General features: G+C 41.8%; 2 protein-coding genes across 2 annotated transcripts in view; one reads left to right on the plus strand and one right to left on the minus strand.

Moving 5' to 3' along the window:
• Positions 1–9,340: 9,340 nt before the first annotated feature.
• Positions 9,341–114,682, minus strand: NFX1 (nuclear transcription factor, X-box binding 1). Its single transcript, XM_083188419.1, has 24 exons — positions 114,434–114,682; positions 110,589–111,656; positions 94,049–94,210; positions 71,631–71,708; positions 71,420–71,525; positions 70,810–70,881; positions 66,164–66,303; positions 58,048–58,147; positions 51,480–51,697; positions 51,220–51,317; positions 48,091–48,121; positions 45,853–45,935; positions 43,801–43,909; positions 41,438–41,557; positions 40,594–40,673; positions 38,367–38,597; positions 36,723–36,796; positions 32,705–32,806; positions 22,227–22,268; positions 18,827–18,922; positions 17,625–17,691; positions 16,926–17,071; positions 16,226–16,330; positions 9,341–14,605 (listed from the first exon to the last, which is right to left on the minus strand). Exons 1-24 carry the CDS (start codon positions 114,453–114,455, stop codon positions 14,530–14,532), a joined length of 3,426 nt encoding a protein of 1,141 aa, XP_083044545.1. The 5' UTR covers positions 114,456–114,682; the 3' UTR covers positions 9,341–14,529.
• Positions 114,683–131,595: 16,913 nt separating this feature from the next.
• Positions 131,596–144,179, plus strand: part of LOC146080772 (dynein axonemal heavy chain 5-like) — a 357,582-nt gene continuing 344,998 nt past the window's right edge. Inside the window, exons 1-2 of the mRNA XM_083188420.1 lie at positions 131,596–131,753; positions 138,378–138,556. Of these exons, the coding sequence (XP_083044546.1) occupies positions 138,409–138,556 (148 nt within the window). The 5' untranslated portion in view covers positions 131,596–131,753; positions 138,378–138,408. The remainder of the gene's footprint in view (positions 131,754–138,377; positions 138,557–144,179) is intronic.

Here is a 144,179-nt window from a genome sequence, read left to right on the forward strand (position 1 = left end):
GAACATAACCCATACGGAAGGTATGGATGCAGTCAGAAGATGTTTGGAGGCCAGTCCACACTATAAGGGTCCGCCGATAGAGTTTTTGTTACAGTTAATTGGATTTGTGTTACACAAAAATTATTTTTTGTTTGACAATTCTTTTTATTTGCAGTTACAAGGGACTGCGATCAGTGTTCCCTCTAAGCTGTGCGCACGTGCGCGCGCACACACCTTGACAAGCATGCGCACAGACATTACAACTGAGCGCACAAAGCAGCAGTGGTCCCTTTTTGCAATTGTGGACTCAATTAATGTGTGTTTCACCCATTAACTACATTGTGTACTGTATTTTGAATGTTTAAATGTTTAATATCATTTTGAAGTAAAGTTAACACAAATGCTGAACGTAATTTTCCAGTTATATATGTGACGCATCAAAATGTAAATTTCATTCCAAAGTTGCACAGCCAAAATATTTAGCTGCACACAGCCTTTGTAAAATTAGAGGGAACATTGACTGCGATGGGGTCCAATATGGCCCCATCGTATGCCAACCTATTTATGTTTGATTATGAACGGACACACATCATGTCAGATCCAATGTTTTCTAAATACATAGCTCTTTATTTACGTTTTATTGATGACCTGTTTATAGTGTGGACTGGCACCCAATCGCTGCTGGATCAGTTTGTAGAGAAGCCTAATCGGATTGCTGGGTCCATCAGATTTACTTGTGCTAGCAGCACAGCTAGTATCAATTTTTTGGACGTGGAAGTAACAAGGGCAGGAGGAGCCTTTGCAACAAAGGTGTACAAAAAGTCTACTGACAAAAATAATTTACTCATGGCATCGAGCTTTCACCCACAGCCCCTTAAGCGGGGACTCCCGTTCTCGCAGTTGGTTAGAGCGGTGAGAATAACATCAGATGCAAATGTCCTGAGAGAGACCCTTGATGAGATGGGACAGAATTTCATATCCCGTGGGTATGACAAATGAGGTTGAGGGGGCAAAGGAGAAATGCCTCACTCTAAAGAGGGAAGAGCTCTTGACCCAGAAGGATAGAACGACAGCAGAGCAACGTATGTTGTTTCCGAACACATACTCCATTAATTCTGGTGCATTAAGAGGGGCCATTCTCAAACATTGGCACATCCTGAGGACTGACCCTATATTGGGTCCACATTGCGTACACAACCCCATGTTTTGCTACAAAAGGAGTTCCAATATTGGACAGCAGGTGGTACTCACAGATGTGGGACCTAAGGCCGTGGGTAACAGCACATGGCTGAAACTGGGAACCGGAGCAAACAAATGCAGTGGTTGTGTGAATTGTAAGTTCATACTTGCAGGCAGTGACTGGCAGCACCCAATTACGGGTCAGAAATACCATCTAAAATATCGTATGGACTGTACAACTAAGTTCACTGTATATATTATACAATGCCCATGTAACAAGATATACGTGGGCAAAACGATACGCATGCTGAAGGAGAGGATCAATATGCATAGATCCTCTATTAATAAAGCTCTGCTAAAAGTAGACAAGTCGACACCACCGGTTGCGAGACACTTCGCTCAAGCCGGACACCGAATGAGTGACTTTAAGTTTCTACCATTTGATTATATTATGCCATTGAGGAGAGGTGGAGACCGCCATATGTTACTTCTACAACGTGAATGTTACTGGACATACACGCTACAAGCGATGGCACCGTTGGGCCTTAATGAGGAACTGAACATGTCAGTTTTCTTATAATGAGTAGTAGGAGTCTGGGACCCAGCATAGGCCATTTTTGATTCAGCTCTCCCACATAGAATTTTTTGTTAATTAATTTTTTGTTGATTTTTGATAAGTCTGTGTAAGTAGTGTATTCCATGTTTTCTACTTGCTATCACATACTAATCTTCCTTCTTGTTTAGTGTTTTTCTGATAGTAATTTGTGGTGTTTATGTGACAGTTGGACAGGACGGTTTCAGAGTGATTTATGACATGATTGAGACTATTTAGCGCTTTTACAGTATATTGTGGTTTTGTTGAACCTTATTTTTATGTGAGGGTTGCTATATGTAATTGACCCCACGAGTTCGCCCACTATTAATATGGCTTATCAGTTATGTCTCTACAATGGTCCTTTCACTCTGATCATGTTCTGTACATCCAGCTGTTTGTTATCTGGTATCATGCACTCACCCACTATTATGTATTTTGAGCAGCTGCATGTAACTAGTGAAGGGTGCTTAGATCAGGTGTGGACCAGGCGATTGTTGTGAACACGCTGGTGGTTAAGTGAGAACCAGGAAGTCGGATTTGTGTATGTCCGTTGCCTGGTAACAAGTAGCGGCTCCCCCTGTGACTGTGTTGTGCACGCGAGTGATTGTGGTGCGCACACAGACAGGGGGCAGCGGCGGGTTAACATAGAAACATAGAATTTGACGGCAGATAAGAACCACTTGGCCCATCTAGTCTGCCCCTTTTTTTAAACATGTTACCTCAAACCATATTTGATCCTTATTTTTTTGTAAGGATATCAATATGCTTATCCCAAGCATGTTTAAATTGTACTACTGTATTTGCGTCTACCACCTCTGTTGGGAGGCTATTCCACTTATCTACTACTCTTTCTGTGAAAAAATTCTTCCTCGCATTTCCCCTGAATCTTCCTCCCTCTAGTTTCAGTGCATGTCCTCGTGTTCTGTTGCTCCTCTTCCTGTGAAGAATATCTCCCACCTGTACCTTGTTAAAGCCCTTGATATATTTGAAAGTTTCTATCATGTCCCCCCTTTCCCTTCTCTGCTCTAAAGTATACATATTAAGATCTTTTAGTCTTTCCTGGTGCGTTTTGTGATGTAGGCCATGCACCATTTTAGTTGCTCTTCTTTGTACAGTCTCTAATGTATTTATATCCTTCTGGAGATATGGCCTCCAGAACTGAACACAATACTCTAGGTGAGGTCGTACCAATGACCTATACAGTGGCATTATTACTTCTTTCTTTCTACTGCTGATACCTCTCCCTATGCAACCAAGCATCTGACTTGCCTTCTTCATTGCTTTGTTACATTGCCTACCTGCTTTTAAGTCCCCTGAAATAGTGACACCTAGATCCCTCTCTTCCTCAGTAGTTTCCATTATAGTGCCATTTATACTATATTGAGTCTTTGGATTTCTGAGACCCAAGTGCATGATTTTGCATTTTTTGGCATTAAACTGTAGTTGCCATTCTCTTGACCATTTCTCTAATCTGCCTAGATCCTCAATCATTTGTTTTACCCCTCCTGGTGTGTCTACCCTGTTGCATACCTTTGTGTCATCTGCAAAAAGGCACATTTTACCCTCAATTCCATTTGCAATATCACCAATAAAGATATTAAAAAGCACCGGTCCAAGTACAGATCCCTGGGGTACTCCACTTGTAACCTTTCCCTCCTCTGACTGTACTCCGTTTACTACAACTCTCTGTTTTCTGTCCTGCAACCACGCTCTTATCCATTCAACTATCTTAGAATGCAATCCCAAGCTTTCAAGTTTATTTAACAGTCTGCGATGTGGGACAGTGTCAAAAGCTTTACTAAAGTCTAGATAAGCTACATTTACAGCCCCACCTTGATCTATTACTTTAGTCACCCAGTCAAAAAAGTCAATAAGATTTGTTTGACATGATCTTCCCCCAGTAAACCCATGCTGTTTTGGATCCTGTAAATTGCTGGTTTTGAGATATTCTACAACTCTTTGCTTTAAGAGTGTTCCGGCATACATCACTTCCGGTTACTGGGAACCTTTCTTTCTTCCCCCGGATTGTGCACACATGAACAGTTGTTCCGCCTGCTGTGTGCGATTCCGTTTTCATGTTGCAGCGTCCATGAGGCTCTGTTAATGAAGTGTGGATTGCATGAACCAGGTAATTGATATTTATTTGTCACAGGTGGATTTTATACCTTATATAGAGGCTCAGTGTCAGTGTAAGCTTGATGCCCTTTGAGAAAGGTACTTACCGAAACGGCCCGTCAGGGCACTTGTGCATGATTGTATGCTGCTGTCTTCAGTCCTTGGCCAGTCACTGCTAAGTATGATGAATTTTTATCTCTTTGATGATGATTGACACGATGCTTCAATAAATACACTTTTTGTATCTAATATAAGGGTGTGCTGGTCCTGTCGTTCCAGGAGACTGAGGGTCTCTCTGGTTGGCTTACTATATCGATTTGTTCAGACCTTGAACCCCTGCCTGAATTACATTGGAAAGTGTGCGTTTCCCACAGAATATTGTATATATATATATATATATATATATATATATATATATATATATATATACCCATTATGATCGACAATTGACCTCCATTGAGGGTGGCACTCCCGGTATGTAGGAATGGACTTTGCCAGAATGAAGTATGGCATAGAAAGGTATGAGGAGTTGCCTCCACATAGAACACCACTTTTTGTGATCAGAAATCATTCCAAAATCCATGAAAAAGAGGAGAAATGAATTGCCCTTCACCAAAATGGCGGACTTGGACCTGTGAGATTCCGAATATGATCCAAATAAAATAAAGCAATTCGGTGATATTAGAATTCCTAAGGATTGAAGTATTTTGCACAAATGAGCCACGGAACCTGTTTAGAAAAAGTTATGTACTTACAGTGCCGCAGGCTTCTATATATCTAGAAGCGGGAGCGCTATCTGGTGGAACGCAAACCGGAAGTGCCGGGTGGAACGCACGGCACTTCCGGCGCGCGAATACAGCAAATGCTGTGATTGGTCCCATACCCGGTAAATGGGTACATAAGGAGATCAAGGGATTATTGCAATTTACACCCAGCTTGAGGAAGGAGACAGGGAGGTCTCCAAAACGCGTTGCTGCTTCATCCATGCCGTTTGCAATTTGAAAAAAAAACAGTACTTTGGCACGGGATCACTTTGACTGGACACACTTAATCTTTGGATGCACCTGCACTTTATTGACTGGGGGATTCACCCATTCAAGCCTACTGCGGTGGTGCCGCAGTCTTGACCCTAAGCATAGCCCACCGCAGTATCCACATATGGTGAGATACCACTTGATATTGTACCCAGAAATACAGAGTGCATTTCCATAAGTATTGTATCAGTTCATTTTCTTTATTATATATTTGTCTTTAGTGGAATATTTTGATTTTTGCTTCATGTAAATAAAACTTGTTTATCATTCAATCAAGTGTCTATAACATTGTTTAAAAGGGTTGCGCCACACCAGACCATTTTTTGTTACACCGTCCCCAGAAGGCAATAGGTACATCTCCCTTTTTATGGTGTAGGGGACTGCACCCTTTTAATTTATTGCGCTCAGAAATTCACAATATCGTGTTTCCAAAAATATGCGTGGAGTTCTACAAAATTGTTTCTAATTCCACAGATGAAACTCATGTTACATATTCTCAATCTCGTAAAACCATTGTATAGTATATGTTTACCATCACTCTCACTGAACTGATTTAGGACGAAGAAATGTTTTCTTTTGATTCATACTGGTTAAGTACAATTGTGACAGCAATTATTAGCGATGTGCAGGCCTACCCACTTCAGTGGCAAATGCAGGATTTTTAGAGGGAGGTTTCCAAATGTAATCCAAAATCTCCCACGCTGCAGGGGATTGGAGTAGAAACATAGAATTTGACGGCAGATAAGAACCACTTGGCCCATCTAGTCTGCCCCTTTTTTAAACATGTTACCTCAAACCATATTTGATCCTTATTTTTTGTAAGGATATCAATATGCTTATCCCAAGCATGTTTAAATTGTACTACTGTATTTGCGTCTACCACCTCTGATGGTAGGCTATTCCACTTATCTACTACTCTTTCTGTGAAGTAATTCTTCCTCACATTTCCCCTGAATCTTCCTCCCTCTAGTTTCAGTGCATGTCCTCGTGTTCTGTTGCTCCTCTTCCTGTGAAGAATGTCTCCCTCCTGTACCTTGTTAAAATCCTTGATATATTTGAAAGTTTCTATCATGTCCCCCCTTTCCCTTCTCTGCTCTAAAGTATACATATTAAGATCTTTTAGTCTTTCCTGGTACGTTTTGTGATGTAGGCCATGCACCATTTTAGTTGCCCTTCTTTGTACAGTCTCTAATGTATTTATATCCTTCTGGAGATATGGCCTCCAGAACTGAACACAATACTCTAGGTGAGAGTAAGTAGGCAAGTCTGGGGGAGCAGTAACAGCCCCGAAAATTGGTCTTTTTAGACACTGGATCCTGTATCCAGTATTGATATTTAACAGTACAGATGGTCTGTAGTATAACTATAGGCTCTTTCAAACATTTTAATAATAAGTAAGTGGTCAGGAAAAGGTTAATCATATAAAGCATGGGTCTTCAAACTGTGGCCCTCCAGATGTTGTGAAACTACAAATCCCAGCATGCTTTGCCACAGTTTTAACACTTCCTTATAGCAAAACTGTGGCAAGGCATGCTGGGATTTGTAGTTTCACAACATCTGGAGGGCCACAATTTGAAGACCCATGATAGAAAGACACAAACATAATAGAAACCGTACTGCACTTTCTAAACTTACAATCTCCCACTTCATGGTAAGGCTCCTGTCTCTTCCTCCTGGCAGCTACTCTCTGGTCCATTGCGATGTTTGAGGGCTCAGATCCACACATACAGTAAATGTAGTAGAAGTCCCTTAAAAGTGCATGATGCGGTGGCAGCTCTATTGGTTATTTTGTATACCAGCTATAGTTGTCACAATTTAAGGCACTTGCCAAGAGGAGGGGGGTTTCCGGGGACCAGAAACCCCCCTTTGATGCACTTATAGCTGGGCACTGACTGCTGGCTTTAAAGCTTAGTGGTCATCCAGCAGCATCACACACTTACCCCGGGTGGGGTATTCCGACAGATTAATCTGATGCCGGGACTCAGACAGCGGGACGAGCGATAAGAAGCCCCTTGCGGGCTCGCTGCACTCACCACCTATTCTTCCTCTATGGTGGTCCAGGACCCCACAAGGGATAATAGCCCGTCAGTCGCATGTGTCACTACATGTGTCACTGTTACAGAGTAGCTATGGGGATTAAGAGCTCAGCAGCTGAAGCAGAATATCCAAGGACTAAAGCCACATGACTATGTGATCAACTGCCACAGAGACCTGAGCAGCATCACCAAAGGCACGTTAACGTTCTGCTCCCTTGATTGTACATGCAGAGATGATTGGGCAGAAGCACACATCGTCTGTCATTGGAAGCCTACATGTTGGGTTATATAATGAATGATATTGTTTAGAAGGGCCAATATGAGCAATATTGCTCATTATATCACACGCACTTATCACTTTTTATGCTCAGTTGAGAACTTGTTATACGACATAGTTCTCATTTGGAATTGGTAATTGCACTATACCTTTTATTGGATCATAGGGGTTTGTTTCCCTGTATTTGTGTCTTTTAAATGTGATATTAAAAACTGTGTTACGCTATGTATTCGAACATGTTTTTTTTACATGACTGTCTGTATACCTTTGAGAATAAGGATTGACCATATCATCGTGGAGTGGAATCAAGATATTCATTTGACCATTTAGTGTTTTTACATGTGTAAAGGTTTTGGCGCAGAAGTGTTGAGGGTTATAACCTCTCTCTTTCACCCTTGTGTATATTGCGGAGGTATTGTGGAATAACCTTTATTTCTTTTCCTTAAACACACTTGCTGACTCCACCTACGAGCGCACTCTGTGAATCTGATTTACTGTTTTCTATTGCTCATTATATCGCCTAGCGTATAAAGGGCTTAAAGTAGGTGAAGCAAGTTTGTGTTCTGTAGCAGCACTGAAGAATGGGAGCAGAGCGCATGGTGAGATATATGGGGCCAAGTTTAGGGAGGAAATGGAGAAACATTGGGAGAGGGCAGGGTTGAGGATGTTTGAAAGACCCAGCGGAGTTGTTGAGGCGACTGGAGTGACACGGTGGGATGAGACAGCTGGAGATTTTCAAAGAACTTTTTAGAAAAGCAGAAAATGGTTTGGGCACAATAGTCTTCATTAAGACACCAGTTCTGTAAAAACTCATATTACCTATGTTTTATGGGCTATATTCCTATGCAGATATCTTCCGGAACACCGACATAAATAGTGAATACTAACTGAAGCTTGTCTGCCCATAAAAGGAGGTCCCTGTTGCATAACAAACACCATATAAAAAAATAAGCCATTAACCGACCAGCGTGTGTGTGCAAAGGGGGGGGGGGGGGGGGGTTTGGGGGGGAGACAGCGAAATTGGTAAGTGAGTAGGTTGTGTGTGTGTACGATGGTTGTGGGGACAATGAGTGAGCTGTAAGGGTGTCAGTCTCACAGAGGAAACTGGTAATGAGAGCACTTTGGAGGGGCAAATCATGAGATATGCAGGTAAAGTTGGCAGAAAAGCCATGACCACTTGATTAGATGTGCCCGCCAGGCCAACAGTTACCAGCCAGCCCCTGATCCCCACACACATACATGTAAGGGGAGCTTGCAGATCCTTATCTGCTCTCTGGAGGTTTTGCAGTTGGAGGAAAGAGTTGAGCAATAGAAACCACATCTCCAAAATGAAGATATAAAAAGATGTCAAGTATGATTAATAAATATCCCTGCACACACATAGCAGATCATATAAATGATCACATTTTACTAGTGCCAGAGTTAAGTCTTCAGGTACTTAACTGGATCTATAATGCCCAAGCTTTTACCTGCCGAAGTAAACATTAGCAGGTTTAGAGGTATTGATCTTTTAGTTAAGGAGTCTGGTTTTACGACCTTGGGGCACTTGGCATAGTCAAAATGGTAGACTTGATTTACAAACATTCATGGCTTCCCTAAAAACATACCACCACATTTCCGTTCACGGAGTACCTTGCAATAGACATGTAAAAAAAAAAAAAGTGTGTAATTGGTTGTTATGGACTTTAAATGTACATCTTTCAACAATATTATTAACCTTTTGCAGTCCAAATTGTTTTTGCAATTCAAACAGCCTAGTTTAAATGTTTAAATCAATTGTAATTTTGTTTTATTATCATTCAAAAATGGTTGAATGTTGAACGAGGTTAATGTTCTTATTTTAAAGTGGCTCACCGCTGGATCTGCTACTAGCACTAGGGCTGTCTAGTTCTACATTATCATTCATTTTTTCACAAAGATAGGTTGGATACTATGTCCATAAAGGCACCAGTATGGCTGTACTGCTAAGGGAAACAATCCCATGATCACCATTATCACTGAAATAGTATCATTAGTAGCCCCTTTATAATGAGTCACTTGTTCCTGTGCTCCAAGGGCCTGGAGGAACATCTGTAAGCACGAGCCTGTACATACCTGTAGTAAAAAGAAACACTCTTGCACCAGGTCACTGATAACACTAGTCTTTATTACAGAGCGGAAGCCATGTGGCACCATAAGTTGAAAAATATTTGTAAAATATTTAGAAAGCTTTTATCTGTTTCTAAGAGGGATAAAGTAAACCCTTCAGTCACATAACACAGTAAAAATTAATAAAAACCACCATAAGCAGCAGATTTCACAGTTGCATGGATATGATTTGGATAACATTCATATTGCCCAGCCTATACATAAAGCACTGTATGTTTGCAGCACAGACTGAGACAGGAATTTTCACTCTTCACTTTTAACAGGCAAAAGCTATATTTTTTTGCACAATTCTTCTAAAACAGTCGTTTTTAAGTGCACAAAATGACTAATGCCCCGATCACTGTGCTTTTCCCAGTTCCTATACAGGAGCTGAACTGCAAACGTTGGTGTCATCAGGAATTGGTGCACCTGCTCACATATAGAGAGATCATGAAAGCCTGTGGTAAACAAGTCTTTGGAAACCCTGCTCTAGATGATCAGTGTGTGGACAAGACTGGACTTTAATTCCTCCTGTGGTATTATAGGTGGCAGAAGGCATCTGTGATCATTACAAGAGAGTATATGGTCAAAGGCCTGTGACTGTTATTTTCTATTGACAAAGAGCAACATATGGTAGCTAGCTTAATAAGAATAGCGGTATGAAGAGAGGGGGATGATATTATTAGTGCTGGTCCTACATAGATCTCAAGCATATACAGTATTACACTCATGTTACATTATAGCATCAGGAAACCAGTACTACACCAGTCAGCTTTGAAGCAAGGGGCTTAATTACTTGAATTTGCTTCCTACAAGTATTGAGGGGAAAATCCTCCTTGGATAGGGGAAAGAGTCAAACTTCAAAATATATTAATTCATTTCTCATTACCATAAATCCTTCACCAATAAAACAAGAGCTAAGGTTTATATAGGACACTAATGCATTTAAGTAGAATGTGATAATTCCTTCTTCCAACAACTGATTTTCTATCCCGAAATTAAATTGTTCTTGCTGCAAGTGTAAGAGCATTAGGAAGGGTAGAAAGTATGCAGTACTGTGGGCTAGTGGTAATCCAACTCAAGGTGCCCATACACGTGCCGTGCGATTTTGGCACTTGAAGGGGGATGCGATGCTAGCCTTTTTTTGAGCTTATAGTTCTACAAAAGTGATGTGATGCAATGTAGCAAAAAAAGTACTGCCTGCAGATACTTTTTGTGCTATACAATATTGTACCCGTGGGGACACGCATTGCATCCCCGCAGGTACACGGTGCGATTCTATCAAATGCGATGTATTTTGAACTTTAAAAGTTCAAAACGCATGCGATAATCGCAGCGTGTATGGACAGCTTCAGTCCTCAGAACCCCACACAGTTCACGGTTTCCAAGTCACCCGGCAGGTACACAGGTGCATTTATTACTCGCTGACACATTTTAAATATATCCACAGGTGGAACTAATTATTTTGATTTGAGACCTGGAAAACATGCACTGTGTGGTCCTGGGGACAGACTTTTAGCAGTAGGCAATCTAGGTATCGGTGCATCTGCTCGTGCATACATGGCAACCCGTTATGCAGCCGCATTAACCACCGACAATGACATCACAAAAGTGCAAGCAAATTAAAATGCCCACCCAGTTGTTTGAGCAGCCGATTGGTCAATGTGTTTATAATATTGGTCACTCTGGTGTGAACCCAGCCTTACAGCCGTAAGTTAAATAGAATTATACTGCACTGATTACAGGCTGAAAAAAATATTGTGTTTGCTTTTAGAAATCTATAAATGGATTTTCACCAAATAAACAATACTGTAACATAATCACTGCAGGTTAATACATACATACAATAATTTTGTATGTTATGTAAAGTCACTATTTGCTGAATTTAATAGAGAGAAAAAGAAAAAAAAAATGTATGTGGTGTACAAATGTTTCAACACTCATTCAGCATGAAGTGTTTCTAGCAGTGCCACGATTTCTGCCAGAGAATAAGCTGCTTACCAGGTGACTGACAGGTTGCCCAAACCTTTGCACACTTCACATACACTTTACAATTCAGCACATTAAATTCAGCAAATATCCATTTGAAAGCAAAATTAGTAGTTATGTTAGTTTTTTTTTTTCCTATTTACAAATTAATTGAAACATGCAATGTGTAAACATGATCTTTTTTTTATGACTTTGCCTCACTGTTCATATATATTAGTAATACTTCACCCATGTAAATTATTACAGGGGTATAATGCAAACATCTGAACAGATCATTGATGTTCTATAGCCTGTCACTTAGAGAAACAACCCCTCCCCCCTTTAAAAAAAAAAAAAAGGAAGTATTACGGCATATAAATTTATAAGAGCACTTATACACATAACAAAGCTGACAAAGAAGCAATTCTAATGATTCTGTGTGGCTGTCTGCAGGCACAATGAAAAACTAAATATATTTGTGCTTCATCATTTCGCACTGAAGTCATCTGTTACCGGGGACAACAAGTACATCCTGGCCACCACTGGCTGTTGTCCTAACAACCAAACAGAGAGTCAGCCTATAAGCAGCCTGGAATTTTAACCTTTTTTTCCCCACTGATGCTCGGTGCTGATGTAAAATGTAAATGAATATGCTGAGCTGCTATTATTTCCATGTAATACATAAAACAATATCTAGTAAGGAGTGCTATACCCTGCAATATATTTTCAATATAGAAAGGTCAGATCTAGCGATCTAAGTGATTATTTGTTGCACTGATGTATATGTGCGTGGTATATTCCACACTCTGCTGTCCGTTTTTCCCAATTAGTTTTTCCCATTGGGATATTTTATTAGATCACCCAACAAAAAGCACATTCTCCCCTAAAAATACAGCACCGTTTTTGCCAGAGCTAGATGGAACAAAATCCTCATGTTACTGGAGTCAATTGGATAGCCCCCAGCGAGCAATTTCCCTGTCTTCAGTGAGTAATTGGATACTGGAATTAGTCTTGCTGACTTGGGGAAACCTAGACTATTACACAAGTCTCCTTTAAAATGATGACCCCCTACCACATGAAATAAAAAGGGATATGGCCCTAGAGACCTGAGGGGAATGCAGGTACAGAAATTAAACTAGTTCACAAGAAATAAAGGATGTTTTTTTTGGGTGGCAAATAAAATCCTGTTCAGCAGCTTCATATACATGTTGTATGTAGTGGTGGTGAATAGGAAAAAGGCAATTTTTATGTTGTCCTCACGTCTGTAGACACAAGTGCAACTGTGCGTTACTCTGTGTTTCATGGTTTATACCAATTGGTCAGGAATGAACCAGTTCCCGAGCGGTTCGCTTCATACTAGAATGAAAGTGCAATGTACTTTATGGGATTTCTTGCATTATCGTATTATTCGGATGTGCACCCTACCAAGTTGTATACAGAGAATGATTTATATACAAAATTTAAAAAGAAGACATCAAATGCAGGATAAATAGATTTACTTGTTTAGTTCATGCTTGTATGAATGCAATGTTTTGGGACTTTCTGGACCTTTTCCTGCTATAAACACATGGAACAGGTCACTACAACGTGCTAAGGCAGATATATCATCAGCTCAAAAGATCTTGTGAGATGGATCTATACCTGCTTTAGCACTTTGTGGTAACCTGTTGCACTTATTGAGCAGCTTAAAAAAATGCTCTGCCTTCTTTAGTAATCATTTTTATGCAGGGGCATTTGCGCAATGCCGTCTAACTGTTGTGCACCCAGTTTTTGTATTTGCTGACATGTGGGTACATGACTAAACAAATATATCTATGAGGGTATAAGGAAAGCACTCGCCAGGCTTGTCACTGGATGTGCAGAAGATATTGATTAGTTTATAGCAGCAAATCAGAGATACATGTTGACGTTTCAGTCCTCTGGGGGACTGTTGTGAAGACCTGTGTAGTACCTGTTCATAGATGCAAAACAGGCACCACTCACGTCTTGGCAAAGATCCCCCAGAAGACCAAAACATCAACATGTATCCGACTTGCTGCTATAAACAAATACATATATTTTGAAATTCAACAAGTCTGGTGAGTGCTCTCCTAACACCCATATATATATGAACCCTTCATATATAGTATATACGGTACATGTGTGGATGGGCAACTATGAAAAGGGTTAGAGAACCAGTTTACACTTGGTTCTGATCATTAATACTTCACATGGAAAATATAGACAATATGAGCAAGCTTTGTCTAAATAAACTACTCGCACCAAATGATGGTGTACAAAATAAATCTGCGCACTCATAAACACAAGTGGGAGCACATAAATCTAATATCTCTAAAGGCCACCAATGACATAGCTAATATCACAATGTCACCAATGCTTATCCAATACAGAAGGCTAAGCACTAAAATGACCTCCACATGGGTAATTTTGTAGCAGTAAGTGTGAGCTTGTTATATTCAACAGTAAGGATTACAGACAATGCACATCACTTCTAAATATTTCATGGAACCCAAGCTGGAAGTGTTCACGTCATTGTTTTAATGAAGTGTACCTGTGGGCCTTTTTAAAATATCTATTAAAAAAAAAAAGACTGGAAGCAGCGTAACAACTTACACATTGCAAGCATAGCCAACGCAATCCCCCTGCTGCCCTTTACATTCTTACCATAATAAAAATAGAAACATTTGAGGCCTCTGTGCTTAAGTCATTTGCAAATCCCTATGAAAACCATTAAAGTCACTAATTTGTGGTTCTACACAAAGGTTTATGTATAAGGTACAGTTTTTAGTGTGAGGTAAAGAGGTAAATTCTGCAGCAATTTAAAGTGTGTCTTGTAGCTGGTGTGTCCTGGCCAGCTTTAGTTGGACCTAGAAACAAAATTAAACTGTAATCTATTCTCAACAAGTCTACAATAAGAATCTCCTTATCTAAATCAGCTGTTAAATATATATATTTCATTTAACCAGGCACCATTATGCAACATATTTTATCATTGGAACATCTAGTGCAGCTATTTCATTAAAAGGATGGTATGCATTTATTATTGTGAAACTTTATTTTGGATCAAAAGCCAAGATGTTGTGAGCAGAGAACCACGTTTTAGGATTCTGTGACATGACCGTGGCTATCTAAGCTTGATGTGAAGATTTCATAGCTTTGGAGCCACTGAAGCAGGTTTACAAACTCCTCTTATTGTTTTGATGTAACGCAGAGATCGTACTAGTCTTGCACATCAAAGTAGTCTATTACAGGTTCATCCCACAGTGCTTTCTGTGCGCCACTGCTTCCTCCATTTCTGAAATAACAATATTCAAGACAAACATGAATTCACAGATTTATGCTGTGTGTTTAGTACAAATACTATAAAAAAATCAAATCCTATTTTTCACAGCTGTTTATACTCGAAGAATAGCCTTATTTTCTTTAACATGTGTTAATACGTAATTCCTGATGTATTAGGAACTAAAGTTAATTATTTAGCCAATTTATATGAGAAGCATTAGTATTCCCTGACATATGGCAATGTGCACCTGAAGTTGCACATCAACTAGAGAACATAAAGCCTAGGGGGTATTCCATAATGTCTGGATTTTCAGCTAGCCTTTTCAATGCGGTCGCTTTCAACTATTCTCCACAAAAAAAGCTCCCAGCAAGGATCAGAGCCACCCGTTCGTCCAACTGTTCACAGCATCTAACCGAAGCAGCAGAGACCAGTGCAATTGACATAAGCCGCCGACGGATCACAGGATTGCCTCAATACCGCCAGTACGGAGCCTGGCAGCATGGCCAAGTGCAATCCTCTCCCTCTCCCTGAGAGGAAATAGGTAATGCGATACCAACTTTAATATTGTTAATGGAACACACTCTATAATTACCCTAACATGCTGCATTTATGAGATGGTATACAACATAATGTCTGGATAAAAAAAAACTTTATTAGTGAAAGGGCCACTTTTTCCACATTAGAGACGGTACAAGCACATAATTGAATGTCTTCAAGGACACCAATGATATTGCTATGTTAATCCACCTCCTCCTTATAGAAATACAAGGAGCGAGAAAGATATATATTTAGTATATCTTTGATTTCTTAAAAAAAATATATATATATATATATATATATTATTTACTATATTATAAATAACCGGTTGTAAGAACTCTCTTTTACATACATATGTGAACTATAATAAAACGTATAAAAATGTTGCTATTAATGAATCAGTGGCATTTTGTTCATTTGTACCAGCCTTCCTTTATTTAAAGAGTACAGTGTCATTTGATGAATTCGTACCTTCACCCGTGAATATCATTGGTATATGTATGCATCCACAAGCATGCTACACATTGCTTCTTAAAACCAACTACTAGTATATAGTAATACTTATCAAACTAGGGATTTCAATAGCACCTGAATTATTTTAGTCTTTTTTAATATTTTTATTTATGCAAGATAAACAACATTCTCTACTCCTAATATTTTTCTATTTATAATGTTGCGATAATTATTAATGGCTAGATTTTTCAGAGTTCAAAATGAATGCATGTTTATATACAGATATCATCAAATCTGACAGTTGACCTCTGCTGAGTACTTGGGCTAAGAGGTCAGGTCAGCCTGTGTATAGAAAGTTTCAATCTTTTGTTGTTGTTTTTTTTTTCTACTATTACTTCTGTGGGTATCATTGGAATACTATAAATCGGATTGTGGGGCAGATGTATTAAGCTTTAACAAGAGATAAATCCAAGGGTGATAAGGAGAGATAAACGTCCAGCCAATCACCTGCTTATTGCCATGTCACAGTATGTGTTTGAAAAAAGTCAGTAAGGAGCTGATTGGCTGGACGTTTATCTCTCCTTATCACCCTTGGATTTATCTCTTGTTAAAGCTTAATACATCTGCCCCATTTTGTCTTACCTCTCAGTGTGATGTCTATAGTGGGCGATTGGTGGAGGTGGCCGTGTCTGCATCTCCCTTTCCATTACAGTCACGAGTGAAATATTTGGGCATGTCGACTTGCCTCTAAAAAAAGATTGTTGAACAGATTGATTTAATCAACTTCTCAATGAAATATGCTAATACAAACACCATGTATTCCCAATTTCCTAGTAATGTGTCATTACGTCCTGTGATAAAGTAACAATATACCATATATACTCGAGTATAAGCCTACTTTTTCAGAACATTTTTTATGCTGAAAAAGCCCCCCCCCCCCCCCCCCGCTTATACTCGAGTGAGGGTCCCACTTGAGTCAATATGTTTTCCCAGTTTTTTTGTTGTAAAATTAGGTGCCTTGGCTTATATTCGGGTCGACTTATACTCGAGTATATACGGTACAATATTAAACTGGTTGACCACACTAATGGAGCCATTTGAAGCATCCTGATCTCTGCTTGTTAATGCAGACAGACAAATAAAAAAAACTTTGATCTCCTTATTTGGCATTTAAGTCAAATAAAATCTTGCATTACTCTCAAGAAAAAAAACATTTAGTTTTTTTGCATTTACACAGCACATTGCCAAATACGTTCAAATGAGTATGTCAAACCAAAAACAAAAATAGTTCTAATTTCCTTAGCACAACCAACCAAGTCTAGCAATCAATGTAACAACGTACTTTACAGCAGTGATTACGACATTGCGCTTGGGCTCACTGTCATAGCTCACACTCTCAACGGCGTACACCTCCGCCAGATCATGGATCAACTTCCGATGGTCTCTATTCATTGGTGGAAAACAGTGGCTTTTTTTGGTTTGCTTTCCCTGAAAAATATTTACCATTATGAAGTATTGTTAGTTCTATAATCAAGTATGGCTTGAAAATACAACAACATGCTTCTCTTACATCTGACATATTACATTTATTTGCCAAGCGTTGGTGCACATGCAAGGGATGGGGAAACTTTGAAAATTGTACAAAAAATAAGTGTTAAAAAAAAAAAAATGATAACCATGAAGGCTTTACTTTTTAATCCAGCCTCGTAGCATAATCTGGGTCAGTTTTAGTATTCCACAAAGAGTACACCCTGTTACTAATGGGCGTACAGGTGGGTCTGTAATGTGCAGTCAAATAAAATTACTGAAAATAAATGTGTCCTTTTGATACATACATAAAAATGCTCTTCTACACATGAGAGAACTGCTTGACTAATGCAGTTATGCAATTCACCTCATTGCGAACTGCATAGTGTTACTATAGAGTGAGCAAGTACTTCTGCAGGGATCCAGCACAGCTCTGCTGAAGGGCGGTGCCACATCATTCTGTTTGGAAAAGGTTACGCCACATGTCTAACATAAGGGAGATCCATCAACCAACCTTGTTAACAGCATCTACAAGTGCTTTTATTTCTCTCTCAATTTCAGAGACAAACTTCATATCTCTCCTGCAGAAAGAAAGAAAATTATCATCAACTAGGCACTATACCAGTGGTTCCCAAACTGTGCGCCTAGGCTCCCTGGGGTGCCTCAGGACACTTGCAGGGGTGCTACGGGTTGGTCGTCCAGGACCAATTAAAATTATTTATGATCAATTATTTCTGGACAAAACCAGTGCTGGTGGCTGCCAATCATAAAATGTGTACAACCAGAACCAAATCCTGCCCTTTACCACATAACTGAACCTAAGAAGCACATATAAACACAATCTACTTAATTTGATATATATTTTTTGGGGCCTAGGGGTGCCTTGGAAAAATTCTGATACTCTAGGGTGCCGTGATTAGAAAAAGATTGGGAACCCCTGCACTATACTATTAATATATTACAATATCCATTACAGTATTAAATTATGTTTGTTACTAGCTCCAGTACAACTCACACAAGAGTAAAGGCCCTCATACACTACTGCTATTTGGTCCGATTTGACCAGATTCTGAAGGATCGGACCAAATTGCATGCGTTTGACATCCCATCCGATGCAGTCCCATGTGCATTGGGTTGGACTCTACAGATTGAACCTCCTGCACATAAAATCTAACGGATCGGACCCATCAGCGGCACATCACGGGTGTTTCTTTGGGTCCGATTCCATAGGTGTGTGCCAGCAGTGAAGCAGGTACGGGAGGTGGGGTGGGCAGTAGCTTGTAAGGTCTGGGAAGCAGGCCGATTGCCAGTTGCTGAGGTCCGGGCGGAAGACAGAGCGTTGGGTTGGGCAGTAGAATTTATACAAAACAAACTGTCAAAAGACTCTCTCAGCCAATCAGCGGCTGGACAGAATTTTGACAGGGTTTTTTTTTGTTAATTCTCCTGCCCCCACCACTGCTTCAACTCCCCGGGAATCTTTACATGCAAGAAACCGCATTTGATTTCTCGCATGTAAAAATGACACATCAATATGAAATCAAAAGTTAGCCGTCCCGGGGAGCTCAAGGAAATTTGGGTACCTATGTATGGGGGCTTAACAGTACAAAAAAAAAAAAAAGCTTATATATGGCGTGATTCAGGGTACATAGAAATACAGTCTAATACCACATGCTCATGGAAATGCCAATGCATGCATTTTGAACACAAAGAACAAACCTGGCATCATCTTTAAGGCTATCGTTGTACTTGGATCCTGAACGAACATTAAAGGGATCAGAATTTTCAGAAATGTTTAAAGCCTCTGCTAGACACCTGTAAGAAAGTGTACAACAATACTAGCAAAGTACAGGACTGAGATCAGCAAAGCAGCAGGAATGTTTATACATTGTAACAGAATATAAACTACATTCAGCAGGTGCAACAAAATATTGGTATTGGTAGTTCACAAGTACAAATCTGGTGTGCAGAACACCAGCAACTGCACAGTCTAGGTATATGGTATGGATGTGCAATGATCCACATGAGTCTACATTCTCATTATGTAAACATGCTTAGCATGTTGTAATTCATATTGGCACTGATGAAATTTCAACATTTTATCCCTGGTGACCCATTGGGTTACTTACTTGCTCCCAAAGTGGCATCTTCTAGGTCCTGGCAGTTATGTGATGTTTCAGTTCCAGAAAATCACCTGAAAGAGCAGCATTCTGGGAAATACACTGGCCCCATCTTCATCCCTAACCTGCCACCCCATGCAGGCCTAACCCTAAGTGCCATTTCACACAAACTTTGCCCAGCTTCTTGCCTGAAAGTTGTGCCTTTCACATGCACTGGCTCCGTGAGCCGATGCAGTATTAATTTGGGGGTGGGGATTACCTATGTTACGTTGATGGCGGGGGAGAGCTGAAACCCACCAAAAATCCGGTGTGTGTGAAAGGCACCCATCTCTCTCTGCACACACTGTCATGTAAGGGCGGTTCAAAAACGGCACAGCAGCCGGGAAAGTCAGTTGGCTGTAACCAGGGGGCCATGCCGTGTCCGTGCAGTGTGAAAGGACTCTCTAGCTTCAGTATGTAACTACATTTTACACCCAGCAAAAAAAGTAAGATTTTTTGCCAACCGGTCAAAACCGGAGTGTGTGTGTGTGTGTGTGTGTGTGTGTGAAATCGCCCTAATTTTTCTATCCCACAGCACAATCGTGAAGTCAACATTCTGAGACTGTCAGGATTTCAATTGTTTAATAATGTTGACATTGTAACTGTCAACCTAATTACTGCATTCCAATTGGTGCTTGCTGTTTTTTTTTTTAAAACAGGTGGTCTAATGTAGAAAGCACAACAAACTAAATGGCTACAGAAACCAAAATGTATTCTAATACAAGTTGTAGGGGCATATACAAGTATATAAATGAATCTTAATACTAAATTCTGTTGAGTATATGGACAGGACAGCACATACTGTACTTATCTTATGGATAATGGTAGTGTGTAAGTTAAATACCAGTATCAGATTACTGCATATAGAATATGACAAAACGCCTGCTTGTAAATGTGGATATTTGACCCTTTAACTTTATAATGTTGGTAAAATGAAGAATACACCCATTCCACTATTACATAAATGATGACCATTATATTAAATGGTTACTCTACCAATGCAAATTTTACTTCACAACAACAACAATAACAACAACAACAAAAAGACAATAAAACAGTTCAAAAACTTACTGGGACACAAAATATCCATCTTTGGATAGTTATTTCAACTTGGAATACAGACACACATACACATTTGGTTCTGGAACACGTACATATATTTGATAAACTTATACTGTGTGGGGCTACAAGTTCAGTACCCAGTACCATCAGCAAAGTACTGGAGGTGGTTATTTGGTGTCAAATGGGCAATTTTTGAAACCTTTAAAACAGGATTAGAAATAATAGCACTCAATTTTATTTCGCCATTGACGATGTTCTATATTTATTTACGCGTGTATATACAAATTTTCAATAAAAGTCTGAAAGAAAAAACAAACCATAAAGAAAAAAATTACCATTTACAATTTCCAAACTCAAGTTCAGAAACCACTTCAATCCTGGGATTCAAATCAAAAAGTGTCCTAAATCCTGGGATCTCACTGATCGAGATCCTGGGAATTGGTATCCCAAATTGCTGTCCATCAGCAGTTTGTTAAAGATCACCTGGACAAGCCAGAAGGTTATTGGAGCAATGTATTATGGACAGATGACACCAAAATAGAGCTTTTTGGTTTAAATGAAAAGTGTTTGGAAAAAGGAATACACTGCTTTTCAGCATAAAAACTTAATACCATCTGTGAAACACAGTGGTATCATGGTTCGGGCCTGTTTTACTACATCTGACCCAGGACGACTTGCCATCATTGATAGGATAATGAATTCGGAATAATACCAGAATATTCTAAAGAAAAAAATGTTGGGACAAAAGAATAGTTAAAGAAATTTAACGTTTTTGAACGGCCAAGTCAAAGTCCTGACATTCCAATCCAATTGAAATGTTGTGAAAGGACCTGAAGCAAGGAGTTCATGGAAGAAAACCCACAAATATAAAAGAGTCGAAGATTTTTTGTATGGAGTAAAGGGATAAAACTTAAAGCTAATGTTCAGGACTAAACAACCATTACCAGAAATGTTTAGATGCAGTTATTGCTTCATGACACCAGATGCCGAAAGCAAAGGTTAACATACTTTTCTACTCACACATACAGTACAGTATGTGATATTGGACCATTCCCCAAAAATGAGCACATCTAATTTTTTAACTCTTGTTTGATTTGGTTCCTTTTTATCTAATTTTAGGACTTGCGTGAAAAAAATGACTCTCCTGCTCAAACAAGATATCTTGAAATGATAATTGCTGATTCACTCACAGGCACCTCATTTTTTTTAAATTAGCATTTGTCAGATAGTTTGTTCTAGAAAGTTTTAACAAGTTTCCACTGAATCCAGTGTGTAGCTTAATGATAACTCTATAATGAGCAATTTAACGGACTAATTCAGACTATTTCAATGCTTTTTGGTAGTAAAGCAAGCATGTGCAAGAGAAACACTAAAGCGGTGTATATATTGCTCAGCAATATATTGCTTAGTGTCTCCTTTTCATCAGCGACCAGAGATGGTCGCTGATGAAAGGGAACCTCTGCTGCGGGAGCCACAGACGGAATCAGCTGGTCCTGCGACCAGCGATCATAAGGGGGCTAAAAACGGGAGCGCGCACCCGGAGATTTATCGCCGATGCACACTCCAATTGCATGGAATATGGTCGCTCAGTGACCATATTGCCAGCGATAAATGCCTGTGTGTACGCACCTTTATGGTAATCTGTTCAAATTATAATTTAAACGTAGTTTCCCGACCATTCTATATTCTCCAGTCATTTTAACTAAAGTTGGACACTCCACTTTGTCATTTTTTTTTTATTTGCCACTGCCACTAATTAGGAAAATTACTATGTTCCAGAAATATGTATTGTTCACCACTGCCTGCCGATTAACTGCGTCAGAGGATAAATACATCTTTCCTCACAACCTCATGCAATACTCTAATCACACAATATAAATAAAAATGTGCCTGCTTACCTGTTTCTTTCCAAAGCAAAACATTCTTCATCACACTGCAACCTATAATCAAAGCCAACATAAAACAAGTCAGTGGGAAGCTAGTCGCAGAAAGGCGATCATTTACATGGCCAGATCTCCAACATCCCCCCAAATGCTCCTAGTACTTAATTCGCCTACTTGTTCTAACCTTTCACAATTATCCTGAAAGTGCTCTGCTGCTGGATAATTTCTTGCGGATTTGCTGTGACAATCACAATAAAATTGTTGCATTCAACTTTGAAAAAAAAAAAAAAGGACACCCACTCACATTGTCTTTTTGCAGAGAATGCAGGGAATATGGCATGTGAACATAACTTTGATATCTAGTCTGTGTACTAAGAATATCTGTAGCACTTTAAAGATAATAAACATTGTATTAACCCTTTATTATTTATTTATTATCAGTTTCTTATATAGCGCATACATATTCCGCAGTGCTTTACAGATAATATTTGAACATTCACATCAGTCCCTGCCCCAGTGGAGCTTACACGCACGGACATTCTAGGGTTAAATTATTGGGAGCCAATTAGCCTGCCAGTATATTTTTGGATTGTAGGAGGAAACCGGAGCACCCGGAGTAAACCCACGCAAGTACAGGTTGAATAAACAAACTCCACACAGTTAGGGCCGTGGTGGGAATCGATCCCATGACCTCAGTGCTGTGAAGCAGTAATGCTAACCATTACACCATCCGTACCCTTTGATTGCCAACATCTCAGTGAGAGATGTTCTAAATATAGGCTAAAAATGCCAGCGTGGCTTACATTTGTTATATAAATTCAAATAAAAAAAAGTGGTGTAAAAAAAATAAAAAGATTAAAAAGTATTTTCTAGTCGTTTGCTTGGCAATTTGCATTTCTAGTTTGAAAAATTCACTTGGCACTCAAAGGGTTAAACGACATGAATAACCGTTAAATTAGGAAATAAAACCCTTAAAGTCCATTGCTCCAGGTATTTCATAATCAAAGTTATATAGATATTATGCTACTTGTGTACTTTCACGGCGGCAGTTAAGTAGTCAGCGTAGCGTCCCTGTCAGAATCAGCGTAGTGTTCCAGTGGCCAGCGTAGTCAGCGTCCCTGGCAGAATCAGCGTAGTGTTCCCACGGCCACTTAAGTAGTTAGCACAGCGGCAGGTTTATAGTCAGTGGTGGGGCTGTAGCTGTAGCTTATCTAGACTTTAGTAACGCTTTTGACACTGTCCCACATCGCAGACTGTTAAATAAACTTGAAAGCTTGGGATTGGATTCTAAGATAGTTGAATGGATAAGAGCATGGTTTCAGGACAGAAAACAGAGTTGTAGTAAACCGAGTACAGTCAAAGGAGGGAAAGGTTACAAGTGGAGTACCCCAGGGATCTGTACTTGGACCAGTGCTTTTTAATATCTTTATTGGTGATATTGCAAATGGAATTGAGGGTAAAATGTGCCTTTTTGCAGATGACACAAAGGTATGCAACAGGGTAGACACACCAGGAGGGGTAAAACAAATGATTGATGATCTAGGTAGATTAGAGGAATGGTCAAGAGCATGGCAACTAAAGTTTAATGCCAAAAAATGCAAAATCATGCACTTGGGTTGCAAAAATCCAAAGACTAAATATAGTATAAATGGCACTATAATGGAAACTACTGAGGAAGAGAGGGATCTAGGTGTCACTATTTCAGGGGACTTAAAGGCAGGTAGGCAATGTAACAAATCAATGAAGAAGGCAAGTCAGATGCTTGGTTGCATTGGGAGAGGTATCAGCAGTAGAAAGAAAGAAGTAATAATGCCACTGTAAAGGTCATTGGTACGACCTCATTTAGAGTATTGTGTTCAGTTCTGGAGGCCATATCTCCAGAAGGATATAAATACATTAGAGACCGTTCAAAGAAGGGCAACCAAAATGGTGCATGGCCAACATCACAAAACATACCAGGAAAGACTAAAAGATCTTAATATGTATACTTTAGAGCAGAGAAGGGAAAGGGGGGACATGATAGAAACTTTCAAATATATTAAGGGTTTTAACAAGGTACAGGTGGGAGACATTCTTTACAGGAAGAGGAGCAGCAGAACACGAGGACATGCACTGAAATTAGAGGAAGATTCAGGGGAAATTTGAGGAAGAATTACTTCACAGAAAGAGTAGTAGATAAGTGGAATAGCCTCCCATCAGAGGTGGTAGAGGCAAATACAGTTGTACAATTGAAACATGCTTGGGATAGGCATATTGATATCCTTACAAAAAAATAAGGATCAAACATGGTTTGAGGTAACATGTTTAAAAAAACGGGCAGACTAGATGGGCCAAGTGGGTCTGATCTGCCGTCAAATTCTATGTTTCTATGTGTCCCCACGGCCAGCGTAGTTAGCGTGCCTGTCAGAATCTGCTTATTGTTCCCGCTGCCGCTTAAGTAGTTTGCTTCCCTGTCAGAATCAGCATACTGCTGCGCGGCTACCTGCAGCTAGCCGGAGTTTACGTAGTTAGCGTAGTCAAGTCAGCGTTACACAGTTAGCGAAGTCAGTCAGCATTCTGTCACCATAAAATGTCATTGTGTCAGTTATGGCTTCCGCAGAATTAACCATCTTTACCTGCTGCAGACGGAGGTGTCCGTGCAGTTCTTACAACGCCACCACTTGCTGCCAGAGACAGGGCATCCTATGAAGCTTAATATAAAGGAGCGGATGTGGCGCTGCCACATTAGAAGCTGTGGCAAGAAGGTTAGTCTCCGGGCCGCTCAATGGTTTCAAGGATGTCCCCTTGAAATTTGTTTCAAGGATGTCACCTGACATTTATGACCGTTCTACGGTTCATATTTTCTTGAGAGGAAGAGCTAACAAGCATTACATTTTGTGAGTGCCACCTCATGATTTCCCCCCCAAAAAACACCATTAATTTACAACAACCTTATGCGGGAGTCATGTACCCTGGATTTGATGTCACAGCCCCAATGTACAGCAGAAAAATCAGCAGCAATTACCGGCAGTGACACGGAGAAGGCCGCCCGGCAAGATCACACCAGCGGAAGAAAGGGGCAACACGGGCACACCGGAGAGGGAGTAGGTGAGTAAGTACTCTGTCAGCAGGAGAAGCGCAGCGGCAGGCGGCTAATCAGTGCCAACCGCTTCCCGGCTCCCTGCCAGAAGAACCACGCTGTACCAAACAGGAGTGACGGACAGCGCAGCAGCCCGGACGGCGAACGGTGCTGACCTGTCACCCTGAAGAGGTACAGCACAAGGTTCCTCCAGAACAACCGCCGCCAACCCCCCAGTGCACCGGCATCTCCCGCAGACGTGATGCCTGGAAGCCGATCGACCCAAGCAGCCCAGGGAACACCAACACCCCCTGAGCCCAGAACCAACGGAGCGAGCAACAACATCCCAGCCAGGCAACCGGCCCCCAGTCCAAGACGCCCCCCCATCCATCTCCCTGCCCACCCCCTGTGCACCCCTACACCACAGCATTATAGATCAGTACATTGGCAATTGTATGTGTTAATCTGTATGCTTTATCATTAATCCCCACTTCACTGTTTTGATTTGATCTGTAGCAATATACGTGAATACAGACATTGTATCAACCTATCTGTGAAAACATTTGGAATGTATACACTGTGTACTTTTGTTCATAAGTAAAGTTACAAATTATTCAAATCCAACCACAGTTTCCAGCTAACATCATTATTTCCTATACACCACACCAGCAAAAGAACTATAGGGGCAGAGCGCGGTACCAATACCCTTTTCTCTACGTAGCAGAAAAATCATGTTGGACGCATCCTGCCTCAACAGTGGCATATCCCGTGAGACAGGTGAATGTTTCTTAACACCAGTGGCCAGCCTTGATTCCAGCACCCTGATGTCCGCCCTCCAGACAAACATTGAACCGGGTACCACTATATACTCTGAATGTTGGCGCGCATACAACACTCAACAATGCAGGTGGTTTACCTTTCATGCGTGCGTCAAACACCGCTACAATTTCGTGGACCAGACACTGGGGTTCATATTCAAAACATTGAAAGGCTCTGGGGGTCATGCAAGTGGAGGAACAAGAGACACAGAGGCAGTGCATCAATGCCTTGACTCCTACCTGCAGGAGTTTGGCGCAAAACACTTGGAGCAGAGAACGCTTTACTGCGCATTTTACATGCACTAACTCTGATCGCAACAGCCAACAAATCATCCGACACAGCTGCGTCAACATCAGCTGCATTTGAAAGCAATGCAGAAAGTGAAGAATGACTGTTTTTATAGATTCTTTGACTTATTATTTGATACTATTGTATATTGTTCACTGCTTTTTTTCTTCTTTATTGTTCACTAAAATCCAGTTACCAGTTTACACATGTCATCATTACTGTTTCAGATGTACTGTATGATATAATTACAAGGGGAAAGGGGAATTTTGTCTTTGCACTAGTGTCACTGTTGATTACACAGAAAGAATGTGTGTTTAAATGTGTCGTTCCACTATAAGATGATATATCATAAGATACTAACGTATCTGTCAATTATGTAGGTGGAGGTGCTCCCTAGAGAGTGATATGATGCAAACAAGAGAGAAAGAACAGAACTCTCTCTTTTTTAGGGGCACAACTTGATTTGTTAAGTGTTATTGTATATTTAAAACTTCGCTTTTATTAGGTTAATAATTTAAAATATTGGGAGCCAACCATAAGGACAAGAACAATTTTACATACATACATAGAACATATATCACCTGTCAAAGAGAAACTGTGTCTCCTGGACAGGAAAAAGAGGGAATTTTTAATTTTCTATTTGATAGTCACAGATTTGATAGTCACAGTTAAGGCCCATACACACTTGAAGATTTTCATTTCGAAAGACTTTGCCAAAATCTTTGATAGATATATCTTTCCCCAAAGTAGTTCGTACACACTGAACTATTTTCCCCAAAGAGCAAGAGATTTTCAGGAAGCGAAAGACTTTGCTGAAAATCTTTCATATAAAAGGCTATTTACATAATGGGCGGGGTTTAGATTCCAAGCATGGGAGCAGGGGACATTTTATTTAGTTAATTAATGCTGTCCATATTTAATGGTTATAACCTTATAACTATACATGCAATATGCTGGGGCAGGCTAGCAAAGTATACATTACCGCCACCACTGCCCACCAATGTTTATATATTTATATACCCACTGCCACCAATGTGGGCAATGGGCCAATAAACATTGGTGGGCAGTGTTGGCGGTAACATATATGTTGCTGGCGCATGCTAGCAATGTATACATTACCGCCACCACTGCCCACCAATGTTTATATATTTATATACCCACTGCCAGCAATGTATATTTATTTAAATACTCACTGACCACCAATGTATTTATTTAAATGTATATTATATATCTATAGTATATTGCTGGCGCAGGCTGCCAATATTAACCCCTTGAATGGTATGCCCGGAAATTTATCGGGCTCAGCTGCGCTGCCGCAGCGGGCTGTCCCGGAAAATTTCCGGGCATACCACAAATATGAAATAGGTGCACGCCAGTGGTGTCCAGGTGTACACCACTGGCGCAGCACCTCTAGAGCCGACCCCCCCCCCCCCCCCGCTCATTTCCCCAACCCTCCCATCACCTGTGCTCCGGCGATCGCACGCCGGAGCTCTTCTAACCCCGCTCCCCTTGCCGCCTGCCGCCATACTTTTAGTAGCAGTGACGTCGGCGGCAGGCTCAGGGATGTTCGGGGGGACTCGGGAGTGCTCAGGAACCCGAGTCCTCCCGAGCCGCGCCGAACATCCCCCAGCCTGCCACCGACGTCACTGCTGAATGTGACAGGCCGGCGGCTAAGGCAGCGGGGACAGTGGCGGCAGGGAAGTGCCGGAGCAGAGGTGAGGGACGGGGGCTTCCAACTGTGGTGGGTTTTGCTGGGGCAGGACAAACCTGTCAGCAAAACCTACCACTCAAGGGGTTAATAAACATTGTTGGACAGTGTCAGCGATAACAGTGTTGCCAGCAGCATATATATCGCCATTTAAATAAATAAATAAATTGGTGGCAGTATGCATATAAAAATATAAACATTGGTGGCAGTGGGCATGGGCATATACTGTACTGCACATATATAAGCATTGGTGGCAGTGGCATATACTGTATATATGTACAGTATATGCCCACTGCCACCAATGTTTTTATAAGTAAACATTGGTGACAGTTGGCATATAATTCACATATATAAGAATTGGTGGCAGTGGGCATATACTGTATATTTAAACACATTGGTGGCAGTGGGCATCTAAATGTATATCTAAACATTGGTGGCAGTGGATATATTCTGCACATAAACATTGGTGGCAGTGGATATATTCTGCACATAAACATTGGTGGCAGTGGCATATACTGTATATATGTACAGTATATGCCCACTGTCACCAATGTTTATATATGTAAACATTGGTGGCAGTGGGCATATGCTGTACATAGATATATACACATTGGTGGCAGTGGGCATCTAAAGTATACAGTATATAAACATTGGTGGCAGTGGTACTCACTGCTGTGCTGCAGAACTTTTCCTCCTCCCTGCTCCGTGTAGTAAAAAAAAAGCAGGGGGAGGGAGCGGGGAGGGAGCACACAGACTGTCTCTGCTGCACGGAGACCTCTGCTTCTGCTTCTGCTGCTGCGGCTAGATCCGGCGGCGGGGAGAGGACAGAAGCCGGGCTGAAAGTCTATCATCTTTCAGCCCGGAGGCAGAGGTGAGCGTACACACAAAGCGATGATGGCTCAGATACCAGCCATCATCGCTAGACATGCTGGTCAAACCAGCCGACGTGGGATCTTTTCAGCGATGATGCGGGAGCGCGCATCATCGCTGATCTTCAGTCTGTGGCCCATACACACTGAAAGATTTTCAGCTGAAAATCGTTAGTGTGTATGGGCCTTTACTGTAAATATCTGTCTTGTAGCTTCTGTGCTTCAAAAAAAATCAGCCATAAAGACAATACAATGTTACATACATACATAGAACATACATCCCCTGTCGAGAGAAATTATCTCTGCTGGACAGGACAAAATGAGTGAAATCTTTGATTTCTGTATGACATTCACTATTACTGTAAATGTCTATATTGTAGCTACTGTGCTTCTATATAAAATTTTGCTACATACCAGTTTACACATGTCGTCATTACGGTTTCAGATGTACTGTATGGTATGCCAGGTGTGAATTTTTCTTTAAACATCCCCACTATCCACGTCAGCATGGCGAGCCCCGCGCTACGCGTCCTCCCTACCTGTTCATACCCCCACTATCTACGTCAGCGTGGAGTTGATTTTATAAAAAGTGTGGCGAGTGTAACAAGCAAGTGTGGCGAGCCCCATGAGGGGACACGGAATATATGTGAAGTATAGCGGGGATATGAACAGGTCAGAAGGACGCGTAACGCGTCCGCTCGCGATGGTTCGGGCTGGTGTGGATAGTGGGGGTTTGAAAAGGAGGCATTTGCCAGTATGTAACATGAAGCACTGGCAAATGCGTCCTTTATTGTGCATGAGACGTACTTGCGGCCGCACCCCCCTTTGTGCCCCAGAGGCACATGCTACCGAACTTCCCGGTCTCCCTAAAGTGGACATGGGCAGGGTTGCCGAACCCTGCCGCAAGAATTACTGAGATGCACAATCCCCTCTCCGCCGGCGCCAGCCAGGACAGGGGATCTGGCGGTTACCGGCGCTATGTGAGGAACACTGTAGGCTTACCAGGGACAGTACGGTGACTAGGGCTGCCACGGGTACACTACGCTAGCTACGCAGGGCTGCCACGGAGACACTACGCGGATTACGCTAGGCAGCCCTGTGGCTACGCCGACAACATAGCTTAGGCGTACCGATATTTATCAAAATGAATCCCATACATCTTGAGCATGATTTGTTGAAACACAAGGTCTTGACTGTAGGGCAGAAGAACAAGCTCCTGGATGTGTACATGCACCAGAAAATCCACAACTTGTGGGCAGATGTACTGTTAAGATGGAGAAGGTCACCAGTTCTTGGACGGCACCTATAAATGGCTTCCAGTACGTGTGGTAGGCATTAGTTGGCTTACCAGTCTCCAGTGATCGTGTACTACTGCAGGCATGATACAGTAGCTACATGACCATTTTTGGCAAAACAAAATAGCCATTATATGCTTTGTCACACTGCTCTCATGCTAATGTCTGTGGTGGCGCACCTCTAACTGAGGTCCACTTGGCCAACTGTGTTTTGGTCTTGGGGATGAAACTATAGATCTAGGATTAATCACCATTGAAGATTTTCCATACAGAGTTTGGGAAAAGATCATTAAAGCTGGGCCAGCATGTTGCAGCGCCAAATCACCTTAGCCTCATCCTGCTCTCTAGGCAATTAATGGGGCACCTCAAAACCAGAAACCTTGCTCAGGCCAAGCTTTTACTGGAGTACCAAGCAGATGGATCCCGATGAGATGCCCATTTCCTTCACTTACTGGGCTACCTACCAGTCAACCTGCATCCAACTCAACTATGGCACACACAGCAGCAACGTTGTGCACAGCCGCAACACTCATCGTCTTCCAGAGACCATCTCCAGTGCTAAAATTGTGTAACTCATTCAAGCCCAGTAATTCAAGATGCTCTTTCCAAAAAGCAACCTGCAGTCTGTCATAATACTCATGCTTTTGCAGACCATTCTTCTAGTTGTAGAAGAACATTGCTTTCCTGTGGCCTCTGTTGAACTCTATCACAAGTTCATGAAGAAAGTGAACATAGTGACTTCTCTGGTGCACAGTGCTACTTATTGGCCTGATTCAGGTATGATCACTGATCTACAAAGTTGCAGATGACTGGGAGTAGATAACTGCCACCCAGACACAAAACCCCACCCTATGTATTCACTATCCACTTGCAAATCCAGAAATCATAAACCATGGAATGATTTTTCCAGTCTATGCAAATGTGATAAAGTCTTTGTTTCCACCCTCAATTTGACGCTATTTGGGCTTGTGCATGTGTGATGCGTACGTTTCGCATGTGCAATCATTCGATAATCTGTTGATTTCAGAATTTGCTGATCAGTGATCAACCTTGAAACAGGCCCTATATATGGTTCTGTGCCTTGAAATTTCAAATAGCTTTATTCAAAGATTACAGTTCACAACTTGCCAGTCAAGATTGGGTCTACCGGGCAATAAGAAAGTTTAATTTGCAGCCTCAAAGTACTGAGGTCAGGGGTTCGATTCTCACCATGGCTCTAAATGTGTTTGTATAGTCTCCAGGTGCTTGCGTAGGGTCCCTACCACAATATATTTTATACTGGTAGGTTTATTGGTTACCAACAAAAAGGAATATGTGTGCGCACATCCACTGGTTTAGGGCAGACTGGATAGGCCACGTGGTTTTTATTCACCAGCAAAGTCTATAACTACTCTACCTATGCACTGCAATACAAACGTATTGTACAACCATCATATCTCTCAAGCTTTTTAGTTTTATATAAAGAAATCTTCTAGAAAAACTAGAAGGTGATAACATACCATCCAATCTGCTATGTTTTAAAAAATGACCATTAGGAGTGGATTGGCTGGTGCGTTATCACCTTCCACTTTATCTCTTCACCAGGCTTAATACATCTGCCCCACTGTTTGGGATCCATGAGGACCAGGTTTGAGAAACTGTAAACATTAAATGTTGCCTTTTTTTGTTTACCTCGCAACTGAAATAATTTTTACACTTGTGTACCCACTCGGATATCAGTAAAATATGGACTATAAAAGCTAGCCACACATTTAAAGAATATCCTTCCAAGGCTGATAGAAATGCTTGTAATGCATGGGAATAAATAACGGCTGTCTGGTCCAAAATGCTGAAAAACCATAAGATTAAGTTAAACGCTTGAGCAAAAGTGCTAGCAATCTGACTTTTACAACCTGAACTGTGCTATTCAACCACAAGCCCATTTTAATCACATGTTTAACTTAAATTCCAGGGTAAGTGCCTGGAGCTTTAGGTAAAATGTGTTTGCAGCACCTATGAATAGGGCAGAAAGTCCTAGTTATCACGGATTTCTGTTCGAGCCTCCTTAGGCTGATTTCACACGCTCCGGCTCCTGCCGGGCGGCGAAACCCCGCACGGCCAAGAAGCCGTGCCGCACTCAGAAGTTTTCAATGGTGGGGATGGCCACAGCCCGGCAGCTGTCCCTTCCAGTGGTGGGATACGGCTGCAACCGGGCGGCAGGGACGTGTGAATGGACACAATCGTGTCCATTATTAACTACTGTGTGCGGCACAACATTTGGCTGTGTAGGGTTTCGCCGCCCGGCAGGAGCCAGAGCGCGTGAAATAGCCCTTTGACACAAGCAGAAAGCTGTGTTAATTGCAGCCCGTGGGCATATCTTCTCCTGCAATTGAATAGCCCGGCCACCGCTACATGCCTGCAAGGCTAACTGCATCTCGTCATAATGTTTTTAAATAACACCAGCACAATTGTTTTACCTGGTTTGCTTAATTTCTCTTTTTGTGACAAGTTTTCCGATATCCACAGAATCTCCTAGCTGCATCTCTGTAAGCTTTGCAGCCATGGATATAGCAGCTATTCTAGAATATACAAAAACAAATCATGGATTCATCCGTAAATGACCTGCCTTCATTCAACACTATGTTCTTCAAACTGGCCTGCAGAATACTATACAGGCACAACTAGAGGGAGCAAGGTATCCACTGAAAATCTCAATTCCATAAAAAAAAAACTATAGACATGGTCAGGGAAATTAAAAATATTTTATTTTAGACCTTAATAATGACATCCAATTATGACATATTATATTAGAATATGCAAACAGCTTGCATTAGATTGTTTTCTTTAATAAAAGTTCTTTCTACATTTAGGATTGTCTACTGCAGGCATGTCCAAACTGCGTCCCTCCAGCTGTTATGAAACTACACATCCCAGCACGCCTTGCCATAGTTTTAGCATTCCCTAATAGCAAAACTGTGGCAAGGCATGATGGGACTTGTAGTTTCAAAACAGCTGGAGGGCCATAGTTTCGACATGCCTGGTTAACTGCATACATAAGACACCATCATGTTTTTTTTTTATCTGCCAATACTTAATTAACAGAAACAATCTTGTAGATATTGCAGATTAAATGTTGACATGATTAAGTCAACTGAACAGTGTGTCCTGGCACAGTGGTGACTCCAGGAGCTGCAGGGGTATCTAATGGCCCAGGCGGTCTGGAACTGGTGACTTCACACTGTCGGAAGGATTAGTAAGAAAATACTTTTTTGCTGGGGGCACTCTTGGTTAATTAAACATGTACTTTATTATATATACACCATTATTAGTTATAGGGAATTATAGTTCCATGTCACTTCCTCCCAATAAAGTAGGTTGGGACATAAAGGGTGAATTTGCTTTCCCTATTATTGTCCTGATAGTTACCATTGCAGGAATGCGTCCATTACACTTATGAGGATGAGAGTATCCTGAGTACAGTGCTCCGGTAGAGGGAAAACAGAAGTGCTAATATATCACCAATTAATATGCTGCTACTCCCCTGTGTTATATAGCATTGATGGGGAATGAGCGATATCTTAGTGCTATGTAGCACTAAATGAGAAAGTAAAAAGTAATTTCCTCGACAGGCAAAAAAACCCAGCAATAATGCGCCAATTAGTATTCGATCATGGGCGGTTTTGCCCATTTCTGAGTCCATTTTTGCTGATGCCGTTTCATTTTATGGGAAGGCGAATCGGGATGGGAAAACACAACCGCAAAGACTGGCAAATACGCCAATCCATGCGCTTTTCACCAATGCTAAATATCTTTTTTTTTAAGCAATAAGGTAAATTGACCACCTTTTTTACTTGCTTATACAGTGCTACTTAGCGCTAAGATATTGCTCATTTCCCATCATTGCTATGTAACACATGTAGAGTAGCAGCATATAAGTTGACAACATATTGGCACTTAATCGCTACCTGAGCACTGTACTCATGATACGCTCATCCTCATAACCGTAATGGATGCATTCCTGCAATGGTAACAAACTACTCAGGATGATATCCACACTCTCTCTTCTAATCTACTACAGAGAGGAAGTACAATCGCTCACTTCCCCTAAGGACTCTAGCACAACTGGCATAATTTGGTCCTATAAGGCATTAGGGGAAGAAGCAGCAGTAATGGGCCCTACACACATAGCGATGTGTGTAGGGCGACCTAGCTATGCTAGGTCGGGCTGTGCTGCGCCGCTATCGCATAGCACACAGAGCTGACAGCCCACACACAGAGCGAGCTGTCAGCTCTGTGTGCTAAGCGAGCAGACAGCGCCAGTGTTCTCCGGTGGGAGAACCCTGCCGATGCCGAGATTGATGGACACTGTCCATCAATCTCGGCCAGCGATAAAGACGCGCGGGGACGCGCATTGCTGCCAATATAGTCCCCCCACACACACACCGATGTGAGGGCATTTTATAAGCGACTTTGCCAAACTAAGCAAAATCGATTAGAAAATGCCTTAATATCGGCATGTGTGTAGGCCGTATAACACCTCCTGTGTAGACTATACCTGCACTACCTACTTCCTTTTACCTCACTTGATGGTACACAGATGGGATATTATTATTTACCATTGTCTGGCATTATTACACATAAAGTATCACCTTTATCTCTGAAATAAACCACCTACCACAGGGGTAGCAAACTCCATTCCTCAAGAGCTACCAACAGTTTACGTTTTCCAGGTCTCCTCACAGAATCACAAGTGATGTAATTAGCTCCACCTGTGCATATTTTAAAATGTACCAGTGAGCAATGAATGCACCTGTGCACCACTTTGGTGGTTTGGAAAATGTGAACTGTTGGTAGCTCTTGAGGACTGCAGGTGGCTATCCCTGACCTACTATAACCTTGATGTACCGCTACTGCAGGCACGTCCAAACTGTGGCCCCCCAGCAGTTGTGAAACGACACATCCCAGCATGCCTCGCAATAGTTTTAGCATTCCTTAATAGAAAAACTGTGGCAAGGCATGATGAGACTTGTAGTTTCACAACAGCTGGAGGGCCATAGTTTGGACATGCCTGCTCTAATGAGTTAAACCCATCACCACAAGTGAATCACTAGTGATGGGATATAATTACATAAATAAGGCTTGAACCAAGTTTAAGATGATAGTTACAGTGGCATGATTAACAGGTTCATAGCATGCATGAAGTTATCCAGTAACATTTAAAATTTGTCTGCCTATCAGGTACTTGATACGTCACACAGGCACACTGGTTATTAGCAAATACAGTGCAATACACACAAGATTTCAGAAAAATCACTTATGCAATTATATTTTTGCTGGATTGTGGATTGTTTTCCTTGAACATACTTGAGATCCACCAATTTCCTTAAACCTGAGTACTTTCCTACGGATCCTTACTACTTTATGACTCTAAGGCAGTGGTTCCCAAACGTTTTTGAATCACGGCACCTCCAAGTACCAGAAATGTTTTCACAGCACACCAAAGCCAAAATGTTTCTTGTAGATAAATGTAGAAAAATAAAATTATTAAATTAAGTAAATTATGTTCATCTCTCAGTCTTAAGGTCAGTTATGTGGTAATGGACATGATTCACCTCTGTGTGTCTGCAATTTACCTATAACATTGGTCAAATATTTTGAATTGGTCACAGAAAACCAATCTAGGGCACCTGTGAAAGTTCCCCAAGGCACATAGGGCCTTATTTTGGTTCATTCTTTCTGACAAAATCCTTCTTAGATGGACAAAACCATGTGCACTGCAGGGGGGGGCAGATGTACCATGTGCAGAGAGAATTAGATTTGGGTGAGTTATTTTGTTTCTGTGCAGGGAAAATACTGACTGCTTTATTTTTACACTGCAATATAGATCTCACTTTGAAGTAAAACCCCACCCAAATCTAATTCTCTCTGCACATGTTACATCTGCCCCACCTGCAGTGCACATGGTTTTGCCCATCTAAGAAGGATTTTGTCAGAAAGAATGAACCAAAATAAGGCCCCTAGTTTGGGAAACACAATCTTAAGGGGAACACCTCTAACAGAGTAACTTTGATGGAGAGGTTCTCACAAATAATATACACAATTGTGGACATAACTACACTTAATTATCAAACCAATGTCACACTATCTAGCTTGTGTTTTTAGTTTTACCGCTAAATAACTCTAACCCATAACCCATCCTCTTGCAGCCAAGCCCTCCCTCTAGTGGATAACCCTAATCCTCCTGTACCATTGCCTAACCCTAACCCTCCAATCACTGTAGTATGTTGACATTGCACACAAGAACATTCTACAGATGTTGACATTACAATATCGACACTATGATTGTTGACTGCATCATGTTCATACATGCACTCTATTATATACATGTTTATTACAATGTAAGGGTAGCAATGTTTTGTCTTGTAAGTGATAAAAGGGCAACTACTAAAGACAACATCAAGTAAATGCATTCAATTAAGAAACTTTAAAACTAACCTTTGATAAGTAGAGGAAGCAACTGAGCAAACCACGCTGTCTTTCCGTCGACCACATTCACAATGAAGTTCTACCTGAAAAGTACAGAAAAGGTATTAGCACAGCTTTGATCTCTTTACTGGCACCTTTAGTGCTAAATTAACACAATGAAATAGCAAAAAATAGTCCATATACATATTACCAGATCCAACAAAATACATGGCAGGTGTAGCATGGTGGTCCACCTAGAGGGTCACTGATGCCCATTGTGTTATGCTGGCCTCTAACTCCCAAGAGCCATTCTCCCCTTAGCTGCAGCAGGATTGACATGATGTGGTTTTTGGGGACATCCACTAGATCCATTTGTAGGAATGGGTCTGCACTGTCGGAGAGGGTCAGTCTGAGTAAACATCTGCTTACAGTTGGACTACAGTAGTAGTTCCCAAAATGTGCTGCTGTGGCTCCCTAGGGTGCCTCAGGACACTTGTAAGGGTGCCATGGGTTGGTGGTCCAGGACCAATTCAAATTAGTTATGATCAATTATTTATGGACAAAACCAGTGCTGGAGGCTGCCAATCAGAAGATATATGTACAATCAGATGCAAATTATGCCCTTTAGCACATAACTGAACCTAAGAAGTACATATAAACACAATCTGCTTAAGTGTATATATTTTTTTGGGCCTAGGGGTGCCGTGATTTGAAAAAGATTGGTAACCCCTGGACTAGAGGCTTCAACAGATAATCGTGATGGTGATCCAGCGCAGCTACAGACGCTTCCTGCAACATATGCATTTTATTTGTATGGAGTTGCACCGCCACTTCCCTGCGGCTGTGCAATAAAGTGCAAATCAGATCAGGCCCTAAGAACATTAATGGATGAAAGAGGAAATCCTCTGAACTTGTGTAGCGAATAGCAAGCAGTTCCCCGCAGTAGATGCAGTGTCATTTGCAGCCTTATACTTTGCAGAACATGATGGAAAATTCTTTGAATGAACATAAACTTACACTCAGAATACTGAACAAAAAAAACCCATTGTTTTATATTGCTTGCAAACCTTTAACAGCTGGTCCAAAAATGTAACTGCATATCAAAATAACCCTAAATTAAAAAATAAATGAATAAAACCGGTAGTGAAATAAATCTGTTTACAATGGCAATGTAATGTAAGCTCTTACTAACGGTTCTGGAATAACGGGTTGACAATGTCTAGGGTCAACCACTATTGGTGGTGACTACATCTACAACTAAGAATGGTTGAAGTACCTAGGTCAACATGGACACCATATAAGTGTACTGCGTTCGGCACACTATTATAATCTAACTTTATGCCAACTTGGATAGTAAAGTAGGAATAAAGTCGGTATAAACAAAGGAAACCATGAAAAACTCATGTCGACCTTTTGTCATTGTGGACCTAGGGTATTTTGACCATTCTTAGGTGTCGACCAATAGTGGTCAACCTAGTGACCCAGGGACCGGATACAATACAAACTTACTCTACCAAGTAATCATTTGTACTTCAATGTATTATTTAAAAAAGTAAGTATCTTTACACTTAATAGTGCACATAGCACTGTGTAATGATAGCCACATATGTGGTCATGAAATGGCAAAAAGCATCAAGATAAACTTTGTCATTGTAACAGATAAAGTACAATTACCATTGCTTTGCAAGTGGAAGATGGACATGGCTGTGAAGGATGGCAACAGTGTAAGCATGGATGCCCACAGTCTGGTCTCGGAAGAGTACAGGGCTGTTTACAGTCTTCATCTATGAGGCACTCGCCTTTGTGGCATATCCTTTTGCATTTGTGCATTCCACACTTTAAAAGCTGATTGCAACGCAGGCCGCATGAGATATCAGTCAGATGGCATGGAATATTGTTCCTAAGCTTTGTAGAACAGAGAAAGAACAATATTAACATTCCAATACTGCATTATTGTGGTTAATATGTATATAGTGCACTGTAGGTGAATATTCAAAACTGCAAACACAAGAGAAAAAAGAAGAAGCATATCAACAAATGACACTCAGACTTGAAACATCCAAATTACATAATTACAGTATAAAATAAGAAAAAATATTTTGAGTGCCAAGGAAATTTATCAAAATAGGTGTGAAATTTCCAATCATTTGTATTCATCATAATGACCTGTAATGTTAACCTTATATAGGAAATATAATCTTTTTTTACACATTTTTTATTTGAATTTATATAACAAATGTGAGAGATGCTGGCATTTTTATGGATAATTTGTGCATCTCTCAGATGTTGGCACCCAAAGGGTTAATTGCTAATTCTACATTAAACAGTTTTGAATGTAAACACTACCAAAAAAAAAAAAAAAAAACTGCTAACAAATTTATCATTGGTTGAGGAGACGAATGGAAATTTGCAGAACAGGAGGAAAATGCATGGAAAGTCTATTCCCTTTATTTCATTGTTATACTTCCCATGTGTTTGCACAGTTTAGAATCGAGAAGATAAATTCATACTTCATACTAGCTTAGAACATGTGCCAAATACCAAGCTGAGAACATCTCACAGGGGCTAAACCTGCTTATGCGTCACTAGCTATAAATAGTGCTCTAAAGGTTTCTGTAGCTTAACCCTTTGAGTGCCAAGTGAATTTGTCAAAATAGGTGTGAAAACTGCCCAGCAAACATTTGTATTCCTTATAATGACCTGTTTACCTCATATAGAAAATATATTTTTTTTTACACAATATTTTGTATTTGAATTTATATACCAAATGTGGGCGACACTGGCACTTTAGCAGATATATACCTACTAAACGTCTTTATACATAGATTTATATTATATATTAAAAGCACTTGGCATCTGGATTCAAGCCTGTGCATTTTTAATAATTGCACATATTAATAGCTACACGAATACTAATTTACACAAATGTACATTAAGTCTGATCTGTCCTTAGAAATGTGTGTCATAAAGGGATGCCCTGTTTCCTTAACATTGTTGGTTATTCATTGGCCATTTGGGATCTAACACGCCATCCCTACATAGTATAATAAAGGTAATGCATTCCACATACTGTAGGTCTATACCTCAAACCTGTCATTGCTCCCTGGTTCATGCTGTGTGATGTCTTTAAATAGCTCTGTCATCTGAATCTTTTCTCAAGCATCACATATGCCATTTCAATATTAAAATATCAAAACAGCCACTATTTTTTTATTTTTTATTCTTCAATGATAATTTTGACTCAACTTCAATGATTTGAATGCCAAAACTGGATAGATAGAATAGATAAATAGATAGATAGAATTCCTTTATTCGTCTCACAATGGAGACATTTGCAATTGTTGGAGATTGAAACCATAAATGTAATGGCGAGCATTTTAAAATGATGCTGAATTAGGAGCAAAAAGAGCATACAGTACTCACATTTCATACACACTTACTGCTATTCAGATCATGAATTCAATAATAATCCAGCCCAGAGCTCTTTCAATCAGACCATCGCTTAACTGGAGTTTGCTAGGTCATTATTGCTATTAGGCATTATTATGCCTCCATGATAGACAAAGCATATATAACGGGCAGTGATGTGTTATACAATTAAAACCTAGCAGGAAAAAGCACAGTAGGAGCAGGTCTGGGGATGAGAATGTGAAGAAAGAAAAATAAAACTCTTTGCAAGGCAAGCACTGACCAGCTGCTTCTCAAGGCAGGATCCCAAATTTGACTTCTAAAAACAAGATAAATCTAGTTCCAGAATGCTCCCCTTTGAGGGAATGATGCTACTAGCGATGGGACAGGCAGACAGTGTTGCCTGTCTTCTGTGACTTGTATTGCCCAAGTGACCTAGCATTCCTGAAAGTTGGTTACTACTAAGCAGGTTTAACCAAGTAATGGTTCTTACCTCATGCTTTCCCATACACCACTTCTGTGTAAGATATGTACATGGCGGGCACTTGTCTTCACTGTGACAAGAATGAAAAACTAAAAGGCAAAATCAGATAAAATGTACTTATTGGCATATGGTTATCAGCATTCTTGTAGGCAGACATTTTCCTATCGTTGGTGCTGCAGTTGAAATGTCAAAATGTATGTCTGCTTTAAATAAATGACATTTGTCTATAATTGCTTTATTATGTGTTTCTAGTAAAATGTTCTGTATCAACAAGTCAGTTTCACAGAATGAATCATTCATAGCAAATAGGTTACAATCTCCAATCATGCCAGGCAAATACAAAGCTGACTCATACACCGGGCTGCGTGCAGCAATGTGTTGGTTCCTCAACAGATCTGTAGCAACCTTTACATCCTGAAACATGAAGCTACACGTACAACCATTGGTTAATACACAGATAAACCACTGATCCAGAAACACATGCAACAAAGCAATTGAAAAAGAGATCTTATTTCATTGTCTGGAAACTTGGGGACCATGGAGCTGCACAACTTCCAACAGTTTATATACATCAAGGTTCAAATCTTAAAAAAAATCACTACAATCATAAGCCCTGTCCTACAATCTTAATACTGTGGGTTAAACAAATATCGGGCAGCCGCCACCATTTAACCCATAAAATATAATTATATGTAGTTACATTTTGGCATATTGCTAGATTAAAATACATCTACATCAGAAAAAATACATAGGCATTGCATTACTTAGTTAAAACATGCGTACAATTTTACATGGTACAAATGCTTAAATGCCAAGCTGCCCAAATGATCAGTGACTGCAGAAATGTACCTACCTGGATGGTCGCACTCATGCTGCCTGGTACAGGAGTTTTTACACTCAGGAGGCCTGGTGCCACATGGTACTGGAGGGAAAATCACAGACTCCCCACAGTAACAAGTCAGCTCATCAAAACCTGAGGAAAAAAAAAAAAAAACCCAAGTCTTTTTTTATTTTGATTGGTACCCACAGGGCTGGAGAAATCCTGGTGATTACAGAACACAGTACGTTGAAAATACTACATAAAAGTACACTGGTATATGATGATTGTGGGTATAGAGTGAAGAAATGGATCCTGGGCATCAAATGGTTCATGGTGGAATGGGCAAACACTGAAGCCAGAACTGGGCTATTCATAAGAAAGTACAGATGGAGCCACCCTCATCTATGCTGCCTATGGCACTTGTCCCGACATCTCATCACAACGCTCCTAGGTCGCACGGCGGCACAATAAGTCTCACAACATGGTGTATGGCATCACCGGTGACATTCACCAGATGTTGCTTTTTAAAATCACCACTGCACATGCATCAGAAGTCTAATGCAATGGTATAGTGAAAGAATCTGCATTGCACGTGCATGAAGTCTTAAATGCGCAATCTCAGAAAATACTGCTTAGACGTGCATCTCACTACGCGATTTATGACAGGCTATTGGGATAAGTGAGCGAGTATACAGTATGGTCGAAGTACCAGACATACTGTAAGCCAGACTCGGGTTAACAAAATGGCTACCGGGTTTCATACAGGGCTTTAGAGGAGCCCACATCTATGGAGCGATTGACAGCATAGTTTACACTTGTGTAAGGGCACAACCTCAGTAGTTTGCAAGAAGAAATTAGTCTACCTCAGCTAATGGGCAACCGTTCAGAGTAACAACTGTATTGCTCCATCGGACCTCTGTTAGAGAAGTTTTTTTCTTATTTTACATACTAAAAAGATACATTTGACACCACAAAGATACTGAACTAATTACACTTCTGTTCTACTGCTCCTTCCATTAGCTCAAGCTCAGATTCTGGTATACTGCTTACCTCCATTACCATCCCAAAACCAAGAACCGTGTCTTCACTAACAGCACATCCATCTGCTATAGTACTTTTTTTTTTTTTATTAGGTAATTTTTATAATTTTTTTTATAAAACAATAATACACTCCAAAAACTAAAATTAGTATACTGTAGTAAATACAGTTGGCAGATATTTCATGCAGTACAACAAAAATGCCAAATGTACAATTAACCAAAATCCCCACCTAAAACTATCAAAAAATAAACATCCCAAAGCAAGCTTCCCCCAAACCCCCCCACCCTGTATAACCTACTGTACCCCCAACCTAGGCATACTTGGATACCAAAGTACCATACTCTCCCCCCACTAACTGTACTAACAACCCAGCCAAATACAGGATAGTAGACATATGGATTGATTGAGGAAATGGCGTAGTTACCATTAAGTATAAGAGGATTTACCATTAGTAAAAAATAAATAAAATGGAGATAGAACCTCATAATATGAGCACAATACCAATATGTAAAGGATCATAAAAGAATGGACCGAGATAGAAGATAAACTAACAGCAGTAGATATGGCATACAAGATGGATATAAGTGTTGAGAAGTACCACAGCAGAACAATAACAGCATGGATAAGTAAACAAAAAGTCCATTATATAGAAGGCGTGTTCAATAAAATAAAGTAACACCCGTCTGTCACCCACCCTCATAGAAACGAACCTCCCCCCCCACCCAAAATACAGGACAACACCATAAATAATTGACAATGGGCATTAGATTAATGATCCTAAAACTAGGCTAAACCAGACCTAGCTCCCCCTCAAGAAATACAGATACAAAGCACATATAATAAAAATACAAAATAGGTGGAAAAGGCATCTTAAACTGCTATACAGTTTGATACACTAGTCAGGCCAGTTCTTGAGATCTTGACAGGTATAATAAGTAACCCGTTTCCAGTCATACGGGGATACTCAGGAATAAGTCCAGGATATTCATACAACAAAATCAAGAATAGTAGAGCTGCCTTTAGGAGCAATGGAGGCATTTTTAAGCGGACCACATTATCATCATCCAAGCACACTGTATAGCTATGGGATACCAAGTAACCACAGATAATTATAGGCTGGTAAAAACCGATCCCCTAATCCAGGGCTGGGTAACACCGGCCCTCCAGATGTTGATGAACTACACATCCCAGCATGCCTTGCATCAGTTTCAGCATGGCCACATAGCAAAACTAATGCAAAGCATCCTGGGATGTGTAGTTCATTAACATCTGGAGGGCCGGTGTTGCCCAGCCCTGCCCTAATGAAAAGTTGTACAATTTCAAATAAGTTAGTGAAACATGTTAAGTCATCTTACTTGTTTGCCAACAGTTTTGGCAGTTCCCCCGATGGCATGGTAAATCACATCTGTGAAGGCCACAATTGAGTTTATGCCCACAAATTAAGGAGCACTTATGTTCTTTGTCCTGTGCAGAAAGAGATGTACATGTAAGACCGGTAGAACTGAAATTTCCCATGTTTAATAAATGCTTTCAGGTGTGCAAACTGACACAAGCATGCACTTTCATGCACACCATTTCCAAACACATTAACATCATGACATGTTGTGGGAAAACATCGGACATCACCCGTCTGTCCGATGAAGAAAAAAAAATCTCTGGAGGTTTATTTATAAGACTTGGAAAACTCTGCCCTTCCGATTGTGTATTTAAAAACATTTTTAAAAGCTATGATTGTACTAGTCATGCTTTACTAATAAAACATTGCCCTGTATTTCAGGCTTAAACATGATCAGAAGGGTTAGGTTTTACAATCCAACAAATTGTAAATAAACCAGTTTATGTACGTATCAGTCTTTCCGTATGCCAGAAAATGGATCGGCCTTATTACATTAGATCAGGGGTCCTCAAACTATTTTGCTCTGGGAACCCATCAGACAATAAAAATAATTACAGGACCCCAGCAAGTTACTGCAGAAGGTCATCACATCACATGTGTAGTCAGCAGACAACACATTCATGTTAGCACTGCGGAGGAACTAACTGATGTGAGGAATCTAAAATAACAGACAACTCAACAGGAATCACTGACTGAGTAGAAAAATCATCAGCTTAATAGTCAGTAAAATGGAGTCGCGACCCCATGCTGAGACAGATGGAATCCACAGGTCGAGAACCGCTGCATTAGATCATACAAAAGCAAAATTAGCCTGGCAATAACTTTTAGTGCGCATGAATACCCTTTATACACAGTTTAGGTGGGTGGCACTCAAAATTTTGTGCCCAGCTCCAACTTGGGCTTGACTAAACTTGTGACACCTTATACCAGGCACACCCAACAGTACAGGTTTTAGTTATATCCAGGCTTGAGCACAGGTGACTTAATTAGTACCCGAGTGATTCTGATTAAACCATCTGTGCTGATGCCTGGATATCACTCAAACCTGCACTGTTGGTGTGCCTTGAGTACCGTGGTTGGAATGCCTGCCTTATACACTGGCATCCCTACCTGACATAATGCCGAGTGGGTGATGTCAGAGAAGGTGGATCTTGAGCCTCTGCTTGGATACAAGATCATCTCCCAGCATCATTTGTTCCATTGCTGTGAATGAGTCTCGGATAGGGTGACCAACTCATTCCTTTATTCCGAGACACACATTAATTACACAGGTTCTATGGCAGTTTAAAACCAGGTGAAATGGAGTCTTGAGGTGTGGCAGTTCAAAACCAGGTGAAAGCCAGCCATAGAACCTGCGTAATTAATATGTGTCCCGGATTAAAGGGATGAGTTGGTCACCCTAGTCTCGGATCGCATTGACCCGGTTTACCCTTTTACACTGCAATCAGTGTTCAGCTGGGTTGAATTGCCGGGTCTAACAGTGTCCTAAGACACTGCACAATATACATATTTATGGCAGTGTAAAAGGGTTCAAAAACTTACACTGTACCCTGGCTGTGTTCTGATGTGCGGTTCTAAAGGTCAAAGAATGTGGCACCAATACAAGTGATCAAATTAGGTAAAATCTCCCAAAAAATTAAGCCTAAGTAAAAAAAAGTACAATCTGTAAACTACCTTGGTCCTTATATTGTTTTGATTTTGCCTTCCAAAGGATAAAAGAAACCCTTAAATTATTGATCATATGGACAGCAGTGGGGATCCTATGGTTTTCTATAAATGAGCCTAATGTACTGTAGCATGGAAGCAGAACGTTATAATCCACAGTGCAGAGCTCACTTTAAGGGGAGTATTCAATGTGAGGGTCACGGCAGTCGAGCTTGCTCGACTGCCGTGACCCAGTCCCGGCGGCCATCTCCCCGACAGGAGATGCTCGCAGGAGATTGAATACCCCCTAAATGTCCTGAAAACAGAAAACTGATGTAATAGTTGTTCTAGTTACTAGTGTACTCACCACACAGCAAATTTCGCTGCATTTATGTCGTCCGCACTGACGTTTCTTGTTGCAGCGCTTGTCACAAATGAATGTAAAATCTCCTAAAAAAAATAGTAGGTTTACAATATTCTTTGCTAATACCAAATGTTTGGTCCCCTATAGCTAAAGGATTATAGCTCCAGTTGAATTTTCCCAAAAATGTATTTGCACAATTAGAATTTTTTTTTTTCTTTTTTTTTTTACATTTGATATTATGTAGGCCATCTGTGATCTGCATCATAGCCTGGCTCTCCAACAAACATCAGATGCTTTGGAAATATTTCTCAGAGTTTATCCTGACACATCAGCAGGTGAGTCCTGCACAGCAACTTCCAAGTGCCAATTGTGGATCAACACTGTTCTAGCTTAATGTGAAGCACAATAATACAAGGTGTTTGCAAGTCTCAGCTACAGAACATATGAAAGCAAAGAGCTTTAGGGTCAGATGTATCAAGCTTCAAAAAGGGATAAAATGGAGAGTGATAAACAACCAGCCAATCCGCCCCTGCCTGCCATGTTACAGGCTGGGTTTGAAAAATGACAGATAGGAGCTGATTGGCTGGCTGTTTATCACTCTCCATTTTATCACTTTTGAAGCTGGATACATCTGGTCCTTAGTATCTGATAATAAAACCTATTCCTTTAAATACTCTTTGAATAGATAACTGCTCAAGTAATAGTTTTAGCTAGATACGGTAGTAGAGAACCTCTCATTTACTAAAGAAAAAAAAAGTCTCACTAACAAGACATCTAACAAGCTTTGCTACGTTCTGTGGAAAGCCTGACCATATATACAGTAAATGGAACTGACCTTCACACTTTAAACTTCAGTCTTATCTGAACAGCCTTCCTCAGTGAAGGCTACAAGCCACAGTTAAAACGTGGTAATTCACTATTCCCTCCATGGAAAACGTTTATGACACTTTCGGACAAATTGAATACCAGCCTACCCAGCGAGGGCGGGAACCCAGTGCCGGGCTGATGGGGAACTCCAGCTCTGCAGTGGTTGTACCAGTTCTCTCAGTGGAATGCACAAAATAGTTTTCGGGTTGGTTTCCAAAAGGATATTTACGCTTTTATCCAAAAGGAGCTCTGCAATGCTCCATCATATCATTAAACACATTATCAGTGAACAACCAGGTTATTCTGCCTAGATTTAATGTAGAACAATGGATTTCAAACTGGGTTTTCAGGTCCTTTAACAGTTCATATTTTCCAGGTCACCTGTGAATCTTTGAACTGTCAACCAAGTGGGGTCCTGAGGACCGAGTAAGAGTACTACTTCTCTAGACAAAATCAATTACATCTTGGTGCTGTGCAGTTATAACACCCAACATTTCACAGTTTAGAATAGTGATGGGGCCATGGGAACAGAACACTAAAGACATATCCACATGAGATGTCCTGTTTTATGCAGCTTTTTTTTTATTTTAACATGAATTTAATGTCTGGAATGTAAGACATTCCTTGCAAAATGGGTGTTCTGGGAGGCCTGAACCAAAGGCTTAATAAGGTCTTAAGCAGCCCATACACATCCCGATGCGGGCGTGCGTTGTGGGCTGCAATAGCAGGGATCACATTGCATTGCATGCGTTGTGCATGCAATGCGATGCAATTTGATGCAACCGAAGTACAAAAAGTATGTGCAAGCACATACTTTTTGTATTGTGCAATGAGGTGCATGGGAGCGCACACCTCAAAGCACACATAGGCTCAGCACGCTTAGCAGCCTGTGTGCATCATTAAAACAAAGGCCTTATAAAAGGTAAGGGTCAACACCTGTGATATGAGATCTACTGATGGCATACTATAAAAAGTTTTCCATCACTCTGATATCATGAGTATAGACACTAGATTAATATTTTACTGCTCATTTGCCTTTTATAAGATTACAGTATTTTTCACACTGTATATCCCCAACTGTGATTAGCTGTGCCTGTTTCTGGGCTAGTTTAAGCTTAATACTCGATAAAAAGGTATGATTCTAATCTTCTGTAATGTTGTACCTTGAGGAAGACATTGCAATAACATTTAGTTTTAGTCTATGAAAATTCTGCAGTAAAAAAATATAAAAAATTTTGACTGAAAAATTATTTTTATGAAAATGTTCAGAAATTACATATTTTCTCAGGATTTTACATCATCACCTACAATCTTACAAATCATGTCATGATACAGAGATGTGCAAAGCAAACACAAATCAAAACAGTTTCTCACCTTCATTTTGTATCAGCGCACAGGGTACTTCCTGTGGAACAGAAACATGGATAGATGCATGAGAGATAAATACAGGTGGAACTATGGGAACATGTGATCATGGAAGTCTGATTCACCAAGCACATAATACTAGTCTCCCTCAACTCTAGAAATTGCACTTATGAATGCTTGACTCGTCCGCTGCCTGGTAATGACCAGTCTTATTTTATTACACTGTTACCAACTGTAACACACCACAGGACTTGCTAGCGCCATATAAATAATAATAATGACAAAAGACTGAAAATATTAACTTCTCGATACCTAAAACTGCCCATGTAGGATGGCATTCTATTAAAACGCAAGATTATAAAAAGATTAAAATAAACTAAATCATAAGACAAAGCTTATCTACATGTCAACTACCATCAATTTCTCCTTAGAGAAAACAGCTTTATTAACAAGTATGCAAAAATCTAATTATTTTAAATTGATATAATCTATGCTAAAATAAATACTAAATTATTTGGCCTTACTGAATCTAAATGTGTGTACACATGTGGCCTGAGATCCTGGCCCACATAGCTAAAATCGCCACTGAAGGAGTTAGCTGCTGTTCCACTTTTTTTTTAAAGGACAAATCAGTGCTAGGAGCCTATTTTAAAATGTTTATTTTTAATAGAATGCTGGTGCTAGGCACTGGTTGGATGCAACAATGCTAAATATTAACAACCAGTGTGCTGCACCCTGGGACTTTGTATCAGGAGCCTCTGCACCAGGGACTTGGTTCCAGGGCGGCAGGACTGTTTATACATAACGCTGGGGACCGGGAGCTAGCTCTTGGCTCCTCAGCATTACAAGGCTGAGGTGTACAAGAGCAGCTGCAGGACTCTAGGAACTGTGAGTTAGATCCCAGTGCCCCAACACACTAATGGTTACAGTCCTGTCGCTCCGTGCCAGCTGCTGGTCACAGCTAGGCAGCAGTGTGTTCCGGGCTGCATAGCTGTGTCGCTGTACACTGGAGACAGCCAGCTACCCAGACCCTAGTGCTGAGAAAAAAAACCTGATGTATAAATAATGAAAATAAACACCCTAAATGTTGTTCCAAGTGTATGTGCAGCACTGAGCGGAGACTGAGCTGCAGTGCAACAGTGTATAAAGCATGGTGCAGGGCTCCAGGCACAAAGGCCCTTATTCTGGTTGGTGCGGTCGAGCCGCATATGCGGCTCCGACCGCACCAGACGAATCCCCGCCCACCCTACGGATCGCCACGGCCGTCCGTACACGGACGGCTGGCGATCCGCATAAAAATGGTGGAGGCTACGCCTCCACCATGGTGGGAGCTGCCCCCTGCATTCGATGGTCGTCGACCATCGAAGGCAGGTCCGCACGCCGCGGCAGCTCCCGCAAGCTGAGACCACACGGACAATCGTCCGTGTGGTAGCTTGTATGGGGGCTGAAAGCTGACATCCGGCGACGTCAGCTTTCCGCCCCCATGAGTTGCGTCATGCCCTCATTAGCATGCGTACGCCCCGCGTTTGCATGGGAACGCCCATGAAACGCGGGGCGTATACATAGGGAAATGAGGGCATGAAGCCCCTCACTCCCCTATACGCCCCCTTTGCGGCGTAGTAAATTTATGTGCGGCGAATTCGCCTGCACATGCGCAGATTGACCTCTGCGCATGTGCAGACGGAAAACATCGGCGGTACGGCCGCACGCGGGCCGTACCGCTCGAATCTGAATAAGGGCCTATGTATGTTGGTTACAATGTAAAAAGGTTACTAAATATGTATCTGGAATGGTAAAATGCACTTCCTCTGGTGGTCTAAGGGGAATCCAGAGTACTCTCTGGGCTGCTAGGTCCCCTCAAGTCCTCTTCTAGGGAAACGGAATATCTTCTTTTGTAGTCAAAAATGGCATGAGAACATAAAGGGAAAGCTGCATAACACAGCCAAAAAATTGTTTACGTCACTCCAAAGAGATTCCTCTCAGTGGCCAAGAAACCCTACCTGGGGACCTTGGTTACCTATGTTTTATGTTTGAATTCAGGCTTGAGGTGGCACACTTGGACCCTCAGCAGCATCTTAGAAGTCAGTTTTAAGGGGAACTTTTCCCACAGTCTAGAAATGCAGGTACCTAGGTGGGGACGGGTGTGGTATATTTCACCAACAGTCGGGATTCCGACAGTCATTACTCAGACGTCGGAATCCCGACTGCACAGCGCGGGGAGCGCAATGAAGCCCCTTGCGGGCACGGTGGCGAGCTGTGCTCACCACCTATTTTATTCTCCCTCTATAGGGGTCGTGGACCCCCACGAGGGAGCAGTCGGGATTCTGACGTCGGAGTAATGACCGTCGGAATCCCGACTGTCCATGTAAAAGCGATCAGTGGGAATCAGCTGACACCAAACAGGTGGTGTGGCCTCATTTTCTCTACACATACACAATATAAATGGTTTTAGGTGCTGTTGGAGTCCAGTGGTGTCAGCAAGTTTCCTGCCCATTGCACAGTGGGCGGAGTTAGCAAAGGGCCCTTAACAACAGTAAGAGGGAATCCCTTATTGCCTAGGCCCATTGGAATCAAACAAGTCTGATCACTTAGCACAGTTAATTGTATCCAGTCACAATACATTTAACATTACTACAAGATATGCACGGAGTCAGATACAACTACTTTGGAGGTAACCGTACTATTCATATGTATTCCAGCAACACAGAAACAGTGACATGCTTCAAAGAAGTAAAGGTGGCATTGTAAGCATGAATCACTATTAGAGTAGGTTGCGTCTGCCCTTCTCCATAGAAAAGTTCAGTGTTCACAAGAGGTAAAAGGCTGCCATGCTGAGACATTGAAAAGAAAGTAAATACTCTTTATGGCACAAAGAGTTGTACAGTTTTAGACTTTCTGCATGCAGCGTTTCCAGAGCGTAATCAATGTCATGTGCGAGAGGGGAAATACTCCTCCTTTACTGTGAACGGTCACCACGACAACCATTATATTTTATGAAGGTTGCTCTTTCCTAGCTAGCAAAGCTCTGCTTTCAGATGTAAGTGTACAACTTAACAGAAGGGCAGATCTAGATTGATATGGGAATTGCCCTATGTCATCTTATTGTCAAAATACAAAAATACTGATTAAATCACATACCTTTGTTTTAAAGCCACAGCGACAGGCTATATTAGATGTGCGAGCACAAGGGCCACAGTCCCCTTCATGGCATAGGTTCTCACAGGTATGAATGAAATCTGACAAATATAATAAAAAAATGCATAACTACAGCGAAAAGTAGTTACACAAAATCTGCTTGCGATGTTGGCTACATGACAGACATTAAATGACACTAAAAGGACTAAAGAGAAAAAAAAAAACAAGGGAGAAAAGAGGAGAAACAAAAAGCCAATAGTTACCATGAGAACCACAAGGCAGTGGTTTGCCACAGGTCTTTCCACAAGAAGGTATTGGGTCCGTGCAGGTTTTCCGGTCAACACAACCTAACTCCAGTAATTTGCTCAGGGGTGTTTGTCCACATGGACAGAAACGCACTACCTGGGGAAGCCTGGGACAAGGCTGGCAAGGCTGTGGGTGGCAGACTTCTGTACATCCGTGTTTACTACAGTTTAATTTCCTGTCATTTACAAAAAAAGAAAATCCCATAAAATGTTATATATTTATACAAACAGAGAATTTCTAGTTAACACAATATTTATAAAGCAATTTAACAAATAGTGATTTTGTGTGGATTATTAACGCTAAAGCTAAGTACACTCAGACACTGCATCAAACTGTGAACTTAGTGGTTTTAATAGTAATGCTTCGGGGGTTTGCACCCCTTTCTCAAGCCACACACAAGTGGACTTGTGTGTGGCTTGAGAAAGGGGTGCAAGCCCCGAAACGTTGCTATTAAAACCACTAAGTTCACAGTTTGATGCAGTCTCTGAGTGGCACTTGTTATTGGAGATTATATATATATATATATATATATATATATATATATATATCTATATATCTATATATATATATATATATATATATATCTATATATATATCTATATCTATATATCTATATCTATATATCTATATCTATATATATATATATATATATATATATATATATATATATATATATATATAAGAAAGGTGTAGAGGTGCGCTCAAAGGGTGGTTTCACCAATCCACAATTTGTAAAAATACAGAATATTTATTCTTTACAGTAAAACAGTTTAAAAATGCATGAGTTTTGAAATCGTTTTACATAGATTTTCGTGTGGTTCAGTACAAGACTTCAATCATAGGTGCAACATGATCATATATATAGTTTTCATGAAAAGAGCACTCACCAGTCTTCATATCATAGCCAATCAGTGAAAACTTTAATACATCACCATGTCAACAGAATCGCATGTCGACGTTTCGGGCTGATGTCAGCCCATTGTCAAGACCACACACAGTGAGGAAATCCCCACGACAGCAGGAGTCGTGGTGATTTCCTCACCATCAGCATGGGGTGGTACTCACGGAAATGAAAACGCAACAACTGTGTAGGCGTTGTCATTTCTGTGAGTGCCGCCCCATGCTGTTATCTCTATTACCGAATTTATTAGGAGGGCACCCGGAGTCCATTGGTCATTTAAGGAGAGTGCAGACTCACTGGGACCAGGATAGTCCAGCACAGCCACTCGTCCCAAAATCTTCTCAGCGGGTGCCCACACAATGCGACAGCATACATACAATCCACAAAGAATGCAGCACTCCAGCCAAAGTTCACAGCAAAATCTTTAGTGATCAAAAAGGTGATACAGCATGTAGCAACATTTCACCACAGATAGTGTCGTCTTCAGGCTAACCAACAAATTTAACAGAGTTCCTTACATCCCCCATGTACTTTTGGTTAGGCAATAATTTAACAGAGTTCCTTACATCCCCCATGTACTTTTGGTTAGACTATTGAGCATAAAATATTTTGTGTGTGGGTACTCGATACTCCATGGTTTGGTGTTGATTGTTCTACACATAAAAATGAAGAATCGCTGTGGGTCTTCTATGGGTCATCCTGATATTGGGAATGCTGTAAGCGACTGTATTTCATTAGACTGACCATATCTAATTGGGTGTTGTGTCTGTTCGGTTCAGTTTATTTCGTTGGGTCTGATGCTCAATTGGTATAAATTAATAAATACGTTTTTTGGCTATAGTGTTGGGGCACTGTGCTATTGCTTGATGCCCTAACCTAGCCTTCTGTAATATGTTATCAATAATTGTGTTGACCGAATGCTTCTAATTATCTGAATCCCTCTATTTAGCAGATTTTTAAACATGTAATGTCGACCAGTGATTACTGTGATATATTAACCTTTGTTTATTTATTTAATATTCAGTCATGTTTTGCCTTTGACATTTTTTTTTCTTTAGTTGCATGAATCTGGTTGGCAATATATATATACTTTGTAGTATGACCCGGCACTGTGAAAATCAGTAACTTGGTCCGGTGCCCCACATCCAATATAGAGGAGAAATATATCCACACAAAGTGCGGCACTCAGGACGGCTTGTAGAAAGAATTACAGGACACCATCCATGTATCAACGTTTCATTTCTCTTACAAGAAATTTTGTCAGGATAACAGTATAAACAGTGACTCGCTTTCCTTATATCCCTGTGAACCCACATGCCCTGAGTGAACGCCAGCCCCCGGGAGCATGGTCCCGCCGTGCAGTGCGTGACGTCACCGGCTGCGCCACCGTCGCACGGCATCCTGGACAGACGCGTTGTCATGACAACCACGTCAGGCTGAGACGACGGCTACGTCTGTCGCTCCCTCAGTTCCGTCTTGCAACAAGCGGGTAACCATAGAAACCAGGAAGCGGCATCTGCAAAAATTAAACATTATAAATCACCACATAAAATGCATGATACTTACACGTGTTTAATGCATTTTATGTGGTGATTTATAATGTTTAATTTTTGCAGATGCCGCTTCCTGGTTTCTATGGTGACCTGGGGAGCGTGCGCACGCAAGTTTGCAAGTTCTCTATATCAACCATGACACCACTGTTGTGACGCTGTTTGAGGACGTCACTGAGAAGTTCTGTTCACCGTTGCCTTCGAAGCCTGCCTGAGTGATTTGTTTGGTACTCTTTACCTAGGACGGCGCCCAAGATTTGGATCTTGGGCATCGCAAGGTAAAAAATCGCGTAGGTCGCATTGCATGCGACCAAAAAAAAATCACATGCGATGCGACCGACGCGATTACACATAGGGAACAATATTAAATGGCCCAATTGACCCTATTTTACATAGGGAACAATGTTAAATGGCCCACAGAGCCCAAATAGCCACCCTCAAGTGTGAAATGGCCCCCCCAATTGTTAACGCCACCCCACGAGGGGCGGCGGTACGCGTCCTCCGACCTTTTCATACCCCCACTATCCACGTCAGCGTGGAGTTGAGAATAGAAAGTGTGGCGAGCGCACCGAGACCGAAGCGTGGCGAGCCCTGCGTCCCACAGGTATATATATATATATATATATATATATATATATATATATATATATATATATATATATATATATATATATATATATATATAGATCCAGGAAAAACCGCACACTGCTCCAGTCCAGCCAATGGGTGCCGGGTCACATAAACATAGTATATAGAGAGAATTTCACCCATAGGCAAAACAAATGAAATCCGCACACCAAAAAATATATGTTTTAAAATATATTCAGCATCAAATGCAAGTGGAAAAAATGTAAACACATGGCATCATATAGGCATACAATAAATGCAAAAACGGTCCAGGTGTAACTTCTCTAGTATAGCCCCATCCAGGAGACCTGCGACCAGCCATAGAGCCCTGATACCCGACAGCCTGTTTCGGTGGGTGTTCCACCTTCCTCAAGGGTACAATGCTATCTGGCCAGCTGATGCCTTAAATAGAGCAAGAGGATACCGCCAAAATCAGAGGAATCACACTCACCTGTCCTGCAAGACTCCGTCAGGTCAGCATGCATTTCCTCACAGCGTGTGAACCGCAGGTGACACGCATCACCACTTCCGGTTCCGCCTTAGATCACGCCCCACGATATGTAAGTGTAGCGGCCGTGCTATGGGAATGCCGCCGGCATCAAAGTCGGTGACGTCACAGCGCATCGTCCGCCATCGGCGTAACAAAGCCCTGCGCACACCGTTACATGCGCTCCATATCGCGGCTTCCGGCTTTTTAGCCGTCCCCTGGAACGCACGGCCATCTTGGCTACATAGATAACCATGGTAGCACAGTGATATATAGCAGCAGACATAAGACGGTAATCAATGCACGGACTAGGTGGAATGCACATTCACTACAAAAATTGGCTGGCATCCCCCTACTCCACATAGAGAATACATCTCTTAAAGTGCAATAGTGTCTCCATCACCATAAGATCAAAGAAAATATATAATACAGTGAAAACAAATATGAAGTAATGAAAAAGCAACATGATTATGGGGTCAATCACCAAAGATAGGTAAGTAGCTTAAAGGGACCCATCAGTCAAAGAGAATAGACTGCACAATGGAAATACAGTTATAAATATCAGGTACATTATTGGAAACAAATCATGATAAATCCATGCCAGCAATCAGACTTAAAGAAAAACATTAAAGTTGATCTCTTCATTTAAACCAAACGGTACCGTTTGGGTGAAATTATATATATATATATATATATATATATATATATATATATATATATATATATATATATATATATATATATATATATATATATATATATATATATATATATATATATATATATAATCTCACTGTATACATTTCCTATTAGTAGAGAGAATATGTTGGCATGTGGCACATATGCAACGTCACTACTTGGGGACTGACCCCCAGTGATCCTCCAGGCTCCCCATTAGTGATTAGTAGGTGGGGAAAAGGTAAGTAACTCAGATGCGGCAAAGAGTGAGACTAGGCATTGGCAGTATTAAGGTATATGTGGTTGATCAGCACCACTCATCATCTGCAGCAAATGTGTTACAAAAACACAAAGGGAATGTTTACTGGTTAGTCAGATGTCATTGTTATTATATAAAATTAAACAAACATTAAAAACTTTTATTAACAAAGGGAAGAGACAAATTACTTTAAAATACAGACTTTCAGATTCTGGTGTATTCCAGGAGATAACGAGAGGCGCTGGCAGTGGGATAGCCTATTTCAATGCAGGAACTTGTTACTTCGAAGCCTGTCTGTGACTATCTTCATGACACACACACACACACAAAGAGTACGCACTTGATAAAAATTATTCTATTTCCAATTTTACTTTTAGATTGTACTGTAGATTGTTAAAGGTGTAAATATAAAAACAAACACATGTTTTATTTTGCCTTTCACTGCTTCAATTTGGAAATATATTGGGGCTTTACAAAAAGTTAATGACATCGTAGCCACTGCACAGAGGGCAGAATTCAGAAATGAACTGTACTGCACAACCACAGGGAAGCAGCTGTGCAATCCCATTAATTGATATGCTAATTCGGCAGGAGGCTTTTATAGGAAGAGACACCTCTTGCGTGCATTGCAGATCAGAGTGCTGCTTCTGTTCGCAGTCTGCGGCCATCTGAGCAAGCCAAAGCCTGCTCAGACAGACCAGTCAGGAAGTCTGGTCCTTGCATACCTTGTGCTCGGCAAGCCTACAAAACTTGAAATCAGAACCCTTGGATCAGCATAGTGGCGCAATGCTTAGTTGCACAGAGATTTTGGGATCAATTTTCACTAGTTCCTTATGTGTGCAGAGTTTATATGTTCGGTACTCTTTACCTAGAAGGGCGCCCGTCGCGGGCATCGCGGGTACATTTATGTATGGCCGCGACGCGACCGACGCGATGCCCGCGATTTCCCATTGAAACCAATGTTAAACCTGGAAATCGTGTCGGTCGCGTCGCGGCCGGCCATAAATGTACCCGCGATGCCCGCGACGCGATGCTCACGATTTCCCATAGGAATCAATGTTAAAAGGCGCGATGGACCCGATTTTACTGTTAAATGGCTCAATCCACCCGATTTGGCCATAGGAATCAATGTTAAATGGGCCACAGAGCCCATTAACCTTTAAATGTCCCCCCAAATTTTTAACGCCACCCCACGATCCACGCCAACCCGAAGCGTGGCGAGCGCAGCGAGCCCGCGAGGGGCGGCGGTACGCGTCCTCCGACCTTTTCATGCCCTACTATCCACTAGGGCGTGGTGTGAGAATATAATAGTGTGGCGAGCGCAGCGAGCCACCGAGCCCGAAGCGTGGCGAGCGCAGCGAGGGGACGCGGATACCTTCACAGTTATGCGCGTCCCCTCGCGGCCTTCACAGGTGTCCGTGGCGAGGCGGACACCTGTGAAGCCCGCGAGGGGACGCGTCTACCTGTGAAGGTATCCGCGGGGCTCGCTGCGCTCGCCACGCTTCGGGCTCGGTGGCTCGCCACACTATTCTATTCTCACGCCACGCCCTAGTGGATAGTAGGGCATGAAAAGGTCGGAGGACGCGTACCGCTGCGCTCGCCACGCTTCGGATTGGCGTGGATCGTGGGGTGGCGTTAAAAATTTGGGGGGACATTTAAGGGTTAATTTGGCCTATTTGGCCCCAAATCGGGTCCATTGAGGCATTTAACAGTAAAATCGCGGTCAATCTGCCGTTTTAACATTGTTCCCTATGGGAAAATCGCGGTGATCGCGGTCATCGCGGCCATCCCGATTTACCCACGACGACCGCGATTTCAATCGCTGGCGCCCTTCTAGGTAAAGAGTACCATATGTTCTTTTGTGTTTCCATGACAAAAAACAATACTTTTTATAGGTTTGTGTACATGTGGTAGGGAATAAAGACTGTAAACTCTACTAGGGCATGGAAGGATGTGAATGATTACAGTAATCTTGGTATAGTGCAGTAAATATGTGTGCGATACATAAATAATTAAATCTTACTTATCACACAGCTTCTGGCAGGAAAAGTTTCCAAAGCCATCATAGTTATCCTTGTCTGTTCCACACAACACATCACGAGAGCTTCCGCCACAGTAGCATGCTGAGGAGATACCAAAACAAAATATTCACTCAGCTAATTTATATTACACATTACATAAAAGAAAACTACTAGCATAGGAATACAGGAAAATATGGATAGGAATCAGTATTGCATTAGTCGACATTTAAAAACTTTCAGGTTTGCTTCTGGTAAGTACACACGACCCCTATAGTGTTCCTGCTAGGTGTATTTTGCCCCTTTTAGAAACATTACTTTGTGCACTTGTGCCACCACTGATAGGCTGAGAGCGGCAGGGGTGGAATACAATTGTCATAGCTAAGCTTACAGCCAATCTCGTCAGAGAAGGTCAGCACTGAGCGGCCTGTGAGCATGGCGGGACGCGGCTGGAAGAGCTGACACGGTGCTAAACTCAGAGCAGTTTGTCTTCCAGCCACATCCCGCTCTCTGCTGCACTGAGAGGCCGCTCACCTCTTCAAGAGAGCTGCTGTCAGCTTTTCCAGCCAGGGGTGGAACTACTGGCGGTGTCCTGTGTCATAAATGAAGAAGAGGAGCTAGGCCGCTCCTGTTACCACATGGGGATGACTCGTCAGTGTGTCCCAGCACTGACACTCTGAAGCCTGCAGCACACTGCACAGATTGGTGAGTGCACCTGTACCCACCACCAGTGTTACTGATGTGCCTCCTTCCTCTGTTTGTGTGACCTCCCTCATTACCAGTATGTAGCCCCCTCTACCTTCCTCATCCCCAGTTTGTGACTCCTATCCCTGTGTGTGAGACCTAGTATGTGCAATGCCCTCTACCCCTCCCATCCACAATGTGTTAACCCCCCGTCTGCACTATCCCTGTGTGTAAGACACCTTGTCCACCTACCCCCTCATCCATGCTCGGTGATAAGGGATGCCTGCTCGGTTATGGGGGAGAAAAAAATTCTCAAAAATAACGAAGTTTGTTAAAGCATTGCATTGCGGGAGAGGAGTTTCTGAAATTGCAAATGAGAGCTGAAGGGAACTTATTCTAAGGTCACCTTACAGACATTTTCCACAGTGCCTCAAACTGCTATTGGGGAACCTATCAAACAGGGGTCGCCAAACCTCCTAATATATAAAACAAAACCAAAAATCTTTTAAAACACATAACACGATCATTATTCTCATAATTTCATTTATAAGGCGCCACAAGTGGTTCGCAGCGCTGTACAAAGGAGCAATACAGGGAGACAAAACTTGGCATAACATTGAATAAATAACAAAAATAGAGTATAAATAAAGAGCGCCACAGTTCAATACACATTACAGCTTAAATATAAGTAGTGAGGACTCAAACATACTATAAGTAGGGATGGCCATCTGCACATCTCCCATCGACGGTTGCCATCGATGGCTTCTAGAGCAGGAACCATCGATGGCTATAAACCATTCTACCTCACACCATCGATGGTTCCTGCCATCGCTTAGCCGCGTATGTGCAGAGCAACGGGATGGGTCGCTGCAGGCAGCCTGCCCGGCTGGGATCCGTGCGCATGAAGAAGAAACTTTAGCCATCAATCCAGTTTAAGTTTCTTTTGAATGAAAAACATCACGTGACAAAAAAGGACAGCATGTGATCTTGCTGCTTGGGAAGGTCCTGGGCGGCTCGCGAGGGATCGGATGGCCATACACTGTTGCAAAACATTGCAGTAATGTATGACCACCTTATACTTGCTGGCTGTAATTTTTCCTCCATTAAAAACAAATGCAGAAATTAGCCAGTTGACACCTTTTAATAACCTCCAGTACTTTTCTTATGGCCACTATCAGCCCTCTGTATGTTCCTGCAAAGTCCGGTGCCGCATTTTTGGTAACCAGAACAGTTTTCCCAAGTTTTCTAGTTTGTTTTTTTGTGCCACAAATCAGCCTATTTAAATCTTGCGGATAAAACAAAACTTCTTTCACAAACTCACTCCTAATTGAATTGACCCATTTGGTTATTGTGTACCCTACATTAGACTTTCATTAAAAAAAAAAAAAATGGAATGCTTTCATTTACTGCCTTACATGTAATAGAACCACCCTTGGAATCATTTACCTTAATGTTTACATTAAACAAAAACTTTTTATAAAGTCATTTTATCTTTCCTATAAATTAGAACGGAAATTATACTGCTAGCCCATATAAGCGAACACATGCTAATGCCATGGGAATCTGAATAACGGAACCTGTGATCTATACATGGGCAGGTTATACTCTGATATGATGTTAAGTTGGAAGGCTACATGAAGTCACAGCAGCTATAAGTAAAAAAAAATAAATATACATTTTGCATATAAACAGGACATAAGGTGGCCATACATCAGAAATACCGGTCTATAAGTGGCCATACATCAGAAAGACATTACACCCAATCATACAATCTCAATGGATTGTAAGGACTGCTCGATAGTTGAATGGAAATTGGACACAATCATGATTGTAAGACCGGTCTTTCTGTTGTATGGCCACCTTAAAGACCAGTCTTTCTGATGTATGGCCACCTATACAGTAAAATCAACCCTGCAACTTCAGAAAGATTTTACCTGTTTCAATTTGGACACATTAAAGGATACAGGAATTATTATGCTTAAAATGTTCTGCTACCATAGCAACAGATAAGTGTAAATGAAGAACTAAATAAAACAATAAATACAGTTCTCTAAAACCCGCAGTTCACATACAGTACATGGAGGATTTTCGGTCACTGGCCCTTATTTTGGTTGACTCGCAAAGCTGCAAATTCACAGCCTTACGAGTCCCCCAGACACCGCCCGCCGAATGCCGGTCCGCCTGTGCCCCACCAGGCCGCGTTCAGATGCACTGCCTGCAAATGAATGTTTAACATAGACATTCATTTGCAGGCTATGTGGTAACACCCATATCATTCAATGGTCGCCAACCAGCAAATGATGTGGTGAGTGCACGCATATCTAAAGTTACTCTCAGGTCACTTCGATACGCGTACACACTCACTAGGAAGTGGCCGGGCAGCTGACATGGGAACCATGTTGGGCTGGAGTTTGGCACTTAACGGTGACTTCAAATGTAAGCTCCTCCCCCTGCTATCCCATAATGCCAGTACTTCTTTTGATAGAGTCCAGTAAGGAGTAGCAGTAATCCAGTGAATCTCTTCGACCAACCAATTAGTAGGGAAGAGACGCAAGAACCCAAACATCTAATGACTTGAGCTTGAGGAACATATTGTCATGGACACAATGTGCCAATTGAAGTTTACAAAGATCAACCCTAAAGGAGATGATTGGGAAAAAGCCACCATTATAGAGATTGAATACGGCCTGAAAGAAAAAAATGAGATGAAAGGGATGCTGAGCATCTCATTAAATACTGGAGGATTTCCCACTGAAACTCCCATGAATAGAACCCAGGACTGGATGATCTTTAAGGTGAAGATCATTGTAAATAAATAAATAAACCTGTGGGATGCAGTTTCTTATATAGCGCATCAGATTCTGTTGCGCTTTACAATAGTAGACAGTCATAAAACAAACTGGGTAATGACAGACAGACTTGGAGGTTAGAGGGCCCTGCTGCAAGCTTACAATCTATAGCAGGGGTTCCCAAACTTTTTGAAATCACGGCACCCTGGAGTATCAGAATTTTAATCGTGGCACCCCTAAGCCAAAAGTTTCTTATTGATTACTTAAAATATATATATAAATTGTGTTTATATGTGATCCTTAAGTCCAGTTATGTTGTGAGGCACAGTATTCACTCTGGTCTGTTCACATATTTTATGATTGTAAGCCACAAGCAATGATTTTCCCTATTACATTGACCATAAATAAAATGAATTGGCCCTAGACCACCATCCCAGGGCACCCCTGCAAGTGCTCTGAGGCACCCCAGGGTGCCACGGCACACAGTTTGGGAACCACTGATCTATAGGGATACAGGTTCATGCACAACAAGATCCACAGGTTCCATGCTTTAGATTTCCGTCAAGAAAACCCTCTGGTGGGCCGAAGATCAATCCCAGAACCTGGAGTCACTGACAAGGCGTTAGGTTTCAAACTTAAGGATCCACCCATGATCCAGATATAGCAAGGTAGTGCCTTAAATTAATAGTGACTGTGACCAACCACCAAGTGAAGAAGAGGCTAAAAAGGTGTTGGCCTTCATGTTGTGGATCACAGATTGAAGTGATTCCATCCAAAAACGATCCACCCACTACCTGGTGTTCAAGACGCAGAGATATAAAATCATCCTAAATAAGTAATTTGGCTGTTGAACAAGAACAAGCTGAAGTAAAATCCCAGTGTCCGTAACATACTGGACTGATTATACCTCCTGAAAGGGGATACGGTCGATCTAAAGATGGTCGACAGTCGTTGGGTCGACATACTGGAATTCGACAGGTGTCTAGGTCAACATGGCTCAAGGTCGACAGGCGTCTAGGTCGATACATGGGTTAGGTCAACATAGGATTATTCACTATTTATTTTTTTGAGCTGACAGGCAGTATTTCATGCCCTCCCATCCACTAGGGCGTGGTGGGAGAATAAAATAAAGTCCAGAGCGTAGCAAGGCACCGTGCTCGAAGCATGGCAAGTGAACACTGTGCACTTAAAACTGTGTCCATGTCGACATTCGGGTAAAAAAACACCCCATGTTGACCTTTTGACTGCCGACCTAACCCATGTCGACTCGGTCCTATGTCGACCCAACGGTGTTGATAATCATAAGCTCGACCCAATGATCCTATTCCCCTAAAAGAACAGAAGTCGATAGCATAAGTCAATGCTACCATCTTCTTGTATCCTGTGGATAACAAAAAAAATGCCTGGGTGGTGGACTCCTAAAGTTGAGGATTTATCCTCTCGAAATGATACCCAATACCCAGGCATCTGAAGACAACTCCATCTATCAGCCTCTAAAGTGGCAAAACTGCCCACCGACTGGTGGCCATTCTGCATGGAGAGTGACCCAAGTAGGTGCTAGCCTATTCTGGAGCCTTGACTCCTCAGTCTAAGCAGTTACTGAAAATCTGCCCTTTGAGGCAAAACAAAGTCATGGAAATAAAAGCCTTGGGCCCAACTGACTTTAAGTGGATTCTGCACCCCAAAATCAAGAGCAAAAAGATCAGAAATGCAAACCCCACTGTTTAGGGTAGTGAACAGAAGAATATGGCTTTTTCTCCTCTGGTTGTCTTGGGAAATGATGGTATCAAGTTCCGTTTTACAAAGAATGCCAACACCAAGCAGTAAAACTTCCAACTAATGTTTTGATTCAGAATCATTACACCAAATGTGATGCTACAGAACCCTACAAAACTAAACAGCCATAGCAGAAACCCTTGAAGCAACTTAAGTGCTGTCAAGCAGGGACTCTCACACTTATTCAGCTTTGCCGCAAAGCTGTTCTGCCTATTTAAGATGGTCACTCCTGTATGTATAATTATTGCGTTTTTTGGCTCAAGTCTCCATGGCCTGAACCACACAAACAGAGGCCAAGGGAATGAATAAGACACCGCAGCCCAGATCAAATGAGACTTGAGGCAACCTTCTAATTTCTTATCTAGTGAATCCTTAAAGCAGAACTCTGTACCAGAAGAGCAATGTGCTAAAATGCACAACTACAACGTCAACCTTGGGAGACAGAAAGCAGATAAAGTAAAGCAAAATTGCAAGGAATAGATCATTTGTTATATAGTAACTACCAGGCTTCCTTAATGAGACTGGAGAGAGCCAAAGAAGAGGGAACATCGCAACCAACTTGTGCTGGTGCAAAATGGACCCACATCTTCTGTTTGGAAATCTCCCTTGGAGAAGTCCAGGGAATGGTGCACAGTTGCTATGAGAATATACATGCAAAGACTGGAGGGCTCTTTGGGTGTATTTACCAATCTCTACTTCTAAAATCTTGCACTTTAGCAAATATACCCATATGTTCACACTCTCTGGGATGACTTCAGGCTCCTTAATTTCCAAGTCGTCCTCCCTGAGCAGGGAACTTCCAACAGTGCACTGTAAAAGCCAGAAAAGGGTTAACTCGAGTGTGGATGTCAGAGAATGGAGGGCTCAATCCACAAGGCCCATTTTGGGTTTTTAGGCCTTCAGTCTGAAGCACGCTAATCAGTGCCAGCACCAGATGCCCATTCACTAGTGTGATTTTGGCTCTTTTGATGGATCAGGCGAAGAAATTAGATGAAAAGCATTAAATCGGATGTGTTTTGTCTCCAACTCTGATCTGCATTGGCTCAGCGTTGAAGATCAGACTTGCTGTACCAAGGATCCTTCAGAACACACAGCCAAGCATGTGATCACATCTGCAAAGGGATCACATCTTGGCCCTTATTCAGATTTGATCGCAGTGCAAATTTGTTCTCAAAATGGGCAAAACCATGTGCACTGCAGGTGGGGAGGATGTAACATGTATAGAGAGAGTTAGATTTGTGACAGTTATTTTGTTTCGGTGCAGGGTAAATACTGGCTGCATTATTTTTTCACTGCAATTTATATTTCAGTTTCAACACATCCCACCCAAATTTAACTCTCTCTGCACATGTTACATCTGCCCCACCTGCAGTGCACATGGTTTTGCCCATTTTGAGAACAAATTTGTACTGCTATCAGAATTGAATAAGGGCCATTATGTATTGTATGCGGTCCAGTCGGGAGCTGCCAGGTGAGATGGTGGGGTACCGCACGTGAAACCTCACAGTACTGGATGGATAACTTAAGAGGGATAAAAGTAGAGCAAGAACTTAACTTAGGGAATCACTACAGCAAGCACTTTGAATAGTCAAAAATATATATATATATATATATATATATATATATATATATATATATATATATATATACGTATTTTGGATGAGCGGCGCCACTTGTGCACGTCTAAGAAACAATAAATAAAGTAGCCACAGCAATCTTCCCTTATAGCAGGGGTTCCCAATCTTTTTTGAATCACGGCACCCTAGAGTATCAGAATTTTTCCAAGGCACCCCATGGCCTCAAAAAATATATATAAAATGAAGTAGATTGTGTTTATATGTGCTTCTTCGGTTCAGTTATGTTGTAAAGGGTAGGGTTTGCTTCTGATTGTACACATATTCTATGATTGGCAGCCACCAGCACTGGTTTTGTCCATAAATAATTCATCAGAAATAAATTGAATTGGTCCTGGACCTCCAACCCGTGGCACCCCTGCAAGTGTCCCGAGGCACCCCAGGGAGCCAAGGCACACAGTTTGAGAACCACTGCCTTATAGTGTAGAGGGTGTCAGCCAATTCTTTAAGATATAGTGTCGGTATAACACTTAGAAGGTACGAAAAAAATAGATAAAGATAACGGCGACTAATTACTGTGCTGGGTATATAATAATAAAATATTTATTAAGATGACAATATAAGACAAAAAAGTAGTACGTATAAAAAGGAAGGACAATTTTTAAGATGTAAGGGTAAAAATATACAGGAAAAAATGGGGGAGGTAAATAAAACACAATCTTCCTAAAATCAAATAAAAGCGTATAAAGATATACAGGAGATTTGCTTAACTTAAAAAGGATGGAGATCAGAGGTTTCCAACGCGTTTCGTCGATGTGACTTCATCAAGGGGATTGACCCCTTGATGAAGTCACATCGACGAAACGCGTTGGGCAACCTCTGATCTCCATCCTTTTTAAGTTAAGCAAATCTCCTTTATATCTTTATACGCTTTTATTTGATTTTAGGAAGATGTGTTTTATTTACCTCCCCCATTTTTTCCTGTATATTTTTACCCTTACATCTTAAAAATTGTCCTTCCTTTTTATACGTACTACTTTTTTGTCATATATTGTCATCTTAATAAATATTTTATTATTATATACCCAGCACAGTAATTAGTCGCCGTTATCTTTATCTATTTTTTTCATATATATATATATATATATATATATATATATATATATATATATATATATATATATATATATATATATATATATATATATATACATATACATAAATAGAATCTTATCTTGTGCAAGAACTAGGTTACAAGTCTCCAATTAAAATTGGACTTAAAAAGCTACATTTCCTACCTTGGTGTATGCTTTCTTGGCAAGGCTGGCACTTCCCAGCATGACACACCTGATTACAGTTGTGCTCTCCACAGTTCAATGGATTCCCACAAACATTTGCACAGTGCATAGTAGAAGACTGTCCACATCGAACAGATTGACTGTGAGAAGAATAGAGAGATAATATCATTAACAGTAACTTTCAACATAAAATATTAAATACAAAATGTAAAGTATTACTTGTGTAAAAATGAAACGCAGTGATTAAGGGAGGTATTGCTTCATTTACAGAGATAACCAGGTGCTTACATATAAAGTAATACCAGACCTTTTGTTTGAAATGAATAGCCTTCAACTCAACATATTATGCAACTTATTCACTTTATGCCCAAATCTGGTAAGAAGCAGCACACATTAAATGCACTGTTTGCTTGTGCACTTTTAGCCATTTATATTATTGATCTGTAGCAAACAATAGCCCTTCTCCAATCCCTTGAAAAGCCTGTGTTTTTTTTCACATGAAAACATACAGAATAAAGCCGGGTATCTGTTCACAGTTACTACCGTACGGGGAGGCTGTAATATTTCCCTGCCCCTCTCGTTGTAACAGTTGTTACATCAGACACTGCATCTTGCTCGATGTAAGCTCAGGTCCGGCGTCCAGGGCAGAACTGGAGTTTATGGCACTGCATCTTTGTGAATGACACCGACACGGGAATATTCGGGATCAGTGCCTCAGTGAAAAAAGGGTTAAGTCCCAGGTTTGACCCATTTGGTGTTCCAAATACTGAGTCAGACCCGGGACTTAGGGAAAGGGCTTCAAGAGTTCTTAGTAGTAGCAGCCCTGGTCATGCAATAAACTTGTCTTACTTCAGAACTGAAACACTCCTACAGCAACAAAGATTTAAATAAGCACTGGACAGACTAAGGTCACGTACACATTACAACAATCTGGATCGCAAGAGATGGGACAACTGATGCAAAGATACATCGTTGTCCTGTACACACATAACAGAGTGCAACTGCACAATATAGGATTGTTCAGTGGCCGCATCCAGGAGCATGATATTGTCCATTGTTTCATCACATCTGACGTGCAGTAGATGACCTAGATCAGGCATGTCCAACGTTGGCCCTCCAAATGTTTTGAAACTACACATCCCAGCATGCTTTGCAATAGTTTTAGCATTCTCTACTAGCAAAACTGTGGCAAAGCATGCTGGGATGTGTAGTTTCACAACATATAGAGGGCCAACGTTGGACATGCCTGACCTGGATAATACGCTCAGAATAGTTTAACCAGATAACTGTGTCTAATGTGTGGCCACCGTAATACAAGCAGCAATTTTACTGCAGAAATGAGCAGAATCTTTCACCTTTTAAGGGGGAAATTTACAAAGATGGGATTTCTATTACAGATGCGATGTTGCTATGGGCAACCAATCGGAATCTACTTCTGGTGGAGTGTGTGTATGTGTGTGTGTGGGGGGGTGTTTACAGTGTGATCTCTACCTTCCATCTCCACCAAAAGATGCACTCTGTAGTTAACATATACACCGGAGACAATTTTGAGCTCTTAACCAGTGTTTTTAAAAACTATGCATGGAACCAGGGAGATGAAAATCATTATTTCTCATCCCAATGTTATTCATAATTGCGAGTATTACATTTCTCCAACCACAGCCTGCTACATTAGCTTACAGTGTTTTAGAAAAAACATTTGAGTAGTCTCCAAGTACTGTACCTTTCTGAACTGAAAGTGAACACAAGTGCTGCAGTATAACAGTTTATTTTAAAATCCACATCTATTGTCATAGAGACGAGCTTTAGAAATAATGCTCATGCTTCCTTTAGGAACTTTTCACTTTTACATTAGCCAGAAAGGTTTTTTATTTTAAATGCTAGATTGTATCTAAAGAACAAATTGTCCCATATGTGCTGTATAAATAAAGAAAAAAAACGGACATACAAAACAATTGGATACAGCCTATGTATGTGCACGTAGGCTCATGTGCCCGAGATTGCCAATAAGAGCCTTCAATCTGTCCCGTGGAGGAACCCTGAAAGGCTGCATTTCCTTGGTAAAGAACCAGCAGCCGGGATACCGCGGTCTTGGACAAAGCTTCAGTCGGGAGATTGGCAGGTTATAGCTCTCATGAGTTTAGACACTAATCCTTGTGTTTATACACTGACTGAACACTATTTTGCATAACTCTAGCATGCATGCTATTAACAACTAAACCCCTAACAAACAGAGCTGTGAGAGCTGACTGATTGTTTATTGCTAATTTGCCTTTTTGCATACCATCAATGGATTCTTCACAGCAGCAATAATCTGGACTAACCAAATTATAATATAGGAAGCACTTACAACAACTGCTTTCTTTGCTATGCTATACTAACCAATTTGCTTGTGCAATACCTCTTAAAGTGACAGCTACAGAGAGAGTGATATTAGATCTATTTTATTGTTTAATTCCCGGCCGGTGATTTGTGTAAATCTATTGTTACTATTAAAATATTTTTAAGATTACCTGAATCAGCGCTGCCTTTAATTTCTCTGTGCCTTTTGGTACAATTCAAGGGGTGGAGTATCCCTCTCAAGGACAGCTGCAGACTCAGTAGAGTTTTTAAAATAGATTTGCGCTCTGTTATTTTTTCTTTTTTGGCCATACCTTAATGATTTCATGTCAGCAATTAGGTGCAGATGCTTACAATATTGGGCAACAAGCACTGTTCCCTGGACTTTAGATGTATTATCCTTCCATTTACCAATAAGTGCGATTTAGGACTACATAGCTGTATAACTAGTTAATATAAAAATCAAATTGTTTTTGTTTTGTTAATAGGACTCATAATGTATGAAGGAGGCGGAGCTAAGATGTAATTCTACTTGCAAAACCGACCACCTGTACACATGTGTAATTCTTTGTTCTCGCCAATTGGTTAATACGAATATATTTTTTTGGATCAAGGTTCTACCCTGCTTAAAATCACATAATCCATCATTAGGAGGATTAGTTGCTACATATTCAAAGATTTTAAAAGTCTGCTCACAGATTCAGTGCATTCAAAAAAAGAACCATTACAAAAGCCAAACAAAATGTAATTAGACGTAAATCCTTTTCACCACTGGAAACAGATTACACAGAGAACTCCAACTCAATCAAAGCCATTAATATTGACTGGAAATGCACAGTGTTAGGCATTGCTGTCTAACTGCACAGCAGTAATACGTTTGACCATGAACATGGCCTTCTGTGAGTGGAGTTTGTATATCCCAGTCATGTTTGCAAGGTTTTTCTTAGAGTGCGCTAGACCTACAAAAAAATAATAAATCACTTCCCGCTACCTAAAATGGAACCGAATGTGTATTGTATTATGCAATTATGCCTTAAAGCTCTTATGGGGCAAGACCTGGTGTGTATAATAACATTATCTTGTACAGTGCTGCCTTTGATGGAGCTATATAAACAATAATATATCAATTGTAAAGTACTGGCTGTTAAATGCTTGCAAACAATGGAATTATGGGGCTATTAAGTCATTTCACAACTTAAATGTCTCCTTTGGGAATTCACAAAAACATGATAATTATATTTCCATATTACTCATTACACCATCATATTTCAGTGCTAGGATGCCAAGGGAAACAAATTCAGTGTCTCCATATGGTCATTACATGGGAGACAGCATGACTGTCAAGCGCTCCACGAACTGAAATCAAATAGATTATAAAGAAGCATTTCAAAATAATGATTACAAAAATACAGCAGTATTCTTGTGCTTTCATAGGATTAGTGATGGTGGTAGGTAACATAAAAGGCAAGATATAGATTACTAATAAAGTAATGCTTGTGTTTATTTTTTTATTCTACCTATGTAAGCAAACCATACAGGTATATGTATTATTATTATATGTATCTCAGTGTAATTTACTATTTTAGTAAAGTAAATGTATACTACGTAAAAGTTATTGGTTTTAAATGTGTTTATAGTGATTTCATTTATTAAAGACAAGTGTGGGGCAAGAGAGAGATACAATGGACTATTTTATACCAAAAAACAACAACCAGTAAATCAGGAAAGTAAAGATAGCCATCTTTGTACCTAAACATTGTATTTTCATGGTGCAATAATATAATATACTGGGAAAGATGTGCTAAGCCTTGAAGACTGAAAAATGACAGGAGCCGATTGGTAGTTTCTCTCTTCACTTTAACAAACACAGCCTGTAACACGGCAGTCAGGAGCACATTCTCTATCACTATGGGCACGATTCAAAGTTGATCGCAAATGCAAAATCTTTTTGAAATGGCCCAAACCATGTGAACTTTGAATCAGGCCCTAGATCTCTAGCCACAATAAGGCTTAGTACACCTGTCCCATAATGCTTTTTCTAATCTTCATGCATTAAAAAACTAAAACATGCCTATATATTTAAGCATGCAAAAGAACATCCTTATCCTATACTGATATACTGGAAATGGCAACAGATTTTCTCCTTGTGAGAACTGGACCTACTATTAATAGTGTATCTAACTAGTTATATTAGAGACTCTGGTCTATAACTTAATTCCAATGATTTATCAACTCATTACCAGCTCCTGCAGGAAGAGCTGCATTATTAGAGATTATGATTAGCGTACTGCAGGTGACACACTTACCTGGTTCTTCCACATTCACAGGTTTTCGTCACAAAGGCAGGACAGGAGGGGCAAGGTCCAGGATGACAGAGTCTGTGAGAGATAAAGAAATTAAAGCAAAACTGTGTAGGATTTCTATAGATGCCTGAAAACTCAATACATCATGTAAGCCTGGTATGGTAACTATTTCTGCAAATAGTGTACAACTGCTCATTTAGAATTCCTCAACATTTGTTTCCTGACCCTCTTCTCGCCCTAAACAATCTAAACTCACAACAAAACAGCATTATCCTCATATTTTACTCATTCTCCTTACTGGCAGAGAGAATGATCTACGTTTAAATGGTCCGTAATAGTGCCTGTGGAAAAGAGCTGAATTTAAGTAGCTCATTACATGGGGCTCTGCATTATTGTGCAGGTCACCAGAAATGAGCTCTGCATGGTATACAAGCAATCAGGTATGGCTGTGTAGTCTTTCAGTACAATCCTTTGAAAGGACTCCGGTGTACAGCACTACACCGATGTAGCTCCCCCACCTTGGCAGCACAAAAGACATCATTCCAATTAGAGGTTCGTGGAGTCACGACATTACTAAATATATGTGTATATATGACTGGGAGAATTCTCTTACATATTGCAGTTGTGTGGGCAATCAAGGCCGGAGCGCTTCTTCCCACACAGCTCACCACAACTATGAGGGATTTCATTTCTGTTCCATTCAGGGTTGTTTATTTTACCTAGAAATACAGGTGTCATCATTGATTAATAATACAGCTAGTTTGCTGTATTTTCTAGGTACAAATATATCAGTAGTTAAGATGCAGTACAACATACAAACTTACCACAAAAGCAAGTGTATATGCTTGGTGCTCGAGAGGAGACATTCTGACAGGCAGGACACCTCCAACCACTGTTTCCATCTGAGGTAAAAAGAGAAGCACATGTATCTTTATCTAGATGGCATTGTATAGGACTAGATTTGAAAGAAGTGGAAAATCTAAATGTAAACTCCAATACAAAATAACATAATAGGTCATGAGCACAATGTTAAACCTGAACGGTCTCGATACAATATGGCACAGTCTTCACCAATGTATACTGCAAAAAAGCAGGAACAATATTGCAAACTTCAATAAAACTGTAGCTTGTGCTAGATTGTGGTAGAAATGGTCAGTGGTGTCACAGAATATAAATGCTCAACGATTTCAGATCTGGTGACTGAGGTCGTGCCCTTCAATAATCAGTGGAACTCTCATCACTGCTAACAACACATCATCATCCTGGGAGACACCCCCAAATCAGGAAAATAATGCTGAAACATGGGGTGAAGAAGCAATTAGCACTGACCTCACCATTTAAGGAGCTGACCCCAGGACAACATATCCCACATTACAGAATCCCCAGAACCCTTCACCAATGGAAACTGGAAAATGATCCGCTAATGGTTTCCTTGAATCTTCAATGTTAGCATATACAATGGGGTCAACCAACAAATCTGTACATGAAAAAGACCAGAGAGGCAAGTATGTCTGTCCACACCGACTGTCTTTTTGTTGTCCCCAACTGTACAATATCTGATCACAGCAAAAAGTAATCCCTGAAGATAGGGAGAGCAATATGCTGCTATGGAAAATCGACATGGGAGATTATTAGCAAATAATCTCCAATGTAGTCTTCCTTTACACTACCTTAAGAGCATATCAGTTCAGTTTTGTATTTATCAAGCTGGGTACACACTACCGCATTGGTGTCACCCATTCAATTTGCTATTGCTCTAGTTACTGTTGGCAGTCTCCGCTGAAGAGAAGGGGTAGATTTGAATAAACCTGTTCATGCAGAAGGGTCACTTGTCTGAATGGAGGCAATTGGTGTTGAACTTGGCGGCTATTGCTAAAGTAATAATTGCAAGGCAGTGGATGGCCTCCTCAGGCCCAAAAACGATTGAGTGGTTGAACCTGGTTAATAGCACTTGTGAACATGAGCGGTATGTATATGCCACAAAGGGAGCGGGATCCAAATTTTGGAAGACCTGGGGACAATGGAAACAATCAAGGTTCTACAAAATAGGTGTCCCGAAAGATGGCTAATGAGGGAGAGTTGTGTGTTATAGTCTGTAACTCGGCATGAGTAATAGGGGACACAGTAGCTTACAATGTAGATAGAGTAAAGAAGTATATAAGGGATAAGGATAAAATAAAAGTTATAGTTAACTAATGCACATAAACACATAAGTATGATATTAAATGTTCTTTTTTTTTTTTTTTTAAATATATATCAATTTTGCATAGAATGTGAGAAGTGGGATAGGAAATCACAAGTTACATCACTGTATGGTGTGCCACAATATTAATGAAATCATAAAGGGGGTTAGTTGATACACGAAGATAATGAAAAAGAATAAATCAAGTATTGAAGATTGATTATACAGTGTGAGGGAAAGAGTATAGATGAAGGACACAAAAGGTGTATTGGGAAGGGTCCCAATTTTAAATAATATATTAAAAATAATAATAATTGTATAAATTGACGCACTTTAATAGGTAGGTTACTGCACTTATAAGGTCTACATTAGTTCTACTGGTATAAGCTAAAATAAAAGGGTGTCCAGGGTTATAAGCTATTACTTGGCTAAATGGTCAGAAGTGTGTAGAAGGGGGATTACCAAGGTAGTTCAAAGGAGCTAGGATGTTCTGAAGAGATTTGCCGATATTAAGGAGGGGGCAAGGGGTTTAGGCCTAATGTATGTCTGTCTGTGGTAAGGGGGGAATGGCGGGGCGGGGGGTGGGTAATGTATTTATTTGTGTATTAAAAGGAAATGTAATTATCTTTATATGTATTATGTATTTTATATGTAATATATGAAATGTTGGAATAAAGAAAACTTAATTAAAAAAAAAAAGAAGGGTCACTTGTCTTTGTGCTAACCCTCTTTCTCAGAGATACCTTCAAGAAATCAGTTATGGTCCGACATTTGTAACGTTTTGGCCACATGAAATAGGGCTTTCAGTATAAATTTCAAAATAGGCATGGATGATCTATCCATGGTTGCTTGTAAGTGGTGATGTACTTCAGGGTCCTGCCGTATACAGCAGGTGCTCTGATGTTTAGATGGCCATTTTGGCCAAAGGCTTCAGGGTGTGATACACTGAAGAAGCCATTGATCATTATCCATGCCTATGTAGGTTAACAGGTACCCTTTCCCTCCCCCACCTCTGTCTCTACTTTGCATTACCTTTGAACAGGATAAGTGATCTTAGCAATTGCCTACTAGACACATGTACTAGCCTGCCTTCTTTCATCAGTGTCTGGCATATGCAGGATTACCGCTCACCCTCATCTATGCCATACTGTAAGTGAGGGGCAGCAACAAAAATTACCTGCAAAGGACACGCTCTACACCTGTGACACTCACTATCATAGGTACTCTCATTCTGGCCCCAAAATTGAAGCTTTCCTGCAATGGTATATAGTAACATAATTAAGGTTGAAAAAAGACGTTAGTCCATCGACTAACTACTGAATTGAGTAAGTCATATCTATAGGATTCCCTTAGTGGCCAAAAATGTATCCACTTTTGATTTAAATTCATTAACCGTAGTTGCTGTAACCACCCCCACCTAATTGCGTACCAAATTTATTTTCCTTGAGCCTCAGTACATGCACACATGTCCCAAGTATAGGCCTGTTGGTAAACAAATCATCTCCCAGTTCTTTACGATTCCCAATCCTGTATTGAAACATACTAATATCATCACCTCTCACCCTCCGTTTCTCCAGTGAAAACATATATTTACCCACAATGGATGTAAGGCTGACCGGTCTATACTTTTCAGGTTTAGTTTTGCTACCTATCTTAGATAATAGAACTACGTTAGCTATGCGCCAGTCCCTTGGTACCGACCCCAAGTTTATTGATTCATAGAATGGTAGTGCTATGACAGAACTCATTTCTTTTAGTATCCTAGGGTGTATTTCGTCCGGGCCAGGAGATTTGTTATTATTTTGGTTCTGTAATCTATTTTTGACCATTTCCTTACTCAAACGTACAGAAGTAAAAAAAAAAATTAATTGAATCATTCTACTTTCTCTTTTCCTTCTATTACCAGGGTACCCTGCTTATTTTTTAGAGGGACAATATTTTCCTTCCCTAACCATTTCTCGTTTATATAACTGTAAAATTTTTGGGATTAGATTTGCTATCTGAGACTTTTTTGTGGTCTCTAATGAAGTCATCTTGATTGTACTTTTACATTTCTTATTACATTCTTTATATGACTAACAGGACAGATCTTTAGGTGGCCACGAAAGCAGATACCAACTACATTTACTTACCCTCCATAGCCGTCGTGGGGTTGTCTCGCTCACTTGTTTAATAAACTAGTAGTGCTAGGTGTATCACTGCCACATAGGCCAATAAACAAGCAGTGGCAGCTGATCCTCACTGCAAGGGGTCTACTGCACCTACTCTCCTCCCTCTCCTTACCCTACCCTACTAACCACTCCTGTTGACCCTTCCTTAAACACATGTAGTAACTACATCAATGACAATTGCAGCATCAATGCCTATATCTTAGAAACAAGAGGAGAAGAGAATTACCTGTCTCTAATGTTGACATGTGATCATAGAAAGGATTCTATACATTCAGAAATTAAATCGGAGATACTGCACAGTGGTTTTCAGGGTGAGTGAGGCAATAAGGTTTGGGTATAGACCATTATAATTTCCCTTTATTATTTAAAGTACAAGGCAACCCATACCTAGATTTCACTAAAAAAAGTTTGTTGTAAAGAGATTTGGGTACTTATGTAATATCTGGGCTCCCGGTTTTCTTATGAGACCGTGTCCGCTCGCCTCGCTGCGCTCGCCACATTATATAAAATCAACTAGTTGGATAGTAGGGGTATGAAAAAATGGGGTGCATTTAACATGGGAGTCCAGATAATACATAAGTACCGAGATTTGCATATTTGTTTAATCATAATTTCGCTGGATTTGGGTGTTGACCACAGCATATGAGTGAAACACCATTTAACGCACTTTTGTCTTTTTTGTATATGTCTTTATTGTTCTTATTGATTACATATTTGTGTTGATACAGTATATCTCCAGAGTGACATACTAAAGGGACTATAACTCCTGATTTTTAATGAGGACATAATAAGTTACATTTTACATTACCTTAAAAGTGCTTTCAAGAAAAAAGTACTTTTCCTTCTATTTGGCAGCTCCCAACAAATCGTCTATTACAGTATATCCACAATAAAATGTTACTCTTCTGAGTCAGAGCCCTCTCAGACAATTCAGATGCATTAGATGCCACATAATACACAACTGATTACAATTTAACACTGACTAATGTCCATGACCTTTTAACCCCTTCATGACAGAGCCAGTTTTTGCCTTCCTGACAGAGCCCTTTTTTTCAAATCTGACATGTCTCACTTAAGTGGGGATAACTTTTTTTTGCTTTTACTTATCCCAGTGATTTTGAGATTGTTTTCTCGTGACACATTGTACTTCAAGTTAGTGGTAAATTTTCGTCGATACAGTCTGTGTTTTTTTGTGAAAAATACCAAAATATCGTGAAAAAATGGAAAATTTAGCAATTTGCAAAATGTTAAATTTTCTGCTTGTGAGACAAATAATCATACCACTCAAAATAGTTAATAACTAACATAGACCATATGTCTACTTTATGTTTCCATCATTATTTCAACTTCCTTTTAATTTTTTTGGACACTAGGAGGCTTACAATATGAATAGCAAATTCTCAAATTTTCATGAAAATTTCAAACACTGATTTTTTTAGGGACCAGTTCAGTTCTGATGTGACTTTGAGGGACTTGTATGTGAGACACCCCCATAAATGATGCCATTTCAAAAACTGCACCCCTCACAGTATTCAAAACAGCATTTTGGAAGTTTGTTAACCCTTTAGGTGTTTCACAGGAATTAAAACAAAGTGTAGGTGAAATTTCAAAATTTCTTTTTTTTTGCAGAGTTTCAATTTTAATACATTTTTCTAACGAATACAGTAGATTTTACTAGAGAAATGTGACTAAAAATTGATTCCCCCAATTCTTTTGTTTTCAAAAATATCCTATATGTGGCCCTAGTGTGCACGTTGACCAAACCACAGGCTTCATAATAGAAGGAGCACCTACTTGATTTTGGAGCCTCCTTTTTATGAGATTTTTTTTTAGGCACCATGTAGGTTTCTAGGCACCATAAGTGCTAAAAGTTAGGAACCTCCCCCACAAGTCACCCCATTTTGCAATCTACACCCCTCAGGGAATTCATCTAGGGGTATAGTGTACATTTCAAACCCCCAGGGGTTTCACCAATTTTGGTACAACTGGGATGTGAAAATGGAAAATTACATTTTTTTACACAAACATGCAGTTCTGGCTCAAAATTTTTCATTTTCACAAGGAATGAAGGAGACAAAGCACCCCAAAATCTGTGCCCCAATTTCTCCCGAGTACGGCAATGCCTCACATGTGACCAAAAAATACCAGTTGGGTGCATGGCAGGACTCAGAAGGGAAGGAGTGATTTTTGGATTTTGCAGCAAAGATTTTGGTGGAATGAATGGTGGGTGCTATGTTGCATTAGCAAGACTCCCAAAGCACCAATACAGTGGAACCCCCCCACAAGTCACCCCATTTTGCAAAGTACACCCCTCAGGGAATTCATCTAGGGGTATAGTGTACATTTCAAACCCCCAGGGGTTTCACCAATTTTGGTACAACTGGGATGTGAAAATGGAAAATTACATTTTTTTACACAAACATGCAGTTCTGGCTCAAAATTTTTCATTTTCACAAGGAATGAAGGAGACAAAGCACCCCAAAATCTGTGCCCCAATTTCTCCCGAGTACGGCAATGCCTCACATGTGACCAAAAAATACCAGTTGGGTGCATGGCAGGACTCAGAAGGGAAGGAGTGATTTTTGGATTTTGCAGCAAAGATTTTGGTGGAATGAATGGTGGGTGCTAAGTTGCATTAGCAAGACTCCCAAAGCACCAATACAGTGGAACCCCCCCACAAGTCACCCCATTTTGCAAACTACACCCCTCAGGGAATTCATCTAGGGGTATAGTGTACATTTCAAACCCCCAGGGGTTTCACCAATTTTGGTACAACTGGGATGTGAAAATGGAAAATTACATTTTTTTTACACAAACATGCAGTTCTGGCTCAAAATTTTTCATTTTCACAAGGAATGAAGGAGACAAAGCACCCCAAAATCTGTGCCCCAATTTCTCCCGAGTACGGCAATGCCTCACATGTGACCAAAAAATACCAGTTGGGTGCATGGCAGGACTCAGAAGGGAAGGAGTGATTTTTGGATTTTGCAGCAAAGATTTTGGTGGAATGAATGGTGGGTGCTAAGTTGCATTAGCAAGACTCCCAAAGCACCAATACAGTGGAACCCCCCCACAAGTCACCCCATTTTGCAAACTACACCCCTCAGGGAATTCATCTAGGGGTATAGTGTACATTTCAAACCCCCAGGGGTTTCACCAATTTTGGTACAACTGGGATGTGAAAATGGAAAATTACATTTTTTTTACACAAACATGCAGTTCTGGCTCAAAATTTTTCATTTTCACAAGGAATGAAGGAGACAAAGCACCCCAAAATCTGTGCCCCAATTTCTCCCGAGTACGGCAATGCCTCACATGTGACCAAAAAATACCAGTTGGGTGCATGGCAGGACTCAGAAGGGAAGGAGTGATTTTTGGATTTTGCAGCAAAGATTTTGGTGGAATGAATGGTGGGTGCTATGTTGCATTAGCAAGACTCCCAAAGCACCAATACAGTGGAACCCCCCCACAAGTCACCCCATTTTGCAAAGTACACCCCTCAGGGAATTCATCTAGGGGTATAGTGTACATTTCAAACCCCCAGGGGTTTCACCAATTTTGGTACAACTGGGATGTGAAAATGGAAAATTACATTTTTTTACACAAACATGCAGTTCTGGCTCAAAATTTTTCATTTTCACAAGGAATGAAGGAGACAAAGCACCCCAAAATCTGTGCCCCAATTTCTCCCGAGTACGGCAATGCCTCACATGTGACCAAAAAATACCAGTTGGGTGCATGGCAGGACTTAGAAGGGAAGGAGTGATTTTTGGATTTTGCAGCTCAGATTCTGGTGGAATTTTGGTGGGTGCTATGTCGCATTAGCAAGACCCCCCAAGCACCAATACAGTGGAACCCCCCCACAAGTGATCCCATTTTGCAAACTACACCCCTCAGGGAATTCATCTAGGGGTATAGTGTACATTTCAAACCCCCAGGGGTTTCATCAATTTTGGTACAACTGGGCAGTGAAAATGAAAAAAATACATTTTTTTACACAAAAATGTACTTCTGGCTCAAAATTTTTCATTTTCACAAGGAATGAAGGAGACAAAGCACCCCAAAATCTGTGCCCCCATTTCTCCAGAGTACGGCAATGCCTCACATGTGACCAAAAAATACCAGTTGGGTGCATGGCAGGACTCAGAAGGGAAGGAGTGATTTTTGGATTTTGCAGCACAGATTTTGGTGGAATGAATGGTGGGTGCTATGTTGCATTACCAATACAGTGGAACCCCCCCACAAGTGACCCCATTTTGCAAACTACACCCCTCAGGGAATTCATCTAGGGGTATAGTGTACATTTCAAACCCCCAGGGGTTTCATCAATTTTGGTACAACTGGGCAGTGAAAATGAAAAAAATACATTTTTTTACACAAAAATGTACTTCTGGCTCAAAATTTTTCATTTTCACAAGGAATGAAGGAGACAAAGCACCCCAAAATCTGTGCCCCCATTTCTCCAGAGTACGGCAATGCCTCACATGTGACCAAAAAATACCAGTTGGGTGCATGGCAGGACTCAGAAGGGAAGGAGTGATTTTTGGATTTTGCAGCACAGATTTTGGTGGAATGAATGGTGGGTGCTATGTTGCATTACCAATACAGTGGAACCCCCCCACAAGTGACCCCATTTTGCAAACTACACCCCTCAGGGAATTCATCTAGGGGTATAGTGTACATTTCAAACCCCCAGGGGTTTCACCAATTTTGGTACAACTGGGATGTGAAAATGGAAAATTACATTTTTTTACACAAACATGCAGTTCTGGCTCAAAATTTTTCATTTTCACAAGGAATGAAGGAGACAAAGCACCCCAAAATCTGTGCCCCCATTTCTCCAGAGTATGGCAATGCCTCACATGTGACCAAAAAATACCAGTTGGGTGCATGGCAGGACTCAGAAGGGAAGGAGTGATTTTTGGATTTTGCAGCACAGATTTTGGTGGAATGAATGGTGGGTGCTATGTTGCATTACCAATACAGTGGAACCCCCCCACAAGTGACCCCATTTTGCAAACTACACCCCTCAGGGAATTCATCTAGGGGTATAGTGTACATTTCAAACCCCCAGGGGTTTCATCAATTTTGGTACAACTGGGCAGTGAAAATGAAAAAAATACATTTTTTTACACAAAAATGTACTTCTGGCTCAAAATTTTTCATTTTCACAAGGAATGAAGGAGACAAAGCACCCCAAAATCTGTGCCCCAATTTCTCCAGAGTACGGCAATGCCTCACATGTGACCAAAAAATACCAGTTGGGTGCATGGCAGGACTCAGAAGGGAAGGAGTGATTTTTGGTTTTTGCAGCTCAGATTCTGGTGGAATGAATGGTGGGTGCTATGTGGCATTAGCAAGACCCCCGAAGCACGGTGAAATGATGAACCTAATAATCCATAGATGTGTGGTATATTTTGAAACACTCCTTTATACATAGGCCGGGTTTGTCGGGGCAAGTTTCACAGTGGAAAATAGTTTCCTTTCTTATTCCCTTTTTATAGCAAACTTTGCACCTTTTTTGTGTCCTGCCCTTTCTTGCAGTGGAGGGGATTTCGTTGGGAAAATGCTGCCCTGGTACAATACGGGGGCCAGTACTAGAAGTACTGGGGCCCTCTGCCTGCTGATTCCCAAATGTTAGGCTCTTTATGACTTCCTCTTGAAAGTGCATAAATGTCCCCCTCTGGCCGGTAGAACGGAATAGCACGTAAGCGTTATACAGTGCCATCTGGATGATATACACGGCCAGCTTCTTGTACCAGATATTTGTTTTCCGCAGGGCATTGTACGGCTTCAGTACCTGATCTGAAAGATCCACTCCGCCCATGTACTTATTGTAATCTAGGATACAATTTGGTTTTGAGGTGTGGGTACTGGTACCTCGTACAGGGATGGAGGTGGTACTGTCTCCATGAATTGTTGTCAGTATAAGGACATCCCTCTTGTCCTTATATTTGACCAACAACATATTTTCGGTGCATATTCCCCTGCTTTCACCCCTTCTCATTACTTGGGCAATGTGCGTTTTGGGGAGGCCTCTTTGGTTCTTGCGCACAGTACCGCAAGCTGCTGTACCTCTTGAACCAAGGGCCTTAAACAGGGGGATGCTGGTGTAAAAGTTATCCACATAGAGGTGATAACCCTTATCCAGGAAGGGGTGCATTAAATCCCAGACAATTTTTCCACTAACACCTACGAGGGAGGGGGGGCATTCTGGTGGTTCAATTCTTGAATCCTTCCCTTCATATACCCTAAACTTGTGGGTGTACCCTGTGGTGCTTTCACACAGCTTATACATTTTTATGCCATACCTTGCCCTCTTACTGGGAAGGTACTGGCGGAATTTAACCCTTCCTTTAAAATGTATAAGGGACTCGTCGATACTAATACATTTATCAGGGATGTATAGCTCTGCAAATTTGGCACTGAAATGATCAATGACCGGCCTGACTTTGAATAGCCTGTCAAAGGTGGGATCATCTCTGGGTGGGCACTGTGCATTATCGGTGTAATGTATAAATTTATGGATTGCCTCAAAACGAGCCCGGGGCATGGCCATACGGTGAAATGGGGTGCTGTACAGAACATCTGTACTCCAATATTGCCTAATTTGTGGCTTTTTTACTATGCCCATATGTAACACCAGACCCCAAAACGTCATCATCTCTACTGCATCTACAGGGGTCCACCTAGCAAATGATGACGTGGGGTTTTGAGCAATAAACTGCTGGGCATATAAATTAGTTTGGTCCACCATTAAATTTATAAAATCATCAGAGAAAAATAATTTGAAAAAGTCAATTTCTCTGAGACCTGTTGAATCAAATTGGATTCCTGGGATGGCCAAAAACTCAGGAACCTGGGGCTCAAAATTGTCTGGTGGTGGGGTCCATACGAGATCAATTATTGGGGGGGGGGTCTCAGCTGCTCTACGGGGGCGTCTTTGAGGGGGTCCCTCATCATCAGAGGAGGAAGAGGAGCTTCCTTCAAATTCCCCGCTTGCCTCACTGGCTGTGTCAGAATCAGAAGCAAGCATGGCATATGCCTCCTCCACCGAATACATTCTCCTGGATGACTGGGACGACATTTGGGATGACATTTGGGATGCCATTTATATTTTTGTGTTACTGGTAGTGAAATGTTTCAACACGTGTATAGTGTAGGGGGGGGTACAAACTTTATTTCAACCCGGGGGGTATGTAGTGTGTAGTGTGTATGTATGTAGTGCAGAAAAAAAAAAAAATACAAAAAAAAAAAAATTGAAGGGTTCAAAAAAAAAAAAAAAAAAAATGGAAGGGGTTAAAAAAAAAATGGAAGGGGTTAAAAAAAAAATGGAAGGGGTTAAAAAAAAAAAAAATGGAAGGGGTTAAAAAAAAAAAAGGTCCTGCGCCAAAAATTGAGCACAGATGTTGGTCAGTAACGTCCGTCACTGAACAGCGCTCAAAGGCAACAGGAATTTGATCCAAAAAAAAAAAAAAATAGATCAACCCTGTGCCGAAAAAGCTGATCAGTGATGTACGTCACTGATCAGCGCACAGTGGCCACAGGACACACACAAAATCACAGTGTGTGTAAAAAAAAAAATGTAAAAAAGACCCCACAGCACTCACAAAAAATAAAAAAAGGTGATCAGTGATGCGACACTGATTACCAGTGAGGGGCAGCAGGTGCACAACCTTTGGTGGTACTGACAGGTATATATAAAAAAAAAAAACCTCTGTACCCCCAAAAAGTTGCTGATCACCTCAGATATAGTGATCAGCACAAAAGGCGGGGGCAGCAGACACAAAATTTAGCACTCTCTATCACTCTCTGTCACTATCTCTCTCTATCTCTCTATCTCTCACTATCTATCACTCTATGACACTGCAGCAGCAGCACTGACAGGTATATCTATATATAAAAAAAAACCTGCGCCCCCAAAAAGTTGCTGATCAGTTAATTTATACTGATCAGCACAAAAGGGGGGGCAGCAGTCAGTTATATAAAAAATATATAGCACGATCTGTCACTATCTCTCTATCTCTCTCTCTCTATCTCTCTCTATCTATCTATAGCTCTATCACACTGCAGCAGCACAAAATATAGCACTAGGCCTCTCTATCTCTCTCTATCTCTCTCTATCTCTTTCAGTTATATAAAAAATATATAGCACAATCTGTCACTATCTCTCTATCTCTCTCTATCTATCTATAGCTCTATCACACTGCAGCAGCACAAAATATAGCACTAGGCCTCTCTATCTCTCTCTATCTCTCTCTATCTCTTTCAGTTATATAAAAAATATATAGCACACTCTGTCACTATCTCTCTCTCTATCTCTCTCTATCTCTCTAATCTATAGCTCTATCACACTGCAGCAGCACAAAATATAGCACTAGGCCTCTCTATCTCTCTCTATCTCTCTCTATCTCTCTCTCTCTAACTCTCTCTCTATCTAATAAATCGCAGCAGCACAAGATGTCACAGGATGTCACAAGATGTCACAAGCATAAGCAATATCAATGATCAGGTAAGTATTTTGGATGGGTTCTGGTCAGTATAGGCGGCAGCTGGGCACGGTGACCGCACTGCACGCTATTCCAGACCGGAATGGCGTCTGCAGTGCAGTCACCGTTAGTTTAAACCCCCCTCCATGGCTGTGATTGGTCCGTCGGTCCGACGGACCAATCACGGCCTTTGGGGGCGGGAGGGGTGAGGTGGGGTGACACCAGTGTCACCCTTACACCCCGCGGTGATTGGTGCTGTACTTTACAGCACCAATCACCTCCGATCCCGTGTCACCGGCGAACGTTATTCGCCGGTGACACAGAAAACGCTGTGAATGGCTGTTCACAATGAACAGCCAATCACAGCGATCGCCGACGGGGGGGCGGCATCGCCGCCCCCCCTGGGCATGCACGGACATGTCTGCTGTCAGGGACAGCAGACATCGTCCCTCTGTCACTGCGTCTCTAGACGCAGTGACAGTTTTAAGCCATGACGTATATATACGTCAACGGTCGGGAAGTACTTCCCGGCCATGACGTATATATACGTCAAATGTCGTGAAGGGGTTAAATTATAACAGATTGAAATGGTCTTCAGCACTAAAAAGCTAATCAGCAAATGCTATCTTCATTCATATCAAGTTTCAATGTGAGAAGGGTTGACTGTCTCTGCTGATTAGGACTGCAATTGAAGCTAAATTTCAGGTCATTATTGGTCCCAAGTAACATAATTCAAGGTTCTTCACTTCATTTAAGATTTGTCAGCTGACTCAGTGAAGGTATTTTCATTAGTCTCAGACCTATAATAATGGGGATTGGTGCCAAATCAAAGCTTCCAACCCGACCATTTCTGATTTTCATGAAATTTGGTAGGATGATAGAGGAGTTCTATGTCAGATGGCATGTTGCTCTGGGAAACTAATCAGATACTATCTATCTTCTAGAACAGGCATGTCCCTCCTGTGACCCTCCAGCTGTTGTGGAACTACACATCCCAGCAATCCTTGCAATAGTTTTAGCATAAAGCAAAACTGTGGCAAGGCATATTGGGACGTGTAGTTTCACAACAGCTAGAGGGCTGCAGGTTGGATATGCCTGTTCTAAAAGGTGCTAAATAAATAAGAATTCCGGTTGGTTGCCCATAGAAAACATCCCATGTAAAATACAACTCGCATCTTAGTAAATTTTCCCCACAGTGTTCATGCAACAAGGTTGAAAACACAACAGTTTTAAAAAAATGTATGCTTGCAAAGCTAATTAAAAAACAAACAAACACAACTGCTTCTAATTGTGATAGTCATGTTGGTCTTGTTTTTAAGCTAAAAGGACCATAGTTTTCATTAGAAAAAAAAATGTTTTAGATGTCAATAGGGACTACATTTATAGGTCCCATGATTTAACCTTTAACCTTTTTTATGGTTTGAGAGCTTGACAAATCGGTAAGTATATTAACAACAAACTGGTCTATCATCCTACCAAATTTGATGAAAATCTTAGACGGATGGCTTTCCCCCCTGTTGGGAGTATCGGCAGTCGGAATTCTGATGTCTGTATACTGACAGTATATCAGGCCGCTATACCACACCCCTTGGAGCTTACCCTGTCCATGTAACTGGGTTATTGTTTCAAGACTATGGGGGGTATTCAATCCCACCAGTAACAGTCCGAATTGTCGAGCATGAAAATTTAGCTCGACAAGTCGAGTTCTCGCCTATTCAAACTGTAATTTCAATCCCACCAGTAACAGTCCGATTTGTTGAGCATTTGCATTTATTTTGCTATCTGCCACCGCTATTTCCGACGGGGAAATATCGGCGGCTCCCTATTCAATGCTGTCTTTAGCGACAGCATTGAAGCGGGATCACGGCAGAATGGGCCCGACTTTAGAAGCTGTTGGGCCCATTCTGGCGATAACGGTCGTGGATTGTCGCGATCCCGGCCGCAGATTGACAATCCACGGCCGTTCGTGGCCACGCCCCCTTTGTGCCAATCGGCAGGCGGGACATTGAATCCCGCCTGTCGTTCTGTGCTAGATCAGACCACAAACGAGCCAGGATCACGGCTATCGGCGGGGATAGACAGCAGTGTTCCTGGCCCGTTTGTGGTCTGATCTACCACAGAACGACAGGCGGGATTCAATGTCCCGCCTGCCGATTGCACCCCCCCCCTAAATCTTTAAACCTAGTCATGAGGCAGCTCAAAATAAAGCCGGTTAGGTTTTGAACAAAATGTTGTTTCTTTTTTATATTATTGAATTTAACCATCTTATTCCTAACATGAGGTTTTTATATGTTCACCAATGCAAATGTGTGTATTTTGTTTTTTCAAACCGTTTTAACTCAAAAACTAGAAAAGATATAAAGAATATGTAGAAATCAAGAATTGAGTGTGCTTTGATGTTCCATTTAGTATACAGACTGCAATAAAAAAAAACTATGGATGTGTCCTCATATCTAGCCTTAATATGCCACACAGCGCAAGATACCTGGAGGGCATTGCTGAAATGCTGTAAGGGTCATCAAATTAACCAACACGTCGCCTTGTGCATCACAATTGCATTGCGATTGTTTTGGGGCCAAAAAAATGCAAGACACAAGATGCTAGAATATTCTTATGGGACATGGTGTGTCAAGAGGGGCTGTTTGGCATGACTGCAGCAAGATGTAGGAAACCTGTAATGTAAAACAGTAATATATTGGATCAGCTGTTGTAGAATGACTCAGCATCTATTTAAGGGTGATACATATTTTTAGATTTTATTGTAAGTATTTTAATGGTAGGAGTGCTAATTAGGACATATGTATATGTTGCATTGATTTAAAATAAAAACCTCATTCTTAATCTGTACCCACATTTTGGAGTGCATTAAATGTTACCGGAGTTACTGGTTTCATTGCATATGGCTCTTCATTTCACACTAGTCTTACCACCAAACTTGTCCACAATGCGAAATATGATTGATACAGTTTCTGGCACAGCCTGTCTCTGGATTTTACATGTCTGAACTTGCAAGTAGGTTATTGTTAACACTACAATTTGAATGCTACAGGATGACGAGCATGAATGCCTTCTGTCCTATAATTATTAATGCACTGTAAGGTCATTAAACATCATGGTACAATAGAGTAAATACAGAATACATGCTGGGTGCTGCTTCTCATCTATGTAGTACTATTAGCTTTGCAAGTTCTCCTGCAGTGATACGGACAGCATGGGGAAGCAGCAGACTACCCGGAAAACTACAGCTGTCTTGTGAACAGCAACAAAGAAACGCAGCAGGATATAAAGAAGACCTACACCGCAATACCAGATACACTAATAAGTTATGGGACTGCACGCTGGCGGGGTGTAGCTTAGCCACACTGTAATATTAGCAGATGCTTGCAGAGGTAACTTAACATTTCTACGGCTACTCAATGAAACAGAACTTTAGAATACAAATTGGCAAGATCGGATTTTTAAAGCATATTCCTTCTGGAGAGAACAATGTATGCCACCAATAATTCTACAGTATATTAAACATTATTGGACATTTCAATGGCTAACATTATAATTACCAAGCATGTTTGTAAGATGTGCCAGGAATAACAAATACGGAAAAGGGGGTGGGGGCAGAGCATACCTTTAATCACCTCATGCTAAGCAGTCCACTGCCTCTCAAATAGATCCCGGGTAACAGTGACAGTGGAAAATGACTCTTGGGTTAGGTGACACGGGAAGCGCTTCTACACAGTGAATGGAGCTTCTGGGGCACTGGCAGATGAGATCAGTCAGTGCCCTGCAGAGCAAGGAAAAAGATGAATAGGGCTGCATGAAACACCTGCAGCTGGCACACAGCCCAAGCAAAAAGGCAACCGCAGGCTGACTCCGCACCCTGTAACCCTGCAATACTGAGAGCTGTAACCACCCCTCTCCTTTTGTGAAAGTTACCTTATTAACACACGTGAACGAATTAATGGAATCTTGACCAGTGTGAAAGCTGAACCCAGGTTAAGGAATTGTAACTCATGTCCTGTACACAGTATATGTCTCATGATTTGCATTAACGATATGCACGATAAAGATAGTTATCTATACGATCGTGCACATGGTTCAGTGTGTCCTCACTATATAGTTAATAATGCGCACTTCCGCAGATCATTAACTATCGTCTGAGCATGCAGTCAGATCTGACCATATCATCAATGACTCACATCCAGCAGAGGTCGCAGTGAAGTGTCTGAATATCATTTGATTCGTGGAAACGGCAAGATCTTTAACAATATCAGCGGTACCTATAAGGTGGTCAAGACATTACACAAAAAATTTCTAATCTTGATAAATAAAATGTACTAACCATTCTGTATACTTGATAGTCTCTCCGGAAAAACTTTTTATTTATTAAAAGTACAGTTTTTAAACAGAAAGTAAAAAAATATGTATGTATCTACAGTCATATAATTGGATAAACAATCCAATTTAAGTAGTGTACATATGTGTTCTCATACACTATGGGCAATATTCAATTGATGCCGGAATGGATCCGGCATCCATTATTCAATTCATCGGCCAAATCTGGATGCCGGATTTGGCCGATGATTGACACTCACTCGGCCGGCGCATGGACCGGGTGTGCGCGGCAGCGGGAGACAGCGAGAATCGTAGAGGGAGACTGTATGGAGCCAGATGTATGGGAGGGTGCAGGCGGCAGCGTGAGTGGAATGGAGGACGGCACCGTGTAAGCTGCTGCTGCTCACCCGGCGCCGTCCTCCCTGCCTCAATCCGGCATTTTGTTATGCCGGATTGAGAATGACGGAAACACAGCAGTTTTGGCTGTGTTTTCGTCAAAAGCAGGTGAATTAGCGGCTCTTCCATCAATCCACCTGCTTTTCGGCATGTCGAAACATTTCGACATGCCGGAAAAAAACAGCTAAGATTGCATAGATCGGAACCTCTTCCGATGTATTCATGTCGAAAACTGCCGTCTTTTTGGCAAGACAGCAGTTTCGACACTGATTGAATATACCCCCAAGCCTCAATACAAAATGCTGCATAAGTGAATTCATAGGAGAATCTCTTATTAAAAGCTCCATACACACTGGGCCTGCATATGTATGGACAGCGATGATTGCTATCATTGCTGGGGGAAATACAAACTGCCCGGTGCCGTCAGAAGGGGAGGGGAAGAGACAGCTTTGCATAGCGCAGTGCTATGGAAAGCCGTCCTCAAAGCCGCTCATCTGCTGGTATTACCAGCAGATGAGTGGCTATCCCAACGATGATTCGGGAGCGCACAGCAGCGCTCACCGCCAGGCTATATACATTGGGAGGCTTTGAGCTGAAAGCCGCTCAAACTTGCTGTTTTGAGCAGCTTTCAGCTCAAATTCGCCAAGTGTGTTTCGGCCTTAAATGTGGATCCTAAGGTCATCATAGATTCAGCAAAAAAAATACTGAAACTGTGTCTGGTATTCAATGTTAACTATATTATTTATGTACAAAGTTGAAGATGAAGAACAATATATACATACATAGATAGCAGGATTCGCAAATACGCGCTTTAGCGCGTATTTTACCCTAAAACGGCCAAAACTGAAGGGGTCCCCGAGGACGTGCTGAGCTGCGCCTGTGAGCCGCCGTTAGCCAATCACAGCAGCGGCCGCCGGGACCCAATCATTACACAGTGGCCACCCGGCAGCCAATCATTGCAAGTGCGCGCCTTGCAGTTACTAAAGCCGCGCGCCCTGCCATTTGTGAGAGCAGGTTCACGGTCAGTGTCTGTGCGGCTCTGCATCCTTCTGCCGCCCCCTGTCCATTCTGCTGCTGAGAGCGGGGGACGGGATGCGATATGGCTGTAACAACTGACAGCCACTCTTGGCATAAGAGGTGAGCGGGCTGTCAGCCCAGTGGGGGACTGGATGTGGCTGGAAGAGCTGACACGCTGCTCAACTCAAAGCAGCGTTTCAGCTCTTCCAGCCACATCCAGTCCCCCCGCCTCGCAGACAACCCGCTCACTCACTCTTTCATCAGCTTGTATCAGCTTTACCAGCCCCCCCCCGGGGCAGCGAGCAACAAATGCGCCCCCACCCCTGTGGCAACCAGAATAACCCCCCTGGCAACCAGAATAACCCCCCCCCCTGCGCCAACCAGAATGTAACCCCTGCAAGGAGCATGTAACCCCTGGCAACAAGCATGTAGGTAAGCAGCACTTATTTGCTATAATACATACTGGGCATTACATTGTGTGCTATAATACATACTGGGCATTACATTGTGTGCTATAATACGTACTGGGCATATCGGTGTGTGCTATAATACGTACTGGGCATAACTGTGTGTGCTGTAATGCGTACTGGGCATTACGGTGTGTGCTATAATGTGTACTGGGCATTACGGTGTGTGCTATAATGTGTACTGGGCATAACGGTGTGTGCTATAATGTGTACTGGGCATAACTGTGTGCTATAATGTGTACTGGGCTTTACGGTGTGTGCTATAATGTGTACTGGGCATAACTGTGTGTGCTATAATGTGTACTGGGCTTTACGGTGTGTGCTATACGGTGTACTGGGCATTACGGTGTGTGCTATAATGTGTACTGGGCATAACTGTGTGTGCTATAATGTGTACTGGGCTTTACGGTGTGTGCTATAATGTGTACTGGGCATTACGGTGTGTGCTATAATGTGTACTGGGCATAACTGTGTGTGCTATAATGTGTACTGGGCATTACTGTGTGTGCTATAATGTGTACTCGGCATTACGGTGTGTGCTATAATGTGTACTGGGCATTACGGTGTGTGCTATAATGTGTACTACTATGTGACCACACCACTTCCCCCAAAAAAACATGCCCTAATTTTTTAGCACGCGCCTCCGGCGCACACTGTCCCTGTTTTCGGGTTTATATAGTTTCTAGTATACAGGTTTCTTTATGCGAGTGGGCCAACGGTGTGTGCTATAAGGTTTACTGGGCATTACGGTGTGTGCTGTAATGTGTACTGGGCATTACAGTGTGTGCTGTAATGTGTACCGGGCATTACGGTGTGTGCTGTAATATGTACTACTATGTGACCACACCACTTCCCCCCCCCCCCCCCCCCCCCCAAAAAAAAACGCCCTAAATTTTTAGTGCGCCTTCGGCGCGCACTGTCCCTGTTTTCAGGTTTATATAGTTTCTAGTATATATGTATCTTTATGCAAGTGGGCCAATTGATACTTACCCCCCCAACCCACATGTGCCATGCTGGGGAAAAGGGGAGAGGAGGCTTTATTCCGTTAGGACCTAGAAAAGGTCCGGTAGGACCCCAATTTTTAGAAGTGAAGGGTCCCCGGGACCCACTTTTTTGGGTGGTTTTCGCTAACACTGGATAGACAGCAAAATAACGGGAGTCCCTCAGAGACTTGATGAATACAAAACTTAGTGTATTGAAGTACACATCATTCACATCTACGTTTTGGGGACTTGACGAAGGGGAGCAAGTCCCCGAAACGTAGATGTGAATGAGCATATGCCACATGGGCAAAACAGAGCGTACACCACAAATTTGGACGTGCATGTCAATGCTTTGTTGATATGAAATTATTTGCCAGTGTGTGGATGTGCAGTGGCACCAGTGAGCAGCCCGTGGCCCGCCACTTCGCACAGCAACAACACGGAGTGGCCACCATGCAACACAAAGTCATCGATCAAATTCCCCTGTCCCCGAGAGGTGGCAACAGAGGGAAGGCGTTACTGCAGCTGGAGGCCAAATGGATCTTTCGCCTGGACACAGTACATCCGAAGGGCCTGAATGACTCTCTTTGGTTAGGCTGCTTCCTGTAGAATGTTGAATGTTGGCCACCAAAGGGACCACTCCTTTGCCTGACTTAGTGTTTCGGACTAAAGCGGGTTCAGCTATGTATGGTGAACCACATCAAGACATAGTAGTTATAACAGTAATTATAGCTTGGTCCAACAGGTACCCGTGGGTTAGTCTTAACAATGCAATTCTTGTGACATTTCTTCATTCTTTATCATTTTTTTTTTATTTCTTTCATATCAGTGTTTGTCACATAACAATCACCCACACAGATCATGGTCATTCATATACATGACCATGTCTTACACGTAATGTCGGTAACAGAGTATCGAGCACACTGACACTTATACACCCACAGATGAAGTTTTTAATAATGAAAAGTTTTTTCAAATATTAGCACCTGCTGACATAGATCACAAAGACACCGCATGCACCTTATAATCGGCGGAGTCTCACAGACACTAATGACAAGTTCTCAGCCTGTGCACTACACCCAGCAGGACATCTTAATATCTGATCACGTCAGTGTAGGTTATGTGGTAATATTATATGTTATGGCACACTGTTCGTATAGACTGTGTAAGCAGCTTTGCATGTTTGTTAATGTTTTGTCCGTTGTCCAGGTAACGGAAGCCGCTCCGCCTCCGACAGAGGATGCGGCTCAGCTGATTTCCCAAGTTCCGCTGAAGTCACCCGCCGGGCAAGAGCGGGTTGAAGACGTACCGGGGGGGGGGGGGGGGAGTGAGTATGCTGCACTGAGGAGGAGGCGGCAAGGGCAGAGTTTGCTTCAGTTTAAGGTATTTATTAAATCTTGTTTTCACTTGACACTGTCTTCTTGTTTTTGGCTTGAGGAAGGGGTGAAGCCCCGAAACGTTGCCTGTATGCATAAATAAACCCAGTTTGGTTTTTCACATCTACCTGAGTGCCGCCCGTCTCTGCTTCCATATATTGGGGCAGGAGAAATCCTGCTCATAGGAGGGCACCAGAGCAGTTATCGTTTACAGCACAGGTCTTCAACCTGTGGCCCTCCAGATGTTGTGGGACTACATGTCTCAGCATGCCCTGACCGTTTTGGCATGCTGTTATAGGAAAAAATTTGGCAATGCATGATGGAACATGTAGTTTAACAACACCTGGAGGGCCATAGGTTGAAGACCCATGGTTTACAGCAACAGTGAGTGCCGGATACAAACTATATATATATATATATATATATTGGTATTATATCCACTCTGTGAAAACAATTCTAGTGTCCATATGCCAATGAAACTACATCTCTTTCTTTCACACATGCACAAGCAGAGGCAAGTGTTTTTACAAGGTAGCAGACTAGCTTTTGAAGCATTAGCTTGGAGTGGGCTTAATAATATCTATATAGATATAGAAAAAAGGGTGGGCCTTATCTAACAGGGATACTGCTGTATTTATAAGCTGCTGGTCCCCAAAAGAGGGGGGCTCTCTATTATGCAAAGGTATGAAAGAAGAGGAGTCTGGAGTCCTGCACTAAATAAATGCAATGTGTAATGGCAATCAGTACCTGGAAGAGCTGAATGATAATCTGCCTGTGAACTGAATACACAATGTAAAGAGACCTGATGACACTGTAGATATAATGAAACCAAACATTTATTTGTATAATATGCTCAAAAACTGTCCGAGTGCCAGATTCCTATAGAGTTTATTACTACAAAAAATATGCAAGGGTAAAAAGGTCAAAGGTATAGCTATTGCAGGGGTTACATAGCTGGGGCAAGGGTAAGTCTAGGGGATGTGTGCAAATTCACAGATGGTCGAAAAACATATACATATAACATAGATATGTGTATATTTATTTTTGACACACTATTTTAATCAGCGCGCTGCCAAGTCCGACCAGTTGACTTCTCTTCGCACCACTCATGTTTATAATGGTCACGAGATGGCACTTAAATGCAGTAATCCGCTCAATTACAAAATGACTCTCAGTGCACTTTAAAATTCTTAATATCCTAGAAGACTTACTTTCTACCTACCAATATTTTCCAATGTAATCTTTACATGTACACACTTATATTAAGAAGCACATAATTAAAACAATGCTACTGCATAGTAAAAGGTTATATATAGCTAACATATAATATATCACATTATGGGCTAGATGTATCAAGCTTCAAAAAGTGATAAAATGGAGAGTGATAAACAGCCAAACAGCTCCTAACTGTGATGTTACAGGTGGTGTTTGAAAAATGACAGGTAAGAGTTGATTGGCTGGTTGTTTATCACTCTCCACTTTATCACTTTTTAAAGATTGATACATCTGGCCCAGTGTACTTTCTAGAAACTGGGCAGGGCACTGCTGCATGGGGCAGCATAAGGCAGGGCCCGCCGTCACTAAAGAGGGTGGGCCTGGCCCAGCTGAAGTCACTGTGCTCCCGGGAAAGCACGGCATCGGGCTTCCCCGTGCACACCGGTGGGGACAGCAAGCAGGCTCTTTTAGCAGGGCAGGGCGCATTTTTGCCTTTTAAAAATCAGGCAGAGAACAGCGCCTCGCTAAAACAGCCTAGCACACATATATAAACAAACACATACTTGATATAACATGTCCATAAAAATGTGGAGCAAACCTCATATTAGGGTACTGACCTTCAGCTTGTGATGCAGGAGACCTGGCCCATTTTTTGATGCAGTTAAGGTGAAAAACATGGAAGCAGCTCTGACAGTTCCACACTGGGGCCATAACTCGGACCACCTCACAGCAAACCATGCACTCATATTTCTCCGCTGTCAGCTGCTCAATCAGAGACCCTGAGAAAATAAGAGATCCCTTATTATTTGAGCAAAACTAAACAAAAACTCTGAAATATTATAATCCAGATGAATTACCAATGCAACTAAATCGGCCTCTTTCACAATGGTTGTACCATACAGAATAAAGATACCATTTCGTATGAAACAGGTGCAAACGGTCCCGACAGGACGTAATATATTTTTAAAATGCACACTCAACTCAATATGTTATCTTAGCGGCAATGTATATCCCCCCCCCCCTCTTTATACCCATGAAATTCTTAAAACGCTAGCTGCCTTTATGACTCTATACCCTGCTACTCCTATAATTTGTCTTGGTGATTTTAATAACATTTTGAATCCACAACTCGACAAACTATCCACCACCGGGTTCCTCCTCAGGTGGGTCTGGTCAATGACTGGCGTGAGAAACATCCTAATATGAAGCAATACTCCTGCTTCTCTCTTTCTTATTCCTCCTTTTCAAAGAGTGACCTTGCCCTTCTCTCGAGAGATCTTTTGCCCCACAGTACCCACATCAAATATGACAGTAGAGGTATCTCCAATCATTCCCCCCTTACACTATCCCTTGATTTTGACTGCCAATCTGACCAGAGGGTCTGGAAGCTCAACCCTTTTTGGCTTCAAAGTATGGGTCCCTCTCTGGAGCTTGAGTGGGAGGAATTTTTTGTACAATTCATAATTCTTCTGATGTTTCTCCTATGGTTTTATGGGATACCTTCAAAGCATTTGCTAGAGGTACTCTCATTCAGACTATATCTGCTTTAAAAGCTCGGTATAGGAAGCAAGAAGTAGTACTAGAATTAGCCTGTACTATTGCTGAGCTTACCTACTTGTCGGACTGCTCAGAGGTATTAAAAACCGTATGGCTTCAAGCCCAAAAAGAATGGACCTCCTACCCGGAGGATAAGGCCAAATATAAACTCTTATTTTCTTGCCACTCTACCCATGCCGCTGGAGACAGACCGGGTAGTTTTTTAGCTCATTTACCTAGGGGTGACCATCTCAATAATACTATAGCTTGAATTTCAACATCCTGATGGCTCCCGAGCCACACTCACTCCAGATATAGCGCATGCCTTTGTTGCTTTTTATAAACAACTGTATGAATCCAGACTGGACAGTATCCCCGATGAACTAAGGTCTTATATTCGTAACATTTCCCTTCCTTCTATTTCAGAGGAAGCCTCAGCTTTTTTAGACTCCCCTCTAACCCTAGACTAAAAAGTTACCACTGTCGAATCCTTCCCCAGGCACTGACGGTATAGTGGTAGATTTGTATTAAAAACACTTAGATTTCTTCCCCTATTAACCTTTTTTCAACAACTGATAACGCAACATACCCATCTGCCCTCTATGTCTGAGGCCCTAATTGTCCTTATTCCTAAAATGGGAAAGGACCGTGCCCTCCCTGAATCATATCGTCCTATTTCTCTACTCTCCACAGATGTTGGGATCCTTTCCAAGATTCTTGCCACCAGACTGAACCGCATCATAGAGCGCCTTATACATTCGGATCAGACTGGGTTTATGCCACATAAATCCACTTCTATCTTCTATCAATCTATGTTGGCTTTTTACTCATTTGCAGTCGTCCCGTGGGGACTCCAGCTCCTCGGTTATAGTTTCCCTTGATGCCGCTAAGGCGATCAATTCTGTGGAGTGGGATTTCCTCTGGGAGGTGATGAGCTGTATGGGTGTTGGCCCTGTATATATTCCATACATCAAACTTCTATATTCTGGGCCAGTGTCGAGAATCTTGATCAATGGTTTTGTATCCTCCTCCTTCCCCCTGTCTCGGGCACTAAACAGGGCTGCCCCCTCTCCCCTGCTCTATTTGCAATTGCAAATGAACCCCTAGCATGCTAGATTAGACAATCCCCTGGTATTCATGGCCTCACAATAGGTACAAGAGAAGATAAAATTGCACTTTATGCAGATTATATTCTGTTATTCCTACACGATTATGATTCCTATGCCTTCCCTTCTTCACCTTATCGATCAATACGGGAGATTGTCTGGCTTTTTGATTAACTGGGACAACTCCTGTATTATGCCACTTTCTGGGAAATGTCCATCCACTCCAGAGGTTTTGTTGCCTCTTCAGTGGCCTGACTCTTTCAAATACTTAGGTTTCTGATCTTAAATGATCATCGGCAATTTATACCATTGAATCTGGATCCATTGGTAATAAATCTCCGTTCTAAAATATGTGTATATACTAAGAATTTCCTCTAACCTTAATTGGTAGGGTAAACCTAATCAAAATGGTTTTTCAGCCCAAACTATTGTAGATTCTACAACAGTCACCGGTATACATCCCTCAGAAGATTTTCCATACAATCAATTGTTTCATTTCTTCCCTCATTTGAGTCCATAAACGCCGATATATAAATCTCACTGTCCTGAAGAGACAGAGGTGGTTTAGGACTCCCGGCACTTAGGATTTATTATTATGCTGCTCAATTGCTGTTTATTCGGCAATGGCTAACTGAATGTGAACCCTCTACCTTGCATTAGCAACTCCTTTCACAAAATTGTCCTACTCTTTCCCCCTTACAACTATTCAGTGCTAATACTATCTTTACCTCTGTCCTTAATTAGACAAGCAATCTTGCTTTGGAAATAGGTCCATATCATGATGGGTGGGCGGGGCTGGGACCCTGAAACTACATTACACAATCACTTTTGTCTACCTGAATTAGTTCAATTACAAGTTACAGCAGTATGGGCTATATGGGGTATTTCCTTGTTAGGGGATATTTACTTGGATAAGGTCCTCAAAAACTCCTATTTGTTTCTTAGATATCTTAAGCTGCGCCATGCTCTCTCCACCCAATTTCAAGACACCCCCCCAGCCATATTAGATTCCCCAGTAAAAATCCATGGTGTCGAGTTCACCCAATCTCCGCCTACCGGTAATCTCCTACTTCTATTCAAGAAAAGATTTAAGCCCCTTAGACGATGGGGCTTGGGAGTTGACACTCGCCAGCTCTCATATCTCCACATTAACTGTTCAGTTCCAACAGATCCAGTATTTTTATTCTTCATCGTATATATACTACACACCTGACAAATTGTACCAGTTAGGTAGTATCCCCGTCCCAACCGGTCCTAAATGTGGTGCATTGGATGGCTCCTTCTGGCACTTACTTTTTCCCATATAACAACTTTCTGGTCAGGAGTTATCAACATTATAACACATACAGGTATTCAGAACAAAATCCTTACACCTACAGTATGTTTACTGGCCACCCTAGAAGATGACTGTCTAGATGCAATGACTAAGCAAAACATAATAAACCCTAGCTAAGGTATGTATTGCCAGAACTTACCTTGCTAGAAAAGCTTGGCATACAGTAGATTTAATGCTATTTGGTCTAAATGGATTGACACAATATGCTAATCCTACTACATAGCTTTTCTTTGCCAACTAATGGGCATGCCCATCATTGGCCACTGTTCTTTTAGAATTATATAATATATGTTAAGATTGTATCTTCTCTCTCTATGCCTTTCACTGTCCCGCATTGTGCACTCTACCTCGCACACAATGCGATACTTCATGCCATATATCAATATGATTATGTTTGACACTTATCATATTGAGATTTAAAAAACACACTTGAGCATCTGTTTGTTCTTTAAACGAACCTTTAATTTTTCTTTTTTGTATAATTACAAAACTTTCAATAAAAATCATTGCATGAAAATAAAAAACAGGTAAGCTTTAAACCAGGTAGCATATGTTTGACTGAATTGCAGTTGTCAGGTTGTTAAGAGTCTTGATGATAAAGTAGGACCTACAGTAAAATGGGGCCCCTTGACGTTGGACTGCAACCTTAAATGCATTGATCAACCATTAACCAAAACTCCATTATTTATTCAACTATGTGTATTAAGGTAAATGAGGGTAAGGTAAATGAGGGTACTATGGAAAGGGCTGAGCTCTCTGAAATATATAATATAATATATATATATATATATATATATATATATATATATATATATATATATATATATAATATATATATATATAATATATATATATATAATATATATATAATATATATATATATAATATATATATAATATATATATATAATATATATATAATATATATATATAATATATATATATATATATATATATATATATATATATATATATATATATATATATATATATATATATATATATATATATATATATATATATGAGAAAGCAAAAGGTACCTAACACCGCGCCCTAATAGCCCAAAGCAGCACCCCTGAAGGTCCCCTGTTAGCTGGAACCCAGGACAAATAGAAATACAGAAAGATTCAGGGTGCGCTAAGGTGAATCAAACAACAGGTAATAATTTAAAAGTACAAATATTTAATAAAAAATGCCACAAATATGGCTAAAATAGAAAACAAGCGAATTTACATCATTATATCACACAATGTGTTTAACAATCTGAAGATAGGCCCAATAGGTAGGGCCAATAGGGCCTATCTTCAGATTGTTAAACACATTGTGTGATATAATGATGTAAATTCGCTTGTTTTCTATTTTAGCCATATTTGTGGCATTTTTTATTAAATATTTGTACTTTTAAATTATTACCTGTTGTTTGATTCACCTTAGCGCACCCTGAATCTTTCTGTATATATATATATATATATATATATATATATATATATATATATATATATATATATATATATATATATATATATATATATATATATATATATATATATATATATATATATATATATATATATATATATATATATATATATATTTTAATAATAATAATAATAATAATAATAATAATAATAATAATATGGAAGGAAATGCCCATATGTCCCTTTAACCCCTTCCTGACAGAGCCAGTTTTTGCGTTCCTGACAGAGCCCTTTTTTTCAAATCTGACATGTCTCACTTAAGTGGGGATAACTTTTTTTTGCTTTTACTTATCCCAGTGATTTTGAGATTGTTTTTTCGTGACACATTGTACTTCAAATTAGTGGTAAATTTGGGTCGATACAGTCTGTGTTTTTTTGTGAAAAATACCAAAATATCGTGAAAAAATGGAAAATTTAGCGATTTGCAAAATGTTAAATTTTCTGCTTGTGAGACAAATAATCTTACCACTCAAAATAGTGAATAACTAACATAGACCATATGTCTACTTTATGTTGACATCATTATTTCAACTTCCTTTTAATTTTTTGGGACACTAGGAGGCTTACAATATGAATAGCAAATTCTCAAATTTTCAAGAAAATTTCAAACACTGATTTTTTTAGGGACCAGTTCAGTTCTGATGTGACTTTGAGGGACTTGTATGTGAGACACCCCCATAAATGATGCCATTTCAAAAACTGCACCCCTCACAGTATTCAAAACAGCATTTTGGAAGTTTGTTAACCCTTTAGGTGTTTCACAGGAATTAAAACAAAGTGTAGGTGAAATTTCAAAATTTCTTTTTTTTTGCAGATTTGCAATTTTAATACATTTTTCTAAGGAACACAGTACATTTTACTAGAGAAATGTGACTGAAAATTGATTCCCCCAATTCTTTTGTTTTCATAAATATCCTATATGTGGCCCTAGTGTGCACGGTGACCAAACCACAGGCTTCATAATAGAAGGAGCACCTACTTGATTTTGGAGCCTCCTTTTTATGAGATTATTTTTTAGGCACCATGTAGGTTTCTAGGCACCATAAGATGCTAAAAGTTAGGAACCCCCCCACAAGTGACCCCATTTTGCAAACTACACCCCTCAGGGAATTCATCTAGGGGTATAGTGTACATTTCAAACCCCCAGGGGTTTCACCAATTTTGATACAAGTGGGCAGTGAAAATGAAAAATTACATTTTTTTACACAAAAATGCAGTTCTGGCTCAAAATTTTTCATTTTCAGAAGGTATGAAGGAGAAAAAGCACCCCAAAATCTGTGCCCCAATTTCTCCCGAGTACGGCAATGCCTCACATGTGACCAAAAAATACCAGTTGGGTGCATGGCAGGACTCAGAAGGGAAGGAGTGATTTTTGGATTTTGCAGCACAGATTCTGGTGGAATGAATGGTGGGTGCTATGTTGCACCAATACAGTGGAACCCCCCCCACAAGTCACCCCATTTTGCAAAGTACACCCCTCAGGGAATTCATCTAGGGGTATAGTGTACATTTCAAACCCCCAGGGGTTTCACCAATTTTGATACAAGTGGGCAGTGAAAATGAAAAATTACATTTTTTTACACAAAAATGCAGTTCTGGCTCAAAATTTTTCATTTTCAGAAGGTATGAAGGAGACAAAGCACCCCAAAATCTGTGCCCCAATTTCTCCCGAGTACGGCAATGCCTCACATGTGACCAAAAAATACCATTTGGGTGCATGGCAGGACTCAGAAGGGAAGGAGTGATTTTTGGATTTTGCAGCTCAGATTCTGGTGGAATTTTGGTGGGTGCTATGTCGCATTAGCAAGACCCCCCAAGCACCAATACAGTGGAACCCCCCCACAAGTGACCCCATTTTGCAAACTACACCCCTCAGGGAATTCATCTAGGGGTATAGTGTACATTTCAAACCCCCAGGGGTTTCACCAATTTTGATACAAGTGGGCAGTGAACATGAAAAATTACATTTTTTACACAAAAATGCAGTTCTGGCTCAAAATTTTTCATTTTCAGAAGGTATGAAGGAGAAAAAGCACCCCAAAATCTGTGCCCCAATTTCTCCCGAGTACGGCAATGCCTCACATGTGACCAAAAAATACCAGTTGGGTGCATGGCAGGACTCAAAAGGGAAGGAGTGATTTTTGGATTTTGCAGCTCAGATTCTGGTGGAATTTTGGTGGGTGCTATGTCGCATTAGCAAGACCCCCCAAGCACCAATACAGTGGAACCCCCCCACAAGTGACCCCATTTTGCAAACTACACCCCTCAGGGAATTCATCTAGGGGTATAGTGTACATTTAAAACCCCCAGGGGTTTCACCAATTTTGATACAAGTGGGCAGTGAAAATGAAAAATTACATTTTTTACACAAAAATGCAGTTCTGGCTCAAAATTTTTCATTTTCAGAAGGTATGAAGGAGAAAAAGCACCCCAAAATCTGTGCCCCAATTTCTCCCGAGTACGGCAATGCCTCACATGTGACCAAAAAATACCAGTTGGGTGCATGGCAGGACTCAGAAGGGAAGGAGTGATTTTTGGATTTTGCAGCACAGATTCTGGTGGAATGAATGGTGGGTGCTATGTTGCACCAATACAGTGGAACCCCCCCACAAGTCACCCCATTTTGCAAACTACACCCCTCAGGGAATTCATCTAGGGGTATAGTGTACATTTCAAACCCCCAGGGGTTTCACCAATTTTGATACAAGTGGGCAGTGAAAATGAAAAATTACATTTTTTTACACAAAAATGCAGTTCTGGCTCAAAATTTTTCATTTTCAGAAGGAATGAAGGAGACAAAGCACCCCAAAATCTGTGCCCCAATTTCTCCCGAGTACGGCAATGCCTCATGTGTGACCAAAAAGTGGCAGGACTCAGAAGGGAAGGAGTGATATTTGGATTTTGCAGCACAAATTCTGGTGGAATGATGGTGGGTGCTATGTCGCATTAGCAAGACCCCCAAAGCACCAATACAGTGGAACCCCCCCACAAGTGACCCCATTTTGCAAACTACACCCCTCAGGGAATTCATCTAGGGGTATAGTGTACATTTCAAACCCCCAGGGGTTTCACCAATTTTGATAAAACTGGGCAGTGAACATGAAAAATTACATTTTTTTACACAAAAATGCAGTTCTGGCTCAAAATTTTTCATTTTCACAAGGAATGAAGGAGACAAAGCACCCCAAAATCTGTGCCCCAATTTCTCCCGAGTACGGCAATGCCTCACATGTGACCAAAAAATACCAGTTGGGTGCATGGCAGGACTCAGAAGGGAAGGAGTGATTTTTGGATTTTGCGGCTCAGATTCTGGTGGAATGAATGGTGGGTGCTATGTGGCATTAGCAAGACCCCCGAAGCACGGTGAAATTATGAACCTAATATTCCATAGATGTGTGGTATATTTTAAAACACTCCTTTATACATAGGCCGGGTTTGTCGGGGCAAGTGTCACACTGGAAAATAGTTTGCTTTCTTATTCCCTTTTTATAGCAAACTTTGCACCTTTTTTGTGTCCTGCCCTTTTTTCCAGTGGAGGGGATTTCATCAGGAAAATGCTGCCCTGGTACAATACGGGGGCCAGTACTAGAAGTACTGGGGCCCTCTGCCTGCTGGTTCCCAAATATTAGGCCCTTTATGACTTCCTCTTGAAAGTGCATAAATGTCCCCCTCTGGCCGGTAGAACGGAATAGCACGTAAGCGTTATACAGTGCCATCTGGATGATATACACGGCCACCTTCTTGTACCAGATTTTTGTTTTCCGCAGGGCACTGTACGGCTTCAGTACCTGATCTGAAAGATCCACTCCGCCCATGTACCTATTGTAATCCAGGATACAATTAGGTTTTGAGGTGTGGGTACTGGTACCTCGTACAGGGACGGAGGTGGTACTGTCTCCGTGAATTGTTGTCAGTATAAGGACATCCCTCTTGTCCTTATATTTGACCAACAACATATTTTCGTTGCATATTCCCCTGCTTTCACCCCTTCTCATTACTTGGGCAATGTGCGTTTTTGGGAGGCCTCTTTGGTTCTTGCGCACAGTACCGCAAGCTGCTGTACCTCTTGAACCAAGGGCCTTAAACAGGGGGATGCTAGTGTAAAAGTTATCCACATAGAGGTGATAACCTTTATCCAGGAAGGGGTGCACTAAATCCCAGACAATTTTCCCACTAACACTTACGAGGGAGGGGGGGCATTCTGGCGGTTGAATTCTTGAATCCTTCCCTTCATAAACCCTAAACCTGTGGGTGTACCCTGAGGTGCTTTCACACAGTTTATACATTTTTATGCCATACCTTGCCCTCTTACTGGGAAGGTACTGGCGGAATTTAACCCTTCCTTTAAAATGTATAAGGGACTCGTCGATACAAATAAATTTTTCAGGGATGTACACCTCTTCAAATTTGGCACTGAAATGATCAATGACCGGCCTGACTTTGAATAGCCGGTCAAAGGTGGGATCATCTCTGGGTGGGCACTGTGCATTATCGGTGTAATGTATAAATTTAAGAATTGTCTCAAATCGAGTCCGGGGCATGGCCATACGGTAAAATGGAGTACTGTACAGAACATCTGTACTCCAATATTGCCTAATTTCTGGCTTTTTTACTATGCCCATATGAAACACCAGACCCCAAAACGTCATCATCTCTACTGCATCTACAGGGGTCCACCTAGCAAATGATGACGTGGGGTTTTGAGCAATAAACTGCTGGGCATATAAATTAGTTTGGTCCACCATTAAATTTATAAAATCATCAGAGAAAAATAATTTGAAAAAGTCAATTTCTCTGAGACTTGTGGAATCAAATTGGATTCCTGGCATGGCCAAAAACTCAGGAACCTGGGGCTCAAAATTGTCTGGTGGTGGGGTCCATACTAGATCAATTATTGGGGGGGGAATCTCAGCTGATCTACGGGGGCGTCTTTGAGGGGGTCCCTCATCACCAGAGGAGGAAGAGGAGCTTAAGACGAATCCTTCAAATTCCCCGCTTGCATCACTGCCTGTGTCAGAGTCAGAGGCAAGCATGGCATATGCCTCCTCCACTGAATACATTCTCCTGGATGACTGGGAGGACATTTGGGAGGACATTTGGGAGGACATTTGGGAGGACATTTGGGATGCCATTTTTATTTTTGTGTTACTGGTAGTGAAATGTTTCAACACGTGTATAGTGTAGGGGGGGGTACAAACTTTATTTCAACCCGGGGGGTATGTAGTGTGTAGTGTGTATGTAGTGCAGAAAAAAAAAATACTTTATACCAATAAAAAAAAAAAAAAATGAAGGGGTTAAAAACAAAAAATTGAAGGGGTTAAAAAAAAAAAAAAAAAGGTCCTGCGCCAAAAATTGAGCACAGATGTTGGTCAGTAACGTCTGTCACTGAACAGCGCTCAAAGGCAACAGGAATCTGATCAAAAAAAAAAAAAAAAATAGATCAACCCTGTGCCGAAAAAGCTGATCAGTGATGTACGTCACTGATCGGCGCACAGTGGCCACAGGACACCCACAAAATCAGTGTGTGTAAAAAAAAAATTAAAAAAAGACCCCACAGCACTCACAAAAAAAAAAAAAGGTGATCAGTGATGCGACACTGATTACCAGTGAGGGACAGCAGGTGCACAACCTTTGGTGCAACTGACAGTGCAACTGGCAGCAACTGACAGGTATATATATAAAAAAAAAACCTCTGCGCCCCCAAAAAGTTGCTGATCAGCACAGATATACTGATCAGCACAAAAGGGGGGGTAGCAGACACAAAATATACACTCTCTATCACTCTCTGTCACTATCTCTCTCTATCTCTCACTATCTATCACTCTAGGACACTGCAGCAGCAGCACTGACAGTTATATGTATAAAAAAAAACTGCACCCCCAAAAAGGGGGGGTAGCAGACACAAAATATACACTCTCTATCACTCTCTGTCACTATCTCTCTCTATCTCTCTATCTCTCACTATCTATCACTATCTATCACTCTATGACACTGCAGCAGCAGCACTGACAGTTATATATATAAAATAAAACCCCTGCACCCCCAAAAAGGGGGGGTAGCAGACACAAATCTCTCTATCTCTCTACCTCTCACTATCTATCACTATCTATCACTATCTATCACTGTATGACACTGCAGCAGCAGCACTGACAGTTATTTATATATAGAAAACCCCTGCACCCCCAAAAAGGGGGGGTAGCAGACACAAAATATAGCTCTCTCTGTCACTATCTCTCTATCTCTCTCTATCTCTCTATCTCTCTCTCTATCTCTCTATCTCTCTATCTCTCTATCACACTGCAGCAGCAGCAGGAAGTCTCAGGAAGTCAGATCCAGGAAGCGTCCAGCACGCTACAAGCAGTGATAAGGTTATCAGGTAAGGTATTTGCAAGGATCAGGTAAGTATTAGCAAGGATCAGGTCGGTATTCACGGCAGGCAGGCACCGTGACCGTTCTGCACGCTATTCCAGACCGGAATGGCGTCTGCAGCGCAGTCACCGTCAGTTTAAATGTCGCGCCTTGGCTGTGATTGGTCCGTGGGTCCCACGGACCAATCACAGCCTTGGGGGCAGGTGGGGTGAGGGTGGGGTGAGGTGTCATCGTCACAGATGACCCCCTCATGCCCCCTGACGCCCGGCGGTGATTGACACCTGTGTTACCGAGCGTCTGATTCGCTGGTAACACAGGAAAACGCTGTGAATGGCTGTTCACACTGAACAGCCAATCACAGCGATCGCCGACGGGGGGGCGGCATCGCAGCCCCCCCTGGGCATGCAGGGACATGTCTGCTGTCAGGGACAGCAGACATCGTCCCTCTGTCACTGCGTCTCGAGACGCAGTGACAGTTTAAACTCATGACGTACATTTATGCCATGTGTCGGGAAGTACCTCCCGGCCATGACGTAAATGTACGTCAAATGTCGGGAAGGGGTTAAAAAAGTTAAGAGAAGATATTTTAGCTACTGCCCTAATGGTGCCTATACACAGGACGATATTGCATACAATAATTTGATTTTGACCGTATGGGTGCGATAAATCACATTGTGATCAGCGGGCGGCAGGGGGGCTGTCTGAGGGCAGCGCTAGCGTGCGTCGGCAGTCAGCAGAAGGCGGTAGAATTTGGCCCTCTGTCTCTCAGACAGATAATCAGCGGCCGCTCAGTGTTTTTAAATGTTTTTTTTTTTTTTCAAATTCTGTCGTCTGCCGCATGCCAGCCCTCCTGCCACCTGCTCCGCTACACCGCCGTCCACACTCTTTCAGCAACCGATGGCATATGATATTGGGTGCTGGAAAATAAGCACTTGGGCACCAAAGGATGCGATTGGATGCAATGAGACATTGCATTGCAATATCGCATTCGATCACACAAGTATATGGCCACCATAATGCATGAAAAACTGTACTGGAGTAAAAATACAATACAATATCCCTATGAAGTAATGAACCACACAACACTTTTATATTGTCCTTTAACACGACTTTTCATATAGCTATAACCATAAAAAGTAATACGAGAACAGAATAGTGTTGCATGTTTCCATTACATCAAACTCATATTGTGGGGGTAATAGTCCTAACCATGAGCACTTACGCTAAGGCACCTTCCATGATATAATTATTAGAAATGGAATGCCCTGGGAACACATGAAAGTGCTGCTGATTGGCGTCTCTCACAACTGCTGCACAGATTTCTATAATCTCCTTCCCCTCTGCTGTGCTAAACGCACATGCTTCACCGTGCAGGTCTTGGCAAACCTCAGTAACAAGCAGAACTCTAATTACAACTCAGATGTCACTGGTAAGAACAGCAGAACTATGTTGGCAGCTTATAGGCAATGAATCACTTGCTCACACAGCTAGTTAAGGAACAGCATTCACACTAAGCCGTGCCCTATAACAAGTGGTCAAGACTTAGCATGCTTAAGTACAGTAGCAAACAAGGGATAAAATTAGGAACGGCTATAGGACTATGACGCACAGATGCGTCTTAAAAACAAACAAAATTGAAACATTAGGTAAAACATAAAAAAAAAAAAAAAAAAAAAAATAGAAGTTCTCAAATAAAATGACCAAAAGAAAATTGCTCTGAAACAAGAACAAGCATTGAAATAATCAACTTAACAGCCAGGGTAAGCCAACCTGTTGTATACTGTGGCAGCTGAGCTGGAGATACATTTCTGTATTCGCTCAGGTAAAGCAAGGGAAGGGTACAAACTACAAAGTTTTGTCTATGCTTAAAAAAAATGACCATGTGACCCGTATTATGCAAATGATCTATGAGAAAAACAAAGGGGAAGGTAGGTGAATCCAAGGGATACATTAATTTCTGTGTGTAATATATTGTAGCTTATCCTGCTTGACATCTTCTAAACATCCACCTTGAAACGTGGTTACAGTATGACCCAATTAGATGTGCACAGGCAAAATGCAAAGGATGGACTATTTATCCATGGCTACACAAAGAAAAGAGACAGCAATGGGCAAAATTAGCATTCTGTGCTTTTATATAAAAGCACAGAATGCTATTTTTAAATTTATACCTGGCTACTAATTGGCTTTATAAAAGATGGTATAGGAAGAGCAGCAAAATGTATTTTTTTCAACTTACACAAAACAGGATATTATTTAAAATCAGTTGTTAGTATTGTAACCTCACATTACTGATCCATTGGCTTTGATTTTGACGTGAACATCTCTCTTTCTCTCTGTTTATAAATTGACATGGTACAGTATAATGAAAGAAAGCTCACTAACATGATTGGACACCTTGGGTGAAATGTAATAGGATGAGAGATTCAGAAAGTGAGAGATTTGGTAAGAAATCTCCAGTTTTTTTAAAGTGGCAATCATTGACACAGCAAAACCAGTGTGATTTTGCTGTGTAAATGATTGCCACTTTAAAAAAACTGGAGATTTCTTACCAAATCTCTCACTTTCTGAATCTCTCATCCTATTACATTTCACCCCTTAGCTCACATGACCATGTATGATTTTCCAACAGCACTGTTCCCAGTGTAACTGAACACCTGAGCTACTTCCAATTGTCACACTGCCATTTGCAGAAATCTGACAAAACTACGGCAACTATGCTACTTCGTGCCCTAGTGCAGTGCAAAAAGCACCGCAGAAGGCACTTAAGTCAGAAAATGACGATAATTACGACTAAACACCTGCGGGTATCGGCAGTCTCCAAATTAGCAGAGCGCCAATTACAACTGCTCCAGGAGCTCCCTCTTGAGCCCACAGATGGATAGATGTAGGATTCATGGTTATAGGGAAAGTGGTATTAGGGCATGTTATGAATAACTGGAGAGATGTGTTCTAGATAACATGGCAATCACTATTGGTATTGATGCACCAAGCCCATGTACGCACAATCATCGGCACTGACCATTCCAACACCTGAAGGTGCCGTTACCTCATGCACAGTGGCTATACTGACGGTCAGGCTCCAGACAGCTACATAGGAAATCTTGTGAGGCTTCTGAGATCTCACACATGTCCAGTGGAGCTGGCTGGGAGGAGACACAATGCATCAGCACTAGGCTGATGCGCTGTGACAAAGTTCACCAGAAAAGGAAGTTAATATTTTTCATCGCTACTGCTTCCTGCTTCTCCTCAGAAGAGACAAGGCAAAAATAAAAATACCGGCACAATTGTGTGCCAGGATAATATGTCTCCCCCAAAGAGACTACTGAAGGGTAGCATATTCCCGCCTCCCTGACAGAAATGTCTTATGATGTTATCCAGTTTAATTTTAATTATTTTCAATAAGTAAACATTTAACAGTAGATTACCTGGTTTAAATGAGTTCTGTAAAATCCTCTGTATTAAGTTTTTAGTACATAGTGGTGATACTGTACATAATAACAAAAACTGTAATTTCAGAATCATTTTTATGAAACGCCAACTTGAAAAACAGGCCCCTTTAGTGATAACTTTCAAAAATGGCACCAATGGCACCAATACTGTAAATTGGTTAAAACAATTGAGCTCATTTACACTGTAAATGTTAGAAGTTAAAAAGTTAAAACTATCAACAATCCTTGCTAAACAAAAGAAATATGAGAAGGTGGATGTACGAGCACATAACACAACTCCAATAAACAGCAGTGATAGGGAATAGAAGCAGGTAAAAACTTCTCCGCTCAAGCTCATATGTATGTATAGATCACATGACATGATCATTAAGTAACGGCCTCTTCCAGTGGTGACGGATTCTGACCGTGAAATTCTAATGGAGCCCACACACGCACCGATCCCGGCGTGCGTTGTGGGCTTAACTAGCACACATAGCATCGCATCGTATGCCTTGTGCATACGGTGCTATGCTAGAAAAAGCTAGTACAAAAAGTATGTGCAGCACATACTTTTTGTACTGCACGATGAGGTGCCGCGGGAGCGCGCACCCCATCGTACAGCATCGCACCGCCGGCAACGGTGCGTGTGTGGGCTCCTTAACACAATAAAAAAGGTTTTCAATTAACAGTTTCACCATTGTTCATCTGCTCAATAAGATAAAACAGATCTAAGACTGTTCTACTACTAGTTTCCCATAGCAACTTGCTTTTATACTTACACAATAGCCCTACTTTGTATGTCTTCTAACCAGCTTGTGCTATTAAACTGTTACTTCAAAACTTCAATCAAAGGACAGAGCAATATGGACATATAATGAGAAGCTGTAACTGGACATGGGTACTATGTAGACCTAATTACTGTGTGTAGTATGGTAAGATATAGTAAGAAAGTCACAAGCTCAATTTGACATCTATAGAAAAAAAAAAGGAGTATTATTTTTCCAAATCCTGGTTGTTGTGGTTGTACTCTGCCCACACATATAGCAATGAATTTTATATTGAACATAAATAACTGCAAATATTGGCAATCAATAGACTGCTAAAATGCCCAGTTGGAAACTGCAGTTGACCATACATCCAGTAATCTCCCAACTGTAGACCGATAAAAATTAGATATTCTACAATTCTAAACAAAAATGCATAATGGAAAAATAGTCAAATGAAAAATACAATTTTAAGACCAGGAATATTGTCGAACAGGGGATGGAAGAAGAAAAATGTTATCATTTGGGGCATATTAAAATTTTTTGGACTTAAATTGCCACGTAAATAACCGAAGAAAACCCATGTTCAAAACTTGTCAGAATACAAAGAGGTTTGGACAGAAGGTAAGTACAACTGCAAGTTGTGTATAATCATATGGACACGTTTTTCACTAAACAAATAACATTTAAGTATAATGCAACTACTGTCCTTATAGGACCTTAGATTGAAAACAAACTTCATAAAAAAAAATGCTTGAACCTAAAGCCCCGCACACACGGGGGAGATATATTGCTGAGCAATATATTGCTGAGCAATATATTGCTCTGTCTCCTGTTCATCAGCGACCAGAGATGGTCGCTGATGAAAAAGAAACTGCCCGGGGAGCCCGGCATTGGAAATCAGCTGGTCGCAGGAGCATGTTCCTGCGACCAGCAATCACTACAGGGGTAAAAACGGGAGCGCGCACCCGGCGATATATGGCCAGTGCACACTCCCATCGCGGGCAATATGGTCGCTTAGCGAACATATTGCCCGCGATATTACACAAAATCCCCCCCGTGTGTACGCACCTTAACACAGGTTTTAATGTAAAAATACATTAACCCTCTGTTTCTAAATACTTTATGGACAGCTTACCGGTATGTGTCTCCTTGTTCTTTGGTAAGTTCTGTTTCTTCCATGGTCTGCTATGTCCTTGCTGCATAGATGTTTTAGAAGCATTGTCTTGAGGTGGATGTTTCCTTCCTGCATGTCTTTCACCATCAGTTCCCCAGTTGTGAAATTTTGGCTCTTGATAGGTGTTCGATAGGGAGGATTCTTTTTTCCTATCTGTTTTCTTCTCTTTTGCTGTAAAAGTTGCTGGTTGGCTTTTGTCATGCCTTAAAGACTTACTACCTTGGGCTCCATTCTGCTTACTTGCCTGAACACCATCCTGAGACTTTTTCCAATCTAGTGGTTCTTGTGAAGGCCTGCTACCAAGACAGGAACGTCTGTGCTTCTCTTCATTCCGTTCAACACCATCATAATGGTCAAGTCTAGACGTAAAATGGTCCTCTTTAGGTGTCCCCGATTTCACAATATCTGGAGGTGGAATATTTTCAAACATCTCATCAGTTTTTTGCTTGGGAGCTGTCCGCTTGTCTCGTTCATATGAATGTTTTGTTCTGTCACGAGGTCCCCTCAATGATCCCCCTGACACATGAGTTAGTCTCTTTGGTTTGGCCCCTCGGCTGTCGGCACTGCCAAGCTCCTTCTCACTTTCCGATGAGCATAACTCAGTGGGATCTCTTGTTCTTACGCGCCAATCACCAAGTGGCGTGGTTCCAACAAAAGACGGTCTGGCTGATGTGTCAGAGAGAGGCTGCCTTGGGTGGTTCCTAGTGTGTGACCTTTCACTTCTAGATCGATGCCATCTTTGATTCTGGAAACTGTGGCTCTTCACAGGTTTTCTTGTGGTCTCTGGGGATCCCTGGTGGCCTCTTTCATTGTTATTTTTAGGAGAGGTGTTGTAGGTGTGCATTTTCTGTGATGGGCTGTCAGGATTACTCTCCCTAGGGGCCTGATACAGATGAGAATTGGGCAGGTTACTGTTTCTGCTCCAATTTCTATTACTTTCAGGTCTTCCATGGTTTCTCCAGCTAGAGTGATGACTTAGGTGCTCTCTGGGGATAAAGTCAGCTGCCTCTGGGTTGTATTTTGTTTGCCCTAAGGCAGAAAACAAAGTTTAAATAAGTCAGTTATTCATTCAATTTAATAAAGCTTTCGGAAACTCAACTCTCTCCATATATGTCTGTTCATTTTCAACCCTAAATCAGAAATGCAAAATGTTCTACACAAAGCCATGCTGGAGTATGGTAGAATTGTTTACTATGGTTATGTATTTAACTAGGGTTTACATTATTTTTTACATATCTAAAATTGTGAATTTACATGAAAGCTACAGTATTATGGGACATTTGTCATATTTTAATTTGAAATCATAGGCATATAATAAGTCTAACACAAATGGTCTTTGCATGCATTGCTACATTACAAGGGAATCATATTCTACACTTAGATTTAGATTTTCCTCCTCTACAGTCAATAAGCAAATACTGTGTATACAAAATTACTTCTTGTGTTGCCCGGTTATGACCTAACCAAGCCCCGGCACCAGAGGCATAACTCTGGGAGGCAATGGCGTCATCTGCCGTCGGGCTCATGCTCCCAAGGGGGCAGCTCTCCTCCCCTGTGAGTTTAAATTAATTAATTTATATCACTTCTGTGGCTGACTCTCCATCCTAGCAGGATAGATAGACATCACACTCTTTATTGTAAACATAACATAACATTGTAGTGTTCATTCTAGCACCCGCCATCTTTGAAAACCCATGCAGTTCCTCTTCCCTTCCTGGTGTGTCGCTGTCTGCTGTAGTACTTCTAGCACAGTGTTGTCTGTATATCAGCACTGATATGCAAACCAGACCTGTGCTAGAAACACCACAGCAGACAGCGACACCCCAGACAAGGAAGAGGAACTGCATGGGTTTTCAAAGATGGCTGGTGCTAAAATGAACACTATAACATACATACATATACTTATATAAGGTGGTGTGTGGGTGTTTGTAGGGAAGGGGGGGGGGGGGGGGCACCAATATTTATCTTGCCTCCGGGCAGCTGGGATGAACTTGCGCCTCATATTCAGTGGCAATATACTTTTCCCTGGAAATGTCAACAACATCCCTTAACATTAGGAGATGGCTGCCTGTGAGGGTCACTGGTATGACTGACAGGAGAGCTCCAATAAAATATAAAGGGATTATGGACCATATACTTTAAATATGGTCCATTAAATGCGAGTATTTCCAAATACTTCTTGCTGGTAAAAACATGGTTCCACATTCATTCAGGTCTACGATCAAAAATATATATCAATATATAAGGTAATGTACAACATATACTCTGCATATAGACAAGAGAGCCCAGATGGACTAATTTGAGTATGGTCCACTCTTCACCCCATTCCTGATACGGGTTGAATGCATGGTAGTTTCTCAACAGCTGGAGGACCATAGTTTGGACATGCCTGCTCTAGGCCAAACACCATGGGGGTTATTCTAATTCATTCTTTCTGACAAAATCTTTCTTAGATGGACAAAACCATGTGCACTGCGGGTGGGGCAGATGTAACTTGTGCAGAGAGAATTAGATTTGGGTGGGGTTTTTCTTCAAAGTGAGATTTATATTGCAGTGTAAAATAAAGCAGTCAGTATTTTCACTGCACAGAAACAAAATAACTCACCCAAATCTAATTCTATCTGCACATGTTACATCTGCCCCCCTGCAGTGCACATGGTTTTGTCCATCTAAGAAGGATTTTGTCAGAAAGAATGAACTAGAATAAACCCCCATATGTCAACGTGAGTTGTTTTATTTTTTCAAACTTTTCCCATGATTTATCATCCACATAGACTTTGACTGGGAGTGGTAAAGTGCCTGTAGCATGGCAAGTGAAGAAAAACACTAATTTGAAGTACACATGGTGAAAACTAGAACTGGACACAATTTTTTTTTTTTTAAACGCTCATGTTGACATGTTGTCAGCGGAGAACATCAATCAGTCGGTATCAAACTGGTGACATAATTACCATAGTGAAGGACCCATTTTTGAGCATCATAGGAACAAGCGGTACTTATGTAATATCTGGGCTCCCGTTTTTCTTATGAGACCGTGTCCGCTCACCACGCTTCGGGCACGGTGGCTCGCCACACTATATAAAATCAACTCCATGCGTAGTTGGATAGAAGGGGTATGAAAAAATGGGGTGCATTTAACATGGGAGCCCAGATAATACATAAGTACCGAACAAGCTGTTTCTAACTTGAACCTTCAACTGTCCCGACCGATACTACGGTTTTATTGATTCTTGGAATATTGTCTTAATTACTGTTTTTTTTATATAATCTAATAAATTAGATTTGATTTCAATTGATCCAAATATTTTCAATATCTTAATAGATTTATATTTATTGCATTGATTTATACTAAGCGCCACTGTGTGTCTTTTTTCAATCACCACAAGCAGCCTGACATTTCAATAAACTGTTCTCTGCATAAAAAAAGTCCCCAATATGCCAATAGTTGTGGTGTGTGTGTGTGTGTACACAGACTGACAAACACCAGTGTTACACGATTTGCACTGTCATGATGTTCCAGCTGACACTGGAGAACAGGACAGTGACACAAACAGTAGCTATGAGACAGGCTGCCGAGTGTCACAGCGGTCAGGCTGAGATGAGCGTGTATGAATACAGCAGATTATACAGAATGATTAGAACCCTAGGTAACTAAATACAGGAGGGCAGCTTCAGGGTCATGGCTACAGGCAGGTGGCAATACCCGCACGCTGCCCTGCTCACTACAGATCCCCGACGTACATACAGGCAGCCCTGCCAGCGAGATACGCAGCCCCCGTGTGGAGGATTCCGGCTTCGGCACCTACCTGATGGCTGCGCCTCCGCCATCCCGCCGCGGCCTGGGTAGAAGGGAGTGATGCTGTGAATCACGTGAAGCCGTGTTCCCACTGTGTGGGTCCTAGGGAGCCCGAGCGTAGCCTGACACGGGGCTAGCACCGCACTGCCTGCTGTTGCCCGCTGCTGACGTCACCGGCCGCTGCCAGTCCCCGTAGTGCCACTCCGGTCGCAGCGCGCATGAGCGGAGGCACGCACGCTTCCTGCCCTCTTCCTGGTTCTGCTGTTTTTTTTCTTCAATTAGCTTTATTTTGTCAATGGACAAGAGCGGTAGTTGTGATGGTGTATGTCATGTCGCTTTTACTAATGCGATTATTAATTTCTCGTATTTCCTTTACGATGTGCGCCAATGCTGCCCCTTATGTTTAGGCGTTGATAGGTAATTTACGATCAAGTGTACTTGAGAAATGCGCTCAGTACGAATGCTGATATTACCTGCTATTTGACACCAGCACGCACCTAGACTGCTTGTTGTGCAGAAGCGACTGAGCAGCACTAAGCAGAGATTTCTGGGTAAGGGCAAGAGTCTGTGGGTAAAGGTGGCAGTGTTGCAAATGTTTGCATTGGCTAAAGAGATGTTTGCCGAGCTAACACATAAGCATGCCTAAAGGTGCCCATATATGGTACAATTGCCGTGGCGATGAGATGCGTTGTACTGCGCACATCCCATCGCACATCTCAAAATTTATATGCTGCACATACTATATGAACTAGATCACATGACATGCAAATCGCATTGCATGTCATGCGATCTAGTCCAAAATGCATACAATAATTGTACCATGTATGAGCACCTTAAAGGTGCCTATACACGGTGCGATTGCCGTGTACGATGTGATGTGCACTCCTGCGGACATCCCATCGCACAGTTCAAAAAGTATGTGCTGCACATATTTTTGGAACTAGCTTCGCATCGCACGCAACTCGCATGCGATGTAGTCCAAAACGCCTGTATGAGCACATTAACTGCTTACCTGGCTCTCAAGTACAAAATGGAGGATGTTATTTTCTGGGACAGAAGTATTTAAATTGGGTAAACCAAAGAGGGCACTGCTGCAAGCTTACAATCTATAGATATATCTCCCCCTCATTTCTATTAGAGGGTTTGGTTTTACCCAGATTTACTCAGTTGTCAGAGCAAGATCTTATTGGCTATCGACTGTCACATGTTTTGGATAGCCAATAAGATCCTGTTTTGAGAACCAAGTAAATCTGGATAAAACCAAACCCGCACATCTCTAATTCATATACTTAAAATCATTCTTGCTTGAAGCTTCTCATACACCTAAAGATTTATTGTCCAATCTGGCTGTTTGGAACAAAAATACAGAAAGGTATGGGAGCAAAATGACATCCATTTTCTTTCAAATGCCAGAAAACTGACAAAAATGGTCATTAAAATGAAATGGTTTAATAATTTTTCCTCTTGTGTTTCAGCGTCTGGAGCAAATTTTCATTATAGACACATATTACCAGATTTTCTTTCCTTTTTTTTTTTTTTTTGGGGGGGCACTCTTTAAATATTTTATATATAATCTATTGATATATGTATTATGACATAGTAATTGACAGTTTAATTACAACTGGGTGCATTAGTATTGCCAGCTCAACACTTGACCACGTGAAAAAATGTGTATAAATGTATCAGCGGGGATATTTGATGTTCCTCAGATTGCGGGTTAACACAACCCTATGAGACATTCATAATCCCCAGCTAAATTTAATGTGCAAGTGATACAAATCAAAAAAATTAAATAATAAAAATAAAAACGAATTTTTTTTATATTTTTCTAATGCAATTAAAAAGCTTGACGAAATCTTAACATGATTATGCTTTTTCTGATGGGGTACCTATGTTCATGACCCTCTTAAATAGAGACATTCATATAGTCATGTATGGGGATACCCTAAGGATCGAGATGAGGTAAAGATAGAGATAAATGCAGCTCAGATAACAGTGGAACCAGTAACAACGAAGGAAATTATAGAAGAGATCCATACAAAGACCAATCCTCAGGAGGCTTATGGCGACAGGGCACGATATCGACAACCAGGAAGACGAGGCGGAGCAAGAAGAAACCGCGAAAAAATGGATTGGATTTATCAGCGAACATCGAAGTACCCCTCCAGGGACAAGAAACATTAAACACTTTTAAGCTCATAAACCTCACAGATAGAGAATTAACACAACATCAAATTAATGTCCTGGAGAAGGGTTTATCTTTTTCACCATCCATTTCCTTCAGTTGATTCCAGTGGGAGAGAGACCTAAAACTATTTGGGAGAAAAGTCCTCCTAAAAAAGTTCTTTATGAATAAAGATGACTCACCAACTTTGAATACTTCTACATCACAAGAAAATACTAACATGGGACTCGACGTCTTTGATACTCAAGACCTAGAAGCCATAAACATTTTGGAGGAACTTGACCTAGAATCAGAGGATAACACAAGTGAAATGACCGGCACTATAGGAAGACCTCTTTGTCATAAGAAATCCAACTTCTTCCCTCAGGACCACAACTGCCCCCAAGTCAGAATTTTTCAAGAGCTAGTCTCCAGAGACTTGGATCAACTACAAGGAGCAATTAAGAAGAAGAAGATGTACGGATGTAGTAACCTCTTGAAGGACGAAAAAAATGCTCTCAAGGAAATCAGAGAGTGGGACGGAACACAAATAAAACCATCTGATAAGGGTGGGAATGTTGTTCTGTGGCCGACAACTATGTACTTGAAGGAAGCTAACAGACAGCTAGAAGACGTCAGGTGTTATAAACGACTGTTATTCAATCCAACTGAGAATTACAACACAATTCTGAACAGAATTCTCGAAAAAGCTCTAAGAACTGGAGTAATATTAAAACAAGAATATGAATATCTAAAAATTGAACATCCTAAAACACCGACCTTCTACCTTCTGCCGAAGGTCCACAAGAATCTTTTGGAGCCACCCGGACGACCAATTGTCTCCGGGATAGGAGGAATATCAGAACATCCGAGTATCTTTGTGGACCTACACTTGCGGCATCATGTCTTGGGGCTACCTTCCTACATCCAGGATACTTCTGACATGCTCCGTAAGCTCAATGATATCAAGCTAGAGGAACACCACATACTAGCAACATTAGATGTGGAGTCCTTATATACTAGCATAGAGCACAAACTCGGTCTAAGAGCTGTAAAGTATTTCCTACAAATGGAAGGACATACAGAATTCCATTCCTTTTTAGTTGAACTCCTGGAATTCATTTTATCCCGAAATTATTTCACCTTCGGAGACAAGTATTTCTTGCAGACTAGGGGCACTGCAATGGGGGCGGCATGTGCCCCTACGTATGCCAATATCTTCTTAGGGTGGTGGGAGAAGGAGTCAGTCTTTAATGATGAAAACAGTCTATATACGGACCATGTTATAGCATGGTGGAGGTATATAGACGACGTCCTGCTAATTTGGGAAGGGGACCAAGAAAAATTACTACTTTTCATTGATAAACTCAATCACAATGACTTGAACATCAAGCTTACCCACCATATTAGCAAGGAATCGGTACCTTTCCTGGATCTGAAGATTTGTAAACATCAAGATGGCAATCTTCATACACAACTGTATAGAAAGGAGACCGCAACCAATTCTATCCTTCATCAAACTAGTGCTCACTTTCCACCTACCGTACAAAACCTCCCTAGGGGAGAATTCCTCAGGTTGAGGAGAAATTGTTCGGACAAGAAGATATTTGAGATACAGGCACAGGAATTAACAGAAAGACTGATGGAAAGAGGCTACAGCAAAAGATCGATTAAACGAGCCCGAAAAGAAGTAGCTGGTACTAGGAGAGAAACATTGATCTTCAGTAAGAAGAAGAAGGAAAATGCGTGGGCAAATATTGCAATGAATGGAGACAAATTCAATCAATAATCCAAAAACATTGGCCGGTCCTTCTTCTTGATGAAGACCTAAGCAAACTTCTAGATCCCAAAGTCGCAATGAGCTGGCGACGATCACCAAATTTAAGGGATCAATTAGTACACAGTCATTTCCTTGCAAAACCATTAAAAACTGAGAAAACGGTAGGATCTTTCCCATGTGGAAACTGTAAGGCCTGTCAATTCATGTGTAAAAAAGATCAAATACAGGACAGGTATGGCAACATCATAAGAATCCGCAACTTTATCAATTGTAACTCAACAGGAGTCATATATTGCATTGAATGCCAATGTAATAAAAGATATGTTGGGATGACCACCAGGGCCCTAAAACAGAGAGTTCTCGAACATGTGGGTACAGTGAGAAATGCAACATCAGATCTTACTAAATTCAAAAAATTGACATCAGTGGCACGCCATTTCCATCATGTACATAACAACTCATTTACAGGCACAAAAGTATTCGGCCTGGAGAAGGTGAAGTTAGGTATCAGAGGCGGGGACCTACAGAGAACCCTATTACAGAGAGAAAGTGAATGGACATTCAGGTTGAATGCATTGACTCCACAAGGCCTAAATGAATACATAAACTATCAGGTTTTCATCTGAGGCCAGAATTACAATGTAGAGGGACCATTTTCCGGATCATAAGAACATCAGACTACTGAGTACCTCAAAAAACATACAAACATCAATATCCTCTTCTCAACTCTAGATCTACTCTTTCTTATTATTACTGGTATTATCATTATTTTTCATCATTTCCCTTACTCCTCGCTTCCTCATTTTGTCCCCTCCCCTCTCTGTCTTCCTGCTGGCATAACCGATACCCATTCCAGAAAATTATAATCAAAGCTAGGAATAATGCCAATCAACTCAAGATAGTGATTGGAGCTAGGACACCCATATCTTCCTTATCTATATGTAGGAAATATCTAGCATGTCACATAAGACATGGTCACAAGAAACAAATATGCATAAACAATTTGGTAGTAAAATAACATTAATATATAAAAACTAAAAGGAATTTATGGTCATAAGATAGAATTTCCTCTTGCTTAAATTCAATATATATTTTTTTCACTTATTTTTCACACTTTTTCAGTATTTAAAGTTTTTTTACACTTCAATTATTTATTTATTTTGTTTGCACAACACTTACTCAATTCATCCATATGATCACATAATTGGGACATAAAAATCTCAATTAGGTAAGAACTAATATATATCCACTTATACGAATATGCAAGAGCTAATACTTCTACTTAGCTACAAATATCACTTACTTTATATATTTTCTTTAATATCACAATCAAGGGTGTATTTTCTGTCCTCTTATCTAGTATTCACTGATTCACAGGCACAAATATATCTCACTAGTAAAATTATTCAACAAAATATATATACAAAAAATTCTCCTACATTTTATAATTATCATTTTCATATTTATTTTTACTCTCATATTTATTTAATTTTATTTTTAACTTTATACTTATTATTTTTATATTTATTTTCACTATCTTCATACTTCAAAAAAATCCTTTTAAAAAAACTTTCTTATTTTCATAAATAGAACTATCTATTTCAAGAGGAATAACTCAAATATTTCCAGAATGAGTACAGAATTATCTGATAGCTATATGGCCATATAACTATATTAATGGTTAGAAATAAGCTATAATATAACATAGCAAGAATATACGCCATTATCCATTCAGTGTAAAGTAGATATTAGCTTACATATAGACCGGTGGGGATAATGTTATTTTCTTAAATAGGCAGAGACTACAAAACCACAACTGTTTGTTAATAATCGTGGAGGTAACTAAGCAACGTCTCCAGGGGAAGACGCTTAGGCACGTGGGGACGCAGGGGAGCTTAGAATTAGAGAACGTCATTACATCTCTCAATCACACTTACGTACATAGGAAGTAGGGAAACAGCGAGTCGGTCCCACGTGGGGGAGGCAGCCAGAGGAATAACCACCCAATCAGGAGGAACGCGATCTCCTGCGTCACAGATGAAGCGCCAACATAGCGCTATAAAATACAGTCCAGCGGCAACAATACCACGTGGGTGAACAAGCCTCAGTATTCAAGGCGAAACGCGCGTCCATCACGCATATGCTTAAACTCTGATGGGACCTAACACATGGATTGGGACAGAGGAGACCACATAACAGGGTCATGGAAAGGCTAAGTGAATCTCTTCATGTGCAGAATGTGTAAAATGTTTCATTGAAATTGGCAACTTCGTTTTTAGATAGATTGTATCTGTGTTTGGATATTTCAGGCTAGCATAACTGAGCCGCCAACATCCAGTTTGTATGCAAAAATGTTTCTTTAATTCTCATACTGCATTGATACATTTTTTGGTGGTATCTTTCTATTTGATCTGGCAACATTATTTCCAAATAGATGGAATGTCTATCTACGTACTCTAGGTTTGTGTTCTCAAGCCATCAATGTGTAGCATATATATATGTGATTTTGTGAACAGAGCTACCTAAAAATTTTTCTGGTATAAGCAGTATATCTCTGCCGATTTGGCAACAGTGTTTTCCAAATATATATAAACAAATGCCTGTGTATTTTAGGCCTGCATACACATTGAGCGATTTTTTTGTAAGATATACTCATATATAGAATTTTAGAAATCAATTAGACCAGTTGAATAGGCAGTACATCCTTGCTGACTTGGCAAACTCCTCCTCCTAATATATGCAAATACTGTCTGTGTATTCCAGGCGTGTATGATCTACTCGCCAATACCTAGTGTACACACTGAGCAAATTTTGAGGAGAAGGTGAGATTGCATGGTTGGAAAGCATATACACAAAATAAGAGAACGTTTTTCAAATTGCTGCCAGCCTATTTCTTTTGGAAATACTAGGGAGATACTACTGATACTATCTGAAAGCAAAAAGTTTGTCATAAATCACGATATTGTCGAAACTTGCACATCTTAATTAGAGATCACCAGAATAGTTAGCCTTTGTAGAGAATATTTGGTAATTAGATTCAAGGGGACAAAGTCCTTTGTATTTATGGAGAATATTAATTAAACCCAGCATAATAACACTGTCCTCTTTCCTCTCGTCAAATTAGGGGACTCTCATTGCTGCCGGTCCCAGAGAAAGTACCCTTGCACTGGATTAACTAACAGGGGTGCCACTGGGCTCTGTCAGCAACAGCAGATCCCCATATCTTTCTTCACTCATCCAATAGAGACCCCGTTAATTGGAGGTAAACCTCTCAGTTCCGTTCACTGTCCTTCGGACACACGGCTGAGTATAAAAGGTCCACCAAGGGAAATCTATCGGTGAGCTGCATTTATCTCTATCTTTACCTCATCTCGATCCTTAGGGTATCCCCATACATGACTATATGAATGTCTCTATTTAAGAGGGTCATGAACATAGGTACCCCATCAGAAAAAGCATAAGCATGTTAAGATTTCGTCAAGCTTTTTAATTGCATTAGAAAAATATAAAAAAAATCGTTTTTATTTTTATTATTAAATTTTTTTGATTTGTATCACTTGCACATTAAATTCAGCTGGGGATTATGAATGTCTCATAGGGTTGTGTTAACCCGCAATCTGAGGAACATCAAATATCCCCGCTGATACATTTATTCACATTTTTTCACGTGGTCAAGTGTTGAGCTGGCAATACTAATGCACCCAGTTGTAATTAAACTGTCAATTACTATGTCATAATACATATATCAATAGATTATATATAAAATATTTAAAGAGTGCCCCAAAAAGAGAGTCATCTTTTCTCTTTGTTTTTGTGTACAGTATACCTATGACTCTTGGGAGCACCACCAATTAATAATATATACATTTGTGTATGATAAATGAATCTATACATTGGTTTCAAATCGTTACAGTAAGAATTTTAGTCAGTGCATGAATTTCCTTTCCCTTCCCCCCCTCCCCCCTCTCTTTCCCTTGTGAACAGATTTTCTTTCAACCAGCCAGACTGGAAAATACTTAAAACTTAGCTTGGTACTTGTGACTTATCTGGGCGCCCGATTTTCTTCATCGCACCTAAAAATCGCGTCAAATCGCATCGCATACAATCAGATTGCATGCGATGCGATTTGACGCGATTTGACGCGATTTTAATATGTGAAGGCACCCAGATGCCTGTTTCATATGTGAAATGGCCCCCCAGACCCCATTTTTAATTGTATACCCACCCTGATGGCTAAATGCCCCCCATTGTTAACAACACCCCACTATCAACGCCAACCCAAAGCATGGCGAGTGGTGGCGGTACGCGTCCTCCAACCTTTTCATACCCCCACTATCCACGTCGGCGTGGAGATAATTTTATATAGTGTGGCGAGCGCAGCGAGCCACCGAGCCCGAAGCGTGGCGAATGGACGCGGATACCTGTGAAGCCCGCGAGGGGACGCGAATAGCTGTGAAGGTATCCATGTCTGCTCGCCACGCTTCGGGCTCAGTAGCTCGCTGCGCTCGCCACACTATATAACATAAACTCCACGCCGATGTGGATAGTGGGGGTATGAAAAGGTCGGAGGACGCGTACCACCGCCCCTCGCGGGCTCGCTGCGCTTGCCATGCTTCGGGTTGGCGTTGATAGTGGGGTGGCTTTAACAATGGGGGTCATTTAGCCATCAGGGTGGGTATACAATTAAAAATGGGGTCTGGGGGGCCATTTCATATATGAAACAGGCATCTGGGTGCCTGTACATATTAAAATCTCATCAAATCGCATCGCATGCAATACAATAGCATACAATGCAACACGATTTTCTCTTCAAGGGAATTTCAAGGGAAATCGCGTCAAATCGCATCAAATCGCATGCTTAGGGTACTGGCATACAATTACAACATCGGGCGCCCAGATAAGTCACAAGTACCCTTAGCTTTTAATATTTAGGTAATATAAAAAAAAGGGGGGTAGATTTCACAAAAATACAAACCAGACAAAAAAACAAACATACATATATTAAAATGTGCTGTTTACCTTACTATTTAATGTGACTGATATTTGGTTATATGTCACTTAGAGAGTATAAGGTTGTGTCAGCTCACGAATATGGGTGTGGTATGATTCACCGACCGCAGGGATCCCGACAGTCATTATCCCGACGTCGGGATCCCGACTGCCTGGTCTCAGACAGCGTGGCCAGCGCAACAAAGACCCTTGCGGGCACGGTGGCGATCTACACTCGCCACCTGTTCTATTCTCCCTCTATGGGGGCCGTGGACCCCCACGAGGGAAAATAGCCGATGGCCATCGGGAACCCGGCTGTCGGTGTTTTAACAGTCGGGATCCCGACTGTCGGGAACCCGTCCGGCACCCCACAAAAATATTTAGGATACCTTATTGTACAATATGTAAGAAAAAAATGCTTTAGGTTTCACTCTTTAGAGGAAATCGGAGGGAAATAATGTATCAGAAAAGTTACAATGTAGGTTAAATAGTGACCATTGCAACTGTATCAAACTACTTGGTTTACACTTGTATTAGATGTAACTTGATATCTATTCACATGAATCCTCAGAGGTTTTCAAATAGGTACAATGGTATCAAAAAATATCGACTTGCACATAAGTGTATTACACCTCCTGAGGAACCCACTGACAGGGAAGAAGGCAGAGAAACGCGTAGAGGGCGACGGGGACAGCTACTGTCGAATATACAGACCTGAAACCGATGACAGCACTCGGATAAGACTGCGGAGAACAGTAAGCTAATTGCGGTCGGAGTCAATTGATAGGTACTAAGAGCAGTGTTGCAAGTAAGGGGGTACGGCGTGGTACGGAGTACCTGTAAGAAATATGTTGCAGGTACGCAGTACCACTTACCCCTGATCCACTGTCATTTCTATTTTCATTTTAAGTCTAAATATAATGCATCCGCAGCCCGCCCACCCAGCGTTATGATTGGTGCTGTATGCAGCTACCGGCTACTGCTGATTTAGCCTGTCACACTGACAGGCATCAGCAGCGCCGACAGCATGAAGAGCAGGCTCCACAATTGTAAGCACAAGCGCTCGGCTCTCCCCCAAGCAAGAGCCAACACCCCCCCAGTCATTCCCTGTTTCTCATTCCCTGTGTCCACGCCTCTATTGTCATTTAGTCACTCCTCTAGCTTTGTGTGACCACGCCCCCTGATGACACATGACCATGCCCATTTTTGGCGGAGGCTATCAGTACCACCAAGAAAAAAATTCTACTTGCACCACTGACTAAGAGCCAGAACCCCATTCTGCTATTAAACCATCAATTGAGTTATCCATTACCACTAACATGTGCACATGAGTGGGGGACATAATATAAAGTTGTAGATTACAAATAACCAAACTAACCGGTGTTTGATACCAGCAGTTGCTTAATGAAATGAATGCATACTAATCATCCTAACATAAGGAACTTTTAAGTTGAGCATATATATATATATATATATATACATACATACATACACACACACACACACACACACACACACACACACACACACACACACACACACACACATATAGGGACACAATGCTTTGTTTCTGGACTTCCCTCTGAATGTATGATTGCTACATGTATATACATACAGGTATATTGTGGCAGATACAGCATATTTCAACATGAGGATAATGTGGAAAATCAGACCAGGTTGTAGATCAGCAGGAAAACTAGATCCAGTCCAGGTTTCCAATTGATGTGATTTGGGTTGGGCTGATTCAGAAGCACCTGTGTTCTCCTGATATAAGTGTTTCCAGGGGAATGGGATCATTCGTCAGACTGCATTTAGGTCTACAGTCATTAGGTCGACCCCACTAGGTCGACTGGCAGGAAGGTCGACCTGACTTAAGGTCGACATGGGCCAAGGTCGACATGACTTAAGGTCGAATTTGCATAAAGGTCGACATGAGGAAGGTCGACTGGTCATAAGGTCGACATGGGTTTTTCACTGTTTTTTTATCCGAATGTCGACACAGTCGACATGGACACAGTTGGCAATGAGAATCGGACCCTCGCATCGCTCGCTTCGCTCGCAATGCTTCGGGCACGGTGCCTCGCTGCGCTCGGCACACTATTTTATTCTCCCACCACGCCCTAGTGGATGGTAGGGCATGAAATACCGCCTGTCGGCACATGTCGGCTCAAAAAACAGTGAAAAACCCATGTCGACCTTATGACCAGTCTACCTTCCTCATGTCGACCTTTATGCAAATTCGACCTTAAGTCATGCCGACCTTGGCCCATGTCGACCTTAAGTCAGGTCGACCTTCCTGCCAGTCGACCTAGTGGGGTCGACCTAATGACTGTAGACCTAAATGCAGTCTGACGAATGACCGCATCCCTTTCCGGGGCAGAAGGTCATTGCTGTTGATGGTGCAATAGCTGCCCAAGTGATAGACCAAGGTTTGGGCTATGGTAGGGACCACTGGAGCTTTTTGAAGTGTTTTTACTATGCTGTGACACCTGTATGCTGCTATCACATTCAGAAAACATACACAATACCACCGGCCAGTAGTATTTACAAATAAGTGACCTCTCCTAAAAGCCACTGGACAGTATACGCAGAAGTCACTTATTGTTAGTAAATTAAGTTCCAAACATGCCCTGGGTTGTAATTGGAGCCGATTTACATTTTTTTTGCTAAGTTATTATTATTATTATAATTTTATTTATAAGGTGCCACAAGTGTTTCGCAGCGCCGTACAAAGGAACAATACAGGGATACAAAGCTTGGCATAACATTGAATAAATAACAAAAATACAGTACAAATAAAGAGCTCCACAGTTCAATACACATTACAGCTTGGATATAAGTTTTTTTTTTTTTTTTTTTTTTAAAAAGCAGGTCTTTATTGACATAAAGAATGCAAAAAACAGACGATAACAAATATCACACATATACCGTGTCGCAGCACAGCCAAAACACAGTACACATGCAAACAGTATAGTACATATTATAAAATACAGCACAAGATAAACTCACACTATAGACTATACTATGCACTATGCATTCTGGATATAAGTAGTGAGGACTCAATCAACATACAACTAGAGGCTAGATGCCAATGATGGAGATGAGAATACAGACAAAGATGGTCACTGAGTGTTGGAGTATAGGAGAGCTGTGAGTGAAATGTGAAGAGAAGAGGGCTTTGACAACAGGAGGGAAGAGGGCCCTACTCGGAGGAGCTTACAATCTAGTAGATTGTGTACGTTATTGATTTACATGATTGCAATCATGTAAATCAATAACGTACACAACTACAGCAAACATTTCTAAAATTATTTCTAAGCTTACAATCCAAAATTCCTCTTTTAATTCTCCAAATGGCTCATGTACTGTACGTGTCGTTTTTGTAGTTTTTCACCTGCAAATGCATCTTATTTGCAATGAAATGCGAATCAGATGCACAAACTGCTTCTGCTCATTAAAATTATATATGCGGCATATGTAATTGCATACATTTTTTTATCCTAAAACACTAAAACTGTTTTGCTAAAATGCCAAAACTTCAAATGCAGTTCATGCATACACATCCTGGAGGCCACCCAGAGGGCAAGACCGCCCAGCATATAAAGGCCTGCCTTTTTCTGCGATCGCATCAAACACTGCTGTCACAGCAATTAGGGTTGCCCCCTGCCTTCGCAGCCTGGCTGTGAATACAGGCGCACCAGCACCATGTTTTGGGTTGCAGGGGCTGCATGCACACAACCTCCAGGAAAATTATAATGATGCCAACATCTGATATAGTGGCTAATCTCCATTGCAAATACATGAAGCTGTTGTATTATTCTCTTGCTATAAATGTGATTAATATTAAGTCATCCATGTCCAAAATTAGAACAGACAGACCTGTTTTTTACTTTTGTAATGGGTTCAGTATGATTTCCACTTGGTCAGGATGCCGGCGGTTGATATCCTGAAGGCTGGCAACGCCGATAGGGGATCAGAAGGTAAATCCTTCTCCCTTCCCCTGAACCCTCCCTTGCCGCAGCCTAACCCTAACCATACCTCCCCACAGCCTAACCCTCCCCCTTAGTGCGAGATCTCGTCTGTTGGTATTTTAGTGCCAGGGTCCCGACCCTGTCTTATTTCTGGTGTGCGGATTCTGGACGTCATTGGGATCCTGACTGACGAAATCTCGATAGCCATGATTTATACTGCACTCCTTTATAACTAAACGTGTATTTTAAATGCATATGTCACGTCTCAGGTGAGAGTTGGTAAAAAATCGGTACTTGTTTCCTATCTGGGCGCCCGTCGTGGTGATCGCGGGTACATTTATGTATGGCCGCGACGCGACCGACGCGATGCCCGCGATTTCCCATTGAAACCCATGTTAAACATGGAAATCGTGTCGGTCGCGTCGCGGCCGGCCATAAATGTACCCGCGATGCCCGCGACGCGATGCTCCCGATTTACCATAGGAATCAATGTTAAAAGGCGCGATGGACCCGATTTTACTGTTAAATGGCTCAATGGACCCGATTTGGCCATAGGAATCAATGTTAAATGGGCCACAGAGCCCATTAACCCTTAAATGTCCCCCCAAATTTTTAACGCCACCCCACGATCCACGCCAACCCGAAGCGTGGCGAGCGCAGCGAGCCCGCGAGGGGCGGCGGTACGCGTCCTCCGACCTTTTCATGCCCTACTATCCACTAGGGCGTGGAGTGAGAATAGAATAGTGTGGCGAGCGCAGCGAGCCACTGAGCCCGAAGCGTGGCGAGCGCAGCGAGCCCCGCGAGGGGACGCGGATACCTTCACAGTTATACACGTCCCCTCGCGGGCTTCACAGGTGTCCGTGGCGACGCCGACACCTGTGAAGCCCGCGAGGGGACGCGTCTACCTGTGAAGGTATCCGCGTCCCCTCGCCACGCTTCGGGCTCAGTGGCTCGCTGCGCTCGCCACACTATTCTATTCTCACTCCACGCCCTAGTGGATAGTAGGGCATGAAAAGGTCGGAGGACGCGTACCGCCGCCCCTCGCGGGCTCGCTGCGCTCGCCACGCTTCGGGTTCACGTTGATGGCGGGGTGGCGTCAACTACTTTTGGGGGGACATTTTTATGTTCAGGGGTGTTTTTGCCCCATTTCCCATTGTTCCCTATGATAATTTGGGGAAATTGATCCATTTAACATTGTTTCCTATGGTAAATCGCGGTCATCGCGGGTAAATTGAGGCATTTAACATTGTTCTCTATGGGAAAATCGCGGGCATCGCGTCTGGCACATCGCACCCGATTTTTTATCGGCCGCGATGCCCGCGATGGCTGCGATTTTACCCCCGATGCCCGCGATTTCAATCGTGGGCGCCCAGATAGGAAACAAGTACCAAAAAATCTCCAGGTTTTTTTAAAGCGTCAATCTTATATACTGTGTAAAAGTGTAAATTATTGGCGCTTTAAAAAAACTGGAGCTTTCTTACCAAATCTCTCACTTTCTGAATCTTTCATCCTATTACATTTTACCCATGCAAGATGTGAGTTGTATTTCACATGGGATGTTGCTATAGGCAACCAATCAGATACTATCTATTATCTTCTCAAAGGTGCTAAAAAAATTAAAAGTAGTTCTGATTGGTTGCCCATAGCAACATCTCATGTGAAATACAACTCACATTTTAGTAAATTTCCCCCATAGTGTTTTTCTGTATTTGATTTAGTACTTAGGCACTTGTCTTCAGCTCACACCCAGGTATCTGCCCCTAATTTTGATACTTTAGAGAATATTTTCTTATAATTTTATTAATAATTTAATCTGAAACTATTTAGTGCCTAATTATACTGCTTTCCATGGTCTGCCTTCCAACAAGTGTTTGGAATGTAATAGCTGCTTTGATTGGGTGTTGGGAAATTTGTACAAATTGCTGTGATTGGCTGTTTAAAAAACAGCTTTTATTGGCTGGCTGGCTCACATAACATAGGGCCTTATTCTGGTCGGTGCAGACGGAGCTGAATATGCGGGCAGGACCGTGCGTCCTAAACCCCGCCTTTCGTACGGATCGCTCACTCCGTCCGAATGCGGTAAGCAGCTGACCGCACAGAGCACGAGTGGATTTCTAAAGGATACACCTCCTCCATCTCTTGGAACCTCCCCCATCATTCGATGGTCGCAGACCATCGAATGCAGGACCGAGTGGTCCGCCAGCTCCCGCAACCTCAGACCACACAGGCATTTCTCCGTGCAAAAGCAGGGATCTGGGCGGGCAGCTGACATCCGGCGATGTCATATGTCCGCCCCCTACACGTGCGTCACGGCCGCATTACCATACGTACGCCCAGCGTTTTCATGGGAACGCCCATGAAACGCGGGGTGTAAACATATGGTAATGAGCCCAAACAGCCCTTCACTCCCCTCTCCACCCCCTGTTCGTAGTGTACACATTTCATGCGGAATTTGGACGTGCGTTCCGTTCGCACATGCGCAGAGACGCCTCTGCACATGCGCAGACACAAAACATCGGCGACACGAACGCACGTGGACATTACCGCACCAACCAGAATAAGGGCCATAGTTACATCCCCCAATTAGCTTGTTTTTTGGCATCATGTGTGGGAAAAACACGGGTCTGTGCTGTTCACACTGCCTTATACCCATGTATTACCCAGGAAAAACCCTGCAAAAAACCTGTGTGTAATTCCCGGGGCATTACACCCGGGAATTTCACAAAGTCCCTTTCACAAAGAGATGCAACACAGGAATTTTCCGTTTGCCCTGGAAAATACCTGGGTTTTTGCGGCACTGAGAACCGGGTATTAGAGAACCATACTCTTTAGAGAAAATTTCCAAATACTGCCTCTTCACAGTTAACTTCACACACCCACCTCAAAAGCTTTTTGTGTACATTTCCGAGGTTTCTGCTAAATGGAATGAGCATCTCAGAGGACATTGAAACACCCTCAAACTGTTCTGTTTTAGCTGGTACAGTATTATTATTATTTATTATCAGTTTCTTATATAGCGCATACATATTCCACAGTGCTTTACAGAGAATAACACTCACATCAATCCCTACCCCAGTGGAGCTTACAATCTATATTCCCTACCACATACTGCTACAGTACTGTTCTTTTATGGTCTGTACCAGAAAAACAGTGTCTGTACCAAATGCTACTTCGTCCGGGTTTGTAAAGCATTGCTGCTGGAGCACAGGGTAATGTATAAAGCAGTGATAAGGGAGGAGAAGTGATAAAGTGCCTGGTACTTTATCACCGGCCAATCAGCTCCAAACTGTCCCTTTTTATAAACCCAGCCTGTTACTTAACAGTCAGGAGCTGATTGGCTGGTGCTAAAGTACCAGGGACTTTATCACTTCTCCCTTATCACTGCTTCATACATCTACCCCACAAACACCAACAGCCCCCAGTAGCATAGATGAGTCTGTGCTGGTTCTCCCTTTACCCTTGGGCACACCCCCTGTAAAAGTTTTTATCTGGGAGGTGGATTTGCATTTAAGGATTCACCTGTACCAGTGGTTCTCAAACAGTTCACGTTTTCCAGGTGACCTTACCGATTGCACATGTGATTGTGATTCTGTGAGGAGACCTGGAAACATGAATTGTTTGGGGTTCTGGGGACAGAGGGCCAGATTCACTAAGCTGCAAAAGTGATAAAATGGAGAGTGATAAGAATGTGCTGAAAAATGTCAGGCAGGAGCTGATTGGCTGGCTGTTTATCATTCTCCAATTTAGCACTTTTGAAGCTTAGTGCATCTCTGGCCCAGAGGCTGAGACCTTCCTATATGACCAAGCCTCTATCGCAAACAATAGAAATCTGAAACATATTGTAAAAAGACACAGTGTCCCAAATAAATAACATTTCTATTAGTGAGACCATAACAACAAGAACAAGTTGCATACACTGCATTAATCCCTTGTGCAGCTAGCAGACGAAAGGCTCCTGTTGTTTGTTCTAGAGACAGATCCAAATAGCCACCACACCTCGCCTCGGTCGTCTCATAGCAACAGAAAGTTTTGATGTTGAAGATTTCTGTTTTATATACGCATGGAAAACACAACACAACCCGAAATATAACTAATAAATATTATTAAAGAAAAAGTAAATGTGTGCACACGACACTTTTCCAGGTCCTCTATCAGAGAGGCCGGGTAATAACCCGCAGTGACGGCGAGACAGGTGCGCCCAGACGTTTCTAGGGCCAGCAAACCAACGGGACTGGCAGTTGTAACCATCGAGACGAGATCACGTTCCAGCGGTTGCTATGGCAGCGTGTAAAAGCTACAGAGGACGCGCAGGGAATACACAGCGCTGACAACAAACAGCACCGAGCTGACTGCAGGGTGAGGAGCTGCGCCCACTGTACACCCGTCCTCTGCCCCAGCCGGCGCTGCTCAGGAGCCCCTGCTAGAGGTAGGTAATACCTGCCAGGACATCACAGCCATTTCACAGCAGAAGCTCGTGTTTCTCCTAATAGGAATAGTTTATTTCCGTGGTTCATGCCTGTAATGCAGGAGTAGCTGCTTGATTACAGATGCTACGGTAAAGTTGCTGATACTGTTTTTACTGATCTATACGTCTCAGTCATGTACTATACATGCATACTCGCCGAAACAAGTCTGAGCATAGCAAAACTTCCCAAACTCTATCTTTGCAGTCCAGGTTTTAAGGATATTTATGATTGCACACAGGTGGCTTTAGTACCTCAGTCAATCTAGACTCAAGTATGGATATACTTAAAGCTTTGTACACACAGGTCAATGGGTGTAGCAGGGAGGCTGAGTGACGTGCTTAAGCACAATCGCTCAGCAGTGATCGCAGTACACCCAAGCGATAAACAAAAGCAATCTGGTACTTATGTAGTTTCACGGCGGCAGGCTACGCTATCAGCGTAGCTCAACAGCAGCCTAGCGTAGGGTCCCAGCGGCAGCCCTGCGTAGTCAGCGTAGTGTCCCCATCAGGCAGCGTAGTCACCGTACTGTCCCCGCGAGCTGCAGCTCTGTCCCTGGCAAGCCTAGTGAGCGCCTCTCACACAGTGCCGGTAACACCGGCGGAGAAGTGATGATGCGGGTGCTGGTGGAGAGGTACTCCATCTGCCTGAGACGCATGAGCGTCTCATACGCTTGTGCGTCTCAGTAATTTGTGCGGGAGGGTATGGTAACCCTTCCCGTGTCTGTGTCAGGGAGACAGCAAGTGCGTCTCATGCACAATAAAAGACGCATTTGCTAGTGCTCCATATTACATACTGGCAAGTGCCTCCATTTTCATCCCCTACTATCCACTTTAGTCCGATTCATGGCGAGCATAGCAAGCCTGGCGAGGGGACACGGTACGCGTCCTCCCGACCTGTTTATACCCCCACTATCCACGTCGGAGTGGAGTTCATATTATAAAGTGTGGCAAGTAATCCGCGTCCCCTCGGTGGGCTCGCTGCGCTTGCCATGCTTCTGACTCGGTGACTCGCTTCACTAGTCACACTTTATAAAATCTACTCCATGCCGACGTGGATAGTGGGGGTATGAACAGGTCGGGAAGACGCGTACCGCATCACCTCGTGGGGCTCGCTACACTTGCCACGCTTCGGGTTGATGCGGATAGTGGGGGTGTTTCCGGAACACATTCACACCTGTCATGTCAGACAGGTGAAAAACTGTCAATGGTTCCCACACAATGTAATAAGTAGAGACAGTATTATATGCATTTGCATATGCATTTGCATATTTGCATATGCATTTGCATATTTTGCCCATTCTCACTGGTTATTGCATATTTTACCTAAAATCTAGTGATATTTTAGGCCCAGCCCTCTTCCCACCCGCGAATCACAGCACTGCTTTGCCCTGCTGCTGCTGGCCAGGTAGTGGTAGAGTGTGCAGGTTGGGGCAATATGTGCGCAGTGTGGGAAACCTTGGATGTACGCTATGTCTGACACTGACACTGCTCTAGGCTGCCAATCCATGTTGATAAAAGTCAGTCAGGGCGGATGCCATTACGAAGCTCCTGAACCTTTGTCTGCCCCTGGCCTGGGACTTTACGCCAAGAGACAGACTTCTGCAGCAGAGGAGGCGGGCAGAAGGGTTGTGACATTACGCGGCGCGGAGAAAATGCTGTGTCAAAGTGAGTATGTGGCACAGGGAGGAAGCCTTCCACTGTGCCGCCCTCACACGCTATGCTGACATTTGATCCATCGGCGCTGGAGATGAGGGTCCGTGTAGTTGATGCAAGAAGAGCTTTGGACGCTGCATTATGCTGTAGCAGCCAGCAAACTGACATCTGCAGATGCTGTGGGCCTATTTTTGAGGTTTATTTGCAACTAATTGTATGCTGATTTTTAAATAAATAAGTTAAAAATAACTTTTTTTATTTAATGTAGCATATTTTAACACTTTTCATGCATATTTTAAGTATTTTCCATGCATATTTGCATGAATATTTCAAGCTTATTTTTGTTGCATATAATCCTGTCTCTAGTAATAAGCAATACCACAACGCTGAGTGACTACGCTAACTACATTACACTAAGCACGTAAGCTCTGGTTAGGTGCAAACATACACACAGTCGCAGACACAAGCTGACTACGCTGGCCGCGGGAACAATACCCTGATTCTGACAGGAGAAACTACATAAGTACCAGCAATCTTTTGTTTATAGGCAAAGCCATGTGATCTAGCACCAATGACAGTGCAAGCACTAGCCGCAAGCCTCGCTATTTGGGGGAATCCTCACTGTCCTCTGACAGCGAGGATTCCCCTGGAACATTGACTACAGGGAGCCGCCGGCATGGGGTTTTAAACTGCGAGGATCTCTGGTTTTCTGCAATCCCTGCCTTTTAACCCCCTCGCCCCTGCATCGAATACTGCCCAAAGAGCAAAAAGATAAAGTGCCAGCCAACCCAACTAACTGTTTTCAAACACAGCCTGTAGCATGGTAGTTAGAGCTGATTGGTTGGTACTTTACCTCGATTCACTTTATCTCTCTCCAATGCTTAGTAAATAGACCCCATTGTTTTGGAACCACTGGCATGGGGTTTACAGTAATTAGCAAATTACAGTTTTAAGGCAATGTAACAAAGCACATTTGATTGCATTTTGTTCCCTTGGGGTTTTTTTTCTGACTCAGAGCTTGAATATCAAAATGTAGCGTTACTTAGAATTGTAGTAATTTAAATATTTATTTATACAGTTTTGTAAATACTGTTTAATTTTAGTAGTTACCTCAATATGATATAACTATTTAAAAATTAGTATTGTCAGTAAAAAAATAATTACATGCACTGTAAAACCACAGAGCACAACTGATTTAGGGGTATTTATAAAAGCTTGGTACTAGATAGCACCAGCCAATTGGCACCTGCCATTTTACAGTTTTTTTATTTTTTATTTAATACTAAAGTATGTCAACCAAACAGGTTTATTTGTTGGGCTGGTGAGGCAAGAAGGTATATGGCAATTGGTGAAAGAGCATAGATATGATAATTGGGTAAATACAAAGAGACCACCATTTTTCTTGCAAATCTGAAATAGATCCAGCGAAGTTGGTGAGATAGCATAATGATGAATGCAGTAACAACTTATAGACCCTTATGTACATAATAGTTCTTGGAAGCTGCTGAACTTAATGTTAACCATTTTTTAGGAGAAATTGAGTGTGTATCAGTCAGATTAGTGCAATGCTCCTCTGTGTAAAAATAGAAAGAAAAAAAAAACAGCGTGGGGTCCTTTCCCCACGAACATACCCAGCCCCGGGCTCTTTGATCTGGTGCTGGTTCCAGAAATGCAGGGGACAAAATGAATAGGGTCACCTGTATTTCTGCGACCAGCACTGGGCTCTTGGACCGGTCCTGGTAATAAAAAAAATGGGGGACAAAATGAATAGGGGTCCCCCGTGTTTTCATAACAAGCCCCAGGCTCCAACAACCAGTGGTGTAATGCCACAGCTGGGAAAGACTTTTGACATAAGTTCCCCGGCCAAAGCATTAACAAATTGACCGAGTACCATCAATGGCCTAGTCATTCGTACTGCCGAATTCGGCTGATTGTAAATTTGACGGAGACCGGTTCCTGCCAGTAATTAACTTTGAATGGGTATGAATAGGTTCATGTCGACAAAGTTCTAGGTCGAAAGGTCATTAGGTCGACAGGTTGTTAGTTCGATAGGTCATTAGTTCGACAATGTCTAGGTCAACAGTCAAAAGGTTGACATGGGTTTTTTTCCACAGTTTTTTTACCTGAATGTCAACACAATCGACATGGACACAGTTTTTTTTTTTTTAAATAACGTATTTTTATTGAGTTTCCAAAACTTGTAAATAACCTTACAAAATCCCGGTATAGACATAAAAGCAAATATCACAAAGTGATGGATCATATTGCAAACATACACTAGAAGATACAGTATGTGAGCGAAGACAGGATATACACTCATTTCCAAGGACATATTGGAGTAGCCCGAAGGCGCCATCCGGGCACACTCGCCTATAGAGGGGAACAAGTCATATTCGCAGTTGCGTCATAGCTGGTATTGTAACACTGCAGGTAAAAAACACATCAGAATGGAAGTCTATTACCGGGAAACCTAACCCACTAACACTATTGAAATAAGTCCCTCATAAACCCAAAACAAACCTCCCATAAACCCCCCACCCTGTACAACCCACCCCCAACTAAGGCGTACTTGGATCCCATAATTACCCTACTAGCTCCCCAATTATACTAACCTACCTAACTCCCGAACCTGCCCCCCCCCCTCCCTCCCCTTAGTTACCGGATAGTATATAAAGGATATATGGGGGTTAGTGGTCTCAGAGCTAAAATTGAAACAGGCCAACAGAGTCCACAAACGGATATAGTAAGGAATAAATAACAGTACCGTAAACATTAGTGAGATCAGTAGAGTCACAGACATAGGTATGTAACAATATCGAAGTATAAGCATTCAGAAATCAGAATCTTATTACAGACGTTATTAGCACATAGAGGAACATAAAACTTAGAGGGATAGCAAGCAGGATATGGAGGTATTGTGCAACATATTATAGGACAAGAAACGTAAGAAACATTTCCATCTCCACTTATATCAGAGGCTCTGCATCCCTAGTCTGGCCAGGCCTCAGGTTCCAGGAGTGATATAAAGGAACATATAGTCATTGTCCAGATCATGCGGGAGTAAAAGTAGCGTTCCAGATATGTATTCCAGAGAAACGTGACCTGCAGGTGAAGTAAATCAGGGCCCTGTACATAGAGCATATCGTGAATGAGGCAGGCAGGTGTAGAGAGATCTAAATCCACCGGTTTGAATGGGGTCACAGGAAAGTCTATGGCATGAGCAGGCAGGGGAGTCATAGGAACTCCATGAACATCAAACATAAGTTGAGCCCCCCCAACTCTACTCTCCCGCCGGACAGGAGCAGCGGGGAGAGACAGGATTTTCCGCTGGGGATCAGCGTTATTTGAAGCGCATCCATCAGCAAGGGCATTAACAGGCTCTTCAACCGGAGATGCAACATCCTCCATCAAAGTGTTAATCAGGTTTAGAAGCCTCCGCTCAGAGGCAGAAATGGCCTGCAGGATTTGCAATATTTCCATAATGCAGGGAGGCTCACAAAGCGGAAGGAAATCCAAGCCAATCGCCTCGGAGGAGTCTTAAGGGAGACAGGCGGTGGCTAGCACACCGCTAAAAAGTGACAGTAAATGAAGCAGTGTAATTAAATGTAGGGCCACCAACATTAATCCTCCAAGGCACAAATAGAATCAGATAGACAGTTCATGTCCACAAGTATATAGTTCAGCCAGTAGCTAGTGTCTGTGAAAGGGATCAGCAACTCACTTCAATATAGATCCCACCTTGGCAATTTCGAGTAAATCAGAGGCGCTTATGGGTCTCCACTTATGCAGGGTTAAGTCAGGCCAGGTACCTCAGCCCAGGAACCAGATGAGTAAGATGGCATCAGCGTCTCCGGCCGGCCAAGCAGCGCGCTCCGACAGAGACAGCTCCCGCTATCCACCGACAATTCACCGGAGGGTCGCCAGTCACCTCCACCCGCTGGGACACCGGACAGGGCACCGGCGCTGTCAAGCCACGGGGCCGTACTGCAGGAGCTCAGCCAACGCTGTCGGAGTAACCAAGATGGCGCCCGCACTCGAGGAAGAGGAGACCCGGATCACCGCAGGTCCAAACAGCTGCACAACTCTCCGTCCTCCACACAGCAGGATCCCAGATGACACCGGGGACGCAGGAGCAACTCCGGAGCCAGTGGAGGTAAGAATACAGCGTCCAGGGGTCGGGGAGCAGGATATATATCAGGATCTTGTCGGAGCTCCTAATCCCCGCACCCGCTCACATTGCCAGTCAGGCCACACCGACATGGACACAGTTTAAAGTGCACCGCATCCCCTCACATCGCTCGCTGCACTCGCTATGCGTCGGGCACGGTGCCTCGCTACACTCGGCACACTATTTTATTCTCCCACCACGCCCTAGTGGATGGTAGGGCATGAAATACCACCTGTTGGCACATGCTGGCTAAAAAACTGTGAAAAACCCCATGTCAACCTTTTGACTGTCGACCTAGACACTGTCAAACTAATGACCTGTCGAACTAATGACTTTTCAACCTAGACCTATGTCAACCTTTTCCCATGTCGACCTAATGTACATAGTATAATTGCTAATAAGTTATATATCCATTTTAGTACAACCTTAAGTTCCTACTTTTAGTCAGATAGTGAGCAATTTTAACAATGGTTGTCATATATATATATATATATATATATATATATATATAATTCAAAATCAGCTTTATTGGCCAGGTATACTTGCGTATACTAGGAATTTGTTTTCGGTTTGCTGTGCAGCAGCCAGGTGGGTAACAAGTAAACAGCATACAGTATAAACAATATAAACAGGTGGGGGAACATGTACAGTCATATAGAATGTACAGAATAGCAAGGATACTACAGTAATTTGATTTTCACAGCAAATTATATACAATCCAGTGTTTTTCAAGTTCTTGTTTTTTTATTGTTCATTCTCTACAGCTAAAATTCTAAAACTCCATGTTCATATGTTATGGATGATAGCAACAGAGCTGATATGGAAGGGGATGATTTTCTTCCTCCTACTGTAGAAGAGGAGACAGAGGCAGATTCTCCCAGCAGTGCATTAAAAGGCGACCATGAGCAATCTTTAAACCCACCACTGATCTCTATTAACAAAGGTAACATCATTTTTCATAATAATATTCTTCTGTCCAATGTTGGTTACGTTCTGTTTCTGTAGCAAGACAACTCCAGTCCTGGGCAGACCTCTGCTCATTTGGAATTGCAGGTCATTGATATCCTAAATCAAAAGGTATAATAAATTAGTGTACAGATAGAAACATGTAATTTGATGCCTGTCATTAGACATTTAGGGGGGTATGCAATCATCAGAGAGCATCTCCAGATGGGGGAGATGGTCGCCGGGCCCTATTCAATGCTGTCTTCCCCGACTGCATTAAACAGGGTAGCTCGTCAGAACAAGCCTGACTTCACAAGCAGATGTAGGCCGCAGCTCGCCTCTTCCCGGCCGCAACCCGTGGCCACGCCCCCTTCGCGTCCCACTGCAGGCGGGACATTGAATCCCGCCTGCGTGTTCTCGTCGAGCAGATTGAATACCCCCCTTAACCACCCTGTGTATCTTTGGACTGTGGGAGGAAATCCATGGAAGCACTACTGTGAGACAAACATGCTTATCCTTACACAATCCATACTTTCTATATTTGTTTACTACAATGGGGTATATTCAATGCCCCATGGCAAGCTGTTACGGCGAGCAGTGCCTATTACTCACCGTAACAGCTCGCTGGTCAGTATTCTTCTGCCCCCCCTGCACTCGCCGTTTCCGCCTTGCTGGGTTTTTCTGCATTAGCGGTGACCCTTGCCGTTCGGAGGAATCGGGCAAGCGGCCGGTGAGGGGGTTAAACGGCAAGGATGGTTTGTTTTTGGCAATCCTCGCTGAAAACAAGCCACCCTCGCTGCACAAACCCCCTCGCTGGCAGCATTGAATATGGGATGCGGTCGGGATCCCGGCGTTCAGAATCCCGACGCTGGAATCCCGACCGCCGAAATCCCAACACTTTCTCCCTCCGTGGGTGTCCACAACACCCCTGGAGGGAGAATAAATTAGCGTGCCGAGTGTAGCGAAGCACCGGGCCCGCTGCGTGGTGAGCGCAGCGAGCCCGCAGGGGGGGGGGGGGGGATCCACGTCCCCCACTTGTCGGGATTTCGGCGGTCGGGATTTGGAACGTCGGGATCACGACCGCCGGGATTTCATACTGAATCCTTGAATATAGCCGATTGTGGAGCAGATGTATTAAGGGTCAAGTGGGGTAAATCAGCGCACTTATTGGCCTTATTCAGATCTGATCGCAGTACAAATTTGTTCTCAAAATGTTCAAAATGTACAAAACTATGTGCACTGCAGGTGGGGCAGAAGTAACATGTATAGAGTGAGTTAGATTTGTTTGAGTTTTTTGTTTCTGTGCAGGGTAAATGCTGGCTGCATTATTTTTACACTGCAATTTAGATTTCAGTTTCAACACATCCCACCCAAATGTAACTCTTTGCACAGGTTACATGTTTTGCCTATTTTGAGAACAAATTTGTACTGCGATCAGATCTGATTAAGGGCCATTGTGCAATGTACTGTAAGTGCGCTCATACGGCTTCTAACCCAGGTACTAAGGAGTAGATATGCACTCCTGTCATTATCTGCACTGATACCAAAAGGTGCATTCATAGGCCAGACAATGTATGAAATGTCAGTGGCACTGACCGCTTCTACACCTGCAGCTATTCAAGTTTCATTGCCTTATCACTACAGCAGGCACCGCTGCTGCAGTTGTCGGTTCCAGACTATATGTGAGATTTCCATTGGAGCTAGCCAGGGGTGAGACACAGCACATCAGCACTAGGCTGATGCACTGTGGGGGTCTGTCAGGGACTGCTTAAGCTGAGAGTTTTAACTCCCCCACTGTGACAGCCTAGATGTTCATACATCTCTGCTTCTCCTTAGTATAGAGGCAAAGCATGAAGAGCTATAGCCAGAGGAGTAGCTAAGTGACATGGAGTTTGGAGCAAGGGTGTGTTTCGGTAGCCCCCCTTAGCAATTTTTCCTTCTTGTATGATGCCCATTACACATTATGTCACACAAACTGTAATGCCCATTACACATTATGCCACACAAACCGTAATGCCCATTACACATTATAATACACAAACCGTAATGCCCATTACACACTATGCCACACTAAATAATGGCCATTCAACATTATGACACACACCTTAATGTCCATTACACACAGGGCCCTGCAAAGTGAAACTTTGCGCCTTCCCTTCCATAGTCCATAAAGGGACAACTCATGCTACAAAAAAAGGTTTTGATAAAGTACCTTTTCCTCTGTTTTTTTTTTTGTTACAGTACCTCTTCCCTAGGATTGTAGCGGACGACAAGTGTTTGTGTCAGTATTTGGAATAAAAATGGTATTGATGATCTTACTTGTGCAGGCAGAGATCATTTTTGCGGAGGGGGGGCGGGCCGGCGGCGCCATTCGACCAATCGGCGCCCGGAGCAAGAGCTCCGGTGGCTCCGCCCTCCCTACGCCTCTGCCTGCAGCAGCCTTCAGGAGCAGGGTGCAGAGCAGGGAGAATGCCTCTACTTGCCGGTGCCTCCCTGATTTGCATCCCTCGCTGAGCGGGTTCTGCCGGGCCAGATTACACATCATGCTAAACAATCTGTAATGTCCCTTACACATTACTCAACACACCATAATGTTCCTTACCCATTATGCCACACACCATAATGCTTAATTCACTTTATGCCACACACTGTAATGCCTATTACATATTGTGCCACACTTGTCCCAGTTGCCCCCTTCCCATTTTTGTTTGGATCGCAGCACGTTTATGCTGTTGGACTGCCTTGATAAAGGTCCATTTTAGGACCGAAACGTCGGCAGGCTGCCCCTATTTTGATTGAAACTGCGGACTTCCATTTGACACTATTTGCTGCAGACTGGTGAATGCTGTTTTTCCCATACCTGAGACTATTGGGTATATGTGTGTGTGTGTGTGTGTGTGTGTGTGTGTATACACACTAAATTAACTGATAATAAATAGTGGAGATTTGGTCCATGAGTTGATCAATGCATTTAAGCCTGCAGCCCCCTTCACGGGACCCCACTTTTCTGCAGGTCCTAACACTATAGCTCAAAATGGCTACATATAGCTATCACATCAATGCTTGATTCCAGGCATGCTATGTGGTCTAAAGCTCACAGCAGACTGTGCTTTTATAGGTAAGCAGTTACCAACACACCTGTCACTAATCATACAGCCCCTACAATGTCTGTTTAAACAATGTGGTCACAAGCCATAGCGCACCCCAAAACTAGGTAAGGTGAGTACCGATGTTTAGTGTATACTAAGGTAATAAACGTCTTTTTAGTGCATAATACTGACTGACAATGTTTCAAGACTTGCGTCTTTTCATCAGGTCAGATTACAGTGACAATTTAACAAACAGATAACCCTGTTTTTATGTTTGCTAAATTGTCACCGTAATCTGACCTGATGAGAGAGAGAGAGAGAGAGAGAGAGAGAAGAGATGTGGGATCCAGGGGCGGATTGGGTTGGAAAACCAGCCCGGGAAATTTTTGGAAGCAGCCCTAATAGGGGGTGGGGTCTGCTGAGAGGCGGGGTCTGCTGAGAGGCGGGGTCTGCTGAGAGGCGGGGTCTGCTGATAGGGAAGGATGCTCTTTTCTCAGAGCTTTATCAAAAGGGAAACTTTGTTTTCCTGAAATTTTACAGTGCATAATCAGTGCTTACATAAATACCACATCCATCACAGCTATCAGAAGCCCTTTAGGACACAGAACTTCCCACTCTCAGCAGTCACGTTCATTCGGTGACGTCATCAGACCTCACCAAAAGTAGACAGCAACACAGACTCTAAGCTTCAAAAGTGATAAAATGGAGAGTGATAAAGAGCCAGCCAATCAGCTCCTGATTGACATTTTTCAAACACAGCCTGTGACATGTCAGGTAGGAGCTGATTGGCTGTCTGTTTATCACTCTCCATTTTATCACTTTTGAAGCTTAGAGAATCTGGCCCTAAACAACTACATTGCACTAATACAGTGGTATCCAACCCTAATTGAGCGTGAGCTACTCGAGACAAAAAAAAAACATTATGCCAAACACCACAATGCCTATGATACTGATACTATAGTATGCTGCAGACTGTAATGCCCCTGACACATTATGCCTCACATTGCAATGCCCCTCACACCTAATGCATACCTCCCAACTTTGACTGCGTAGAAAGGCACATAATTTTTGTTGGTGTGAGGGCATGGCCAGTGCTGTGTGAACTGCTGGCTCTGCCCCCAGCGCCTCTGCCTGCCTGGCGGCCACAGTAGCAGGGCCGCGGACGTCGGCAGGTGGGTGGCCGGACATACAGGCGGTGGGCGGGCAACAGTGGTCGAGCCACCCGTTTTGCTCAGGCGAGCTACTGATACCTCACAAGCGACGGGTTGACGACCACTACACTAATACATAGTAGTAAATATCATATCACACAGTATAAAAGCACAATTACCCGTGGTAATCAGTTACTTATGTTAATGCAAACAAAAAACATAATGAAAGCATGAATCAAAAAAACTGAAAGATAAGCAATAAATGATTAAAATATTAAATCAATAACATCGAACAGACATTAGTTGTACTTCAAGATAGCGCCTTTAAGATAAAGGGCGATATTCAATGCCACCGGCGAGGGATTTGTGCAGTGAGGATGGCTTTTTTTCTTCGAGGATCGCAGAACACAAGCCATCTTCGCCGTCTAACTCCCTCACCGGCTGCTTGCTGTATTCAATGTTCCAGGGAAATCCTCGCCGTCAGAGCACAGCGATGATTCCCCGGAATGGCGAGGTTCGCTGCAAATGCAGCAAGCCCATTGCATTTTGTAGCGAGCTCCGCCGTTTTGATGGCTTCACTCACTGTTTCCACCTCACTGAAAAGAACCAGTGAGGTGGGAACGGCGAGTTAAGGGCTGTTGGTTGAATACTGAGGGCAAGCCTGAGCCATGATGGTGAGCTATCAGCACTGCTCTCTGTCATAGTTCGCCCTCAGGGCATTGAATACACTTCATAAGAACACTTGCTGTAAAGCACACATATAATCCTGACCCGCGACACGGCCTCATTACCATGAAAACGCACAGCAACATGAAACATTGGGTGTTCGCATATGGTAATGGGGCTGCCTGGCACTCTCCGCCCTTCTCCACCCCCCGCTTGCTGTCCTGGATGTGTGCACCCAGCGAGCAGAATGTTCGTCGTGGGTGCACGCACCCTGCGTCTGCACATGTGCAGACGCACACAATCAGTCCCAAGTGTGAACATGCGGTGGACCAAATCAATCAAAAAAAGGTCCTTTATCAAAGGCATAATGTAAATATATATAAAAAGATAGATTAGATAGATAGATCGATCGATCTAAAAATATATATATCTATATAAATATAGAATTGGTAGGGGCCGGCATTCAGATCCAGCCAATGTAATAGTTTTGGGGTGCCTTCCAGAATGGTTAATATAGAAGCATAGTGTTTTCCAATGAAAGAAAACAGGAGACGGCACTCTCCAAATAGAAATTAGTGTATTAAAACGTCAAAGCATTGTGCAAAAAAAGTCAGTGCATACAGTATGTCAACATTTTTGGAGCCGTAGCTCCTTCCTCAGGATGACTGACGGCATACTAGAACATAAGTCTATAAATTGTAAGCTTGCAGCAGGG

The sequence above is a fragment of the Crinia signifera genome, chromosome 5 (genome assembly GCF_055691185.1).
Source record: "Crinia signifera chromosome 5, ASM5569118v1, whole genome shotgun sequence".
Classification (NCBI taxonomy): Eukaryota; Metazoa; Chordata; class Amphibia; order Anura; family Myobatrachidae; genus Crinia; species Crinia signifera.

Excerpts from the sequence above, each read along its gene's own strand:
- NFX1 (XM_083188419.1), bottom strand. The coding sequence starts at position 114,455 with ATGGCGGAGGCGCAGCCATCAG. Across the intron at positions 71,709-94,048 it reads TCCTGCATCACAAGCTGAAG|ATGGAAACAGTGGTTGGAGG; the intron begins GTCAGTACCCTA and ends TTTTTACCTCAG. Across the intron at positions 17,692-18,826 it reads AGCCTTAAAGATGATGCCAG|GAGAGATATGAAGTTTGTCT; the intron begins GTTTGTTCTTTG and ends TTCTTTCTGCAG.